At 35.5% G+C, this 144,179-nt stretch overlaps 6 protein-coding genes and 1 pseudogene across 9 annotated transcripts; 4 read left to right on the forward strand and 3 right to left on the reverse strand.

Moving 5' to 3' along the window:
- Positions 1 to 59,328: 59,328 nt before the first annotated feature.
- LOC132281057 (ABC transporter A family member 2-like) lies at positions 59,329 to 68,986 on the forward strand. The gene is made up of 16 exons (XM_059782792.1): positions 59,329 to 59,778; positions 63,429 to 63,660; positions 63,777 to 63,946; positions 64,044 to 64,229; positions 64,367 to 64,462; positions 64,565 to 64,765; positions 64,893 to 65,052; positions 65,143 to 65,369; positions 65,921 to 66,038; positions 66,139 to 66,215; positions 66,314 to 66,403; positions 66,554 to 66,697; positions 66,781 to 67,083; positions 67,166 to 67,246; positions 68,086 to 68,262; positions 68,376 to 68,986. Exons 1-16 carry the CDS (start codon positions 59,410 to 59,412, stop codon positions 68,637 to 68,639), a joined length of 2,895 nt encoding a protein of 964 aa, XP_059638775.1. The 5' UTR covers positions 59,329 to 59,409; the 3' UTR covers positions 68,640 to 68,986.
- A 565-nt stretch (positions 68,987 to 69,551) lies between these two features.
- On the reverse strand, positions 69,552 to 82,967 carry LOC132281058 (protein IQ-DOMAIN 31-like). 3 transcript variants are annotated; one of them, XM_059782794.1, is made up of 8 exons: positions 82,950 to 82,967; positions 82,686 to 82,726; positions 79,029 to 79,158; positions 77,800 to 78,084; positions 73,879 to 74,082; positions 72,640 to 72,720; positions 70,783 to 71,773; positions 69,552 to 69,950 (listed from the first exon to the last, which is right to left on the reverse strand). In XM_059782794.1, exons 3-8 carry the CDS (start codon positions 79,110 to 79,112, stop codon positions 69,919 to 69,921), a joined length of 1,677 nt encoding a protein of 558 aa, XP_059638777.1. In that variant the 5' UTR covers positions 79,113 to 79,158; positions 82,686 to 82,726; positions 82,950 to 82,967; the 3' UTR covers positions 69,552 to 69,918. The 3 variants fall into 3 exon arrangements, with proteins under 3 accessions (XP_059638777.1, XP_059638776.1, XP_059638778.1); XM_059782793.1 differs by lacking the exon at positions 82,950 to 82,967 and adding an exon at positions 82,858 to 82,938; XM_059782795.1 differs by lacking the exons at positions 79,029 to 79,158; positions 82,686 to 82,726; positions 82,950 to 82,967 and adding an exon at positions 78,614 to 78,654.
- A 5,210-nt stretch (positions 82,968 to 88,177) lies between these two features.
- Positions 88,178 to 89,377, forward strand: LOC132281048 (uncharacterized; annotated as a pseudogene).
- A 3,076-nt stretch (positions 89,378 to 92,453) lies between these two features.
- Positions 92,454 to 98,210, forward strand: LOC132286610 (uncharacterized). Its single transcript, XM_059788971.1, has 6 exons — positions 92,454 to 92,844; positions 92,947 to 93,061; positions 95,900 to 96,257; positions 96,922 to 97,396; positions 97,485 to 97,540; positions 97,925 to 98,210. The coding sequence occupies exons 1-6, from the start codon at positions 92,808 to 92,810 to the stop codon at positions 97,964 to 97,966; spliced, it is 1,083 nt and encodes a 360-aa protein (XP_059644954.1). The 5' UTR covers positions 92,454 to 92,807; the 3' UTR covers positions 97,967 to 98,210.
- A 1,050-nt stretch (positions 98,211 to 99,260) lies between these two features.
- LOC132286611 (ubiquitin-conjugating enzyme E2 2-like) lies at positions 99,261 to 117,443 on the reverse strand. Of its 2 annotated transcripts, none has more exons than XM_059788972.1 (6): positions 117,238 to 117,443; positions 116,413 to 116,546; positions 116,247 to 116,272; positions 105,622 to 105,711; positions 105,429 to 105,517; positions 99,261 to 99,724 (listed from the first exon to the last, which is right to left on the reverse strand). In XM_059788972.1, the coding sequence occupies exons 2-6, from the start codon at positions 116,535 to 116,537 to the stop codon at positions 99,596 to 99,598; spliced, it is 459 nt and encodes a 152-aa protein (XP_059644955.1). In that variant the 5' UTR covers positions 116,538 to 116,546; positions 117,238 to 117,443; the 3' UTR covers positions 99,261 to 99,595. The 2 variants fall into 2 exon arrangements, with proteins under 2 accessions (XP_059644955.1, XP_059644956.1); XM_059788973.1 differs by lacking the exon at positions 117,238 to 117,443 and adding an exon at positions 117,042 to 117,165.
- A 5,952-nt stretch (positions 117,444 to 123,395) lies between these two features.
- Positions 123,396 to 127,901, reverse strand: LOC132286220 (WRKY transcription factor 72A-like). The gene is made up of 5 exons (XM_059788494.1): positions 127,570 to 127,901; positions 126,280 to 126,360; positions 125,131 to 125,676; positions 124,695 to 124,808; positions 123,396 to 124,415 (listed from the first exon to the last, which is right to left on the reverse strand). The coding sequence occupies exons 1-5, from the start codon at positions 127,687 to 127,689 to the stop codon at positions 123,516 to 123,518; spliced, it is 1,761 nt and encodes a 586-aa protein (XP_059644477.1). The 5' UTR covers positions 127,690 to 127,901; the 3' UTR covers positions 123,396 to 123,515.
- A 7,144-nt stretch (positions 127,902 to 135,045) lies between these two features.
- LOC132284171 (uncharacterized) lies at positions 135,046 to 140,781 on the forward strand. Its single transcript, XM_059786247.1, has 2 exons — positions 135,046 to 136,495; positions 140,453 to 140,781. Exon 1 carries the CDS (start codon positions 135,318 to 135,320, stop codon positions 136,491 to 136,493), a length of 1,176 nt encoding a protein of 391 aa, XP_059642230.1. The 5' UTR covers positions 135,046 to 135,317; the 3' UTR covers positions 136,494 to 136,495; positions 140,453 to 140,781.
- Positions 140,782 to 144,179: the final 3,398 nt, after the last annotated feature.

Here is a 144,179-nt window from a genome sequence, read left to right on the forward strand (position 1 = left end):
ACACCCTACGAATGCTTTTGCTAGTCTTTAACGTCTCTAGCAAGACATTGGGCTCTTTTAGCCTGGATCAAAGATCTTATAATGCATCCCCTCCTTGTTGGGGTGATAGATGCTTTGAACTCCACCCAACAAATGGTTCTTTGAAGAACTTGTTGGATTAAGCTCAAAGGAAGTCTTTAGTCCCTTGTCTATGCAATTACAACCTTTGGGCTTTCATGCCCTTTCAAAGCAAGAGTTTGAAACAAGACTTTTAGAATGCAAGGTTGAAGATGATCCTTTGGAAGTTTTGGTTTTACACAAAAGCTCATTACCTTGGCATTGAAGATCATGACATTCATCTACAATATTGACTTCTCCTTCATATTTGTCAAATGAATTGAGTGTGAGATTAAAGATATTCAACTTCACCTTCATGTGGCCAAATGAAATCTTGATTATCCCCATCCTACAATAGATGTTGGCATTAGCAGTTGCCAAGAAAGGATGGCCAAGGATAACGGGAATTTGGTTTTTAGGATTGGGACTGGTTCCGTGTCTATGACAACGAAATCAACCGGGAAGAAGAATTTGTCAATCCTTATCAAAACATCGTCAATTATACCCTTAGGCTTCGTAATGGATTGGTCGGCAAGTTGCAAAACTACCGACGTCGGTTTCAATTCACTTAAGCCCAATTTGACATAAACCGAGTATGGAAGAAGATTAACACTAGCTCCTAAGTCAAGAAGCGCCTGATTAATGATATGATCACCAATAATGCATAATGTAGTATGTTGCAAAATTGAGCTTACTTGCTCGGTCAAAACCACTTTTCTTGGTGCTTAGCTTTTGGTCTTCCACTTTTGGGTGCACAAGTTTTTCAAGAATTTAGCATAAGCCGGAATTTGCTTGATTGCATCCAATAGTGGAAGATCAACTTTCACTTGCCTAAACATTTCCATGATTTCATTGGTTTTTGCCTTTTGCTTGTCTTTTGAAATGGATCCTTTTAAGGCATCCGGAAATGGAACATTTGGTTCAAACACTTTTTCAAAATTTTCTTTTGAACTCTCTTCAACACAAGAAGTTTTCGAATCATTTTGTTTCAAATCATTTTTCAACAAAACTTCTTTCTCAACATCATTTTTCAAGACTTCTTTTTCAAACACATTTTTCAAAACTTTCTCATTTGCAAGATCATGTGTATGCAATGAAGGAGGAATGGGATGTGAAACGGGACGGGTGACAACTTGAGGTTGCACCAGTTCACTCTCTTCATTAGACATTCAAACTTGATTGTTCACAATCCTATCACTCTGCAAGGTAGTCACCGCATTAACATGTTCAATGGCGTGGCCTTCCGATGAGGAATCGGTTTCCACAACTCATTGTTGCTTACGTGAGGCATTTATAGGCATCTTTCCTTTCTCTCTTGCATTGAGAGTGCTTGTTATTTGCCCTACTTGGGTTTCTAGCTTTGCAATAGATTGAGAGTGAGAATGAAGCAATTGAGTGTTAGCCTCTAAAGTGCCCAAAGCATTCAAAACTTTCTCTTCAAAGGTGGGACTTCTAGTATTACCTTGGGAATAGGATTGGTTAGGAAAATGAGAATTAGCAAATTGATTCCCTTATGATTGATAGGGTCTATAACCTTGGGATCCTTTGTTTTGAAGTGGAGGTGGAATGTACTTCCCTTGAAAACCGCCTTGGGAAGGGTTTGAGCCCTCTCCTTGGTTATTCCAAGAGAAATTTAGATGATTCCTCTAACTTGGATTATAATGAGTACTATAAGGATTGTTCCCATGGTTCACAAAAGCCGCATTGACTTGTTCATTAGGTTCACTTTGCACTTGTCCGTGAGGACAATGAGACATAGAATGAAGAACACTAGAACAAGTCATACATGTTTCATTTGATGCACTATGAGAATGGTTAGGGAAGGAAGATACTTGGTTCGCTGAGTTTTGGTTAATCAAAAATTGATCAAACATTTGAGACAAAGACTTCATTTCAGTGGCTATTTCATTTGAATGGTTGACTTGATGTAAGCCAACACTCTTCCTACCTTATGAATTTCTACCATTATTGGATGATAGTGTTCTATGCAAAGAATTTTCACTCATGCTTTCATAGAGACGCCACACGTTATTCTCATGCCTATCAATGTACGAGCCACCCATGGAAGCATCAACCATACCCTTATAGTTGTCCGATAAGCTCTCAAAGAAGTATTGAACTAATTGCCATTTGGGCATGTCATGATGTGGACACTTCCTAAGCAATTCATTGAAGCGTTCCCATGCCTTATGAAACGTTTCTCCATCCCCATATGAAAATTCTCGAATTGAGGTCCTCGTGACATTGGTCTTAGAAACCGGATAGTACTTCTTCAAGAACTCTTGTTGCATTTCTGCCCAAGAAGTGATTGAAAAAGGCCTAAGATTGTTAAACCAATACTTTATCTTGTCTTTTAAAGTGAATGGAAAAAGTTTGAGTCTTAAAACCTCTTCCGGCATGTCCGTATATTTTACGGTGGAACATACTTCAAGAAACTCATCCAAATGCTTGTAAGGTTCTTCACTTGGAAGTCCATGATAGTTAGGAAGCATTTAAATGGTTTGTGGCTTAATTTCATAATGATGTGCTCTAAATGGGGGCAATTGGATGCATGTAGGTGTATTATACTCATTAGGCACATAATGGTCTCTTAAAGCAAGATATGGATTAGCTACTTGAGGTGCAACATGAACACCTTGGTTTTGAATTCCTTGATTGTTAATTGGGGGTTGTGGAGCTTACATTAGCCTTGGCATTCCATATGGAACTTGGCCTTGTTGTTGTGGTGGTTGGATGAATGGCCTTGGCATGCCTAATGGTACTTGCATGTTTTCATTGTGCACATTGGGATGAAGGATACCTTGTTGGTCTATGTGACCAAGGTCCTCAATATGGTCATCATTATGGTCATCCATTGATAGATTGGCTCTATTTGAACTTCCTCTTCCCCTAGGATTTCTAACGATAAATTCAAGATACAAATCAAGAGGGGCAAGAGTTGGTCTCAATGAACGACGCCCATGCATGCACATTGCAAAACAACAAACACAAAGAATGACAAACACTATGCCTTCACAACAATGGAATTAGATTTCTTCCACAAACATTTAATTCATACTCCAGTACTTTAACAACAATGATGCAAGACAATAAAAAATAAGCCTCCACACGGGCCGACGATTTAACTAAGGGATTGAGTAAAGAAAATCTCATAAAAGTCCTTTAGCACTTCAACTCCAAGTTTTAAAGCTTGGCTTAGCAATTTTAGAATTTTTAGCTTTTTACTTTCTTTGCTTGCTTGAATTGAATGCTCAATGGCTCATTTGCTTACTTCCTCTCCAACAATGCACCTAGTTAAGTAAGAACAACACAATAAGTAACCAAAAAGAAAAATAAAAATAAAGTAAAAACACAATCAAAAGAGTACTAATCCTAATCAATTCCACAAAATCTGACATTACCTAATCTAATCAACAAATCCCCGGCAATGGCACCAAAAACTGACGATGCTATAGCCGTTCCTACATGCCAAAATTGATGTAGTGAATGTGCGGTTCAAGAAAAGCCTTTTGGGTCAAATTTAAATTTATAAAACCACTACCAACACTACTACTAAAGTAGCAAGAGTGAGTAGGGATCGTCCCAAGGGATTATGGGGATTGAGCGATGTCGTGGAATCACAATTAAGGCTAGTAGGTCGAGTGATCAAACAATTGGTTGGTTGGTTGATTAAAGACCAACTAAATTAAACTAAGTAATAGCAAAAGAGTGCAATTAAGAGTAAGTAAGAGAGAGAAAGAGAGATCTTGGGGTTTAGAGATCACCACCAAACAAGGCATTTCTATATCATTGACAAATGATTAATAAGGGCAAATAGTGGGTTGCAATATTGGTGTGTGTGTATTTGGTTGATTCTACAAGTAAGGATAACTAGTTAAGCATGTATTGTCTAAGCATCATGTCAAAGGCACAATATATCTAAGCAATGAAGCATATATTGTCTAAACAACATGTGAAAGGCACAATAAATCAAAACAAGTCATTAATCCTTTCATTAAGCTCACAATCCAAATACATCACAAGGATAGAGACACATGCTAATTGCATTCAAAAGCTTGGATCATCAAACAACAAGCATAGATTGTCCTCCCATTTAACACTACACTACAACTACACTACATCTACACTACTAGCATGAAAATAAAATAGGGGAGAGGTACAATCCATCAAGAAATAAGCATGAACCATCAAGAGAATCATAAAAGCATTCTTTTAAGTACAATGTTTTGACAATCTCCAAATCTATAGCATCAATACACATAGACATGCATCAATAACACAAAATCTAGAGATAAGCACATGAACATGTATTCTAGCATACATAGACATATGGATAGAATGAAATGACCAATTGGAAGCATTAAACCACATAAATCATTGAATAAACAAGATCTATATATATATCAAAGTGTCAAAACATCAATTACAACACTAATCCCTCAATAATACATAAGATTAAGATATAGAAAGCATACGTGGGGCTAACTCTAGCCCCAAGAGGATGTCTAGCCACTCATGGTGATGATGTTCCAACCCTCAAGGGCTAATTCCATGGTTGAAATCTGTTCCTTGTTGAAGAGTCTCCAATAGTGTCTCTAGCCTCCTCCTCCTCTAAGCTTCCTCTCCAAAAGATGATATAAAAAATTAAATTCGCTCCTTTTGTAAAAGCAATCCTTATCCTTATATAGGTAGGTCAAAATGACACCCACAATGAGCTGGGGTCGTGCACACAATATTCCCTAATGATTGGATAAAGGACAACTTTCAATGAGATGGGATTTTAACTTTTTCGCACTGGAGGAAGTTCGATCGATTGAACCTTGAACTTGGATCGATCCAGAGTAAGTGAGATCGATCAAACTTAGGCTGGATCGATCCAACTGGTTGAGCTTTTTGGAAAAAGACAAATCCGAGATATTTATGGGACATATTTATGGGAAAAGGACAAAAGTGGTTAGTGGGTGGTACAGCTGTGGATATGATCAATCATTTGAATAAGGACAAAAGTGTTCGATCGATCGAAGAATGGTGTTGGATCGATCGAACTTTTGGAACTTTATGCTTTTGGGTCAAGGCTTGGATCTATCTTGAAGTGCTGAGATCGATCATTGTTCGATCGATCAAACCTTGAACTTGGATCGATCGAACTTTGCTGTTTTCCACCTATAGCTTCATTTGATTCCTTCTTTCTCCACTTTGCTCCTTTCTTTGATTAATCCCAGAATTGCTTTAATTAAGCTCTTATTTGGCTAAGTTAGCTTATTTTCGGGATAAGTGCCTGAAAAAGGAAATAATACAAAATTAATCTAAAATGGTAAAGTAAGATAGATAAAGGTATTAGAATGCCTAAGCTTAAGGGGTTTAAATACGCACTTTTCAGTGCTCATCACTGAACATCGGCCTTAGGTAGAATTGTTGGCCTTGGTGTTCTTTGGAAGAACTCTTTGACGTCCTCTTCTGTGAGAGTTCGCATCATTGTGGCCTTCCTTGGACATTACTATCCTTTCCAATAAATCTGATTGAAACGAATTCTTCGTTGTATAGCTCGGTATCTGCATGGTAGACTCTTGCCACAAATGGCCGATTATCAACCTCCACTATTTTTACCTTATCTCCATCCCAAAAAATAAGCATTTGATGAAGTGAAAATGGAATGCAAAAGTTTGGGTGAATCCATTCGCGGCCTAGAAGCAAGTTACAGGTTGTTGTGGACTCAATGACGAAGAAGGCTATAATTGAAGTTGTATCTCCCACTGTTAATTCCAACGGTAGAATGCCTTGCGTCTTCACCATTCCTCCTATGAATCCATTGATGGATACATCACTTGGAATGACGTCTTCAGGAGACTTTCCAAGCATGGGCATGTCATTAATTGGAACAACATTCAATACTGAACCGTTATCCACCCGAACTCTTACCAAAGGTCTCCCTTCCACTAGTACTTTAATGTATAGAGTTTTGAGCTGCTGAGTCATGCCATATAGTGTCTTCTCCAAAATAATCTTTTTTAGCGCTATGTGTAACGACCCAGTCATTTGCCTTCCTTCCCTTTTTTTCTTGAAATTTTACGAATGAATTTTTTTTGTTTAATCTTCTTTTCTGAGCTCTGTTTCGTGTCGCTTAGTATCATCTCGAGTGCTCGGAATTGGTTCCTGAGACTCTTTTCCGTGGATTGACAACTTCCTTTGAGGACCGAGTCATTTTCACATTTTTCGTTTTTCGGACACTATGTGTTATTTCGTCTTTTCCCTATTCTGTCATTTTCCCTATTTCGTCTTATCTCCGTTTGTCAGTTTTTGGCACAGCCTCACTTTTCGTGCTCAGAGTTAGTTTTTGACTTCACGTGTCTTCATCTTGAGTGGTTTCCTTGAAATACGTTTTTTCACTTTTGCAAGAAAGTACTCTGATTGCTCTCGGTGTCCATAGGGGCATGGATGTACAATTCTTTAGAATCTTTTTCATTTCTTGGGGAGTTTTTCATAAATATCTTTTGAGGATATTTTATTTCAGGGGTATCTAAGAAAATACCTTTTGGAAGATATTTTCATTCTGGGACAATTTCGCAGTTAACCCTTTTTGTAGGGGTCATTGTGCAATTAACGAAAGTTATTAGCAAAAAATGTCTCGTCTGGAGCCTGGATCCTCGTACGAGATTCATTTTCACTTTTTGTTAGCTCGTAAATTCATAGAATTCCGTTCTGGTCATTTTTCTCCAGTTTCAAAGTTTCTGGACCCGGTTGCTGCCGAACTTGTTCGGGGCATAACTTTCTGCTCGGGACTCGGTTTTTGACGTCGTTTCTTCCGTTGTTCATATTTTCTTATGTTAAATCTTTTTTGTTCATGAAGTTTTGCAATTTGAGTGCGTTTGCTCAAAATCCACTTTTCCGGACCTGGCGGGGCCCTTTCGGGGCACTTTTTGAGATTTCTATAAATAGGTTGCCCTAATTTTTAAAATCAGATTTTCAGACCTTCTTCCTCCTCTTGGCTGGCAGCCATGGGAGCCCAAGGGGCTACCTTCACTCTTTCTTCTCCTCCACTAGATTTCCTTGGTAGAAATCCTTCGGCCTTAGCATTTGTTGTTCGCCTCGTCGTGCTCTACCATTACCCCTTATTAGAAACCATTTTTGGCCAAATTCTGAGTTTGGGTTTGAGGCCAAGTTTGGATTTTCATGGGGCTTCTTGGGGATTCATATAAATCGTGTTGTCCCCAACAAAACCCTTCGGTTTCGGCGGATTCGGAACACTTTTTTTTCGGTGGGCCTTTGAGATTTTCATCTAAAATTGAGGTAGGAGGTGTTATAGGTTTAATTCTTGTTATATAACATGCTATTGATGCTTATACAACTTGATTGCATGCTTAAATATGAAATCTAGAGATTTTATTATTTAATTTTCTTGTATTGGATTTGATTTTCCCGGTTGCTTATGACTTATTTTAAACATGTAGCATGGTAATATAATACTCTATAATATGGTCATTGACATATATTAAATTGAGGGAATTTGAACAAGTAATAAATATTTTATTTAATATTTATCTTGAATAAAATATTAAATCATGTGGCCTTAACTAGCTCAAAATTAATATGTGTTAGCATATTAAATTAGGCCTTAGCATGCTCTCCAACATAGTTGAATTTGAAAGTAATTGGAGGTGTTTTGAAAATTTGTAATTTTTAATTAATTTGCCCCGAGTGCACTATTCACTCCATTTGAATTCCGACTTGATATTCTTGATCTACATGCCATATAGCTTCACATATATTTGATTTAGAATATTCGGTGAGGTTTTGAAACCTTTCATTTAATTAATTTCCTTGTTTAAGATTTAATCCTCATGGTGATATACAACTTGGAATTGAATTGTGGCATGCTTGAAAATTAAGCTTTGGTGTGGTTGTTCACATATATTAAATTGGGATTAATTGCATGAGAATTGCAACCTTTATTTTATATTTAACTTTAGTGAAAGTTTAATTTACATAGGTGTAACTTGCATGAAATAAGCTTGTAATGTGATATTACATTAGTCCTTGGCATGTTCTCTAAGATATGTTAAATTGAGAGCATTTGGTTAAGTTTGAAAATCTAGAGATTTTAATTAAAAAAATTAATTGGAATCTATTTTGTGGTCCCATTAGCTCAATTAAGATTTTAACTTGATATTTGTATTGGCCATGACTTGTTTACTAGTATATATTAATTGTGGATCAGTTAAAGTTGTTTTAGAACCTTGGTAATTAAATTAGCATGATTTAATTAGAGTTCTACTTTATTGTTCCAATAACCTAATTGAGTTTTAGAATGGATATAGGTGATGACCATGCCATGTTCTTTAATATGTATTAATTTGAGGTTATTTGGAATTGAATTAGAATCTAGGGAATTTAATTATTTTTATTTAATTAAATTCTATCGAATTGAGCCATGGATTTAATTGTGTTTGAAAGTCGTTTCTATATCAAAATCCTGGACATGGACTTGTTGTATATTCATTTGGTTATGTTTTGAGCATTGGATAACATAGTTGCTATGTTTATACTCATGAGAATATGTTTTCCTTATTGAATATATTGTTGCCTTGTGTAATGATTTGCATATTTCGTATTTAACATCATTCATGCATAATGTGTAACGAATCGCACACTGAAGATTCGACATTCATCATATCATATTAGTTGTGGATTTAGAGCATGTATTGTATAGGTTTCCAAATTTGGTTGTGCTTAGTAGATTGTTGATTATCTTGCATATTCCTATTGATATATGCATTGTTGCACAACTTGTTGATTTTGGAAACTTGAGGATGTCGTTGTTTGACTATGGTTAGGACGTGATTCTAGTACGGGGGATAGTCCTCTATATGGTCTAGTGCGCACATAAGGAGGTTACCCATGGGCTAGTAACCCTAAAGTAACTATGTTGTCGGTCTGATCCGGCGTGACGTCCGAGTATCCACTTTGTTTGATTTTGCATTTCATTTTCAAGTTGATAACTAGATGATGTTGTAACTTGTTGTTTCTTAATTGTCGTTCCATTTTAAGTTACAGGATGTTAACTTTGTGAAATTGTGCTTTATGCGTTGTATTGGAAGTTCCAATGTTGGTTAAATTGCACCGATATTGAAAATCGTGTTTTAACGTTCCATTAAAGCTTAGGATTGATCCTATTGATTCATTTATAACATAGACGTTAGGTGGCATGACCCACTTCTGTTGTTTTCGTGCTTTAGATTCCAAGCTGATAGCTTTAAGAAATTGTATTTTGTTGCCTTGTATAATATGCTTTTATATAGTTAGACAGCATTGAAGTTGTAATTTGCGTTTTGATTGTTCAGCATGGCCTAAGATGATTCCTTAGACTTATTTAGAACATAGACGTTAGGTGACATGATCACTTTAGTTGTTTCTGTATTCAAGATTGCAAGTTAATACCTTTAAGAACCTATATCGTATTGTTTTGTATAACGTGCTTCCATATTGTTTAAATGGCATAGATGATGTGATTTATGCTAGAAACACTCTAAGGTATCTTAGGATGCTCCCTGAGTCTCATTTCGATATAGACGTTAGGTGGCATGAACCCCTTTAACATGTTTCACCTTAAGGTGATAAATTTGTAAAATGCTAGGTCGATGCATGCTCATCTCCTACGAGTAGCTTTATGTTACTCACCCCTACGATACTGGGGCATATTTCAGGTACGAAGACTTAGTTCATGACGCCTAGCATTCCTTGGATGTCGTGTAGCTTTTAAGTTTCCATTTCATGCAAATGTTAGCATGAAATGTCATTTTGTAGACTTATATGTCAAAATATGTATATTTGATTCCATGTATGTAATGTATACTTAAGTACACTCCTTTCAATGTATTTAATATGTATGAGATGAGGCCGGAGGCCAATGACCATTATATTGTATCCTATGTATCTTTTGATTTCTTGAAAAGCTATGAAAACCTTGAAAAATCGCAAGTCATTGGTTCACCATAGTTGCATCGGGTGTGGGAATTCTGTTTTTGTTCTTTCATTGGGTCTTATAAATCATGTTTGAAGTGTGGCCAAGGGCCAAACGGTCAGTTGACCCCGTTTTGTATTTTTGGATTCCGAGTTTTCATTCCAAGTTCCATTTTTGCCTTTTTGCCCGTTGGGGGGTTGGATTTTGCATCGGTGGTATTTTTAAGTCGTGGACCATTGTAGCACGTCCTAATAGGTAAGTTACGTTTGTGTGCATGGTCGTTTCCGGGCAAAACCTTATCGTTTGTGTTTTGAGCCTCTTGTGAATTCATTTCGCACTTTTTTTGCATATTCTGATCTAGGGGCATTATAGACTTTTCACGGTGGTTTTATTTCCTTCTTTCAACATGGTTGAATAGAAAATGTGATTTTGGGGGTGGGTTTCTTTTTCATATTTTTCCAGAAAATGCCTTCTTGGTGCCGAAAATCGATCGCAAAGTTCAGCTTTCAGTTTTCTATTTAGCAGCTTTTTCGACCCTCTGGACCAGATTTCTTGGGAGGGCATTTTGGGCATTTTACATTGCGTTTTTTTTTTTTAATTTTTTCGCGAGTCACGTAGAAAACTCAATTTTTAAGGGGGTTTCTTCTTTGTGTTTTTGAAAAAAAATTCACCTAGGCCTCCAAATCCAGCCTCTGTTCCAGATTTTTCTGAAAAACAAACCCATAGCAGCTTTATGGGCTGCTGCTGCTAGCCATGTGTGCACCAGCGCACGCGCGGCGTGCATGGGCACGCGCATGAGCGTGCGCATGGGGCTATCGTGGCCCCTCGTCGGGCCGCCGCGATGTCAATTCTTCATTTGGGCTTTTCTCCTTCTTCCGGACTCCGATTCAAGTGATTTTTTTTTTTAACTTGACTAATTTTTCGCTGTCTTTCCAACAGTTTGCTCAGTTGTACCTGGTTCTTCCTGGATAATTACCAGTTTACCTTTTTTGCCTTAAGTGCTCGTTTTTCTTCCTCATGCCGTTTCTCCTTCGTCCGGACTCCGAATCATGCAATTCTTGAGTCCATCTTGATTAGTTTTTCATTGTCCTTCCAGCGGTGTGCTCAGTGGCACCCGAATCTATAGTTTTCAGAAATGACTATTTTGCCCCTGGGGGCTTAATTGTCATATTTTTGATCTTTTGCTTCCGCATCAGTTCTTGTTGAATTCCACGACCTCATGGAAGGTCACTTTGACTTCTTAGAGTCTTGTCTTTTGTTTTCGCTCCCGCATATCGAATCCATTATCGGGTCAATCTTCGGTTCATCACAGGACACGCTGGCCTAAAAATAAGGGTCGTCACACTATGGGGTTGTTTCTTCAATCACAACCCCTTTTTAATTTCTGAAGACGCTCAACTTCATCCTCAAAAACTTCTTCTACTTGGATATCATTATCAGGTTCAATTATGAATGGCCCGGGACTAGACTGTCCAGAGCTTTCTATGGGAGGACTTGTATCAACCACATCTTCTTCCATTGAAGTTGGCTGATTTGGCTGTAGCTCGAAAAATAAAGGCAGTACCACTATCATATTGCAAGTAAACTCACATGAAAGGCTACCAAAACAAATCTTCTTGTTGCTGATAGAACTATTGGAGATTTCCATGCCTGTTTCATCTTTTAGAGGAGGGTCATCTGCTATTAAGGAGTTTTCAACCTCTGAAATAAGGTCTAGCAAATCATCAGGATCTCTATCTTCTCCTTTTGCCTGTAGTTCAGGTAAGTCTAATGGGTTTGCTATCTCCTTTGGTCATTTGGCCCATCCATGGTCTTTTTTCCCACAACTTTCTTCTATCAACCCTCTTCCTCTGCTGCCTACGCTTTTGTGTACGGGTTAGTGAAGAATCATTGCAAACAGGAAATATGGGATGATCTACCCTCTTCCATCTTTCAAGCTGCGAGATAGAAGGCATAACCATTCTTGGACGGAGATGCTCATTCCCCCTTTTGACCCATACTTCCGAGGCTTTTGGCCTGGAATATCTATCACCTTTAGAGTTTCTGCCATGTCTACTATTGCTTTCATACTTTCTGCTAGTATAGAAACTTGCCTCATAAGGAACCTTGCTTCTTTCCACGTTCCTTGGAAGGAATTCTGGTTTCCTTGCTGCTGACCTTCTTTCTATATGAATCTAGCTTTCCTTTTCTGGAATGGTTACAGCAAATGTATTTTTCACCTTTTTGTAAGTTAGCCGGTCATGAACCTTCCGTTTCTGTCCTCGGTCACTATTGGAGAGCCTCTCCTTCTGCTTCTCTTTTGGAAAGTCTCTATGGCAACCTTCACTCTGCATTTACACTTTGGGCAACAACTTTGCTAAATTAAGGTAATTTGAGCTTCTCGAAGTTGCCTTTCCAACTCGGCCACTGTTTTTTCCATGGGTGTTGCTGATTTAGGAATTTCTAATTTTCCACTGGCACCTGGCCCTATCAAGTCCACATTTTTTTGAGGGTGTTTTGGGGCAAAAAAAGTGACATTTGTTGCAACGACCTTTGGGAAAGGATCTCCATCAACACCTATTACTTCTGAGTTTTCTGGAAACTTCAACCTGCCATCTTTAATTGTTTTCTGCATAATATTGCAAAAAACTACACAATTATTAGTGGAATGTCTCCACGAATTGTGAAATTTGCAATATTCTTTCTTGACCATCTCAGAGGTCTTTTGCATCTTGTGGCCTGTTGTGAAGATTAGTTGTTTGTCAGCCATGAGCAAATAAAAAATTTTCTCGGCTTTGGAAATGTCTAAAGAATAACTCATGCAAGAGTCTATCCCTTTCCATTTAGAACCGGAAGCGGCTTGCAAGTTGGTTATGGCCGATTTTGGTTTTGACAAAGCCTCACAAGTATATGCTTTCTTTATGTTGAGCTCAGCCACATGCACTTCAAATTCTCCTTCGACTTCTATGGCATACACCTCATAGTTAGGATCACGATAGTAGGTGCCCTTGGATGAGCTTTTTCGGTCTTTTTCCTTATGAAGGAGCTCTTCGTACTTAGCCATTTTGCCGGTCAAGTCAAATAAGTCATGGAATTGTACTCCTTCAAAATTCTTACAAAGTTCAAATTATAGACCATTAACAACCATTTCCAAGTAACTAATGAAGTCTGGAAAGGTCAGCCGTGGACACTTCAGGCTCGGCTCTATAGAACTAAGTATGGAACAAATCCTTAAATTACTGCCAACTTTGGATGGAGTTGACTGGCAAAGTTGGAATACCATCTGAAAGCATATCCAATCAATGTATATGGAAATAAGTGCACCTTCAGCCATAGATTGGCTGCAGCTTCTCTAAATTGGAAGTTGAAATGGCTGATATGTTCCAATGTGGACTGTTCGCCCTCTCCATTTAACGTGGCAAATTCTGGAATTATGAAATTCCTTGGAAACTTAACTTCATCAATGAACTCTGGATAGAGCTTTCTATAGGTTGGTCTTTCACCCTTTCAAGTTAGGCGAAACTCCTGTTGGAGGAATTATACAAATTGGCCTCTATCAAGTGTCATAGGTTACGGAGGGTTATTTTCTAGCCAACCTTAAGGTTGGTTGACCCCTTGATGCCCCCCACCTACCAAGGCTGCCATTAGCAGTGGGTTAGCATCTGCATAGTTGTTCCTACCACGGTTTCTTCCTCCTTAGTCCAGAAGTGGCTCCGTTGAAAAAGGTTGCTCCCAACCGCCATAGGAATGGCCATGGCCTTGGGGGTGTAGCAGCTGGTGGCTAAGTGTTCACAGGTGGAATATTCTGTTGTGTTTGAGGAATGTGGTATGGTCATGGCTGGCCAAGTTGCTCGTGCCAAGTCTGTTGTGATAAGCGCCGAATATTGTATATTTAAGCGCCCTAAATTGCATTAGTTAAGTTCTTTATTTGTGTATTTTATATAGATTATCTCCAATTGTATGTTTTTGCACATTTTCAGGTTAAATTGCAAAAAGGAAGCAAAAATGATGCTTTGTGGAGTTTTGAACATAGGAAGGTGCAATGCTGAATTCTGGCAGCAGTGAAGCCCAAACTTTGTTCACCATTTTGACCTACAAACTCAAGAACTGGACTTCCCTCATAACATGAAAGATTTAGGGCTCTGAATCAGCTTTCCAAATCTTTAAGCGGTTCGTCATTCAGAGTTCGGAGCAGAGAGTTATGATCTTCTTATTAGAGGTGCTCAGAACTGCCTGGCAGCAATGAAAGTCTGCCTTGTTCTTCAATTTCGACCAACCAGACTTGAGAATTGGATCTCCACCAAAACATAAAATTTTTAAAGCTCTGAATTAGCTTTCCAAATCTTCAAACAGTTTGTCATTCGAAGTTCGGATCACAAAGTTATAGCCATTTTACCAAAGTAGGTCTGGGCAAAGCAAAGCAAGCATGAAGCAATCTGCTCCAATTTCGAGTGCTCGAGGCCTTGCTTCGAGTGCTCGAAATTCAGGCAGAATTGCCTTTGGGAATTCTCAGTTTGGCAGCCACTTGTGCATTGGTTTCCTCATTTCTAGTTACTTCTTTATGAGGTGATTGGGGATGTTTTTGGAAGGGAGAGAGAGGCCTTACCTATACAAAAGAAAAGAAGGGAGGCCACACATTATTAATCTCACTTTTGTATCAGATTTTTGGAGGGGGAAAAGAGGAGCAAGAAGAGAGTTCTTGGAGCAAATAAAGGGGAGCTCAAAAATGGAAGGAGGATCCATGGTTCTTCTTCATTCTAAGGCTCCCATGTGTAACTTACTCCTCCTCTAGGGAGGTAATGGAACCCCTCATTGTAAGCATGCTTTACTTTTGATTCTAGTTTGGGGAAAATAATGTATTTTTGTGGTGATTCCATAATCTAGAACTCTTACTTGATGTAATGAATTGATTTTGAATGATCATGTTGGACCTACTTTCTTGTCTTAGAATGTATGTTTTCATGGTTGTATGATTTACATTTTCATGGTGACAATGAAGATGAGATTTTTGGAATGGTTTTAATGGCATGTTGTTGAGAGATTTGATAGGCCATAGCTTAGGTTCTTCCTTTGATGGCTTATTCTTAATTCTTAACTTCATGTGCTCTTATCATGTGATTGATGGTTTGACAATTTCTAGCTTAGTGAACATGTCTTAAATTACACTTTAGTTTAGGTAATTGAGCATGTAAAATCTTTGATAAATTGTTCTTGCCTATTGATTCCATGAATCCTTTGAAGGTAATGTAGTAACCATGAGTAACTACTTATCATAGCCACATATTTATGTTGTTTTTCCCCGAATGAATCATATTCTAGCATGTTTATATTGTAGGTGGTGAAGTTACTTCCCTAGTCTCTTTTACCCACATTTTATCTCTTTTAAATTCTTGCAAGTTCTTAATTTATGCATCTTTACATTCCTATCTTTAGTGACAAACAAACACTCTATACCCCTTCATCATCCTAAGAATGACTCTAGACACTTAGGTTGCCTTAGACTAGCGCAGTCCCAATGGTTCGACTTACCCGACCAATAGCCCTATTTTACAATGATTCGTGCTATTGCGAAGAGGGTTGATTTATAATTGATTTCGACCGCCGATTACAGCTGGTGGCTAAGTGTTCACAGGTGGAATATTCTGTTGTGTTTGAGGAATGTGGTATGGTCATGGCTGGCCAAGTTTCTCGTGCCAAGTCTGTTGTGAAAATGTCATAGGTGGAGGGTTCTAAACTTGCTGAGTGACTGGCATGGGCGTTGATTGTGGAATTATCATCTGTGCCATTGGAGCTATCACAGGTGCAATTGGAATGTAAGTCTATGTCACTGGTACAGATTACATCTGCTACTAACTTAGAAGGAATGAACATGCATGTTGTTAAGAGGAGCTTCCTTCAACAAACGTAGCCGGCCTGTTGACTTGAAAAGCCAACTATTGAGTTCCTTCAGAGTTGTTTGGCCGAGGGGCCATGGCTTGAGTCAAACTTCCAAAGGACCGTTCTAACATAGACATGAACCTATTAAAGATTTGGTCTACTATTTCTTTTAACTTCCGCTCTTAAGAATAATTGGCTCTTGCTTGGTCTTAAACCACTTTTGCCTATTCTTGAGTGGCTTTTGCTTGCTCTTATGCAAACATGTCTTATTGCATAGCCATCATGTGGATGTTATCCATGATAGGTCCATTTGCCATTGTTTAAGCAAACTTTTCCACCATATCTCTTTCATCAGGTGCAAATCATGAACTTTCGACTGGAAGTTCATTGGCTTGTATTTCTTTTATTTCGGCAGGGTCTTGCATAGACTTGCCATGCCTTCTTCCACTGGCTATTAAACAATCTGTTAAGATGTCCCACCGAGCATGCCAATATGTTTGGCTCGTGAAAAAACTAGAGTTCCGCCTTCTACTTGCGTAGAAAGGATTACAGGCGTACCAGAAACTGCTGTCGTTCCAAAGTGGATATCCAAACAATATTCCAGTAGGAAATTATAGGGATCAGGCGATTGTATGAATGACTGGAATGACCACCTTCAGAGGTTCTTTTTGCCTTAAAAAAGGACTTCGAGACTACTCTATAGCTAGTGGAAAGAAGTGCGGTATTGAAAGTGCAGGACTTGCAATAAAAGCTATGGACTACTTGCTGGAAAGTAGAAAATATAAGTGTTAGACTTAAATTAGACATAATGAAAGTACATTACTACAATGTAAAGATACATGAAATAAAGTAAGAAAATGTGTTGTTTGTTGTGTGTGTTGAACAAGATTTGCATTGTTACCCTATATGCTTTATTTATAGACTTTGTTGCATGCAGCAATTTGATGTGGCAGCCTTAGTAGCTTCCACTTGGCTTAGCCTTTGACTGCCAAGTGCCCCATGATCTATTGGCGGTTGTAACCACCTTCTTCCATCTTCTTCTTCCTCTTTGTTTCTTCTAAGCATGATTTGAAACACGCCCTCTATGATTTCAAGTTTATGTGTATACTTCTGAAGTAACTTTCCACTTGTCCTCTTCACAAATTTTTTTTTTTTCCTAGTTGGGACTCACACACACTGCCTCCACTGAGGTTCGAACCCCTGACCTCCCTTTGAGAAGTAGGAGCCTTGTACCGCTAGGGCACAAGCCTGTTGGTGTCCTCTTCACAAATTGACATATGTCCCAAGTCTTCATGTTCTTCTTCTTCTGCTGTAGATTTCTTTCTCTTTCAGACACGATTTTATTAGCATTGTCATCCATAATCTTTGACAATGGTGTGCCTCAAGCCTTATGCTCAAAAAAATGTAAAAAGTGTGAGTGTGTGAAGTGGCCACCACATTTAAAATTTATAAAAATCACTTAACACTATACTATGTAGTATAAGTGAAAAGGGATCATCTCAAGGGATTTTCAAGGTATTATGGAATCAAAGTTGGATTAGTATGTCGAGTGATCAAAGAGAGATTTGGTTGGTTGAATTAAGCTAATGATTCAATTAAAAACGCGAAAAATTAAAGCAATCTAGAAATTAAGGTGTAGAGAATGAGAGAGAAGTCTTGGGGCATAGAGTTCACCACTAAGCCTCACTTCACTAAACATCTAGTATTGGCCAATTTAGAGGGATTCCATATTGTAAAACAAATGTGTGTGTTACCAATTAAATCAACAAGTGTGGATGGCAATAACAAGTGTAACTTGTCTACCTAGGCTGGTATGTAGCATAAATTATCAAGTCAAGCCATTAATCCATCAATTAAGCCAACAACTGGAGCACACTATAATCTAGAGAAATATACTGCTTGCACTCATAAGCATGAATCATCAAACAACAAGCATAGATTGTCTACCTATCAAGGAATTTAAAACAACTACACTACAATTATACTAATGATAAGGAAATTAAACTAATTAAGCTAATGAGGTAGCACAATCCGTCAAGAAATAAGCATAATCCATCAAAGAAATCACAAGAGTAGTCAATTAAGCACCATGCTTTGACCATCATTAGATCTACAATTCCAACAAACATAAACATGCATTAAACTCATAAAATCTAGTGTAAGCACATAACTATTCATTCCAACATACATAGACATATAAATAGAATTAAAAGATCAATTGGAAGCGTTAATCCATACAAATCATGTAAAAATACAAGATCTATATATAATCATAGGTCAAAATATTATTTACAACATAAATCCCCAAAAGCTACAAAATACTAGAGTTTAGGAGGCAAGTCTAGGGGCTATCTCTAGCCCTAAGAGAAAGATCTAGCCACTCATGGTTGTTGTCATCCAACACTCAAGGTCTTTCTTCAATGTAGGCATCATCTTTTTCCTCTTTGCTTTGCTCAAGAACCCTAATCTAGAGAGAAATTATCTAAGAACTATATTAATTGAATCACAAAAAATGTGGAGGAAAAAAAAAATGGAACCCTATACAATTGGTTCAATTTGATTTAAATACAAGCTCCCTTGAGTGGTCCACAAGTCATAAATTGGCCTTTGATTGGTTTAATCCCGTAGTTACAAAAGTTGGTGGAGTTTGGGCGCGCTCAAGAATTAAACAACTCACTGCCAACAGGATCTTCGATCGATCGAAAATGGATTCGATAGATCGAAACTCACTTCGATCCATCGAAGTTGACATGGCATAAAAATATCTTCTTGGCCTTATCCGGATTGCTGAGCTAGCACTGACGTGGCACTTTGATGGATCAAGAATCTTCGATCAATTATGAAGTACCTTCAATCAATCGAAAGTACTCCAGATGACTTTTTTAGACTTCTTCCGGATTTTCTTCTTGACTCCAAAAAGGAACTCATAGGCTCTTTTTAGCCTGTTTGAACCTTATTGACCTGAAGTACAAAAAAAAAAATACAAATTAGACCTAAAGCGGGAAAGTAAGATAGATGAATGAATTAAAATACCCTAACTTAGGTGCTAAAATGTGCAACATTTAAGCACTTATCAGATAACTTCCCTCAGTTAGTGGTAGTTACCATATGAAGTACCACCACTTTCAACTAACCTATTTGTGCTAAGCCAAGTATCCTACTATCTCTAGCAGTCTTTCCCTTCTGTAGAACTCTCTTTTTGTTAAACTTTCATGTTTGATCTCTCCTTTTATGGCGTCATGGCCCCAAGACTTCAGCGATTTCCTCTTCATGGGTAATATATATATATATATATATATATATCCAGAAATATACATCACCCCTACGTCCCTTTTCTTCTGCCAACCACATCTCCTTAAATTTAGCAACTTCCCTTCAGACATTCCTTATCTGGGCTTAGAATCCATGGCACCATGGACTCCTTGATTTCAGCGGCTTCTTCATAATGGGTTTAATATGATATACAAATATATGTGTGTGTGTGTGTGTGTGTGTGTGTTTATATATATATTTATAGAAACAAATTAAACCCCCACATCTTGATTAATTTTAGCAACGATATTTGACTAGGTTTAGACAATTGCTGAAGTCTCCTAAAAAGAAGGAGAAAATCCAGCCCCCACGTGTGGCTTGGTCAACTTTGGTCTTGCCCACTTTGGTAAGTCTTCATTTTGCTAAAACCACGATTTTCCATAAACCCTCAAAAATAACAACTCTTAAAGGAACTGATGTACCATGGTTAGTACTGTGGTAAGCTTAGTATAACTCACCACATATCAAAAAATAATTGGTTGGATGAATCTTGTCTTGGATGATTGCATGAAGTTGCATTCATGGTAGTATTTCCATGTCATATTTCCTTTTTCAAAAATAGAAAAATATGGGCCATGTTTTAAATATGGCAAATCCTAATAGGACTCACCTCTTTCCTTTTGAAAAATGGAAGACTCCAAGTGGTGGAATTTAATTGGCCCACCTATTCCTTACTTTCAAATGAGATCACGTAATTTTAATACTCTAAATGGAATTCTATCAGGGTTGCGATCTGGCGTGGCAAGTTGCATTGGAACTCGCCATATATCGCCTTTTAATTGGGCCAAAATAATGGGATAAATAATATCTTTTCACTCATGATTCTTTCTCATTTCCCACCAATCTCCATTGATGCCCACTATCTCCTTAGTTCTGAAACCCTAATATTAATCCTCTCTTCAACCAACCGACCTCCACCTCCTCCATTCCCAAACCCTAATCTTTTACGTCCAATCTTTAGAGATGATTCAAGTCGCCACATTCGTTGCCTGTCATCTCTGTTGCAATCCCATCTCCAGAATAACTCGAGGCTAACCAATTAATAAATACGCATAACTCTAATACCATCCAAAATTTTGAGATTTATCACCACCGAAAAAAACTTTCCTTTTGAATGATCCGCAAATAGATGCAATATTTCAAAAAGTTTTTGACACGTGTCATATTTTTATTGATCTATGTCAACATCATAAAGACATTTCTACTTTTATAGCCTGAGGCAAATTTTGTTTTTCTTGGAATTCCCAACTACTAGACTTCCAGCCTGTTTGGGATTGCGTTTGTAGCTTTAAAAGCGTGTTAAATTTAAAAAATAACGTTTGGTAGTATTTAGTGAAAAAAATAGAAATTTAATTAAAAAAAAAGCATGTTTTGTGAAATTGCTTTATGCGTAGTGATCAGTATGTAAATTTTTTTAACAATCTAGTTCCTCTAAAATTCTAATAATTACAAGTTTATATAGGTCAATAACTTTAGATAAATAATGTGTTTAGCTGGAAATCACCATTAGTCTCGTTTACATATAAGTATACAACATACGTATAATAATTCATATCATTATTTCGTTAAATTTCATTATTAAATATTACATGTGTAATATGTATTTTATTACTAAAAAAATCTTATATTAAAAAGAAATTAATGTTTATTAAATATGTTTAAATTATTTATCTATGAATAATGCACATGTTTATTACTACTATGCAAATAATATAGTAAAATTAGAAATATAAGTGTTCTAAGCAATATTGTTACCAAACAAAATTTAAAGTGATTTAAATATAGAAAGTGTTTTATATAATGTATCACCAAACGTCTAATGTGTGTATGTGTTTTATTTATTTATTTTTTTTTTTTTACTGACATTATTTTTATGCAGTTGTACTGATAGAAGCATATTTACCATTACAACAGCAACAGCAACATCAAACAAATTCTTCATATTTAGAGTTAAAGTTAAAGATAAATTATTAGATGATGTGGGACTACCAAAAATTGATTTTTGCGAACTAATTACAATTTGATACTTAAATTATTAGATGATGATGGTGTGTGCCGTACCGTTACACCAAAAGTTTGCAAAATGATATGACCTAAGAGTGTGAGTGTGCAATGTGGCCAAGTTTTAAATTTGTAAAAGCCACCATTACCTCTAACTAAAAATATAGCTAGGGTGAGTAGGAATCGTCCCAAGGGATTGTGGGTGCCTTTGTAATGGAAACAATATATAGGGTTAGTAGGTCGAGTGATCAAAGATTGGTTGGATTGATTGATTAAGCTATTATGCAAATGAAATTAAAGTAAACAGAATTCAATGATTAATAAATTAGAGAAAGAAATAGAGGGAAGGACTTGGGGTACTAGAGCTCACCACTAAGCTTGACTTCACTAGACACTAGTAATTGTATATTAATGGGGAAATTGACTTGTAACTTGTGTGTGTGTGTGTGTGTGTGTGTGTGTGTGTGTGTGTGTGTGTGTGTGTGTGACATTAATTGAAACTAGGCATGGATGGCAAATAAGCATAGGTTGTCAAGCCAAATCAAATGGAAAGCACAACCTATCAAATGAGACCAAAATCCATTCAATGAAATCACAATTTATGCACACACAACTATCTAGAAACATACACCAAATGCATTCATAAGTATGGAATACCAAGGAACAAGAGTAGATTGTCCACCTATCTATGAATTTAAAGCAACTACACTACATCTACACTAAAGACATGAAATTTAACTAAGTAAGCTAAAGTTGTGGTACAATCCATCAAGAAACAAGTGTGAACCATCAAATAAATTGCAAGAGTGTTCAATTAAGCTCTATGTTTTAACCATCTCTAAATTAACTTCATCCATACACATAGACATGCATAAATTCCACTAAATCTAGAGAAAAGCACATGAATCATCCATTCTAGCATACATAGACATATGGTTAGAAATAGATAATCAATTGAAAGTATTAATCCATACACATCAAGTAAAAACCACAAGATATATATATAAATCCAAGATCAAAACATTGTTACAAATAAATCCCCAAAAATATACAAAGAACTAAGTCGAGGAAGAAAACTTAGGGGCTACTCTAGCCCCAAGTAGATGTCTAGCTACTCATTGAAGTAGTCATCCAACCCTCAAGAGCTATCTCCATGGTAGGAATGACCTCCTTCTTGTTGGAAACTCTAAAAGAATGGAAGGACTCCCAAAATGTGTAAAAGCTCTCTAATCTCTAGCCTCCCCTCCAAGATATGAGATATAAAAATTATGAATAACAACTATGCTCTAAAAGTGGCTCTCAATCCTTATATAGGTAGGTCAAATGTCACACCAATGGTATGGGCTCGTATATCAAGGTCCCTCCAATGATTGTACCATTAGCCAACTTTTAATGAGCTGGAATCTATTTTTTTTCGGACTTGACGAAGTTCGATCGATCGAACTGTGTTGAGATCGATTGAACATGGCTGAGATCCATCGAATGTTGCAAAAATCGATCATCCTTTGCGGCGCCTTTTTGAATAAAGATAAATCTCTAAGATATTTTTGGGAAGAAAACAAAAGTGGTAGGTGGGTGGTAGGTATGGATAAGATCAAATCATTTCAATCGATCTGGAAAATGTTGGATCAATCGAATTTGCTGAATTCTTTTGGATAAGGACAAGGGCTTGGATCCATCTTGAACTGTTTAGATCGATGAACTTTCGATCGATCAAAGAAATGCTGAGATCGATTGAACATGCTGAATTTTCACACTTTGCTTCATTTAGCTTCCACTCTTATTTCTTCCATTCAGCTTGAGTTAACTTCTTTAATGCTCTTATTTGGCTGAATTGACTTATTTTTTGGGATAAGCACCTAAAAAGGGCAATAACACGAAATTAGTCTAAAACGGGAAAGTAAGATAGATAAAGGTCCTAGAATACCTTAGCTTAAGGGGTTTAAATGCGTACTTTTTAGCGCTCATCACACCCCCAAACTTAAATATTGCTAGTCCCTAGCAATGAACTATAAAGTAAAGGAATGAAATGAACAACTATACAACTAAGAACTAGAAAGCAATAAATGGATAATGCCACTTTCGTAGGGAACACGATTGCATTTAGCATATGCAACAAGCCTTTTAAACCCCTAGATTACCCCTAGTGGACGAGTGAAGTCTCGTGAGGGTTTCCAAAAATGATACCCATAAACATTAAGCTCATTCTTTCAAAAAAGGCACCAATATTGTAAATAAGCATTGGGAGAAAAATACCTCAAGTATGCAATGTTTCAACCATTTCTAAGCAATCTTCTAAAATCTCAACACCAAGCAAGAAAATAATCATGCAAATCAAAACAACACTAGAATCCTTTTTGAGTGGACCGGCATCAAATATGTTGCTATCTAAGCTAACTAAAGAAATGATTACATCCTTACCCTCAAACTAGCACACAAATCTAGTACTGATCATCAAGACAAATAGTGGACCTTTTATTAAAGCTTTATTCATCTAGGTGCACTTATTCTTTTCACTCGATTTTTGTTTTTTTTTTTCTATCCCTAAGGATCAAAGATGGAAATATGGTGCAATGTGTTGATCTATTAAGCTTTCTAGCGATACATGAGGTCAAGCGTTAGGTCAATGACTCCTAAACCAAAAGGCTTTAGGGCACTAGGTGTTGAAACACCACTAAGGACTTATGTGATACCCCTCAGATCCGAGACACGGGTTGATCAGGCCCAGGCCCAAACCCGAGGGAATATCTAACAATTAATATTTTATAATGAACACGGAATACAAAATGAATTAAGAAATGAAATTAAAGCTGAAAGGAACTAAAAATAGAATCCACAAAGTATTATAATTATTAAAATCCATCAAACCCAAACTCCAAAACTCCATCAGTTTACAACTCGGGAATCCATCTCTAGTGGACCCCTATTAAACATCCAGACTGAAATAAAACAACTGTAATAAACATTCATAAATAAACTATAGAGAGAATCCTACATCGTCGAAGGAGTGAATAAAGACCTCTGCTCAGCACCAACACGTCTAAGCCTGGAACTGTCGTGTACTTGAAAAATAGAAGTGGGTCAGGCTCACGCACAAGTTCTATACTACTACAATCCAAACAGAGGCCCGATACGCATGTACATCCTAAACAATTCAACAATAGCTAATAGTCCATAAATATATATATAGTCACACTAAAGGACTCTCACTGGACTACAGGCCGGTCTCACCCTGAATAGAGGTAACATGCTAAAATGCACACAAAGTGGGCATATGTACCTATACCTAAACAGGGTACACCTCTAATCATCGTATCCAGCTATGCATCCCAATGCATATACGCTCCCTAACTGTCGATCCTGAGACTCAAGCTCATATCTAGGTACCATAAAAATATATTTAAAGTCCATCCCGAATCCTAGTAGTGCCACTCAACTAGTCGTTGCCATGACACTACAATTAATAGGACTTAACTTTTAGTTAATCCAATTCTTAATCCAGAGTAGGTAGGTTTTGGTATTTTGAAACCAAACCATCCCTAGTATACCACTGTCCCATACCGGTGTATACTATCCAATCATCCAACAGTTGCTAATATCAACAATTAAAGCAAACATCAGCTAAATCCATATTTCCATTACTGATACTAACAGGCATAGTGTAAGCATCAATAAACAGAATCAGCTATATACATAAACAGATTCAGTTTTATATCCAACACTGATACTAACAGGCATAATGTAAGCATCAAGAACCATAGTCACTGTATATACACAAACCTACTCAGTTTAGGTTGTTTCATTCAATCAGATATAATGATAAGATTATTTTAAATTATCAGTCAATACTCAGCAGTTGATATTACAGACATTTAACATAACCATCAACAAAGTCCATTCTTCCAACCGTTGATACTAATAGTATTAATATAAACACCAAGACAGAACTACAGTATGTATATATACATGCTTAGTTTAGGTTGTTTTACAAAATTCCATTAGTGTTAAATTTAAGAATTATTATTCTTCAACACTAACATATTCTAAACAAGTGTAATTCAGATACATGCTCATGATATAGAGTTATACATGTTCCAATTATATCGTTCGCCTCAAAAGATTTCAGAATTAAACACAGTGTACTCACAGAATTAAACATCATGGAACTACCTGTTTAAATCCCTACTGTCCAAGCATTTCTAAGCAAGTAGACTTAGTTAACACCACATATGAAGCTTTAATTTATCCTTATACATTACTTAGACCTTCCATATTCAACTCTGCACTCAATTGAAAACTCCAAAATCAACCATTGCGTGCAACACTGTCTGGAAACGAAGAAAATCACAAAAACTGAGCAAGGAGACGTCTCTAAAAGTTGGAGCCGCCTCCTTTAAACCTTGGAGCTGGCTCCAATTTCTTGGAGCCGCCTCCACACTAAGGGGATCCGGCTCCCTCCAAGGGAGAGCCGGCTCCCTCCCTCTCTGCTTCGTCGTTCCCTCCTCCGATGAACTCTACAGCCTCTACACCTCACTGTTATGTCTTCCAAATCCTGTAACCTAACCCTAGTGTGTTCCCAATCCATGTTTAAGTCCTTATACCATTATTAATCATGAATTTAAATCAAGAATTATGCACACAACTATCAAGTTTTAACAGTTTAACAATCATGCAACACATACTGGTGTGTATCAAACTTTAGCACAAACAGAGAAACTTTTTAAGTTACAATTAATCCTGGAACAGTTTAGGAATGCAAAGAACATGAAGCCTAAGGGAGAGAGTAAGGATAGAACTTGCCTTTGAGATCTTTGTTCAAAATCTCTACGCCGTCCTCTAAGACCTCCGGCGAACACAATTGTTGTAAACCTCCTCTGTTTCTCTCTCTGCTACTTCCACAGACGTGTGTTGGTTTTCTTTTCTTTGTGTTTTTTTATTTGTATGTAAAACCCTAGGTAGCCTTATTACGTCTATTTATAAGGTTACACAAAACCTAAAGCTCACTGAAGCCCTAATTGTGAAACCTAATCGGCCCATAACACCATCTAAGTGAAAAAGCATGTCTGCTACTTACCACTAATCCTACAATAACGTGAATTTAGAAAAACAAGTAACTTTAATTTATTTTAATTACCAATTAACCAAAAACTAAATAAAACAATTAACAAAGAATTAAAGAACACAATTAAGCAAATAAAATTAAACTAAGTAAAATAATTAAATAATTAAAGTCAATAAACAGGTCAAGCAAACAACTAATTACAATTAAACCAATTAAAACATTAAATAAAACAATTAATGAAAAGAAAATAATTAATCAAAATACCGAGACTATCCTTTTGAAAATTAGGGGTATTACAACTTACAAGCTCAAATCAATTAGGTTACAAATCAAGACAACCTCCATCTAATCATTTCCCACTTCTCACCTTTTGGGAGAAGTCCTCACTTTTTTATTGCTTTTGCAACTTCTTTTATTTTCTTTTCTTTTTCTGTTTTTTTTTTTTTTTTTTTTTTCAGAAAGTAAGTTCAATTTATTAACCTAAAGTTTGGGCCCTCCACCTTTCGGCGCAAGAAGTTCAGTATTTGATGAGGCTAGAATCCCGACTACTCAATGAAAAGGATTTGTTATCCACTTTTATCAAGATAAAAGCTTTCAATGCACTACTAGCTCAATTGGGATATAATCAATTCAATAATCAACAAAGCATGTACCCCACAAATGAATACTAGTGTGCGCCTGTGCTAATGTAGAATCCTTGAGTGAATCTTAAAACAATCACAAAATCAGGATGATGTGGACCACAAGTGCAAACAAGATATCAATCTTTCGAAAAATTTACTCCCAAATGGCATCCACAAGGCATATAAGGAGTATTAGACTCTCAAGTCAAGTAATTTTTAAATTCTAAGCAATATGTCCTCAAAAGATCAAAATCATAGCTAGTCATGGACAAACCATAGAAATCCCTCAAATACACAAGTTATGCTCAAAATTTTGAATTGAAAGCAAATACTGTAACAACACCCATTACCCCCAAACTTAAATGGCACAGTGTCCTTAATGTGCAAAGAGAACAAAGGAAAGAGTATACCAGTGCAGCGATGGCAAGGAATGGCCGGGATAGAAGTATCTAAAATGGGTGGTATAACCCCCCTAAACTTGGGATTAACTATGGTCCTGAAAAGATGGCACTGGGAGAAAAGCTGATCAGATAACAAAGGGGACAATAATGGTGTACAGTGGACATGCAAGTGTAAATGGGATAATAAATGAACTAATGAGAGAGGAAAAAGGTGGTCCTGAAAAATTCGGGCAACACTCTCTCACTAAAGTTACTGGGATGCACCTGATAATGGAGCCAATCATAGATAGATATATCAATAGAAGATTATGACATCCAAAAGATCATGCATAAAATAGGAAAATAAAAATAGTATATGTTACATCACAAAAATAGGGCCGACAGACTGGCCGCAAAAATAATATAACTGTATCAAAAGAGCAGTAATGTATCACAGATATATAACATGATAAAAGAAAGGAATAAAGATCAGGCAGATAAGGTAGGAGTGAGGCATGATCCCCTAATATCTCTGGATATACCCTGCAGCGCAGCTAAGACATCGGAGCAGAGAGATGCCATATCTGATCGAAGAAGGATAACTGCGTCCTCCAAGGCCTGGATACGCTCTCCAAAGCTGGGTGTCGGTGTTGGAGCCTCAGGTACCACTGGATCAGGAAAATGATGTGCATCTTGAGCCTGCTCCGGGAAATATAATGGTGACCCCGCTAGAGAGTGATATGGTAACTCCTTTGCTGGAGGCTCCTGCTCCAGGTCGATCTCCATATGTACGGCAACTGCCGGTGTGACTGTTGGATCGTCTATTGCTGCTGGTGCTACTGCCATCTCCTCTTCATCAAGCTCCTCAGCTGCAAGAACTGCGTCCTCCACCAAACTATTGATAAGAGCATTGTAGCTCTTATTCCACTCCTTCTTGCCATAATGGCAAGCTCTTATCTCTAGATACTCATCTGGGTGGAATGGATAATGCTAATCTCAGAGGATTTAAGTGATAAGATGGCCAAATGGAAGAAAACTGGACCACTTAGGCTTGGCCTTGCTAATGTAGGTCGAGTATAATCTCATCATGACACTCTAGTAGAGTGCCGGCATGGTTACCCAGTGGCCTGTATAGAATGAATATAAAGCAACCAAAAAATCTGAACGCCTCTAGATCTTATAACCCGCCACAAATACGTTTTGGAATAAAACTGAATCGTAGAACCAAAGGTCATCGGGCAGATAAGTCTGGGTGGCGAAAGTCTCACCATCTGCATAGTGGCCAGTCAGTGCCATGGCTATGTCTGCGTAAGAAGGCCTCCACTCCAAAATAGGATAATGAACATCAGGAGGGCAGACATATGGGCATCGAGAAGATCTGGCAAGAATATCAACTGTGATCCAGATGGGGTGGCCATCAATAGTAGTGTGCAGCTCCGACAGGTTACTCGGGGCCGGCCGTAGGTTCTGGTAGAACAACCGAACAAGCCGCGGGTAAACTGGATATGTAACTAGGGACAAAATAGCTTAAATGCCCCTCTGGTCAATATCATCGTATGCTGACCGGGTCAGGAGATATCGGGAGAAGAAGACAATGTCAACTACTAACTCATGCGCCACCTCAAGGCGTGAGTATCTCCTGGTAGGTCTGTCGTAGACCTGGCCTAGTTGTGCCGGTGGTGGTGAAGGAGAAGGTATATGCGCAGTCTCAGCTGCAGAAGATGATGCAGAGACTGAAGACTGTAGTCTAGAGTCGACTGATAAGGACTAAGCTGGATCTGCCTCTAACTGCTCTAACTACTCAGCCTCATCAACCTGTTTTGGAGTTGGCTCTGGAATGGGGACCTGAACATGAGATGGTCCTGCCTGCTCCTCTACTCGCTGCCTCACTCGGCCTGGATAATGCCTACGGGCAACAATCTTTACCCTAGCCATGGCCTGCAAAACAGAAAGAGAAACACTTGCGGAATAAGTTAATATCGGCATAAAGAATTAAAGCACAGTATATAGAAACATGTATGTCAAATAAGATAGATAACTCAGAATAATAATCATGAATCTATGCAAGTGATGATGCAACCAAATAAACAGTGACCAAGTGAAACATGCTAAACAATATAAGTATAGAATGCATCCAATGTGGAAAACATAGGCATTGGGCATAAATAAGATAGCATGGAACACAAAAGATAGTGTGTGAAGTGAAAATGCAAATCTGTGATGTTCGATCGATCAGGAAAATATGAGATCGATTCAAGTTGGATCGATCTGGACTTAAGTGAGATCCATCTTTACTAGATCAATCTGAGAAAAACAGAGATCGATCGAACTCTACTAAGAATGCAAACAGTCACAGATCTGTGACATGGATGGCATGGGGGCACCCAAGCAAGCTTGTGGGGCCCTCTCACTTAACAACAACACACTATTGGTCACTTGTCTTGGCACGTGACTCCCAAAATCAATTTGGAAATGAAAATACATACAAAAAGTTATATACATATATATACACATATATACAAATGCTTCATCAACTCAAAAATGGTAAGAATCAAACATGGGAAGCTCAGATCTAACATGGCAACATAAAAAATATATGATTGAAACTTGAAAATAGAAACTAAAACTCAAACTTACACAAGCTAGCGAGAGAAGTGGATCGAAGGAGAGAGAGATGAGATCTGAGATAAGGGAGAGAGATTCGAGGCTCCGGAAGCTCGCCGGAGGTTGGGAAGAAAAGATGTTGCAGCGGCGAGAGATGAGGGTCTGAGATCGATTTACAAATCAATCAAAATGACTCTAAGGTTTTATTTTAAAAACTGGTCCCGACAAGTTCGATCGATCTAAAAAAATCTCAGATTGATCGAACATAAATCGATCTTGAAAGAACACAGATCGATCTATGCTTCAAATGACAAAGTATTTTTGAATTTTTTTTTTTTTTTTGAATTTTTGAAAACTGAAAATATTTTATGGATTTTTAGAATTTTTTTTTTTAAAAAAAAAATAAAAATGGAATTAAAAAGAAAATATTTTTTTGGATTTTTGGATAATAAAAACCTTTTGGAATTTTTGAAAATATTTTTAAGATAAAAAAAATAAAAACAAAAATAAAATAAATAAAAAATGAAAATAAGATAAAATGAAAATATTTTTAGATATTTGAAAATTTTCCTAAAATTAAAAATATTTTTGAAATTTTTGAGAACAAAATGAAATAAGCTAAAAATTCAAAATATTTTTTGGATTTTTATTAAATTAAAGTTCAAAAGTCAAATCAAAGTCAACAAAGGGGGTGCAGATCGATCTGAAAGATACTTCGATCAATCGAACAAGTGAAAACCTGCAGACAAGTTCGAACGATGCGCAGAGAGGCCTTTTTCATAAATCTCAAAAATTTTCTAAGTGTGTAATGAAGATCGATCCAAGAAAAAAGTTGGATCAATCTAGGAACTTGCAGATCGATCCAAAGAAATTTTCGATCGATACACAGAGAGCTAATTTATGCAGGAAAATTTCGATCGATGGAACAGAGGGATGATTGGATTCAGGAAAGGATGTTCGATCAATCGAACTTCTTTTGAAATCAATTGAACAGAAACAAATGCCTATTTTCAAAATGTAAGTGCATGTATTCTCAATCATGGCTCCTGTTAATGTGTATAAACCCCAAAACATATCTAGACGACGCAAGAAATGAAAGGTAAAATAGAAATGGGGGAGGAATAGGGTTGTAAACCCTACGAAGCATTTACTAGTCTTTAACGTCTCTAGCAAGACGTTGGGCTCTTTTAGCCCGGATCAAATATCTTGTTATACAACCCCTCCTTGATGGGGTGAATGGATTTTTGAATCCCACCCAACAAATTGTTCCCTACGGAACTTATTGGATTTGATTCAAATGACATTGACGGTCCTTGGTCAAAACAACTCTTGGGCTTCCACACCCTTGGAACACTTGACTTCAATGCAACTTTCTGTGCTTTTAAGTTGGTAGACAGACCATGGAAATGTTCAACCTTAAGTACAGACTTAACTTCATCAAATTCATGGTTTACACACTCCTCTACAACACACACTTCTTCACGTTGGTCCATTGAATTCAGGGTTGGATTAAAAATGTTCAACTTCACTTTCATATGTCCAAATGAGATTTTCATTATCCCCGTCCTACAATTGATGTTGGCATTTGAAGTTACCAAGAAGGATGGCCAAGGATAATGGGAATTTGGCTCTTGGGATTTGGAACCGGTTCCGTGTCAATGACAACGAAATCAACCGGGAAAAAGAATTTATCAATTTTAATCAAAACATCCTCAATGATACCCCTAGGCTTTTTGATTGATCGGTGGGCAAGTTGTAAAACTACCGACGTCGGTTTTAAGTCTCCTAAGCCTAATTTGACATAGACCAAGTATGGAAGAAGGTTAACACTTTCTCCTAAGTCTAAGAGAGCCCAATTGATGACATGGTCACCAATGATGCAAGAAGTTGTAGGTGAACCGGGGTCTTTGAACTTTGGGAGAGTGTTATGTTGCAAAATAGAGCTCACTTGCTCAATCAAGACCACTTTTCTTGGTGCTTAGCTTTTGTTCTCCCTCTTTTGGGTGCAAAGATCTTTTAAGAACTTGGCATGAGCCGGAATTTGCTTAATTGCATCCAAAAGTGGAAGATTAACCTTCACTTGCCTAAACATTTCAATGATTTCATTGGTCTTGGTCTTTTGTTTGTCAAGATAAATGGATCTTTTCAAGGCATCTGGAAATGGAGCTCTTAGCTCAAAAGCTTTCTCAAAATTTTTCTTTGAAACATCATCAACACAAGAATTTTTCAAGTCCTTTTTCAAATCATGCTTTGATTCATCTTTCAAATCATTTTTCAATGCTTTCTCAACATGATGATCATGCACATGCAATGAAAGAGGAATAAAATGTGAAACGGGATGGGTGTCAACTTTTGGTTGCACTGGTTCACTCTCTTCATTAGACATACCTACTTGGTTGTCCACAATCTTCCCACTTCTCAAGGTTGTCACCGCATTGACATGCCCAATTGTGGGACCTTCCGATGAGGAATGAGTCTCCATAACACATTGTTGCTTTAGTGGGGCATTCAAAGGCATTTTCCCTTTCTCTTTAGCATTTAAAGTACTATCTATTTGCCCTACTTGGGCTTCTAGCTTAGCAATGGATTGAGAGTGAGAATGAAGCAATTGGGTGTTCGCCTTTAGAATGCCTAAAGCAGTCAAAACTTTCTCTTCAAAAGTGGGACTCCTAGAGTTTCCTTGAGAATAAGATTGATTTGGGAAATGAGAATTAGAGAATTGGTTTCCATGTGATTGGAATGATAATGATCTAAAACCTTGGGAACCTTGGCTTTGCATTAGAGGTGGAACATACTTTCCTTGAAAACCACCTTGGGGAGGGTTTGAGCCTTCCCCTTGGCTTTTCCAAGAAAAGTTCGGATGGTTCCTCCAACCTGGATTATAATGATTGCCATAAGGATTATTCCATTGGTTAGCAAAAATGGCATTTGCTTACTCATGGTTGTCATTTTGCACATGTCCATGGGGACAATTGGAAGTAGAATGTAACACACTAGAACAAGTCATACATAATTCATTAGATGCACGATGATGAACATGATTAGGGGAGGAAGACATTTGATTCGCCGAAGTTTAATTGATCAAAAATTGATCAAACCTTTGAGATAAGGATTTCATCTCGGCGGCTATATCATTGGAGTTGTCAACTTGATACAAGCTAATATTCTTCCTTCCACCTAAATTTCTACCATTTTTAGAAGATAAAGATCTATGCATGGAATTTTCACTCATACTTTCATATAATTGCCACACATCATTTTCGTCCTTATCAAGATAAGAACCATCCATAGATGCATCAACCATACCCTTGTGATTATCCAGTAAACTTTCAAAGAAATATTGAACTAATTGCCACTTAGGTATGTCATGATGTGGGCACTTCCTAAGCAATTCATTGAATCTTTTCCCATGCCTCATGAAACGTTTCCCCATCCCCTTGAGAAAATTCACAAATGGAAGGTCTCATAGCATTGGTCTTTGATACCGGGTAGTACTTCTTCAAGAACTCTTGTTGCATTTCTGTCTAAGAAGTTATCGAAAAAGGCCTAAGATTGTTAAACCAATATTTTGCCTTGTCTTTTAGGGTAAAAACAAAAAGTTTGAGTCTTAACACTTCTTCTGGCATGTCCATGTATTTCACAATGGAACACACTTCAAGAAATTCATCCAAATGCTTATATGGTTCTTCACTTGGAAATCCATGATAGTTAGGAAGCATTTGAATGGTTTATGGTTTGATTTCATAGTGATGTGCTCTAAATGGAGGCAATTGAATGCAAGTGGGTGTATTATATTCATTAGGCACATAATGGTCTCTTCATGCAAGAAGGGGATTTACAACCGGTGGTGCTACTCAAACACCGTGGTTAGCTTGAACCATAGGAGGTTATGGAGCAAAGATTGGTTGAGGCATTCCCAATGGAATTTGGCCTTGTTGTTATGGTGGAATAAATGGTCTAGGCATGCCTAATGGTACTTGGATGTTTTCATGATGCACATTAGGGTGGAGGATGCCTTGTTGGTCTATGTAACCAAGGTCCTCCACATGGTTATTATTTTGCTCCTCCATTGATGAAATGGAGTGATGAGAACTACCTCTTCCCATAGGATTACGAACAATCGATTCAAGATAAAAATTAAGAGGGACAAGAGTAGAATTTAATGACCTACGACCATGCATGCACTAGCAAAGAAAAATAACAAGAAATAAGCAAGTAACAAACACTTCGCCCCTACACAAATCAATCAACAAATCTCTACATACAATGATCTCATACTCCCATGCTTGAAAAATATGCAAAGAAAAGTAAATTGCCTCCACGCGGGCTCACGATTTATCTATGAAATGAAAAACAAGCCTCCACGTGGGCTGACGATTTAACTAAAGCTTGAGTTAGAAGATCTCACAAAGGGTCCTTAAGCAACTTCAATATATTTTTCAACTTTCTAGCCTTGCTTTGCTTTGCAATTTTTTTTAGATTTTTAGTCCTTTTTGTACTTAGCTTAGCTCCTTACTTTGAATTCTCCTTTGCTCAACTTCCTCCACTCAATGCACCTAATCAAATAGGAACAAACACAATAAGTAACTAAGAAGAAAATAAAGAAAAGATACGATCAAAAGAGTACTAATTCCTATTTGTTTCCAAAACACGGCGTTGCCAATTAGTTCCCCAGCAACGGCGCCAAAAACTTGGTGTGTGCCGTACTGTTACACCAAAAGTTTGCAAAATGATATCAACTAAGAGTGTGAGTGTGCAATGTGGCCAAGTTTTAAATTTGTAAAAGCCACCACTACCTCTAACTAAAACTATAGCTAGGGTGAGTAGGGATCATCCCAAGGGATTGTGGGTGCCATTGTAATGGAAACAATATATAGGGTTAGTAGGTCGAGTGATCAAAGATTGGTTGGATTGATTGATTAAGCTATTATGCAAATGAAATTAAAGTAAACAAAATTCAATGATTAATACATTAGAGAAAGATATAGAGGGGAGGACTTGGGGTACTAGAGCTCACCACTAAGCTTGACTTCACTAGACACTAGCAATTGTATATTAATGGGGAAATTGACTTGTAACTTATGTGTGTGTATGTGTGTGACATTAATTGAAACTAGGCATGGATGGAAAATAAGCATAGGTTGTCAAGCCAAATCAAATGGAAAGCACAACCTATCAAATGAGACCAAATCCATTCAATGAAACCACAATTTATGCACACACAACTATCTAGAAACATACACCAAATGCATTCATAAGTATGGAACACTAAGGAACAAGAGTAGATTGTCCACCTATCTATGAATTTAAAGCAACTACACTACATCTACACTAAAGACATAAAATTTAACTAAGTAAGCTAAAGTTATGGTACAATCCGTCAAGAAACAAGTGTGAACCATCAAATAAATTGCAAGAGTGTTCAATTAAGCTCTATGTTTTGACCATCCCTAGATTAACTTCATCCATACACATAGACATGCATAAATTCCACTAAATCTTAAGAAAAGCACATGAATCATCCATTCTAGCATACATAGACATATGGTTAGAAGTAAATAATCAATTAAAAGCATTAATCCATACACATCAAGTAGAAACCACAAGATATATATATAAATCCAAGATCAAAACATTGTTACAAATAAATCCCCAAAAATATACAAAGAACTAAGTCTAAGAAGCAAACTTAGGGGCTACTCTAGCCCCAAGTAGATGTCTAGCCACTCATTGAAGTAGTCATCCAACCCTCAAGGGCTATCTCCATGGTAGGAGTGACCTCCTTCTTGATGGAAACCCTAGAAGAATGGAAGGACTCCTAAAATGTGTAAAAGCTCTCTAATCTCTAGCTTCTTCTCCAAGATATGAGATATACAAATTATGAATAACAACTATGCTCTAAAAGTGGCTCTCAATCCTTATATAGGTAGGTCAAATGTCACACCAATGGTCTGGGCTCGTACATCAAGGTCCCTCTAATGATTACACCATGAGCCAACTTTCAATGAGCCAGAATCTATTTTTTTTCGGACTTGAGGAAGTTCGATCGATCGAACTGTGTTGAGATCGATCGAATATGGCTGAGATCCATCGAATAATGCAGAGATCGATCATCCTTAGCGGCACCTTTTTGAGTAAAGACAAATCTCTAAGATATTTTTGGGAAGAAGACAAAAGTGGTAGGTGGGTGGTAGGTGTGGATAAGATCGAATCATTTCGATCGATCTAGAAAATGTTGGATTGATTGAACTTGCTGGATTCTTTTGGATAAGGAAAAGGGCTTGGATCCATCTTGAACTGTTTAGATATCGATGAACTTTCGATCGATCGAAGAAATGCTGAGATCGATCGAACATGCTAAATTTCCACACTTTGCTTCATTTAGCTTCCACTTTGCTTCTTTCTTCCATTCGGCTTGAGTTAACTTCTTTAATGCTCTTATTTGGCTGAATTGACTTATTTTTGGGATAAGCACCTAAAAAGGGCAATAACACGAAATTAGTCTAAAACAGGAAAGTAAGATAGATAAAGGTCCTAGAATACCTTAGCTTAAGGGGTTTAAATGCGTACTTTTCAGCGCTTATCATGTGGTTATTGTTTATATAGTTAAAAAGTATAAATTATTGCTACGTGTTTACATGCAAATTGATTATGAGAGTTATGAAATGATGATTAAATTTAAGCATGCTAAATAGTAAGGTGTTTATTGGTATTAAGTTATTGTTTAATGAATGTGAAAACATGCCTATTTGTTAAATGCTTATGTGCAATCATTTGTATAATTAATGAAATGGTTAAATTTGTTTAAAACATGCTTGTTTTGTTATGTGTTTACTTGTTAGTTATTTACTGTTGATGAAAGCATGCTCAGTTGACTACGTACTTAATTGTTAAGTGTTTATTATCTATTAAAGCATGTGTTATAGGATGTGATTGATGGTCACAATTTGTTACCACTTAAAATTACCACTTGCAATAGCACATATATCAATGTAGAAAAGAACTATCATAAGGGTTTGTCGAACTACAAGGAATGCTAGCTTATGGCAATCAAGATTGTAAGATTAATTCCTGGTTTGATTTGTGAAATATAGTTGTTGGATTGTTTTGTTTGTCACATACATAAACTGAAATTAACTAAAATTAATAAAAACGAATTTGAATAAATTAAACTTATAAAGATAAAGGCTAGGGAATTAACTTCACCAAAACCTCATAAACATGTTAACTTGCATTCAACTTGGGGATAAACAACTATATATGTAAAATGATGTGTAAAAGTATAAAACAACCACAACATCTTCTAGAAATTCATACATTTTAGAACTAAGCATGGGTTGGAATGGTTCATCCACTTAAATTAATTCGTGGAATGAACCATCTTCCCTAGGCATGGCCTATCAAGGTCCTTCAATTGTATGTTGAAGCACATGAAATTCGATTATCTATCATAAATTATCTTCAGTTGGTATGGACCATCTATCTAACATAAATTAACCTAAAGGTGTAGCATGGTCCATCTTCCTTAAGTATAATCTATACAAATTATCAATTAACATGCTAATATAACCATTTCATAAATTCATATTCCCATTGTCACTATAGGAATATAAAGTGTATAATTATGCCAATATGAATTCTAAGACAAGATATACATATTATCTATGCAAATGAAAATCACATACATTAATTTAATATAAAGAAACATAAATTCAATGTAAATAACTTCTAATTTATGAAATCATATATACACAAGATGAATCCCTAAATTGAAAAGACAATTACAACATGTTTACTTGATCCTAGTTACATCAACTCCCTAGGAAGGGAGTTAGCCTCTCATGTGCAAGGTGTAAACCTCCATTGATGATGAAGACTCCATCTCTATGAGCTCAAAACTCTGCCCCATTCTTCTTCCTCTCCCTTTTTCAATATTTCTCTCTCTATCTTCTACCAATTCAAAACTTAAAGATAAATAATGATGGCCAGTTGATATATAAACTAAAAATGCCCCATAAAAAGAGCATATTTCGTGGCCTTTGAATCACAAAACAGTTGGAGACATCCCTTAAATCAAGGAAACAAACTTTGACTAAATCAAAGTGTGACAGCTTAGCATTTTGGCAGAATTTAGCATGTTATTCTTCTATATTTTTGACCTATCAACTGTCCAAATTAGACTTTCCTCTCAACATATAAAATATAGTTCTGTGAGTCAGTTTTCCAAATCATCAAACCATTTAGTAATTATATTTATAACCAGAGAGATATGGTCAAAATACCACAGGGGTGCAAAGCTGAGTTCAGCCACCTGGTAGCATGTTAGTGTCCTCTTACTCTCTATTTTTGACATCTGAAACGTGGGAATTAGACTTCCATTTAGACATGCCAAACATAGAGCTCTGATTTATATTTCCAAAGAATCAAACGGTTCATCATTTGGAGTTCGGACCAAAGAGTTATGGTCTTTTTACCAAAGGTGCGCAAAGCTGATGACGTGCGCGCGCGAGACAAGGCCCACGTCCAAACGCGAGGATTGGCTTCCGGACGCGAGGATAAGTGCATGGCCCCAAATGCAACATGTTTTGCATTTCTTCAGCTTGTACCATTGAGTCCTTCTTCATCCTAATGTTTTGCTGAGAATTCCAATAGGTACATTGGAACCTCTTTTCTTGACTAGCCATAGATGTTGACACCCGGAGTGCATTTGATCTTCAAAAGCTCCTAAAGTCTTCTTTTTATTTCTTTTTGTAGAGTACACCTGAAAATGGACAAAAATACAAAAATGAAGATAAGCTATATACAAATACTAAATAATGGACTTAACTAATGCAATTAAAGATACTTGAATATGAAATATTCGGCGCTTATCACACCTACAAACTTACATTTTGCTAGTCACTTAGCAAAACAAAAATGAAACACACCATAAACTATCCACATTTCTCCTCTTTCGTGGGAGTGACGATTGTGTTTAGCATATGCAATAAGCTTTTTAAACCCCTAGGTATCCCTAGAGGATGAGTGAAGTCTCGTGAGGGTTTACCAAAAATGATACCCACAAACATTAAGCAACAAGGCTCCTTCTAGTATACATTGAAACATGCTTTGGGGGAAAAAACTCTATCATAAATACTAAAACAAGTATGCATACAATGACATCTCAAAGCAATATTCAATTTCCAGCATTCATACATCAACAGACTAATCCACATACATGACCCTCAACATCTCATTTCATCTCAAGTTCCTTATAATTGAACCGAAATTTCATTTTCTTTTAAAATGCACTTTTAACCCTTTTATGGCTCATTCAATGTCTTCCACATCCTTAATTTATCTTTTGAAATCATAATTCAAAGCATGAATTTATTTGAACACATTTTTTTTTTTTTTTAATGCATGACCATGTGCAATGTCTAAGTTTCTTAACCTCTTTAATCACCCTATGTAACAAGCGTTGAGCCAAGGACTCCCAAACCAGATGGTCTTAGGGCATTAAGTGTAAAGACACTCCTAAGGGTGTAATGACTCAGAATGGTTAGGCTACAAAGGCTACAAACTCAAATTAATCATACATCTTACATTCTTTCCTTATCTTCCTTTTCAATCAGTTGACATGTTGAAAGAATGCAGTTTTATTCATTTTTTTTTCAATGCCAAGGATTATTTCATTTATCTGACTTACTAATTCAGGGAGCCAATTAAGTAAAACCACAAGGAAGGGAATGCAATTTCCGGTGTGCTCAATGTGCATTGTGAAGTAAATTAAAGATGAAAGACTCCAAAATAAAACATTTAAAATCATGCAATAGACCTTTTTCATTTTAACAATCATGCTAGCAACTTTCAATCATTCCTTGATATCATATATAAACATACAAGTTGTATTAATCACATAAATTCCCTCCCCTCCCCCAAACTTAGTTCCAACAACACCAAAAATCATTTGCATAAACATACAATATTTTTTTTTTTTTTTTTTTTTTTAACATATCAATAATAGAAACACATCTAACAATGACAATATGCATATGAATAGTTAACTCTCAACACCCCCAAACTTAAATGATACATTGTCCCCAATGTATGAAAATAAGTATAAAAACTAAGCACGCATAGAAGTGTAAAAAGAGAGAAGCTACCGAGTGCAAAACAGTGACCCTATTACATCCAGTCGCATTCAAAATGCCAAAGTTCTTCCCCCAAACTTGTACCTAATAATCTGTCCACATAAACTAGGTACCAAGCATACAAGCATAGACATAGATAAGGATATAAATCTGAAATAACATGTCATACTTTATTAAAATCGGGAAAGAAATCAAAATTTGTGCACATTAAAAAATGCACCCACAATTGTCATGTCAAACATGGCCCAACACATAGAATCATTCAAGAGAGGGCAAAAAGGATGACGGAAAGCTACTTTGGAAATTTTTTTTTTATTTTATATTTTTTTTTTTTTCAATTTATGAATGCATAAATGTACAAAAGGAAAATAAACTAAAAGAAGAAAATAAACTTATAATAAGTTGCAAATTAAAATTATTTTTTTTTATCATTCACAACATTGCGTCCAGACTGCGCTTGGGGAGTAATGCTCGGCGTATGAAGATGGCATCCGGATGTGAAGATTGGCGTCCGGACGCGGGTCTGTTCAGTGTTGGCATCTGGATGCGGGTTAACTCAGGAATGTGCGTCTGGACGCGAATTTGCCTAGGTATTTTCTGGAAATGAGCCCAAAAATTCCCGAAGATGTTATCGAAACCATAATAGGACTATAGAAACCCACGATGACCACTGAAATAGAAATCTAGATGATTCCAAGTGGAGTCTCTACTTAGTCATTTACAAAAAAAAAAAAAATTAGTTTACGGTAGCAAAAATATAAGGAACCTTGAAATAGAAAGAATTGCTTCATTGGAGTGTTAAATTTAACGTCAATAGCTAGACGATATGGGAATCTCAAAGTAAGGTTTACCCTATACCATATCTCTCTAGAGAGTCATGCTTCCCAAAATAAGAAAGTTTATTTACAAGTGGAAAAAGTAGAGCTTGAAGATTAAAAATGAGACAAGGTAAAGGAAAGACCTCAACCCACTCTTCTTCCTCATTTAGGAACTTTGGATTATGGAGTTGATTTAGATTATGGGAAGGTGGATCAAGTGAAGGCACATCAAGCAAAGACTTGGGAAGGATCATATTTGGTGCGAGAATTTCTGAAAAAATATCCTTCAAACTTTCAACATCCTCCTCACACTTATTTGGTGGTTCGGGCTCAACATTTTGAGGTAACTCAAGTGTGGAGAGTGAAAGAGTGAAGGAGTATCAAGTAAAGAATTTACCTTCCAAATAGATTTTTCAACATCAAAATCCTTACAATTAAAATGAGCCAAGCAAACTTTTAGAGGATTTTGGGACAATTGATTTGGATTTTTAAGGATTCAATCTCTTCATCATTCTTTTCCTCATTTTTACCCACAAATTCTTTAATTTTATATGTGTCAACAACTTGATTATTTTGAACCACTATTTCTTCATTCTCACATGTGCTAACAACTTGATCATTCTCATAATGAGAGCTACTAGGAGTAATCTCATCATTCATAGAATTTTCTTTTGGATTGGTTACAAGCTCACATGGAAATTCCTCTTCCTCTAAATGATTTAGATCATTAGCTATTTGTTCCATTTGGATTTCTATCCTAGCTTGAGCTTGGGAATAAGAATGGATCAACTTAATAGTGGGTTACATGCTAGAAAAGGCAACCAATATTTGCTTTTGTGAAGCCAATATCTCTTCCAATAGAGAAGGTGTAAGAGATGAGATAACCACTTGATCATTCTCATGATGAAAGTTACTAAGAGTAATCACATCATTCATAGAATTTTCTTTTGGATTTGCCACAAGTTCAATTGGAAATTCTTCTTCCTCTTCATGATTTTGAACATTAACCCTTTGTTGAATTTGGGCTATTTGGTCATCTATCATTGCACTAGCTTGGGACTTGTGGTATAGTACCACTTAATTGATGGACTCCATGTGGATTGTATGCCATTAAGGGCAGCCAAGATTTGATTGTTGGAATCCTCTATTTGTGCTGCCAATGCAGAAAATGTTGGAGCTGAAGGTTGGAAAAAATGATCATTGGGCTGAAAATTTGATTGAAAATATTGCCCATGAGATTGTGGAGCTGAATATCTCATATCATGCAACAAAAAGTTTTGATGATCTCCCCAACCCGGGTCATAATGATTAAAATATGAATCATTCCCCGGTTCAAATAAATCTGCATTTGCTTATTCTTGATAAAAATCAAAAAATTGTCCCATTGTAGGACAATCCCTTGTATCATGTGTATGCCTAGAACAAAATGCACATAACTCATGTGGTATGTAAAAATGACTTGAAGGATAATTACCCTCCATTTAGAACTAATTCAACCACTAGTTTAAATACCAAAAAAAATTAAATTAAAATTAAATTAAATTAAAAAAAATAAAAATAAAAAATTCACACAAAATATACACAGATAAAGCATAGTGTACAAATAAATTCAACTTTAAAAACTCACAAAGGGTCCAAAATTTCTAGAATTTTCAGAATTTTCCTTGCAAGCAAAATAGCCCCTTGCACCTACACAAATGCACTCAAATACTCCAAAACAAGTTAAAAACATAATATATACAAAATCCTAAACTAAAAATCAAATCAAATCAAATTTAATCTTTAAATCTTAATCACAAAGCCGTTTGCATTCCCCGGCAACGGCGCCAAAAGTTGATGGTCACAATTTGTTACCACTTAAAATTACCACATGCAATAGCATATATATCAACATAGAAAAGGGCTATCATATGGGTTTGTCGAACCACAAGGAATGCTAGCTTATGGCAATCAAGATTGTAAGATTAATTCGTGGTTTGATTTGTGAAATATAGTTGTTGGATTGTTTTGTTTGTTACATACATAAACTGAAATTAACTAAAATTAATAAAACGAATTTGAATGAATTAAACTTATAAAGATAAAGGTTAGGGAAATGACTTCACCAAAACCTCATAGACATGCTAACTTGCATTCAACCTGGGGATAAACAACTATGTATATAAAATGATATGTAGAAGTATAAAACAACCACAACATCTTCCAGAAATTCATACATTTCAGAACTAAACATAACCCATCTGTGGCTGGATTGGTTCATCCACTTAAATTAATTCGTGGTATGAACCATTTTCCCTAGGCATGGCCTATCAAGGTCCTTCAATTGTATATTGAAGCACATGAAATTCGATTATCTATCATAAATTATCTTAAGTTGGTATGAACCATCTACCTAACATAAATTAACCTAAAGGTGTAGCATGGTCCATCTTCCTTAAGTATAATCTATACAAATTATCAATTAACATGTCAATATAACCATTTCATAAATTCACTTTCCCATTGTCACTATAGGAATATAAAGTGTATAATTATGCCAATATAAATTCTAAGACTAGATATACATATCAATATAATTATCTATGCAAATAAAAATCACAAACATTAATTCAATGTAAAGAAACATCAATTCAATGGAAATAACTTCTAATTTATGAAATCATATATACACAAGATAAATCCCAAAATTGAAAAGACAATTACAACATGTTTACTTGATCTAGATTACATCAACTCCCTAAGAAGGGAGTTAGCCTCTCGTGTGCAAGGTGTAAGCCTCCATTGATGATGAAGACTCTATTTCCATGAGCTCATAATTCTACCCCATTCTTCTTCCACTCCCTTTCTCAATATTTTTCTCTCTATCTTCTACGAATTCAAAACTTAGAGATAGATAATGATGGGTAGTTGATATATAAATTGAAAATTCCCTATAAAGAGAGCATATTTCGTGGCCTTTGAATCACAAAATAGTTGGAGACATCCCTTAAATCAAGGAAACAAACTTTGACTAAATCAAAGTGTGACAGCTCATCATTTTGGCAGAATTTAGCATGTTATTCTTCTGTATTTTTGACCTAGCAATTATCCAAATTAGACTTTCCTCTCAACATATAAAATATAGTGCTATGAGTCAGCTTTCCAAATCATCAAACAATTTAGCAATTGGATATATAACCAGAGATATATGGTCAAAATACCATAAGGGTGCAAAGCTCATGTTGGTGTCCTTTTGCTCTCTATTTTTGACATCTGAAACGTGGGAATTAGACTTCCATTAAAATATACCAAACATAAATCTCTGAGTTCTCTTTCCATAGAATTAAATAGTTCATCATTTAGAGTTCAGAGCAGAGAGTTATGGAATTTTTACCGAAGATGCGCAAAGCTAATGACATGTGCGCGCGCGAGACAAGGCCCCGCGTCCGGACGCGAGGATTAGCGTCTGAACGCGAGGTTAAGTGCATGGCCCCAAATGCAACTTGTTTTGTATTTCTTCAACTTGGACCATTGAGTCCTTCTTCATCCTAATGTGTTGCTGAGAATTCCCATAAGTACATTGGAACCTCTTTTCTTGACTAGCCCTAGATGTTGACACCCAGAGTGCATTTGATCTTCAAAAGCTCTTAAAGTCTTCTTTTTATTTTTTTTTTGGAGAGTACATATGAAAATGGACAAAAACACAAAAATAAAGATAATCTATATACAAATACCAAATAATGGACTTAACTAATGGAACTAAGGGCACTTAAATATGAAATATTCGACGCTTATCAGTGATGACGTTTACTTGAGCATGATAGATATGATCCTGTTTTGAGACATAGTTGCATGTTTAGGTTTGCGTTGTTGTCGTTCATCCACTAGGGAGTGGATGTATGCATCACTTGTTTGTTTCGTTGTTAATGGGTTTGAGTGTTTGTGGCAGTGTTGTGTGTTGGGCTGGTTTTGACCCACGTATATGTGGAGTTTGTTTATTCCTACATTTATATATGTTGTAGTTCTTATCGAACGAATAATGTGATCACCATAGCTCGTGGATTGAGCTATTTCATTATATCCCTATTTTGATCGTATAGTTGTTTTTGTAGTACCACACTTGAGGACTATATGAAGAAATGGATCCGAATGGAGTTGGAGAGCAAGCAAGTGAAGGGTCATCCCAACCAGATATGGTTTCAATGGAACAGGACCACGATAGAGAGGTGGATGATAATCCACAAGTACAGGCGGACGATGTCCTATTAGTAGGGACTGTAGCCTCAGCTTTACAGAATTTAGTGAGTACCATAGCTCCTCAAATGGTACCACAACTGGCTATTCAGCCACAGGAGATAGAGATGGAGTAGAATCTTCGGTACCTTATTCAATTTGTCAAGCTCATAAAAGTAGCATTTGAGGGATGTCCAGATTCATTAGTTGCAAACGACTGGTTTGAGCAAGTTGAAGAGCACTTTAGGGCAATAACCATACCCGATTGTGAGGTTTCTCACTTTTCTAATTTTTTGAGCATTTTCATTGTCTCGAGTTACGTGTCATGCATGGGATTGCGTGTCACAAGAGGTTTTATAGTGATTTAGGATGTTTCGTTGAGTTCAGAACGCATCGATATGCATTTTAGGCCGTATTGGCAGTTTTTGTATTTTTATACGGGCGATCCGTGTGGGTCCCACGTCAGGATTTTTAGGTTCCATATTATTTTCTTAATGATATTTAATTAGTTTATATGTCATTTATTATGTTCATGTGGATCGAATGGTCATTTGGTATAATAAGGGCATTGTAGTAGTTTAATGAGGAGGTGGGGCGTTTTGGTCCTTCCACATTGATGAGCGCTGAAAAGTGCGTATTTAAACCCCTTAAGCTTAGGTGTTCTAGGACCTTTATCTATCTTATTTTCCCACTTTAAATTGATTTCGTATTATTTCCATATTCAGGTACTTATCCCCAAAATAAGCTAACTCAGCCAAATAAGAGCAGAAATGAAGCAATTCTGGGATGAATCAAAGAAATGAGCAAAGTAGAGCAAAAGAAAGCAAAGGAAAGAATTTTAGCAAATTCGATCGATCTCAAGAAAAGTTCGATCGATCCAACTTTCATCAATCTCAGCACTTCAAGATGGATCTGAGCTATATTTGTCCCTATTCAAAGATCTCAAAGTTCGATCGATCCAACTTGATTCTCTGATCGATCGAACCATCTTGTCCTTATCCAAATGATTGATCTTATCCAGCTGTACCACCCTACCAACTGTTTTTGTCCTTTTCCCAAAAATATCTTCAAAATATCTCAAATTTGTTTTTATCCAAAAAGGCACCGCTATAGAGGATCGATCCAGCTTCAATTCAATAGATCTCAGCCATGTTTGATCGATCTCACCACAAGTTCGATCGATCGAACTTCCCAAATCCCGGGAAAATCCAAATTCCAGCTCATTAAAAGTTGTCTCATATCCAATCATTGGAGGAATATTGGTGTACAAGCCCAGCTCATTTGGGGTGACATTTGACCTACCTATATAAGGAATATGAGCCACTTTTTGAGGGGGATACTTAGTGACTTTTTGATACATTTTGAGAGGCTCAATATTAATATTCTTAGTGAGGAAGAAAAGAAAGGAGGAGGCTAGAGACACAAGCTTGGAGTTCTTCCATCAACCAAGAAGAGGAACAATCTCTACCATAGAGTTAGCCCTTGAGGGTTGGAGGACATCATCCATGAGTGGCTAGACATCCTCTTGGGGCTAGAGTTAGCCCTAAGCATGCTTTCTATATCTTGATTTATGTATTTTTTAGGGGATTTGTATTGTGATACATGTTTTGACACTTTTATATATATAGATCTTGTTTATTCAATGATTTGTGTGGTTTAATGCTTCCAATTGATCATTTCATTCTATCCATATGTCTATGTATGCTAGAATAGATGTTCATGTGTTTGTCTTTATTTCTTGTGTTATTGATGCATGTCTATGTGTATTAATCCTATAGATCTAGAGATTGTCAAGACATAGTGCTTAATGGAATGCTCTTATGGTTTATTTGATGGATTGTGCCTCTCCCTTAGTTTAATTAGTTTAATTTCATGTCATTAGCTTAATTGTAGTGTAGTTGTAGTTTAGATGTTAAATGGGAGGACAATCCATGCTTGTTGTTTGATGTTCCATACTTATGAAAGCAAATAGCACATATCTCTAACCTTGTGATGTGTTTGGATTGTGAGCTTAAAGAAATGATTAATGGCTTAGTTTGATATATTGTGCTATCCACCATGTTGCTTAGACAATATATGTTTAATTTGTCATCCATGCTTGTTGAAACAACCACACACACACACTATGTTGCAATATATGTTTTTCCCCCTCATTAATCATTCATTAAGGGTGTAGAAAAGCTATGCTTAGTGGTGATCTCTAAACCCCAAGATCTCTCTCTTATTTTCTCTCCATTACATTTAATAGTTTATTTTAGTTTAAATTGCATCTTAGTGTAATTCAACCACCGACCAATCTTTTGATCACTCGACCTACTAACCCTAATCTCGATTCCACAACCTAATACGACCCACCAATCCCTTGGAACGATCCCTACTTGCCCTAACTATATTTTTAGTGAAAGATAGTAGTGGTAATTTCTAAATGTAAAACTTAGCCACATTCATCATAACTCTACACCATTATCTTTTGGTGCACAAACTTTGGGTTTGGGGTGCGACACCACCACACATAGTCACACTTTTGACCATTTCCTAGCATGACACTTAGACATTACTTGGAAGCCATTTATCAAATCTAGTATGACTCATCACGCAGAGGAATTCAGTAGTGGTTTTCCTTACACCACTTTCTATTTCTTCTTCTTTGCTTCTTTTTAGTTCCTTCATGGTGGACTCATCTTCATGCCAAAAATTGATAGACTTGTGGTGAGAATTTGATGTTGCCATGTGAATGAAAAATGATCTAGGAAGAGTGAGCTTTCTGTTGATATAAAAATTGACACCATTTCTTCAACCTTCATTATCAGAAAAAGGCTTTTAAAGAAGGGATTTGAGTGGTGTTGCAAGAGGAAGCTTTGTTCTTCATCTTCCTCCTACTTGCTTGGTGATTTTATCCATCTTTTGGGTAACTTTCAGGTGTTGTGCCAAGAGTTTGAACTCCCTTGAGGTAGGATTGTCATAAACCTCACAACCTTTACATTTTGTGAATTATATCTCTTTAATTGAGTTGTTACTTGCTTGAAAAACTGAACTAAACTTTTTGTGCATTCTAAAATTTTTTGGACTGAAATTACATACTGATTTTCTGGCTAAATTCATGTAAATTCAAATTTTATCTTTTAGAGATGAGTTGATATTATGATAATATAGTTAATTATCTTTCATTGAGAATTGGTTTCACACAATTTGGTTGAAAAATGAATTTACTATGAAATTCTAAAGTTGGAGTCATCTTGTTGGAAATTCTGTTTTGGAGACAAAATTTCTCCGATTTTTCTCATCAAAACTACTTTAAATGGTGAGGTATTTTGGTGAAGTAAATTTATATTTTCAAACTATGGTCTTTAAAATTTCAATTGACTTTGGATTCATTCAATTTGGATGAGAATTGAATTTTTCATGAATTTTCAAAGTTGGAAGTTACAGGCTAAGAATCTGTTTTTTTGGACAGAATTGGATTCGAAGTACTGTGTCAAAACTGTTTCAATGGGGAAAGGATTTTGTTAAACTGAATTGATATTTTCAAATTATAGTGTTTAAGCTTTCATTGGGCTTTGGAATCATTCAATTTGATAAAGAATGAAAAATTTTATGAATTTTTAAAGTTGAAGGTAACAAGCTGAAAATTTTGTTTTGGCGGACAGAAAATTTGGGGCGACTTCATTTCGGATGGGGACGTAGTGTGGGGTTCCAAACTGATTTTATTTAATATTATCTATGTTTCATGTATGTTCTAAAGTAGAAAGAAATAGATTGTGATTATTATTAAAATGAATTATGTGAAGCATGTTAAGCATAGTTTAATTGTATTACCTATATTGTATGGATTTGGTTGTATAATTTGAAGGGCACTTGCTGCTAGGTTAATTTCCTTAAAATGAGATTTTGAAATGATAAAATAACATCTAAATAATTGCAATGAAAATGATAGTGTTGTATAGAGCTGAAGTTGACAGTACATTAAAATGTTATACATTATATCATTATAAATGTACATTCATCTCGCATGGTTTTGGGGATGAGTTTGGAAAGGAAAGTGGAGACATCTCACTAGATGGTTGTTGAGAAAAGAATGATGTTAAATTTGGATGATGAGGATTACCCTATGTCCAGGTCGTTAATGGATCTAGAGAAGACGTAGGAACATACCTGTGTGTGGTTGAGTCACTAGGCCCCAAATGACATTGGAGATTACTCTGGGTCAGGGATAGATGACCAGTTCTCTTCTCGTGGTGTTGGGGATTACTCTGGGCTGGATACATTAACTGTTAAGATGAGTAGTTGGTTGAGGTTTCGGGAAAAGGGAAGTGTCATTGGCATTGTCATTACATCTCATGACACTTCATTCATCATGTATGTGTTTATTATTCAAATTATTATGTTTCCTATTCTCTTTCATACATTTGTTATATGTGCACTCCCTATATGTAGTATCTTAAGGAGGTGGAATAAAATCCTATTATTAGAAAGAGATGGAAATGGTACAAAGGACGAGGACCAGCTCAGTAACTGTTTGGAAAGGATGTTGTAGTTAAAAGTGGTCATCTTTTTGTCTGAAAATGCATGTTATTTGGAAAAGACGATAAAAATGTTTGGAAAGGATGATAGAAATGGTAATTCTGGGTTTGTGTTAGTAAATAGATAAGAGTGGTCATCCTTTTGTCCTGGTTCAGTGAAACAATAACGCTAAGGGGTTTCTTAGGTTAAGAATAGATGGATAATCTTTTCGTGGCATAGGGGCATAACTCTGGCCTGACGGTTTTAATAACTGGAAAGGTGATACCTTGTGTGGAATGAGGTGGAAAGGGGAAATGGTTTTTGACTCAGTTCATATGACACTTCATATCTTTATGTGTTGACTGTTTTATGAAACAGTATGAGTATGTGTTGGTTAGCTTCCCGAAGTAATATGATCCCCTTTCTGATTTCTATTCTTTGTGTGAATTCACGATGGTATTAAGGAATGCGGTTTAGGCATTTCTTACTAAGTTGTTGTGTTCACTCCTATTATATATACATTTTTTTTCAGGTTATGGACAGGAGGTCGTAGAGGATGTTCCTCCACAGCCATAGACGGATGTTGGATTTTATTTTGTAGCGCATCTTTTGTATAAATGAAAATTGTATATTTTGAGAAAAACATGTGTATTATGAAATATTTTGCAACCAGGTTATGTTTAAATAATATAATTAAAAGATTATGGGATTTTAAATATGAAACTCGTTTTACTTCTTTTACATTTTCTTATAATGTATGGCCAGGAGAGATGGACTTTGAGTATGCATGTTGGGATGGGGCAATGTTGTTAAAAGTGATTTAGGACTAAAGGGCTCCCTTAATAACAAGCCACGGTTATTAATGTTTATTTAAATTTTTGGGCAGTATCCCAAAGATTGAACAGACATTTATAAGCTCGAGCCTCTCCTTGTCAATTGTATGTTCACAACCCAGACTCGGGTCTTGGGGCGTGACACCGATGATAGGTTAAAAGTCACTTTAGCCACGTATAAGCTTGTTGGCAACGCGGAAGTATGGTGGAAGACCATGACTAGTGCGTATAATATCAACAGTATGAGTTGGGATACTTTCAAGAGTCCTTTCTTTGATAAGTATTTTCTGCAAACTAAGAGACGGGAATTGAGGATGCAGTTTGATGGGCTTGAACAAGGTGACATGTCAGTAACTGAGTATAAGAATAAGTTCACTTCTCTTTCATGTTCCGTTATAAATGTGTTAGGAAATGAGTGGAGAAGACATGGCGGTTTGTGTACGGCCTAAATCATTCCATTAGGCAAGGGATAACGTTTTTAGGGCTAAAAAGTTATTCGGAGGCGGTTACGAGAGCATTGATGGCAGAAGCAGAAGCCAAAGATTGTCAAGAAAAGGTTGGTATTGTGGGTTCTCAGAAATGAGGTATGAGTGTCGGTACTTCTTCCGGGAGCTAGGGCAGGAAGAGAAACAAAGGTGTTTCATTACTTTATCAGGAGCAGCGGACGGCATATGCTACTCCTACGGTTGGTACGTCTCCAAAGTCCTCTAGAACGAGTAGTATGTTATCGTTGTAGGCAGCCAGGATACCGCAAGACAGAGTGTCTTCTTGATAGCCTAGTTCCGGAGTTTGTTTTCAGTGTGGTTAGTCGGGCCACGTGAAGAGGGACTATCCATAAAAGATATGAGACATTAGTGTGATTGATTCTTGTTGTAACGAAGGATACCTATGAGATTGGGCGGATGCCTGTGCACTATTGTGCTGGTTGTAACGGGGGCTACCTGTGAGATTGAGCTAATGCCTAGTTTTGTAACGAGGGGTTACTTGTGACTGTATTGTAACAGGGGATACCTGTGAGTCATGTCGTGTTGTAACGGGGGTTACCTGTGAGTCATGTCCTATTGTAACGGGGGACACCTGTGAGTCGTTTTGTGTTATAACAGGAGACACATATGAGTCGTGTCATATTGTAATGGGGGATACCTATGAGTTATGTCGTATTTTTATTTATAAGTCGTGTCGTATTGTTATCTGTGAGTCTTGTCATGTTGTTACCAGTGAGTTGTGTATATGTGTGTGTTGTGTCGTAACGGGGGATACATGTGAGTTTTGTAACGGGGGATACTTGTGAGATTGGGCGGATACCTATGCACTATTGTGCTAGTTGTAACAGGGGTTACCTGTGAGATTGGGTGGATGCCTGTGCACTATTGTTCTGGTTGTAACGGGGACTACCTATGAGTTTTGTGCAATATTTGGTTCATCTATGCCAGGATAGTGGATATGTCCCGTAGCATGGTTCCGGATTGGGGTAATGCTAGTGATGGTTGGTGTGTGAGCCCTTGGGGCAAGATATAATTTGAGATGTTTTGTATTGGTTTCATGTTGTAATGTTGTACCGGTTGTGACCATTATGTATTAAAACAATGACGTATTTGTATGACTATGTGTGTATTCTCAAACAGTTTTATTGGATAATGGTGTATATTTCATGAGCAGTTGAGCTCTTATGTGTTGATTTTATTAGTAGATTGATGACAAAAGGGTTTTTAGTCATGTTACTTTAATGGTTATTGATGTGGTAGTCAGCGTTACTTAGTTGTTTGTATAAATGGAAGGTTTAAATTACCGCTTGTAAGATTTTTCTTTAGGTAAGATGGGACGCGATATCTTAGGGTTCGTTGTCTAGCCCCTAGTGTTTTGGGAAGGGGCACTGTTTTATATTACGTATGGATGCTAGGTGTATGAGTTACAAATCGAGTTGTTTCGCCTCCATATAGTTACTCTTTCTTGGCATTTCATATGCAAGGTATCGGTAGGTGCGTGTTCAGTTCTGTTGCGGGGGAGGGACTTGTTTTTCCTTCTTCTTGTTTTGGTCCTAGAAAGGACATTGTTACCTGTGAGTTTCGTATCTTCACATAGGAGTTGTGCATGTCAACGGACGAAAGGACTTTATAGAGTCCTCTCTTTTGTTAGGGACCTCGAGTGAGGGTTTGATCTGGATCGTTCTACTTGCCTCCACGGTAGGAGATGAAGTTCTTGGTTTTGTGGGATTCGTTTCGAGAGGTTACGATCAATACGGCGTGAAACGTGACTTGTTAACTGTTATGTATGTTTTTTTAAAGTCTTGGTGTTAGCAGTGGTATCTAGTAGCTATGATGCGACTCGTATGTTAGGGATGGTTGGGCCGTTTGTTATGAACCGTGTGTCTAGAGTTAGATATAAAGATTGATGTGTATATGCTTGAGGATTGGACCTGTGGACAAAAATGATGTTGGTGTTGAGGTCAGATTGACGATGGGAATGGCTTGGCCAACCATTTCTCTGAGTCAGTCTTTTCTTAGCATAATGTCGGGTCAAAAGTCAACGATCATTGTTTTTAGTGTGATTAGTGACAATCAGAGTACGGTGTTGTGCGTTACGTACGGGTGGTTGTACGATCCCATTTTAGAGTGAGTCTCACTTGGGGTGTACTTGGTACTGGACTACGTGTCCAATGAGCTTCAGTCATTGGATCAATTGATCTTCAAATTATGCTAATGGGTTATTTTCCTGGGTACCTAATGGTACATTTGGTAGGTTGGATGACCTTCTCGGTTACCATTGTGGGTGTTCACCTATAATATAGCTATTGAGGACAGTAGTTGTCGGAAATGGTTTTAAGAGTATCCTTGGGATCGCGAGTTGAACTCGCATATTGGTTTGTTGAGCGGTTTTGTAACCATTATTTTTATGAGCCTTGAGGTGTTTAACACGGATTGTGTAAAGCACTGCTGGTTGGACCTACCTTGTATGGGATCCAACAATTTCTGGTGGGATGTTTCGTGAAGGTTACATTGATACGATTTTATGTTTTAGATCGGTTTTGACATGGGTTGAGTGTTTTTCCTTTGATCTCACGTGCGGGAGTAGATGGTTGAATATTGTGGTGACTGGGATTGAGTGATTATTTTTGTGATGCAGGTATTCTGGTAGAGTTAATTGGAGTCGTCGTTTACAAACTTAGTGTAGACTAGTCGTATGTTCTGGTTAGAATGATGATGATCCTAATGGTTCTCAGTGGTTGGGACTCAGTGGAGTCATAGAGTTTGGTTAGGGGCTTGTACCTCGTGTACTTAGTATGTGGCAGTAGATTGTGGTAAGTAGCGATAAAGAGTTCTATTCGGCACGGGGTGTGTTTTATGTTCAGTTAGTTGTTGTGGGGGATGAGATTGCATGTAACTATGATCACTATTCGGTCGATGTTACGTTAGATCACAAGCACAGGGTTGCGAGTGCCATGGGACGTGGGATTCTTCGTGTTGAGATTTTTGGTATAGCGCATTGCGTGGGTACTCGAAGACGTACTTCGTTTTTGTATCCTTTCATCCTTCACTTGTGAGGTGGGTTGATTTCGGGGATGAAATCTTTTAAAGTTGGGGAGAATTTCAAAAATTGGGGGTTTTTTTGCTTTGTTCTTTATTTTTGAGGTAGGGGTGTTCTAATCCATGACTTCTTTGGTTTTAGTTAATTTCTCTCTTTAATTTGAGTCTAATTATGCTTAAATTGATAATTTTGCTTATGATTTTGAGTGTTCTATATGATTATGTGGCTGAAAATGCATGTTATTTGGAATGATGAAATGAAGCGTGCTAAACTGAATTTTTTGTTTGCATTGTATGTATATAAATGCAGTAAATTATATTTTGTCAAGACATGAAATATGACCGTTATGTTGAATGTATTGGATTTGTTATATGAAAGCATGATGTAATTTATTTCTAGAAATTCTATAAAGGCATGTTATACTGTTGTGATTGATCTCAAATTATGAAAATTGTATAATATCATGATTGGATATGGCATGAGGCATTCATGCATTTCATTGGGAAGGAAAAAGGGGAAAAGTTGTTTTAAAAGCAATGGAAATTATTTTGGGGAAAATGTTTTGAAAAGGTCTGCGAAAATTCAAGCGCCTAGGAGTTGCCTAGTGGTCCGTGGCATTAATGTGGTCTAGAGGGAACTAGTGAAACCCTAGCGTGGTTAAGCTACCTAGGCCCGAAACGACACCTTGGAGTTGCCATGTGGTCGGGAATAGCTAATCAATCCTCCTCTCGTAATGCCATAGAGTTACTAATTGTCGAATTGCATTGACGGTTTGGAAACGGTGAAACGGCTTTGTTTTTGAAAATGGATAGCGACATTGGCATGACATTGCACGTCATTGTCATACATTGTGTAAATATAGTTGGATGACATTTCTTTATACTTGTGTTGTTATTGCTTCATTTCCCCCCCCCCCCTATGGAATGATCTCATATTTCTTTTAACATGTGCTTTGTATGGATTCACAGGGTTATTAAGAGGTGTGTCTTGGACATCTTCTACTGAGCTGTTGTGCTCACCCCATTACTTTAATATTTTTCCGGACACAGAAAGGAAGTGGCGGATGACGATCCACCACAAGTTTAGATTGGGTTGGAAGTTTGTTGTTGCTATCTTTTGTAAATGTAATCTTGACTTTTTGTAAAACTTTGATGTAAGTTGTGTAATGTTGTAAGTGTTGCCCAAGAATTGACTCTAGAGGGGGGGTGAATAGAGTCAATGCCAAACAATGGATAATTTTCGCAATATATAGAAATACAATTTCTATTCAACAATTTAAGTTATTATGCAATAATCAATATGAGATCAAGATATGGAATAAACATTTAAAGCATAATTATAAGAGAGATAAGGGAAGAGAAATTGCAAACTACAACACGGCGATTTTTGCGAGGTTCGGAAACTCCTACTCCTCGGCTCAAGATCCCTCTTGAGACTTCCCAATCCAATATAGCTTCTCCTTGCGGGTGGAGAGCAAACCTTTACATGAAGCAAGACCTTGCTTCTTTTCCTTGCTAGGAGAACACCCTTCTCCTAAGCTTCTTTTGGGTCACACCAACCCTTACAAGTTTGTAGAAAGGATTGTAATTGAAATACAAGATTGAATCTCTCTCAAGATAGATATACAAGTGCAAGCTCACAAGAAATATCTCTCAAAGATTGATGTACAAACTTTAGCTCTCAACTAGAGTATATATGAATATAAGTGAAGCTCAAACTCTATAAATGATATGAATGAGAGAAGATGATATAAGTGAACAATGTAAGCTTTTATAATCTCTCAAGTGAATAATAGAGCAAAAACTCTATGAAGATTAAAGCAAGAGCAAAAGCCCTTTTAATCTTTACTAGAATCTCTCAAGATAGAATAAGAGTGAATGAGAGAGATGAGAAGATGAGAGAACAAAAGCTTTCTTGAAATGTAATATTATGTCTCTCAAAATGGTGGTCTATGTGCTTCAGCAAAATGAGCCTTCCTTATATAGACAGCCGTAGCTTAATATGTCTGTTAGAAGTAGTTGGAAGACTTAAATGCAGAAAAGTGCCGTTGTAGATTCAAATATCTTAGAAGAGCCGGCTCTACAAAAAATTGGAGGAGGCTCCAATAAATGGGAGGCGGCTCCAATAACTGGGAGGCGGCTCCAATCCATGAAATGCATTCTACGACATAAGTTTTGGCTACTGGAGTGCAAAGAGGCGGCTCCTATAAAAATGAGAGGCGGCTCCAATAAATGGGAGGCGGCTCCAATAATTGGGAGGCGGCTCCAATAAAAATGGGAGGCGGCTCCAATTGATAAAATGTGCTTGCTTTAGTTTTCATGGAGGCAACACCTTGTTTTGGATTTTGACAGAAAATGGCATGACTTCAAATGGACATAACTCAGTCCATGAAACTCCAAATGAGGTGAAATTTAAGTCTAAATTTATTGCCTTGAAGTCAGCTTTCTAAATCCACTGGCCTTGCTCAAAAATTCCAAGCACAGAAGAATTTATGGCTATTTAAGTGCAACCTGGTCAGAATTTTCGCAGAGCAGAATCATGTATTTTGTGAAGCTCATATCTCAGTCATTTTTAATCCAATTTAGGTGAAATTTGAGTCTAAACTCAAGGGCTCGAAGTCAGCTTTCCAATGCCACTGGCCTTGTGTAAAAATTCCAACTACACAAATAGTTATAGCAGTTTTAGTGCAAGCTGGTCTGAAATTTTCTAGGCTGAAAATAGCTTCTTTTGAGATATCCATCTTTCTAGCACCTAGGACTTTGATGAATGACTCAATTTTGTTCAAGACCTATTTCTAAGAGTCTAGGGACATATGGAGATGATAAATTTCAAGTGCATTGTGTCCTAGAGTCATTTACCAAATTATGACAACAAAGGCTTTAAAGATGAAATATTAAGTTCAATGCCTTTTCCTTTTCTTTCTAGACACCAAAGTAAATCTTATGATTAATGTGCATGGTCCTAGCATTTCTAGCTTAAGTTGTGAGTTCTTTCAAAGCTTATACAAGCTTGAACTAACCCTTTCTTAGCAAAGACTTCATATGACAATATCTATCAATGAAGTGCAAAGTCTAGTACTAAGGATATAGGAATATGTGAATGATGATAATATGCATGATCCTATAGAGATGAGCTTCAAATGGATTCATAAATACTTTGACATTGAATCCAAAACACTCACCATCCTATCTACCCCTTTTCTTCATGCATTGTCCATGATCGTTTAGGCTTGAGGTAGTATTGCTTTCTTTCTTCCTTTGAGTTGCTTTCTTGCTCATTGAAGTCCAAGCTACCTTTGGACATTGCATTTTGTTCCTTGCAACTTCATGTCTTCATTGTATCCATTTCTTTCCTTTATGTGATCTTGAGTAATGGAATACTTTGAATGATCTTTGGTGCTTCATTGAGGTCATTCTTTGAATGTGAATAATCTATATAACACTCAATGTAAACATTAGTCCTTAAACACCATTAATGGTTTGTTATCATCAAAACACCTAGATTGTCATTGGATGAAATCCTTAAGGTCAACAGTAAGCTATGGCCTTTTGATTATAACTATATTCATGGACTGTACTTTGATGCATCCAATTCACAATTTCTATATATGGTCATGGGATTATAAAAAGGGTTTGTAATTCTAAGTTTTGAATGATGGTGATGTAATGAAATGAACTCTAATGTTTTCAGCTGGTGTATATGATTTAGATGTAGTGTGTATCATGTTTATGTGTGTGTTGGAGCATGATTAGTTCAGTTTTGAAGGCTCAAGAGAGCCCATTGCATTTTATATGCATTTCATCAAGTTTAGTAGCAGGACTCTTTTCTCCAGAGGTCATGTCAGTCGACCCAATGTTAGTACCGGTCGATCGGTATCTTTTTACGTCATTACAGATTCATGTTACCTGTATTAAACTTTTTAATTGTATAATATCCTGTAATTGATAAGAATTATACAGTACCCACATTGTATTGGCTTAAAATCATTTTTCAATATAAACTCAAACCGAATCTTATTCCTTTGAGTAGGATAGGATGATTTTATGTAAGTGGACATCATGATAATATTAGCTTTAGTTTACAAATGGGTCGCAGTTGTCCCATTTTATCCAAATCTTTATCTGTTTTTTTTTTCACCTGTATTAAACTTTTTAATAGCATGATATCCTCTAATTGATCAGAACTATATTTTTCCCACAATGTAATAATTTATTACTTTTGACATTTTTAGTTCAGAGTTTGTTTTGAGTTGCTGTTGTAATAGTAAAAATTATAAAAGTGATGTGAGTAGCAAGCAGGCTTTTGGTGATACAAAACACTTTTAGGTTTGTTTGGTAACATTATTGCTTAAAATACTTTTATTAGTAATTTCACAATATTTGCCAAACTATAATAAATGTGTGTTACCTAAACATAATTTTAAGATTGGGTAAAGAAATTCTAATAAATCAATAATTCGAGAAAAACTTTTTATTAAACGGTTAAAGGTGCACTTTTATAGAGAATTTCTAACAAAAAAAAAAATTGAAGTTAGAATTTTTTAAATAAATGTAACGCATAAAACATTTAGAATCTAGATATTAAGAGTTGTGAGTAGAAAATGTGAAATGGTACTATAAATATTAAAGGAAATTGAACATCAAACTTGCCTAGCAATAATAGTACGTTTCTACTCTTAAGATTTAATAACCCAATATGTTCAAAACATATATATAAATAATTAGAGCACTGTGCTAATATATACAAAACTGATGGTGATAAAGTCTGAACTAAACACTTTTATTTAAATAAATTTGTTCTTATCTAAATAAATTTGTAATTATAAAAGTAAAGGACGTATTATATTCTCAAAACAAAGTGAGATACACCCAGCACCCACTACTCGAAACATGATTAAAAAAGCCTCTCATTTTCAATTTTAGTAGAACGCGCTTAAACACATTTTACAAACTCAAACCATCTTATTCTTTTGAGTAATGATAGAATGTTTGTCATTGGAATAAATTTCATTAATTCTATGTAAGTCCGCGTGATGACATTATATCTCACTTACAAAACTCAGTCTTGGTTGTTGATTTTATTCAAATCATTGTCTTATTTTTTTTTCATTTTTTCATTTTTCTATTTTAGTTTTTAAGCCACTTGGCATGTTGTTATTTATATAAAAATAATAACAACAGTAATAATAAAATATAAAAAATGGACAAGTACAATTCTATTACCCACTTGAGCCGTCATTTTCCATGAAAGCAGCTCCGATTCTGTATATCAGCCAGCAATGAAACACTTCAATCTTCAGCGACAAAACAACTCAAAGTTAGAGAGAGATTTAGTGCGAGAAACAAGTTATCTATATATCTATCTAAATAGATAACTTGTTTCTCGCACTAAATCTCTCTCTAACGTGTATATATTTGTAAATTGATATATATAGACATGTGTATATCTAATTGATATGTAGATGTAATGTTTATATAGAGAGAGAAATATTGAGCAATGGAGTTGCAGAGCGGTTGGACAGTGCTTCTCCAACAATTCAAAGCTCTGTTCACGAAGAACCTCCTCCTCGCATGGCGAAACAAGCGCTCCACATTCGTCCAACTCTTCTCGTCGTTCTTCTTCATCTTCCTCATCGTCCTCATCCAGAAAGCCACCCACTCTCGATTGGCGTCCTCCACCGCCTTCCAGAACGTCGTCGACCCCAAACCTCTCGTCTCTCCAACGATTCCGCCATGCGAGGACAAGCACTACGTCAAGCTTCCCTGTTTCGACTTCGTTTGGAGCGGCAATGCGAGTTCCAGGATTGAAAAGATCATCACTCGAATTTTGGCCAATAATCCTGGAAGACCTATCCCTTCTCACAAGGTAATAATCATACTTTCTAATTTTGCAATTTCAAATTTTGATTCTTTTTGAATTTTGTTATAGAATTAAAATCTTGAATTTGATTTAGTGTAGTTTGATGATGGAGGTTTCTATTGATTACAGCTTCTGTTTTTAGTTCTTCTAAATTTTAGTTACTTTTAGAAATGGTGGAATTGGATTAGCAAAATTCATGTTATTCCAAGTCTGAAATTGGAGGTGATTGGTTAGAGTTTGATGCAAAAGTTAGTAAAATTTGTCTTGTTTTCTCTCTGTGTTGCAAATCAAGGTTTAAGAGAATACTTGTTTTAGCCGAAATTGTAAAATCCTAATTTAACCAAGTCTCTTTTGTACAAATTGTTCCTCCAAGATCAATTAGGACATTGTTATGTTGCATGTACACTTGCCTAAAAATCTGAGCAGCCCAGAGGACAACCATCTAATCTGAAAAAACTTCAATGATTATTCAATGAAGTGTACCAGCCTACTTATCTTTCTTTTTCCTTTTTCGAGTCAATTGTGGATTTAGCCAATGATATGGCTTTGCCAAGGAGAGAACATGGAACCACATTGCTAACATTAAGTAGTTGGTGATAATGCTTTTTCCAGTGCCTTGTCCCATATTTTTACCAGGATATGTATTGCTACTTGTATTTTGCTTTGCTTCGCTATTGTCTTTTGTGGAATACCGTGATTTGAAATCTTCAAATCTACTGTCAAGAAGTGTTCCCTCAGTAAAACTGTCATCTAATGAAGCTATTATGTCTGTTAACCCATCAATTGGTTCCAATAACTTATCCTTGTGACCTTGTAACTTCGCAGCGTATATACAGACACCGTAGATTCTTAGGCTATATCATCTTCATCATAGTTAGAAGCTGAACTCTTTCAACTCGCCATAAGCAAGATAATTACAATGTTTTGTTCCTGAAATAACACCTCATATGAGCAATAACTTGGTTCTTCATCCTTAATCGTGGAATTAGGATTAGTGGTTAACATTATCATTTCTATGTAGGACTTTAGTGGGTGAAACATCTTGCACAGTTGTGACTTTCTGCTATCTCCACGTGGATAATTGGTCCTCACCAGCACCTCAGAGAGCTTACTCATTTAATAGATGTATGATAGGCTCCATAACTATAAGCTTTGTGAGGAGTGTCATGTGCTAGCATATTGTGAGAAAAATTAAATTGATAGCATTGAGTCTTGCATCACTTCATCTGGTTGATGCTTCAAACTTCTTTTATCACACAATTTTATTTAGCGAATGACAAGTGACTAAAAGACAACAGAAATATATTTTAGTTAATCATTTATAGTTTGGCCCGCACTTTAGCTGTTTAGATAACAAAAATTCGGAAACTAAGGGATTTTGATATGAAAAATAATTGTGGACTGAGCCCTGAGGCAAAGCGATCTTTTTTGAAGGTAGGAGGGCTACAGAAACCTACTTTCACGTCACCCAATAAATTTTTTGGGAGCTCAGAAGTAGTGTTCGCAAGGCTGAAATTCTCTAGTTTTTAATAATTATGTTTGGAGACCTAATGAAGAACACTTTGAAAAAAAATAATTGTATTTTCAGATTTGGGACAGGCTGGATCGATCAAACTAAGATTGTAGCTTGATCTGGGCTATACATGGAAGTCTCAACCAATCATGCGATAGTCTTAATCAGTCATAAGTTTTCTAGATAAGACTAGACGACCTAAATGACAGCTGAATTGGTTGCAGTTCCTCTTTAGAGTTTTAACTCGATAGGAAATGCTTAGATTGATCAAGAATCTCACAATTATTGAAAATTGCCACTGTTCTAATTTTAAATACGATTCTAGTTTGCAAAGCCCATCATTCTCTCTCAAAAAACTTTAAATGGCTATACCATCATTCTTAGGCATGAAAACATTGAAAGAACTAGGTGATAATACTTTGGGAGAGTTTTCGAGAAAAAGATTAAGTTATTTTGATTCTCTTGAAATAATCCATCATGATGGCTTTCCATCACAATTCGTTTGAAAATTTGTTTATTGTTTGCGAAGAGTTCATAGAAGTACAAGCACGGCCTTGGTCACAATGATTTATTAAATAATTAGTTTATCAGAATTGATTAAAATTAATCAAGAATCAAAATTAGGATAAATTCGATCATGGTTTGATGTGGACCTATTCACCCTCTCTACATCCCCTGTAAATCAATAATGCCTATATATGATGCAAGATTTTGCCATTGTTTACAACAAAGAGGTAATTTTTTATAGTTTTTTCCTTTTGGCACATTGTCTTGTTGAACTCTTTGGAATTTTTCTGTTACGGTCCCAAGGCCTTTCTCTCATCATCATCATCCTTGCCTTATTCAATATGAATATAAAGAAGAAAAGGGAGTAGGAAAAGGTCCCTTTTAAATCCTACCAACAAAAGCTTTGATACTCCAAAACTCTTCCAACCAGATATGGTTCTAAATCTATTTGTAGTATTTCCAAATAGAATTTAACCAATACATCAAGCTAAGAATATTTTAAGCGCGGCACATTTGACTCAAAGGTTTATATGGGGGTTTCAGACTCGAATCTATCTTGCGGGGGACCACGACCCTTGACATCAGAAGTTGTGGAAGTTTTTTTATTTCTACAACTAAAATCTAACCATTTGAGAAGTTCCCAATGAATATATATATATATATATATATATATATATATATATATTGATGAGGCTGCAGAGGCAATTTCTCCATCCTGAAAATAGGCAACTGGTTCACCACTATAATCAGCTGTTTTCCTGTTGAAATAGAAGCTTTCAATACCGTATCATTTCAACCAACTAAACCGTGTAAATGGTTTTCCTCAGTCTGAATATGAAACCAATGTGAATCAGAGAGTTGAGGCCCTGACCAGAATCTCCACCTTCAGAACCATCATGCCTTAAAATTTACAGTACTGCTATCTGCCTTTGTTTGCATTCAGGGGAGGGAAAATAAAAGATGTAGCTATCCTTCACTGTCATTTCATTCTTTAGGATATTGTTCAAGTTGCTGTGTGTTCAATTATTTGGTGACCCAGATCTTCATAAATTGGTGTGTTATTTACTAATCAAAGAATAAATTGGTGTGTTATTTGAAGGATAATGATTGACTTGGTTGACCAACACATTGGATTTTCTTCACAGGTTTTCTTAAATATCAGTCCAGAATACCTAAGATAAAAGCTATTAAACAATTTACTTTTCATCCTTGATTTCATTGAATACTTTGTGGGAGTAAAAGACAATTGGTTTTAAGTGCATTTCTGCAACATCAAATGACTTTTTGCGCACACATACACGAACAAGTACTTGTATTGGTGCTTCTAGTAGAGTGGTTGCTAAAAGAAGAAAGCCTTTAAGAGGGTGCCTTTGTCTTGAAATCATCCTCAGAACAGTTAACTCAGTATATTCCTTGGGATCTAAGATGGAAAACATGAAAAGAAACGGAAATTCTATATTATCTATATAGTCAATAAGACATCAAATATAAATTTTGATGGAATATTTCTGCTAGACATTCATGGGGTTGAGCTAACAGCTATTTGTGTGAAGGCTCCCCCTTTCAATCTATGAGGCTGCATAAAAGACTTATCTACTAAGATCGTTGAACAATTTTATATTCACTATTTATGCAGACTAAATCATTTAGACTGAGCAGTGAAGTAGATGAGTGGCTTTACAACAATCCTATGCGCTGCCCTGGAGCACTTCATATTATTGAAAGAAATGCTACTGTAATAAGCTACGGTATTCAGACTAATTCTACTCCACTTGCCAAGCGAGGGCTTTATGAGGATCCCACATTCAAATTCCAAATTCCCCTTCAAATTGCTGCGGAGCGTGAAATTGCTAGATCTTTGATTGGAGGTAGTAAATACCAGTTTCTTTTCTTCTTTTTTATATCCTTTAATATTACATTTCTTTGACCTACATTACTCAGCTTGACTAAATGCACCACTTTCCGTCACTCCATTCATGTTCAGATCCAAACTTTAGCTGGGTTGTCAGTCTAAAGGAATTCGCACACCCTGCATTTGAAATTTTCTCTGCAGTGGGTTCAGTAGGACCTACCTTTTTCCTTGCAATTGCCATGTTTGGTTTTGTCTTCCAAATTAGCTCTTTGATCGCAGAGAAAGAACTCAAACTTCGCCAGGTACTGAATAGTTACCTTGTTTGATATTTAAAGAATAATTAACATTCCTGGACCTACACAGAACAATTCTCATACTCTTCATTCACATGCTTAACAGGCAATGACTGTGATGGGCCTTTATGATACTGCCTATTGGTTGTCATGGCTCACGTGGGAAGGAATTATCACTTTTCTTTCGTCACTTATCACTGTTCTCTTTGGAATGATGTTTCAATTTGATTTTTTCTTGAAGAACAGCTTTGCAGTTGTTTTCCTCTTGTTCTTCCTTTTTCAATTCAATATGGTAAGTTTCTTGTTACCATTCTATATTTTTCACGGAACTCATTTATGTCTAGATAGTCCAATTACCTATTCTTAATGAAGCAAAGTTCATTTGGTGATTTTGACTGGTGATCTATATTTCCTGCCTTTTGATGGTAGGTTGGTTTTGCCTTCATGCTATCAGCCTTCATTAGCAAGTCATCTTCATCGACAACTGTGGGTTACTCTATATTTATTGTTGGTTTTCTGACTCAAGTAAGTTGCTTCCTTCAAGATTCTGGAACAGAAATTACTGACTTTTTGCTTCTTTACCATTCTCTCATTTGAACCAAAAAAGATCTCTTTTTGTTTTTGCAGCTTGTTACATCATTTGGATTTCCCTACAATGGTAAATTTTCTAGTAACTATTTCATCATATGGTCAATTTTCCCACCTAATCCTTTTGCACAAGCCCTTCAATTGCTTTCTAGTGCAACATCCAGTCCCAAAGATAATGGAATCAGCTGGAGTAAAAGAGCAGAGTGTGGAACAAAGAATATAGGGTGTGAGATGACAATTGTATGTTCACACTTAGCAGCTTGAAAACGAATATTTGACAATTTGGTTCTTATACTATCTCTCTAATTTTATTTTTTTTATTGATTTTATCTCTAATAGATTTAAATGGTTGCATTGATTTTGACAGAACGATGTATATATATGGCTCGTATCAACTTTTTTTCTCTGGTTCTTTTTGGCTATCTACTTTGACAATATCATGCCAAACCCATATGGTGTGAGAAAATCATTATTCTACTTATTGAACCCCGGGTACTGGACAGGAAAAGATGGAAACAAGGTGGAAGGTAATTGAATTTAAAGTTGCACTTTGTTCTACCTAGACCTCTTGATTAGCTAGTATTGGTGGCTAACCTTTATTTTCTGTCATGTTTCAGAGGGAGGCATTTGTAGTTGCACTGGGTCAGTTCCCCCAGTGGAAGATTTAACTCCAGAAGACGAGGATGTTCTTGAAGAGGAAAACATTGTGAAACAGCAAGCAAAGGATGGTGTAGTTGATCCAAACATTGCAGTTCAAATACACGGACTTGTAAAAACATTTCCTGGAACATTGAAGATTGGTTGCTGCAAGTGCAACAAGACTTCACCTTACCAAGCTATTAAGGTAAAGTACCCAGTATGATTTAGATGAGGTTATGGAGGCAAAAGGAATCCCTGGTCCAAATAAGTGCTACGTTGTAATCTTTCAACCTAGATAGTGGTTCCAGGCCTGCTGTTTGTGTTATAGATTACCTTTTCCCTAATTACCCAATATTTGTTGTGCTTGGGATTTCATCCAAAAAAACATAACAGGAAAAGTAATACTCGTTTTTTGTCAGGTCTAAGGGGCCAGATGATGCTCTGATCATAAAAACCATACCGTAGCATTTAGACCTAAATAGAGATGTAGGCCCTTCTGTGGCCCCGTGTTAGTCCCCATAAAGGATCTCCGATCCCCATCCCTAAGTTTGACATGTTCCTCCATTTTTTGCTTGATGGCATACTACAGGTTGAGGGAGGGAAGTTTTTTTCCCTTTAGATTTATTTGTTTTTCATTTTTACAATTTTTTCTTTTCTTTTTTTTTTCTCCGGTTTACAATCACTTTCAGGAACCTCATGCTAAAACACAAGAAAAAGAAGACATACATAACCATATAAGCTGGATGTTACTTTCAGGGATTATGGGTGAACTTCGCGAAGGATCAACTTTTTTGTCTTCTTGGATCAAATGGAGCTGGAAAAACTACTTCTATTAATTGCTTGACTGGAATTACACCAGTGACGGGTGGAGATGGTAATAGCTTTTTTTCCATGTATTCCTATTCATCATATTGTAATTTGTTAGGATACAGGTAGGTGGAATCTAACTGTACCATGAATTGTCTCTTTTACAGCATTAATATATGGACATTCCATTCGAAGCTCTGTTGGGGTGTCGAGCATTCGTAAAATGATAGGAGTTTGTCCTCAGGTAACTTCTTTGGTTTTCCAAGAACATAAATATATTTAATTGTCCAGTTTAGCAACTTAACATTCGCAAAAGAAGACGCTAAGTTTTATATTTCATAGTTTGATACCCTTTGGAATGCATTGTCTGGTCTAGAGCACCTCCACCTCTTTGCCAGTATTAAAGGACTGCCCCCTGCTTCAATTAAATCGGTGAGTGCTACACAAATCTAAAACTGGTTTTCAAGCTTCTTGGTTTTTTAGGTCTTCTTCCGTAATTCTCTCTGTAGATTTTAAAGCAATAAAGATATTACTATCATGCTGGATGAGCTCACTCAATCGGAGTTGAACTTGACGACTCAGGTTGCAGAGAAATCATTAACAGAAGTGAGACTCATCAAGGCAGCCAAAATGAGAGCTGGTAGCTATAGTGGAGGAATGAAACGCCGCCTCAGTGTTGCAATAGCCCTCATTGGTGATCCAAAGTTAGTCATTTTGGATGAACCGGTATGCATATTAGAAAACTTGGTTCACTAATTTGCATTCATTTACTTCATCTGGTGACACACAAAGTTTCCTATATCCTGCAGACTACGGGGATGGATCCAATTACTCGGAGGCACGTTTGGGACATAATCGAGGAGTCAAAGAAAGGGCGTGCCATTGTCTTAACTACACACTCGATGGAAGAAGCTGACATTTTAAGTGACCGTATAGGAATCATGGCAAAGGGAAGACTTCGCTGCATTGGAACCTCAATTAGGTTGAAGTCACGGTTTGGACCTGGTTTTATCACCAACCTAAGCTTCTCCAGGAGCACTAACGGAACTCCCGCAGGAGGAGATACCTTTACTACAACACGGCATGAGGCTGTGAAACAGTTCTTTAAGACCGTATGTTGCTTGACAGAATTTGTTTAAATTATGTTCTTTAAGCTTCAAATGCTTGCGTTTGACATGGGGATTATTTTGACAGCGTTTGGATGTGGTGCCAAAAGAGGAGAACAAGTCTTTCCTGACCTTTGTTATACCCCATGATAAGGAGGGGCTGTTGACGGTAAAACACCTCGACTTCTTTAAACTGTTAAAATTCTTCTTGGTTTGTCTTGACCGAAGCTTTAAATTAATTAAACTACAGATCGTGGAAGTGACATTAGTTTAGGAAGGTAAAACGTACTAGCATCTTCACCAAAAATGTGGTGAACTTATTTAGTTTTACATCTCATACAATGGTGGACCACCATAGAACGCATTTCAGAACTCTACTACATTAAGTTCATCCAATGATTATATTATAACCGTGCACTAAATAAAATTTTCATTCTGTAAGTCAACACTTGTGGGAAAATCAGTTCGACTTAACCATGTGATATGGAGAAAAGTAGATCAATTACTCTTTTCCCACAAACTCAATACCGTTGTTTGCTGCTTTTGATTCTGCATCATTAGATTTCCTCTGCAAAATGGAGGTTATTTCTTTTTTCTGTTTTATTGAGTTTATTTTATGTTATTTCTTGTGGGAAAGGGAAGGTGGAGGATGGGGGTGGAGGTGTCAATAGAGATGCTGGTTTCTGCATGTATTCCACCACTCCTTTTTATAGTGTTTGACACCGACTTCTGAATATATATATATGTGTGTGTGTGTGTGTGTGCATATGTATTTATTTTGATTGGTTGACTCTGATTCCTAATTAATATGGTATTAATTCTAAAAAAATTATTTATATTTATCTTGCTTATTTTCTTCATGTCACAGTATTTACTTGCAACAAAAATCCATTCAGTTGTGGAATATGTTTTGACATCACAAGTAATACAGTATTATTCATAAAGATCAGTGTTTTATTTTTCTTTTTTCTTACTTGTCCTCTTTTGGTTGTGGATTCTTCGTGTCAGAACTTCTTTGCAGAGCTCCAAGGTAGAGAGAGAGAATTCAATATATCAGATATCCAACTCGGTCTGACAACTCTCGAAGAAGTTTTCTTGAATATTGTGAAGCAGGCGGAGCTAGAAAGTGCTTTGGCTGAGGGAAGATTGGCAACTCTGACGTTAACATCGGGAGCTTCAGTACAAGTAAGAATGTCACCGATTTGCACAACTTCTGTTGCATAGTAAGCTACTTTACAAACAAATGAATTGACAATCATTCCCTAATGATGTTCTCTTTTCCTTAAACGATAATGCAGATACCGGTGGGCACAAGGTTTGTCAGTATCCCGGGAACAGAATCTGAAGAGAATCCGAGTGGGATTATGGTAGAAGTATACTGGGACCAGGATGATTCTGGTGCACTCTGCATTTCCGGCCACTCACCTGAAACTCCAATACCACCTCACGTTCAACCAACGGGTTCTTCAACCGACACTTCCCAAAAGAATGGCCGAGATCAAACAGGACCAGCTCGTGGAATCGTGATTGATCCTAATCAAATCGGTGCAGCAAATTCTTAATTGATCCTAATCAAATCGGTGCAGCAAATTCTTAAAGATATATGAGCGCCTGCAAAAGCTACAGGAGTTGCACATTCGTCCATTCATCAAATTAAAGATAAAAATCTGTCCTTAATAGCTATTTGATTGTACACCAAATCATCTTGACTGTACACAGAAGTCGATTCATATTGAACACATCTTCCAAATTGTCTGAGCTAATCGAGCATTTGCATAACATATGATCCACCATCTCTGCTGAGAAACTACACATTTTACAAGTTTCTTGATTCACAATTCCTTTCTGTTTTAAGATTGTAGTACACCGGTAATTGTTCATATTGTAATATACCAGTAATTGTTCATCAGTGACTCGTCTTCCACTCGTAACTGTCGTGCCAACTTTGCTAAAAGGGCTAAGTTGAAAGTCTCAAGATCTTCAAAGTATTACAACTTATATTTTTGGTACTCATGCCACCAAATTTATTTTTTTTTTTGTTTTGTTTTTTGTATTTTTGCTTAATTTTTACAGGTGTGTACAATTAGTGATTCACTAAAACATCATATTCACCTTAAGACAACACAATATTTACCTTGGGAAAACTCAATCTCAAATCTATACATTCTCTTTTATTTACATGAAATTTCTTCTAGTATTGTAATTCTGTAATTCTATGGAGTCACAGGCTCAGGAACAATACAATCACAGCCTTGGATTATTATTATTATTATTTTTTTTTTTTTTTTTTTTTTGACTTGAACACAGACACACCTGTTCGGGGAGCTGGGCGCTTTACCAAGCCATGTGTAATGCCCCACATCCTGGGAATTCAGAACATTTGGGAAGTTCCAACTTCAGTTTTATGTAGCTGTTATCAGTAATAAACTGCTGCGTTATTTGTCCAAATAAAGGAGAAATCCAATCACACAATATAATCTCAATAATCAATCAACTTGCATAATAATTCATGTCAACAAGTTCAACAACTTAATAAGAAGGGCAAATGTATTTTATATACATATAGATTGCACAAAAAGCCTCAAGTCATGTTAGCAACAACCAACTGTGGAACTAATTCAATTTGCAGTTTAGGGCAATGCCGAAGCCTATGATATACACACTCACTTTAGAAACACCTCAAATACAATTGGAAAACCAGGAATGGCTCTTGGAGCACCACACACGTATCATCACAAGTACAAGTTTCAGTTTAAACAATATTATCACACACCACAAAGGCAAACTGGATAGCAATGATGGATTTATTCTCCTTTTCAACAACGAATCTCGGTCTCAAAATCATCGTCGCCATTCTGCTTGGATCAACTTCACTGGAATCAAAAGAATATTCGAAGAAAAGATAATCATTAGAAGTAAACAATTAAGCAATTGTCAAACATTACATAAGAGGCTGGAACTTTTTACAGGTTTTCAACAAGTTGCTATTTTAAAAAATGGGAGGAAGGCCTTGGCGCATCGGTAAGATTGATACATTATGACCTGGAAGTCACGGGTTTGAAACAAAAAACAGCGTATCCATATGTAGACGGTTATGTTGTGTAGATTTAACCCTCTTTAATCCCCGCAATGGGGGAAGTCCTATGCATTGGGTTAGCCTTTTTTACTATTTAAAAAAAAAAAAATGAGAGATGTTGCATTTAAACATAGAAAATGGTTTAATGCATAGAATAGACCATTTCATGTACCGAGTGTTGACCAGATTTCTAGATTCTGAAGAAACTTACCCTACCAGAAATCCACCAGACTAACTGTTCAAATTGGACTGAGCTTCCTATCAAGGTTGAAACGTTGGCACTCTAATTTGGGAACAACAGAACAGAAAGTTATGGAGAGAGAGAGAGAGAGAGAGAGACTATTACTTGTGTGTTACAGAGCAAGCCATTTCCAATGTAAACTATTGCCTAAAAAGTGCTTCAAGTGTGAGAACTCATGGTGGTGTCGGAGCACATACTTTAGCAAACAATGCCAAAGGTTACTAGTTTATATCTGGTCTATTTCTCCCAGCATTCAGCATAGGTGGGACCAATAATGCTGGTCATTGCCTAAAGTCGACCTAAAAGTAACACTCGGACTTGAAAAACATTATTGCAGTCCACATGAATTAAAGAATTAAAATTTCTGATGAAATATGTCATTTCTTACCATTTACATTTCCCCCTTTTCCACTTGCTTGAACTGGTCTTTGTACCCTTGGTGATGGTGAATTCTTTTTGCCGTTAATTGAAGAGGAGAGAGAATGACGCCTGATATTATGCTTCTCAGCCTCATCTTGACTGAGCATTGGGGAGCCTTGCCCTCTCAGTTTTGCCTTTGCGGATTTGGTTGCTGCCATATAACTTGGCACCATTGACCTGCTCCGTACCCCATTGTCTGAACGTTCTTGCTTTGCTGAAACAGAAGTTTTTCTGCTGTATTTCTGGTTCTCATTGTCAGTAAAATCTTCCCTGGAGTTTAAACCGCCATCTGTCTCAGGAACAGTCTCGTATTCTACTCTGTTTTCTAGCGGCTCTGATCGAACTGCAGTTTGATCATCACACAGCAAACCACTCGCCTCATTCATTATTGGCAATTCCGTTTTTGTTTCTAAATCGGGTGATTTGGGCACGACCACAGTTGTCTCTATTTCCATCTTCTCAGCAGAACCACTCAAGCACTGGTCTGAAACAACTTGACCTGAAGAGCTCAAAGCCTTATCCTTGTTGTCCTTTGACTTCTTACTGTCTTCTTCAGCCTGAACATTGCCCTCCATTACAGGGGTGTGAACCCTCCTTAGATTACGTTTAGCCTTCTCAAGCTCATTGTGTGGATGTTCCTGCACTGAATCTGGATGGCTTGAGACTTTCCTCAGGGTGCGCCTTGATTTCACAAATTCAGTGGTTGATTGTGTTGATACATTGTCATTGTTCGTAGCAGGGATCCTCGGGATGCTATGCTTCATCCTTCCTTTTTCAGTGCTTACAGTTTGAGAGTTATGCTGCTTCTGGGATTTTGAGCCAGTAACTTTCTTTGGTTGGGGAACTGGTTTCCAGAAGAGGGATGCTGACCAGCACTCTAGCCAGTTCAAGAGTGAATTTGGTTCTGCTGAATCATATTGGATTTGCAGGGGCATCACAGTAGGTGATGAAGCAATAAGCTAAAGAGAAAAACCAGGTAGTCACATGCCCGATATTAAAGCAAGGGGTTGAAAAGGAAGAGCAGCGATCAAATGGAATAAAACATAATTGTAATTTGCACACGTTGCTGTCAATAAAATGCTATTGGGACGGTTAAACTTCCCTGATCCAAATTTTTAGGTGCTGCAACAAAATTAAAGGCTAACTTATTAATTTTATAAGTTGACAATTGCTTGGTGCAGTTGAAAAAGCCCATGTCACAAAGCACAAGAACACATGTTCGAGTGTAAGGGCGTGCACTTCACGCAAATAATGCCAAAAGGTAGGTCTATCTCCAGTCCATTTCTAATAACACCCAATTAATAACAGGAACCAACACTAAGGCCTTTATGAAGCTGTGCATCATACGGAGATATCATCTCTGGAAATCAGACAAGAAATAAGTTCATTAAATCCTAATTAGGATGCCACAATTACTAACCCATGAGATGTCAAGCCATGATGGTTTTGGACTACCACAAATGTCCAAAAATCCTCATAAGAGAATAATAGGAAGCCCAGAATACTTTCTAAGACGATCGATACAAAATTAACCATTTACGTTTTGAACTTAAAAGGTAAAAAAAGAAGGTATCACCAGAGCGCATAATCAATCAATGATTCTTACGTGGCAGAACAAACTCCATCAAGCACTTTTCCTCGTATGTTAAATAATTCATTGAAAGGACTAATTGCATGTGGTAGCCATTACATAACATCATTAGAGCATAATACAAACATCTTTTAATTATATGATCTACTCATATAGTAGCCCAATCCGTGACTGGTTCAAAATAAAAGAACTTCCATGACTATATCTTCGGACATGATATGATGCAGAACTTACCTTACAAATAAGAGCATTTTCTGACAGCTTTGCTATCTGTGCAGATGTACTGACTGCAACAGGATCCACAAGCTTGCTTTCCTGATGCAAAGATGTGTATAAATATTACAAGCTAGAACTGAAACATGCAACAAATTTTGTAATTATAACTCTGTACTCAAAAGAAAGCAATGCAAGGTATAAACTCAACAAAACTCCTAATATCTGAGGATCAGTAAAGCTTGACCAATTTTTTTGTCTGCTACCTGCCCAATGCAACCCTACCCCAAATTTTCTAGATTTAGGACCAACAAGGTGAAGCATTACCACTTTTCAGTATGTTTATCTAATTCCTCCTCCAACCCAAAAAGAAAGAGATAAACATAGAGTGAACATCTGTGGCCTTTTTGGCTTATTGGAAAAAAAATATAGAGTGGAGACATGCTTCAAAATAGTAAATAAATAAGAAGCAGGTGTGTGCTTCCATTTGTTTAGTAGATAAGACGTCCATCAAAGAGCAACGAGGCCTCTCTTTGCAATGCAAGGCTAGGAAGCATTTTTCACTTTTGCACCCCATAGACTACAATCCAGATAAATAATTAAAATACAGAGTAGGTGCTACAAGACCGGATTTGAGCGAGGTCAGGAGTTTAAGAACTCCTTGGATTGTTAATGGCACTATACAAGTGGCACCCAGCTAGCATGTAAGGTTTAAAAATGGAGATTGAGTAATTGATAAATTGAAAGTCAAAATAAAAGAACACGTTGAACTTATTTATTTTTTTCTCATGGGATGCTGAAAAAAGAATTGGAGCTCATAATCTCAAGCCTTTGCTTACAATGTAAAAGGATACTACACCAAATTTGTTCAAAATAATGTACACTGAAAACTTATTGATCATCTTGCATAATTGTCACGAGCAGAGTTGTAACTCTAAATACATAATCGGAACTAGATACATATAACACATCCAATCTAAGAAATTAAGATGATGAAAAAACAAAAGGAAAAAGTTCCATAAATTTAACAAGTTTGATGGTTTGAATCATCCAATTATTTTAATTCTTATATATAAACAATTTCATCCATACAGATCATGAACATGCATATATTCACCCGTTTAGATGAGCCAGATGTCCAACCAAAGAGCGTAACTATAGAGGATTTTCCAATGATCATGAATGCACTTTCTTTGCTGACAGATTTTATGATAAAAATGGCTAGTAATGGACTACTAAAAATGTACTTCAAGAGGTTACCATAGGCTCCATTAGAATGCACTTTCTTTGCACTTCAAGGCCGATATCAGAATGCCTTATTTTTCTACCACGAGCAAGGGCCTGTAACTTCACAATTCCCAACATACAGTGTAGAGTAGAAACAGCTTGCCTCCTCACCAAGTGCCCGCGAACAAGCGCCTGCAACCTTATTATGCCTTTGAGGGCCCGAAACGCTCGACGAGCCTTCATATAGATTACTTGCATCAGCACTAATATACTTTCAAGTAAAAGCCACCAAATTGTTCATAAAAGGAGAAGAAAGAAACTGGAGCATACATAAGAAACATTTTTAATAGTCAGACGTCGATCAATGTAATGGAGACAAACAATCAAAGCCAGACAATTGATGCAACAACAAAACACCAGCACTGCTGCTTAAAAATCTATAAATTGTATAAAGCTATAAATATAGATACTTTTGTCAGTACAGTAAGCCAAAGGAGGCTACTATCCAGCCTATAGACTGCATTTGGAAAACATTTAAGCACTAACGAGAAGTTGCCTAAATGCAGGAGGCTTCCACTTGGCACTTGGGACACATGCATCCGCCAGACCACCCTTAATGCACCTGTGTCAAGGCCCTCAGTAATCAACTATGTCACATGTACTCTTCAAAAATTCGTGAAATACCCGTTTCGAGCACACAATACCCAAACATGGGTGGGTCCAAGAAATTTGTCTGACAGTTTTAGTTGGATATACATATGACAATTATTCAAGTTTAATATACAATCTTGAATTTTCTATAAAACTCTTATAATGTTCCTTTTACTACATTATCATTTCAAAACAAATGAAAACACTATTTTACTCCGAAAAAATAAAAGAAAACAGTAAATAATATGCATATTTAGCCATCTTATGCATTTATCAATATGATGTGACCTTTGCATGAATTTACATAATTGTGTAACAGATTCTTTCATGAAGAGAGTTTTATGCAATTAATTGGAAGGTGATCCAAATATGAAATTCAGAGTACCAATTGCATAGAAGATCAAAAAGTGTAATGTTAGTAAGCTAAAGGTTGCTATACTTATTATGAAATTTGGAGTTACATCCTACGACTACTCTACATGCATTATGCCATATTGGCAAAGGATTGGGTCTTTATAATAGGTCTAATCTCATATCAAATGAGGCTAAAGCAACAAAGAACCTCACAAAGTTTTAAATGCACTAACACACACACAAACACACACTTTTATGCTCCGTTTGGTTGGAGGGATGGAAAAATGGATGGAAGGGAGAGGGGGAGGGATGGATGAACTACTACTATAGAACGGAAAGTGTCTCCCTCACTTTTTTGTTTGGTTGAATGGAAAGGATAAGAGAAATGATTGATGAGTGACAAATTTTTTTGCTTGGTTGGAAGGAAGGAAATTGGAGTTTTTATATATTTCTACTAATATACCCTCATTAACCAAATAACGAAAATTACAGACTTTAACATTATGCATATGACAATTACAACACAATAAAACAATGTAATCAAATTTAGAACCAAATTTAATTCATCCTTAAAAAAAAGAGACCAATTTATTTATTCATGTGAATGAAGAAACCAAGTTTAGTACCAAAACAAACAAAATAAAGTTGAATGAGTAATTCAAATCCTGCTTCAAGAAAGGAAATTAAAAAGACTTCAGTTTGATCTATGTCTTGGATTTGCTTCGGCAACTTCGGCAAAACTCACAACGTCGATATTGTTTATGTGAGGGAATTGTATTAGGGTTAAAATTGATGAAGGATAAAATATGTCATTTTGTAAATAAATAAAGGTTATAATAGGTAATACAAATTTATAAGTTGATCATGGCTTCTTCCCTTCCTCTCTTCCACCCAATTTTAGGTGGATTAAAAATGAGCAGTTAGGAGCGGTTAGGTGGGATGTTTCATCCCTCTTTGCTTCCTCCCTCCCTTCCCTTCCCTCCAACCAAACAAGCCAAGACTCTCCCATCCCTCCTCTCATCCATCCCTCTTCAATCCTCCCCATCAAACAGACACAGCTTTAGAGACTCACATGATATCTTGGAACCATGCATAAGTATGGATACATGGGGTGGTGCCTAACACCTTCCCCATGTAAAATCTGACATCTAAATCCATTAATCTAGTTTGTTGGACCATGTCATCATATAGGGCCATTTCATTCTACTCAAATCACAAACTTTAGGTCACCTAGCATACCAAAATTCGATGTTAGGTGGAGACTCCATGTTCCTTAGACCCTGTCCACATTTTGTCACATTTAAAGTCTTTTTTTCCCAGTAACACCCTCATTCATATCATCTACATCAACATTCTCCATGCAAGGATGTTGTGGGAAAAATTTGGGCGCGACAGCCACCATGATAACAAAATGAAACCATCATTTTTAAAGCTCCCTCTTTACCGTTATAAAGTCTTCTATTTCAATCTTTCAAGAAGCCCAAAAAATCAAAGCAACATGACTCAGCCTTCAAACCTGGACCTTTGACATCCTACTTGTCAACTATCTCCCAAAGACAATCTTGTATCACCTTATAAGTCATAAGCCTGCCTAAGAATTTTAATAAAATATAAAAAGGATGAAAAAAAAAGTACCATTCTGGTTTTAAAAAAATCTTAGAAAGAGAGGATTATAGCACACAAGAATCAGTATTTATCCAATCCCATTAGGATCAAGTTATCTGCCCATTTTAGTGACAACCTATCACGCAGAAAAGAAAATCAGTTTTTGCATAAGTAGTGACACTCGAACAGAATCAAATTACCATGCAATTCTTGAACTGCCGGCAATAAATCCAAACACGAGAATGCCTTCCTTGGATAAGAAACACATTGGAGTGCCAGATCTGAAGACTTTGAATTAGAGATTGCCTATCATTAACAAGTTTAGCTTCGTGATCATTAATACTTAAATCGGCTCAGTTCTTTGCATTTCGTGACGATCTCCGAAGCCACTTCGTCAGTGGTTTCGGAGACTTGGCGGAATTGGCATTTGTCAGTTGGGATAATTGTTTGAAGCAAGGGATGGATTGAGAACTGGAATGGTGGAGAGAGAGTGAGTGAAAAGGAGAGGTGAAATGATGGGGCAAGGCTGTGAATTAGGGTTTTGAGTGAGGATTTTGCAGATTTGAACCCTAATTTTGGTGCAGATGACAGAAACTCTTTGACGGAGATCTGGAGGGATGAGTGAAGTCTCTTCCCCATTAAAGCAGTCACTGATTTTCTTATATTTCTTGTATATCTATACATCAATATATCTATATGGAGATTTTTATGCAGAAGACGGCTGTAGGAGAGAGAGAAAATAGAGATGGGGAAGAAGAGAGAGGTGGTGTGGTGGTGGAGACGGTGGTGAAAGACGTGGTTGAGAGGAGAGAGAATGGAGAAGGGAAGAAAGAGAGAAGAGAGAGGAGAGAGGAGAGGGGAGTAATTAAAATGGTGGGCATAATCGTCAAAGGGGGTTAGTGAAACTTTAAAGTTTCACCCATGTGTAATTAATCCAAACCTCAAGGGAGGTCAGTGTACTTTACCCTTAAATAAATAAATGATATTGTTGTGTTATAAACTATAATTGCGATCATTTAAAAATCAATTATTGTTAGTTAAATTGGACAACTATTTGCCCCCCTCCATCTATTTTTGGCTTAGCACACCCTGATGTATAAGAGCCTTGGATAATGATCCCTTATTTCTCAGCACAAAATATGTTTTATGCATAGAGATGCTGAACAACAGAGATGCCCTTGCATAAAAATTGTTGATAGTACAGAGACTCAAGAAATGGTGATTCATTTTTTTACTATCACAGCAGCATTAAATTGCCACTTCACAAAGAAACAAGCCAAGCAATTGAAATCCAAAACCCGTAGTCCAACAACAAAAATACTGCTTTGAGTAAGAGAAAGTTACCAAAAATTCCCTAAAAGCAGCCTGAACAGTTGTAGCAGCTCTCTCTTTTCTGATTCTTTCAGGATCTTCCAGAGCATCTAGTTGTTCTTGTGTATCTGCATCTTGATTCCACAATAATATCTCCCCTTCAAAAGGTAAATTTGCAGTTGTTCTGTTTTCTTCCAACTTCTCTTCATTTCCGTCAATGGTGTTCATAGCTAAATCCGAAGCCATGGGAGGATTCAAACCCTGATCAGCTTCTGGTGCCTCAGCAGCAACCAACACCACTGTCTCATTTCCTAGTTTCTTCACAGAAGAATCAAGTACCAATGAAAACTTGCATATGCTAATACTTCTGATATGTATGCAAATCTGATTTAGTTGAAGCAATAGCTTTATAGGAAATAATATTTTCCTTTAAAAAAATATATGTTGAAACTAATGAACCATAGAGTATCAATTGGCAAAAAGCCCATTAGAAATACGCAATCTAACTAAATTCAGCACATTTTGAAGCCACAACCCAACCAAAATTTAGCTGTTCAATGAACAATTTTCTAGTAGCTGAAGACATAGTCGAATGTACTATATAGAAAAACCATAAGGTTCTCCATCATAAGCAAGTATGACGATGAGACGTAGAAAAATATTAATAATGAACATAAGCCCCTCTATTAGCTAACCAGGTAAGAAATTTGTAAAACAAATTAGAAAATCTAATATCTGAGGTTGTATCTTCTCCAAAAGAAATTTCAGTTTTAAACAGATGTGATATATATTGTCTCCAGGAGTATGGAAAATCATGTAGCATATGCAGTACGTAGTTCACTAATACCTCTCTTCCTTTAGAAAAACTAGATTTGGAAATTTAGCCGCTCAATGAACAATTTTCTAGTAGCTGAAGATATAGACAAATGTAAAATATAGCAAAACCATAAGGTTCTCCATCATAAGCAAGTATGACGATGAGATGCTTGCCAATCTGTACCAACATAGGAGGCTATGAAAATGTAGAAAGCTAAATTCTACAAAGGCAGCTGATTATTTGTTATTGGTAGAAAAATATTAATAATGAATATAAGCCCTCTAGTAGCTAACCAGGTAAAAAATTTGTAAAACAAATTAGAAAATCTAATATCTGAGGTTGTATCTTCTCCAAAAGAAATTTCAGTTTTAAACAGATGTGATATATATTGTCGCCAGGAGTATGGAAAATCATGTAGCACATGCAGTACAAAGTTCACTAATACCTCTCTTCCTTTAGAAAAACTAGGTTTGGATGGTTTCTTCCCATGGAGAAGGGTTTTGATCCATTTGCCTGGTGATTTGCCCATTGCAAAGAGGCAAGAATTGAAAAACAAAGCAACCTGATCCCACTCCCTGCATTAATTCATATGATTGCAGTTCAAATATATGTGATCTGAAGTGGAGATATGAAAAATATTGAAAAATATAGACATAATCTAAAACACAAAAGGAGATTGAAAAACTTGAAGATACCATGTAAAGTAGAAAATATGATACAAAACCAGCTAGATACCAAAGGAACGACATGTTAAAAGACTGAAAAGATTAAACCAATCTAACCCGCATTCATATCAACAGCCCAAGGCTATTTTTAGTGTTTCTATGAATGAGATTATCTTTTTCCTTCTTTTTTTCTCTTTCCATTTACTTTTCTTGTTTTAGCTGGTTATGGTAACAACGCATTATGTAATACCATTCATGAGGAATTCTTATTAAATTGATTTTTCCCCGCTTCAACGCAAATCTTGATACGTGAGGCGTATGATTGAGTGCAACAATAAGAATCACTATGAATCCCATTGGCAATCTGCGCTGAATTTACTAGAAGTGATATTGATTCTAGTAATAAGCTATTATACTTGTGTCATACTTAGTGTCCTACCCTAACACAGCTGATCCAAGAACTAGAGAAAGGAAGAGGGTCGCATTAGGTAAGTAACAACCCATGTCAAACCTTTGTCATGCCTTTATTAGCATGAATCATAGCATTGCATTTTGAAGTATGGAATCAACATCTTTGAATTGGACGGAGAAAAAATAGTATAAAGTTTGAACTAAATTTTCTTCAATTCAACTTCCTAAACACCAAACCATTGCTCCCAAACTCAGCTTAATAGATTTCGAGTAAATAATAGTGTTTCATCAACTCTGCATGCTTTAGAATAATGGGCAATGGAAGTCGCTTTGGTGCCCGGATGTGGTGAAAAGTAGGCAAAGGTTCCCACGCTATTCAAGATAAGCATGGTGAAATGTCAAAGACCCAAAAGAATATAGGAAAACCGTGAGCAGGGGTCAACCAAATATGTAGAATGTAGATCCTTTTATACTGCTCATGGCGCGCCCCCCTTTTGAGCACTTTTAATGAAATCTTACCCATTAACAAAATAAATAAATGGAATGTCAATGACCTAAAGGAATATGTCTCCTTTTTGAAAAATGTGTTATATTTTGTTACTAATTATCTAATTTTAATCGTAATTAATCATTCAATCATCAACCAATCATGCAATTGACCAAACAAAAATAAAAATGAAGACAAATTTTAATGTAAGAACCTAACTACGAAAAACCACGAGATCTAGTCCATATGCTAACTGTTGAAGATTTACTGGATGAATCGGTGGTGGAAAATCCTCCATTATTGATGCTCTTTCCTATTATTGAAGATTTTACTGTTACTAGAGGAATCAGTGGAGAATAATCCTCTAGTATTGATATTGTTTCCAATTTTCTATCTCTTTCCATTATCATCATTTCTTCTCCTATATAGAGGAGCCTCCACCATTGTATTGAGTATGAAAAAGAGAGCTTATAACAAAAGTGATGTAGCCCTTGGGGCTTTGTGTGTCGTGGTTCAGCCCGAACCACATATATTCTTGCCTTGTGTTCTTCATACTTTGTTTCTCTGTGCATTTTTAACATGGTATCAAAGCAAACAACGTTCTGTATTATTTTCTCTCTTTTCATCAGACCCATTTTTGGTTCTCTTCTTTGATCTACGGAACCATTTTTATTGAGGCCGTCTTCTTACACCTCTTCATCAATTGAGGCTGCAGCTACTCATCCCGGATCTCTGGATCCATTTTTATTGAGGTCATCTTGTTACACCTCTTCAACATTTGCAATTGCCGCTACTTGTCATCTCAATGGCAAGTTGGACATTCATGCCATTCGTGCTCCAACTTAAGCGGGAGTGTTGAAGATTTACTGAATGAATCAGTGGAGGAAAATCCTCCAGTATTGATGCTCTTTCCTATTATTGAAGATTCTACCGTTACTAGAGGAATTAGTGGAGATATTGATATTGTTTCCTATTTTCTATCTCTTTCCATCATCATCATTTTTTCTCCTATACAGAGGAGCCTCCACCATTGTATTGAGCATGACAAAGAGAGTTTATAACAACAGTGATGTAGCCCTGGCTTTGTGTGCTGTGGTTCAGCCCTAGTAGCTGAACCACGTATATTCTTTCCTTGTCTTCTTCGTACTTTGTTTCTCTATTCATTTTTAACATGGTATCACAGCAGACAAGGTTCTATATTATTTTCTCTCTTTTCATCAGAGCCATTTTTAGTTCTCTTCTTGGATCTTCGGATCCATTTTTATTGAGGTCGTCTTCTTACACCTCTTCATCAATGAGGCTACTACTACTCGTCCCAGATCTCTGGATCCATTTTTATTGCAGTCATCTTGTTACACCTCTTCATCATTTGCACTTGCTACTACTCGTCATCTCAATGGCAAGTTGGGCATTCAAGCTATTCATGCTCCAACTTGAGAGGGAGTGTTGAAGATTTACTGGATGAATCAGTGGAATAAAATCTTCTAGTATTGATGCTCTTTCCTATTATTGAAGATTTTATCATTGCTAGAGGAATCAATGGAGGATAATCCTCTAGTATTGATATTGTTTCATAATTTCTATCTCTTTCCATTATCATCATTTATTCTCCTACATAGAGGAGCCTCCACCATTGTATTGAGTATGAAAAAAAGATTTTATAACAAAAGTGATGCAGCCCTTAGGGCTATTCATTTTTAACACTAACCAATCCACTATGCAAGACAGAAGCACAACAACAGCATTAATTACTTTAATTTACTTTCTCCAATGTGATTATGTGTTGCACAACTCGCACCTCTCATTTTTTCTGTAACTCCCTCATAGGCAACAACCACACTCATACTACCACAAACCCTTATGAGTAATGAGCACAAGCCTTTAGTCTTTTGAATATATGATGGTAGAAACTGCCATTACTCGTTCTTCATGCAAATTGACAACAAGATCAACTTGAGGAACACAGGCTAGATTTTTGAAGGTTCTCGCAAATCTATCATGTAAAGACATTATGCGTTGGCAAAGTCCTTAAGAATTTTGTAATTGTGGAGTTTGAATAGAATGTCAAAATGAATCCATGATTGTCAACCTGCCAAGGATTTTCAGCATACAAGGGAAGATTGGTGATTGAAGACAGAGATATAAAAAGAGTCCATGTCTCCAAATATTTTTAGCACAGACATTATGTGTTGACAGTAACAATTAAGCATGAGACAAGAACAGATCCCCATTAAAACATGTGTTGAATCCACTGAACACCTCCAATAAAACACCAATTCAACCACTAACCCCAATATACGTCCACTTAATGAATTTGTGGTCACGCATAGTGCGACAAATACTGCAAATTCAACTAATTGATCTCAACACACACACACACATAAAATTCAAGCAAAATGCAGAAGCAAATAGATATAAGATCATTATAGAATCCCTATAACCGACCAGGATCTGTTAAATGCTACAACAAATATAAAAGAAAAATGTAGGAATAGATCAACAGAAAATAACAGAAGAGGGGGGATCGGATCAATCTTACCTGAGAAAATGCAATCCCTCCAAACCCTAAATCCACCGTTCCTGAAAGTACAAAGCACTACACATGTTCAGACCAACCGAAGAAAATACACAAAATACACATTGAATATATTATAGAAAGTGTGTAGAGGAGAGGGATATAGAGAGAGAAAACAAATGCACAATGACTGAACTTGCAAATTAAGGGAATGCAATGGGGCTCTCCATCCCCACACACGCACCCTCTGTGCTCTCTACTGAACACTGATAGGAAAAAGATACCTACAGAGAGAGGGGAATGTATTAGAAGAGAGCAACCTCGTGGTATGAGGTGAGAGGTCTTTAATCTGACCGACTGATTGAGATCAATCTTGATTTATGAGTAAAACAGACGCTTGATATTTAGAGATGAGAGGGCTGACGGTGAGCTGGCGGCGTAGGGGAATTCGATGTGAAATGATGTGTGCGCTGGCAGTGTGTAAAGAGCAGTTACTTCGGTGGAAAGTGTCCCCCTGCTTCTTTCTGAATTATGATGAAGTTACTTTTTTGCCCTCGCCTGCTCTACCCACGCGTGTTAGCAGGCGTTGGACGGAAAGACGTGAATTACACACGCGGGGGTGACGTTAACCGACGACCAATGCCCGTCGTTTTTGGATTTGAATCTTTCTGACGGTGCTTTTTAAAAGCCTGGTCATTACATCATTTGTTTGAATAACTAAAATATCTTATCCCCTCGAGTTGAACAACTAATATTATGAAATTTACTCTAATATTATGAAATTTAGACTTATACTCCGTAATGTATTTGCTAGAGATGATGATTTTTTTTTTTTTTTTTTTTTTTTGATAACAAGCCAGAGATGATATTGACCCCGGAACAATAGACTTAAAAGGACTCTTGAACAATTGCCCGAAACTAAACCCAATTTCATAACAAACCTGCAAGTGGACTCAACCAAAAATTTACCGAAAGCTGACCAAGTCTAAACCAAACCATCTTCACCTCCCAACCTGTTTTCAAAATTAATCCTAGTAAAAATGCTTCTTAACGAACTTTTTCCTTAAGATTTTGAATTTGACCTCTATTTGTTTCATTGTAAAATATTTTTCAAAAAGTCTAAACCAAACCATCTTCACCTCCCAACCTTGAGTTTTCAAAATTAATCCTAGTAAAAATGCTTCTTAACGAACTTTTTCCTTAAGATTTTGAATTTGACCTCTGTTTATTTCATTGTAAAATATTTTTCAAAAATTATTTTTTTTAGGGCGGATTGACTTCTGCCTTGGATTTACATACTTTGAATCGACTCTCATTTCCTTATAGAGTCTACGGGGTCGGGATTGGGGGTCGAGCCGAGGATGGCGATCCGGCTTGGCGAAAGCCTAAAAGAAAAAAGGGAAGTGCCGAGAATAAATGATCGAATACCTATCGAGAGGTATCCAAAACTCAAGATTCGCGGCCAAGAGAATGGATTGGTGGATAGCTCCTGTAGGCAATGGAGTCTTTCTTCCAATAGGTCGAAAACAACAAGGCAATGATTGGAGAGGTAGAGCCTAAACTTTTTAGTCCACATCGGATCAAGACCCACGTGAATTTCGAACAACCAAAATAGCACAATGAGGCTTATTGAAGAGGGGTTGTTGGGATAAAATCTGCTAATTGGTCAAGGATCTCCTGGAGTATCTGGTCGTTGAAGGCTCACGGCGCGAAACTCTACTCCTATTCTCCTTTCTTTTCTTGTATCATCTATACCGAACAAAGAAAATTCGTTCGTTCTTTTCCATTTTCTCTCCACACCTCTTCCTTCCTTCTTACTGAACAAACATTAAAAAAAAGAGTTGATTGTGTGTTATATTCCTTTTTGATGAGAAACACTGAAAAAATAGAGAGTTATTTGTGTGTACAACTAATTTAGAAAATATTTTACGCACATTTGCCAAACACCGAAAAATAAAAATTAGAAAGAAAATTTTATATGAAAATATTTTGTTTAGAAAAATATTTTACATCAAAATAAATGGGAAATCAATCCGTGAATGAACAACCTCAATTCTACTCCAAGCATTGTTGTAGACACTTTTTGATTATTAGGATCTGATAACCAATTTTTTTTTTTTTTTTGCATTGGTTAAGTATAGGTTTGGCCATAGTGTGAAGAGAAAAACTATTATCTATGTTTGGAAGTATGAATGGACTTGTTAAAATTTTGATTTAAATTTCTTCCAATTTGTAAATTGAGAATTTTTTTCATTTTTATTTAAGTGTTAAGTTTTTAGTCATAATTGAAATATTTCTAGCTTCCCTAAAATTTTAGTTCATTTTAATTGAAACTTATTCTTTTAGTGATTTTATTGTTTTCCCCTAAATTAGGTGATTGTATTATTGAAGGCACTTAATTAAATAATCACTTAATTTATTCAAACTTGAGTGTGTAATTATTTTATAACACATTACTTGTGTAATGGCGTGAATAGAAAAGCAGATAGAAGGGAAGATGAAAATTAGACCCACCCCAATTTGGTGGGAAAGAAATGGAAGGAAAGAGAGGGATATGAGTTTTTGTGTTTGGTATAAAATTTTGAAAGAAAAAAAAAATGGAATAGTAGGATTTGAAGGAATACATTAAATAGGGGTGACTATGAATCGGATTAGTTATTAAACTTAATTAAATCCAATCTAATTTGTTACTTTATAAATTTGATCAGATGGGATTAAGTCTTTTCACGTATTGGATTAGACTAGTTCTACCTATTATGCTTTTTTCAAACCGCCCAACTTTATTATTTTTTAACCAAGTGTTTGCAATTAATGTGCCTAGAAGAGCATTTCTGTTTATTCATTAATTGCATCAATGTGCTTCGAACCCAACCTTCCTCATTTTTATCTCACTAGCTTGAAAGAGTAATCTATATGCAATTTGCTCTACTAGTGTGCAGGGCTATAAATGAATCCATCTGGTCATTGCTAGAATGAGTTGAACTCCAACTTGTTTTTGATATTCTTTAAAAGTTTAGCTGAGCTTCAAAATCTTATGGCCCCACTTGATAGGTTCGTGAACATTTTTCATCATAAATGAGTGTTTGTGAACATAAAGAAAACACAACATGGTAGGAATAACAATTTGCACTGTCTCGTCCCGCTCTATTAATCACGAGTAAGAAAACCCTTTTTATACTATAAATATAGGTACAAAATTGAAATCCGTCGCGGGTCACGAGGGGAGGATGAATTTTTGTAAACACCCACCTCGCCTTATATATTTTTTATTTTTATAAAAATTATATATATATATATATATATATATATATATATATGTATATACGTGTCTTATAACTCAAGTTAACCTAAACACTAATTCCCTATTGGCACGGACTAACTTTCTTGCACTGGGCCATTTGGCCTTCATTTTTATTATTATTATTATTTTTTTTTTTGTGCCATTTGCCTGCTGTGTCAAACTATTACACATTTATAAATTGCTTAACATTTCGAAAAAAAAATAATCCAAAATAATAAAAATAAATAAATAAAATCCTAAACGGGTATAATCATTTCCCAACAAGGCGGGGATGGATTATGAAAATTCAACTTGTTGCAGGGACAGAGCAGGTCTAGAGTTATCAATAAATAAACGGGACGGGCACGGGTTTAGACAAACCCATCCCATTGTCATCCCTACAACACATGAACAGAAGGACTACTTTCATGTGCAACTTATTTTGTATTACTCCTTCTCGCAATACAAATTTTACAGGGAAATGGTGGTTCTCTTCTTATTAGTTTGTCACACACTATAATTTTCACTTAATTATATGAATTATAGAAAGTTGTGTGAGATAATTATTATAACACCTAGATAATTTACACATCTCTGCTAACAATGTAATAATAAAATCTAGATCAATAATTAAATAAATAGACACCACATTCGCCCCCATCTCATGTGTTTCGATTATTGTTTTACCACTCAAACTTCGTATAATCCATAATAGCCATAATCAAGGACTCTCAGAGACTCCAAATCCACAAGGTGGAATTCCATGACTTCGAGTCATTTATTGTAATACCCCTAATCGGGTGTGGGTCTAACCAACATACACGTAAAAGTTCGGGAGTATCACATTTATAGTCAATTTCACCATTCGATTGTGAAATTGCCCTTAAAATCGGGCTTTACTTAAGGTTCCTCGTACCTTAATTTCAATTTTAATCACTATCAACAAGTTCCAAGGACCCCAAATTCTCCCCAAAAGTGATATTGTATCGTTGCTTAAAATTTCAAATCATTTTCATAATCCAATAATGAAATCAACAATACACTCTAATTTTAAAATTTCTCATAAATCGCCTAATTGGGCAAGCTTGTTTGAAATCAAATAGTATCATTTGATGGATTATGATCTAAAATGACATTATAAACTCTTTGATAAAATTTGTTGGAGGATTATGACCCTTTAATTTAGATTATAAGGATATTAAGGAAAATGTATGATATTTTCTATAAAAGAAATGTGTTATTGAATTGAAACCTAAGGGGTTGGCTCAAGTGACTAAGTGTAACAGGTGGGTACTTATCCATTTACCCAAAAGCTATTGGATAATAATGCATACCCACCCATTTATACACATTCTAATTCCCATCCAGATCTGATGTGGGACAAGTCTCACTTATAACATTCTCCTCCACCCGAACTTATATAAAGCCCTCGTTACAGTTGGGCCACCCTACCTATCCGGGATGAAGATCCGGAAGCCCTCCGAACTGAGCGCTTAGCTTACAATTGGCTCTGATACCAACTGTAACAGGTGGACGCTTGTCCATTTATCCAAAAATTATTGGGTAGTGTTGCATATCCACCCATTTAGATACATTCTAATTCCCATCTAGATCTGATGTGGGATAAGTCCCACTTGTAACACTAAGAGCAAGTGGTGTGGGCAACACAAGTTATCTATCTACTTTTTAAAAAGTAGAGTGTCACGTAAGCTAAAAAGTGATGATGTGGTACTCTACTTTCTTTTATGCATATGTTCCATGGTGTGAAACCCAATTATCACATTCTCTATTTATTATATATTTTATTATTATTTTATTAATTTAATTTAAAAATAAAATAAAAAATTTGAATTTGAATTTAATAATTTTTTGTTTTCTTCTCAACGGCTATATTCCCAATGGTTATATTTCAATTTTTATATAAACCACTCATTCTATCTTCTTTCAATTATGAAATCAACTTCTTTGCATTCTCAAGTCCATTATTTGTTCGTTCAATATCTATATAAACCACTCATTCTATCTTTTTTCAATTCTATCTTCTTTTAATTATCAAGTCCACTTCTTTGCATTCTCAAGCCCATTCTCTATTCTTTGAGTCTTCATATTTCTTATACAAAAAAACAATGGCTTCATCGTCATGAGATATACCCGTTTCTGAGTCATTTCTCCATTGAATTCGTCAGATTCAGATGGGGAAGATATTTTTGAAATCCATCGAAAAAGGATGAACGATATGAGCAGATTATTATCGCTCGATAGGGTGCGGGCATTCTTTCAATCTCGTAAGAGAAAATATATTAAATGTGATCGAGAGGAAGCAGCACAACGGCTATTCCGAGATTACTTTGCTGAAAATCCGATTTATCCACCAAACATATTTCGTAAAAGGTTTCGGATGCGACGAGAGTTGTTCCTTCGCATTTTGAACGGTGTTACAACATATGACGAATGGTTCATCTAGAAACCCGACGCCCTCGGTCGTATAGGGTTTACTCCTATACAAAAGATGACTGCTGCAATCCGTATACTAGCATATGGAATTTCAGTTGATCATTGTGACGAGTATATAAAGATTTTTGAGCACATTGCGATTGAAAGCTTGAAGAGGTTTTGTGATGCTATAATTGCTGTGTATGCGGAGCAGTACCAACGCTCACCAAATGCAGATGACATTGCACGTCTGCTTCGAGAAGGGGAAGAGAGAGGTTTTCCAAGTATGATTGGCTCTATAGATTGTATGCATTGGGAATGGAAGAACTGCCCCACAGCATGACATGGCACGCACACGGGAAGAAGCCATAAACCTACTTTCATATTGGAGGCCGTTGCATCGAAAAATCTGTGGATCTGGCATGTTTTATTTGGTATGGCTGGTTCACACAATGACTTGAATGTTCTTGATCATTCCCCAGTATTCAAAAGCATGATCAATGGTTCAATGCCTCCAGTTAATTACGTGGTAAATGGGCATCGGCGTACAATGGGGTATTACCTATCTGATAGTATATATCCTAAGTGGACAACTTTGATTCAGACCATCCCGCACCCAACAACAATCAAAGAGAAATTATTTGCTAACAAACAAGAAGCTGTTAGAAAGGATGTAGAACGGGCGTTCGGCGTGTTGCAGATGAGGTGGGCTATAATGCATCAACCGGTACTTTATTGGAATATAGAAAATCTAAATAAGATAATGAGAACGTGTATCATATTACACAATATGATCATTGAAGACGAGGGCGAACACATTTTGCAATGGACACCTCCGACAGATGACCCAATCTCCCTTCCACATTACATTCGAAACCCATCAATGTTGGCGGCACACATTTCCTCTCTCCTAAGTAGGATTCGCAATAGATCAGACAATGCTGATCTTAGGAGAGATCTTATGGGACATTTGTGTAATCAATTTGGTAATGAAGATGTTTAAATTTGTTGTAGTCGAATAAAATGTAATTTTCATATTGCTGATGAATAAAAAATATTTTAAAAATTATTTGTTTCGATTAGATTTGTTAAGAAATTTAAATAAACTACTCCGTATTATTTAAAGAAATATCCATTACATATATAAATAAAAATTACATTACTCAGAGATAGAAAAAGAAAATTACATTACATTAACTTCCCAGAGATAGAAAAAGAAAATTACATTGCATTAGTTTCCCATAGGTAGAAAAAAGAAATTACATTACATAGCTTCACAAACTACCCCTTTTACTGAAACGTGCATAAATTTCATTTTGTTGATCAATGATCCATGCTTTTGTTGCTGCTGTTGGAGTATCATTTGGATTTTTAGGCATCATTTCTCTTTCGAAATCAAGTTGCTTCTGCTCGAATTCTAATTTTTTCATTTCTTTTTGCGCCTCAAATTCCAACATTTTCAATTCTTTTTGCGCCTCAATGTCCATTCTTTTTGTACGTTCTTGCTCCAAGCCTAAATCGAATGTAGCTTTCAATTTCATTTTTTGAGATTCGACTGCCAAGACATTCATCAACTCACTTTGATGGGTAAAATCTTTAAATTGTTCTAGAAATAAGTTATGTTGTACCTCTTCTTTGCTTTTTTTGCGACCTTTCTTAGATGCTTTTCATCCAAGGGGTCGTACAATGCCATGCAAACTTTCAACACTAATTGCAGGTGAATCGTCGTCGCCAAGGTTTACTGAACCTGGTGTTGATACTCCAGGTGTTGACGGAGTGGATGGATTGGTTTGGGCTGTTGACGAAGTAGGTTGAACAGTTTATCGCCAATTCCCAGACTCATTCATATCGATCTCCACTACTCTTTTGTTCCTTTTATCATTGCTGTTGGAGCTTGAATTCCATTTTGACGAATTCTTTAAAATACACCAACAGTGATCCAACTTAAATGGCTCATTTTCTGACGTATTAAATACATTTCTTGGTTCATTGAGCTATAAAAAAGTAAAAAATAAATGAAATTAGTTAGATTGCCAATTAAAATAAATAAAAATTTTAAAAAATTATAAAGAAAAAAACTTACTGCATCTTCAACGTTGAAGCCACTAGGAATATGATGTTGGATTTGTTTGTAATATCTAGAAAATTTGTTAACAACTTTTTTAATGTGTGAGAAACGATTTTGCAAACCTGGTACATTTCGGGACGTCGTGCCCCCTAGTTGCTGAATAAAATTTTCACGGACTCGTTTCCAATACATGATTTGCTTATGATCCGAACCCGTTATTGGATCTTCCCCAATGTCAACCCATGCTTTGCATAATGCTTCATCTTCTTCAATGGACCAATTTGTTTTCGAAAGTCTAGATTTACGTTGGGTTTTAGATGGTTGGGATTGAGAAGGCTGAAACTGAGAAGGTTGGGATTGGGATGGTTGGAACTGAGATGATTGGGATTGAGATGGTTGGTATTGAGAAGGTTGTAATTGGTAATGGGGTTGGAATTGGGGATGTGGTACGGGTTGGTATTAAGAAGGATAGAATGGAAAATAAGAGTATTGGGGTTGAGATGGATTTCGGATTGAAAAAAAATTGAAGAATCCAAATTATAATTGGTAATTCGGAGTTATAAAATTGGTTGAAATGGGGGCGATAGAATGGAGGTTGAGGATCCATAGAGATGAATGTTAAAAAAAATATTGAGAAAGAGAATTATTGAAGATGATAATTATTGAAGATGAAATTGGTTTTTATAGACTAATAATATAGCCGTTTTATTACCGTTTGAAAGTAATTTACTGTTTGGAATGTAATTGACTGTTGGAGCATTCTTTTGTTTTTTTCCGTTGAAGCTGCCTTTTGTTTTATTTCCGTTGAAGCTGCCTTTTGCTTTAAACAAAGAAAAAAAATTTGTGGAGTATTGTCTAAATGGTTCTCTGTCTGTGGAGCATGATATAGAGTGTGGTTGTAGGGCCCAAAATAAAGTTGGTCAAATTCTTTCAGCATACCGTTCCATTATTTCTCTATACTGACACCTCTCTCTCTATTTTGGATAGCGCCCCAGATGCTCTAAGTTATTTGGTCATGATGCCTTATGAAATATCATGTTTAAGGTTTGACACCTCCAAGGTGCAAATAATTCCTAAGGTGGGATGTGTGAGCATCAACTAGAAAAAAAAAAGTAAAAAAGAATGTTTTGTGTATACAACATGCAATACATCAAATACAATAAGGGGAATATAAACATATTGTTATATTTATTTGAATTCTACATGGATCCAAATACAAATCCAAGGATTTTTTTTATAGCCAATGACAAAGGGCACGTATGGTAGGCCTTTTGTTTTAACTCAAAATAAAAGAAGTGTTTTACTGTATGATGTTTTGAATGGTAATTGAAAACATATTTTACGATGTCTATTTGTTACAAAAAGTTTTAAAATAAAAATATAAAATCTTATTTGATAAAAAAATGTTGAAAGTTTTAAACCAAATAGGACTTTGTGAATGATCCCTCCAAGCTACAATAAGGCCATCTGTATGGCTGGCTTTTAGCCAACCATACAACTAGTTTAGCTAGGATTAGTGCTGGTGTGAGGTTGGCAATTAGGTGCCCTACACAAAAAATATTTGCAGGCTGCTAGCTGTGCGGCTAGGGGATTGTGATGGGCACACCAAAAGTGTGGGCTTCACTTCTCTTTTTACAATATTGCGAAAGCTTTTATTACCATACCATGCTAATAAACTAGTCAAATATTACAACTAGCCATGTCAGCAATTGACAAAATAAATAAATAAATAAATGTGCATATAGGCATGTACCCAGCAGAGCATCCCATCTCACTTTAATAGACCAAACACACAAGTCTGGATAAGGACGATACAGATACCCAAGCACTATTCTTAATTTGCATTTTTGTTCAACTGTGCAATCAGTTCTAACGGTAAGGATTTAAAATTTGAAATTCGAATTAAGAGCGTTTCTAAAGCTTTCGCTGGAGTGGGCCCATAAACGACGAGCCGTTCAAATATTCCCCCACATTAACTTTGATTATCACATCATCACACTCCCTTTCTTTGTTCCCAACAAACCTCACTTTTGAAAGGACCGTCGTTGAGTAGATCTCCGTTGAACCTCACTCTAGGTTCTACTGTAGACGATCGGCACCCAAATCACTTAGATCTTGACGCGTGTTACCCATGGACTCGTGTCAGTTGTATATAGCGCGAGTACTAACAAAGATATGTCGTGCGAGTACAATTATATTTGATTTTTGAGCATCGCTTAAAAATTCCCGCCCAAATGCCAAATGGCATTTACATGTGTATTATATCACTCTCTCTCTATATATCATCTCTCTCTAGAGTCTTGATTCTCCGTCTTCAATACATTTCTTCAATTTCATCGTAATCGAACTTTCTCTCTCTGTGTGAATGGAGGACTCTGTGAAAGATCAATCTTCTCTCTCTGGTACAACATTTAATCCTTAACCTCTCTCTCTATATGCTCTCACATATATATATATATATATATATATATATATATATTAATTGTATGCGGTTCATTTTGCAGCGAACAAGGGCAGATCATCGTCGAAGCTTCGGTATCCGCTCCGATCGGCAAATAAATCCAAGGAGGAGAAGCCGCCAGTGGCCCAATTGTCAAACTCTTCTTTGGCTTCTCAGAGGTCTGTATCAATCTCTTCCCTAAATTTTGTGGTTAAGGTTTTTTTATTTCGAAATTTTATTTTACAAGATTTTGTTATACGATTTACTTATTTTTAGTTTTAGAGTGGTGAAATTGCGCATTTTTATTTTTTTTATTATTATTATTTTTTTTGTCTTTGGATTTTGTTCTTAGACCTCTTATTCTATTATGTTAGTATGTGAATCAGATGATTTTCTATAGTTGGGGTTTTTTGTTTGTTGATGGTTGTGGAAGATAAAAAAATTGTTCGATTAATGCCTGACAATCTCACCCATACTTGTTCATAAAAAGTAAACCCTGTTTCACAAATTATAGTCTCTGAAAGCTGAAGTGTAGCTCTTTGGATTCGATTACGGCGAGTAGGACTAAAGGCTGAATATGGTAAGGCATTATAAATGCAAGATATTATGTGTACATTGTATGCAAAATTCCTGGAGGTGACAGATAGGTATTATTGGGTTTTGATCATGGCAGTTCATTTTGAAAGTACATGCTTTTCTTTAAATATTAATAAATACATAAAATCCTGTCCCGTAATTGATTAGGTTAATGATTATTTTTATTTTTTTAGTGAAAAGGGATTTATTTTTCACCACTGAAAGCAAACAGTTCCTATTTTTTCCCACATACCCATTAATTCTACAACTGACAGCTCCACCTTCTATTAAGGGCATGACCTTACTTTTTTTTTTTTTTTCTTTGAAACAAAAATCATAAGATTAAAAGAAATAAAAAATAGATTGGTATTTAGTCCTCACCTAGTATGTTCAACAATTAATTTAGATGGCATTTTTTGTTTGCTGATGCAATAGTTTATTTGGGTTCTAGTTGATCATGTCATTAAGTTTGCAATTCTTCGAACTTTGATTGGTCTGAAAATTATATGTTGCAAAGATTATCAGTTTGTATAGTTGATTTTGCAAAATGGTAATTTAGTACCTATATCTAGCATATTCTGATTGTATAAGAATCCTTAAAATTGATAGAGAACATGTTCCAAAGACACAAAATTAGGGATATTATGACCAACATATAGAACTTGGATTGACACTCATTTTTGCGTAAATTTGACTGTATAGCTTAGACTTTTTAGTCTTTTTTTTTTTTGGTTTAAGTAGCAGTTGGTAGTCATTAATTTTGAGTTTATGTTTATTTATAAAATTTTAAATTTATTATGATTTATTATTGTACAACTAGTTACTACATTAGTGATTCTTGGGAAAAAGAGCACTAACAATATCTATTTTAGTTAGAAAGTAAAAATACTTGGGAAAATGCATGTCTTGCACTATATTAATACTTGGGGAAATCGATCTTCAACCACCTACCAGTTAAACATACTTGGACTAGTTCTCTCATATTATTACCAAAATGCATGCCTTGCACTATTTAACAAAATAGATCTCTCTTTACATCTCACAAAATATACTTCAGAACCTCCTTGCATCGGTTCAAGGAAATCTTTCACAGGTGCAAGGGTTAAATTTTTTAAAAAGATTTCCTTGCATCCGTGAAACGTTAAGGAGGTTCAGTCCAAAACCTCCTTGCACCGGCACAAGGATTAAAAACCAAAAATTTAAAGATTTCACTGCACTGGTGCAAGGAAATCATTCCTTGGTTAAACCATGTTTGACTGGTAGGTGGTTGAGGGTATTTTTTGTTTCTTACACAAATTATTAAGTGTAAGGATGAGTTTTTGTCCTTTCGTTAGTTGGGAGTGTAATACCCCAGGGAGTAACTTGGTAATTGGGTAATTGCAGCAGAAGGTGATGAGGGGCAGGACCAATACCTCATGTGAACAGTTAAAGTTGTTTTTGAAATTAGTTTTGAAAACTTGTCAAAAGTTGTAAATACTTTTTAGAGTTGCTATATTGGTAATTTTGACTCCTTAGCTAGTCATTTTTTTTAAAAAAAATTCAAAATACTTTTAGAAAGAAGAAACAGAAATATTGCAAGAACAAACAGAAGTAAATATGGAAACAAGATAGAAACAAGATGGATCTGCTACAACAGGAAACATGATATAACTTAGAGAATAATCAGACATAAGCCCAAATAAGCTCTAAATTAATTAGATAAGAGTTAAATCAAACAAGCAACAGATAGAGAAACACACCAAATAAATCCATGTGTAATAAGCATGAAACAATCCTATTAAACCCTAAATAAATCCAAAATGATCTACTATTAAAAAATTTCACAGGCAGTGAAAGATCTTACAAGATAAATTAGCTAAATTATTTGCCTAATATCATTGATTTATTACGTAGATTGACTGATTTAAAGGCAGCTGAAATTATGTTTTTCATTCGTAAGCCACAATCTTCAGATTTTGAGTGTTTGATTGAGTGTAAATAGCTGGTTATATGTGATAGAGGATCTCAATGATAAAATGCATGGTACTAAATAACATACAATACTCAGATTCTTAATTTTACACAAGCAAATTATAATTTATGTGAACATAATATTAGATTTGTCAAAGAAAATGGTGACTTTAAGTTGATAGTTTTGTCTGCTGGTGTTAAATATTAGAGAATACGATAAATAAGGATGCTTTGTTATTCCTGGACCTGTTTTTAACTGGCTAGAACTGAATCTTAGAACCAGTAAAATGTAGAATGAGTGCTTTTAATGTGCTTGGATGCAAAGTCAAAGGATAAACATATTGCGTTCTTTTCATAATGTGCCTTCAGAACAAAATGTTTTTGGTGAAGCATATCACGGTGCAAATGTATTATTTCTTTTTTAATGTTTCAAAGGTGCTCCCTAATTGTTTACTGATATAGTGATATCTTTCTGGGATGTACTTTTTCAGGGGAAGACCTGCATCAAGTGTGAGTCAGAGTGTGGGTGTTCTTGACCTCTCTGCCAAGCACAAATCTGCCAAGTCTCCCAGAAGGTTTTCTATTCCTGCCAAGTCATCTGTTGGCCCTGTCACCAAACCAGTTGGCTGTATTACTCCAATTTCTGAGGCTAGAGCAAAAAGATCAGTTAATAGTCAAGTGAAAAATGACACACCAGTTTCTGATGTTTCCAAATCATCAAATAGAAGAAAGTTCAGTGCTCTTTCTTCAGCATCATACTGGCTATCACAGATTAAGCTCTCTGAATCTGCTGCTAAACACTCGATCTCCTTTGGCTTCTTCAAACTTGCTTTAGAGGCTGGATGTGAGGTATGTCAGATCTTTTCTTCCCTGCAATAAATGCACGTTAAACATGAGTTGAGGAAAGACTTTTTAGTAACAAGATCGTAACACTTCATGCACCTGTTGAAACTTGCAAATGCATATAATTTAATAACCAATTCAATTCCACACCTTTTCAGGTACAGGAATGCTTAGGCGTAATTTTTTATTTTTTTTTGATTTCTTGGTAAACAGTAATGTGTTCCCATGTGACTTCTTGTATAGACTGAGTGTTGACAAATTCTTCTGTTAGAAGTGCTGCTTGCTTCTTGCTTAGCAAGGTTGCATTAGTTAGTGTATAATTCTGATACTATTTTTCTGTGAATTTCTGCCGATCATTGGTATGGACCTACATATTGCCACATTAGGCAGAGTATCAGAGCACTGTATATAAGTTCACTTGCCAATTTTTATACTCTTCTTTTCCTTATAATTTGTGATAAAAATCAATCGGCAATCATGTTAATGTATAAAGTTCATTCCATTTTCTAGTGTGTGTGTGTATTGCATTGAACAAATTTTGCTGTTTAGTTACAGAAAAAGTGAAAATTTGTGCATGCTCTAGATTTGTTGTCTGTAATTTTCAATCTCTTCTCTAATACTAACCATGTTATCGTTTTTGTTTTGTTTCATTTAATATTATTAAACTCAGCCTATTCAGCGAATGAGGGATGAACTAAAATCTTATGCGCGCCGACATAACTTTGTAGAAATTGGAGAACCTGCAAAAGAATTGTTCGAAAGCTACAATATTTTAGAACACTTTGAGCAGTTGCAGGTTTCTGAAATCTGTTCCCAAGTGCCGGAAGAAGGAACTAGATCATCTGATGATGATGTACACAGTTCTTCTTCTATTACGGGAACTAGGAAATTGGAGCCCAAGTCGTTGAACACTGATGCTGCTCAAGTTTCCCCTATCATAGAATCAACCAAGGAGACTAATTCAAAAAATAATCCTGGAATGAGGACTAGGGGATCCTTGAGCAAGAATTCTGCAACCACAAGGTCTGTTTCAGGCATTGCAGGGCGTAATGTGCAAAAGAAATCACCGAAGGCTAGCAAACAAGAATCTAATAATGAGAAGTCTAAGATCAAGAAGCAGGGAAAGAAATCTGCTCGTGACGAAGGTAACTGACCAACTGTGCAGATAGTTCCTTCTATGCTTTCTGTACAAAGAATACAGCAGTGTATAAATTGTCTTATTTACTTTTACAGGTCCAACCATCCCTTCATCTACAGAGGAAACACTCCAAGAAAACAAAGAAAACATGGTAAGTACAATTCTAATTACATTTGATAATATAAAATGAATTCCCATCAAGTCATTTGAATTTTGAAGCAACAATAACTTCTCTAAATTGATAATATAACTTCTTGCTGCTGCTTAAACATGGTAAGGTGCATTAACTATTTATATATTTTTCCAGTGACATTTTTATGGTCGTGAAAGATCGTCCTTACTCCAGTTAGATATATGATTCATGTTTGTTTGGTCTTTTACTGTCGAGAATACATTTATGCAGATGCCTACTTTTTTTTTCCATGGCCGGATGAACTTTAGCCATTAAAATTTTCTTTTCTTTTCTTCTTCTACTTTTTTTTTTTTTTGGTGGCAATGATATATATATATATATTTTTCATTCAAACTGTTGCAGGAAACTCCCCAGATGGGAGAGATGAGTTTGATTGAAGTTTAAAGACAATCTGCATCAAGCATGCTGAATTAATATTTGGGTTCTGTCTTCTGTGTTTTTGGTGGGGACTTTTCCTTTGTATAGAAAGGAGTTAAATGTTGAACTGTTTTCAGTGTGGTGTGGAAGTCATTTTATTATTATTACTATTATTTTTCATATTTTCAATTTGTACTTCATTGTTGGTGGGTAAATCTGGGATTATACTTTGTGTCTCATTATTATTATACAATACTTTGGTGATTTCAAAGTGCATTGAATTACTGCACTCTGCTGTTGTTGCTTGTCTCCTTACTAAAAACATCTAGAAATGTATGATATTTAAAATCCTTTGATTGAATTTCTTTCAAAATGTTTCGGAGACCCGTGGTGAAAAGTTACTCAGCATTGGTTGTAAATATTTTCAACTTTTTGTTAGTCTCGAGTCTCTGTTTTTACTTGCGAGTTGGTCTGACTTGCGAGTTAGTTTGAAAAAGGTCTCATTTATTAATCATAGTTTGCAGTTGCGTTATTGATCGCAATAATAGTGTAACGGATTTGGATGAATATTGATGTAAACCGACTGAATTGACTAGTTCATAAAGGTGTGTATGGTATTGGATCTTTAAAAAAAGTTATGTATCGGTCGATACGTTGAATCATGTTATCAACACTAAGTCCTTAGTTTTTTCCTTATTTTTTTAAAGTAGAAGATTGATGATTCAAGTGGTGTGCTAGTGTATTTGTCAATGTTAAAAAAAAAAAAAAAAAAAAAATTAGTCTCATTTATTAGATATAAATTGTGTCCGAGTCTGGTGATTGGTAAATGAAGGAAAAATTATTTTCAAGTAACTAAATTAATATTGTCACACAAGTTATACACCTACACATTCAATTCCAATTTCATTGAGTTGTGGATTCAAGTAGTAATTTGAGTTTGCGGAGTTTCTCCTACTAAATGTAATTTGTAACTCATTTTTACAACTTTTCAAAGCTGTGATTAGTTCTTCCAAAAACTAGATAATATTTCTTTGTTAGCATTACTATCATTTTTTTTATAAAAAAAAAGGAACTGAACATTTTCTGAAAAGATTGTACGCAACTCCGCAAAAGGAAGTTGCTATAGGAAATTAATCAAGGTAAATTGTTATGAATGAAAGCTTCGTTTGTTTAGATGTAAAATATTTTTCAAAAAATAAATTTTTTATTTTCTGAGTTGTCATAAAATATTTTACGTCAAAACAAACGGAGTTGATACTACGCTTATGCACGCCACATAAAATGTTGTTAATAAAAGCATAACATCATTGCCAATGTAATCTTTCGGGACAAAGAGAGCCTTGATCACTGTCATCAAATTGCATTTTGAAGGAATTTATAGTAATTGGAATCAAAACAGCAGAATTTATAGCAGCAGGCAAGTTCATTACATTTCAAGGCAAATCAATACGTGGAATTTAAATTTACACAAGCTTATCAAGTGCAGCATATCATAATTATATCAAGATAAACAGCCCTACCAGAAGCAATAGGAAGGGGAGCAATCGTTTCTCATACTATAGGTAAAAAGTTTGCATAATAGTTCTTGGAGAGACCGCGACAAGCCCACAAGCTCCGGGAGACTGGGGACGGCCATACAAGAGCACCGGCCGAGAATCAGTCTGCTGTCCAACTCTGCTCCACAACCTCCCTTACTCTACGGTTGTACTCTCTTTTGCTCTCGCTAAACATCCGAGCAGCTTCCGAATTTGCAGGAGAGTTAGGGTTTGGATCACAGAGCAGTGACTGCAACAGATTATAGAAGGTTAGTGCATCACGTGAACTAAGCTATTCAAATACTGGTGGTCTACAAAATAATACTCTAATTCACAAAATGATCAATGATGTAGCAGAAAGTAAACATCCCTACGATCGTAAGTTATATATCAAATTTCTCCCCCCAAAGTCGTGTGAAAGTAAAAATGTGGCAAATGTTTCTCTTTCCACCTAATACTGTGTAATCTTTTGCCATTTCTCCCAAAAGCAGGTAGTACCTACTTCTTTAAAGTACCAATTGAAGGATAAACCACTACTGTCCCCCGCAACCCCAACCATAAAAAAATCTGTATTTTAGGTGCCGGAAAGTAAATATAAGGATTTATGTTGGGAAAACCTCAATATTGTAATGCTTGCAGCACAAATAAACAAGTACTCTGTCGATACCACATCTGTTCACATTATAAACTCAAAAAATCAATTGAAAGACGAAAATTTTGCAAAAATCTTGTGGAAGTTGTCATAAAATAAAGTGGCCTCTCCCAGTCTACAAGTAATTTAATGAAATTTCTTTGCAACATTCCAAAGACTACAAAAAAATGAACTGATCGTCAAGCCAGAGAAGCAACAGTCTTATCAAGTGGGACCAGTGGTTCAACAAGTCAGACCATAGAGTAAAATTCAATATTGAGTCCCTATCAATTGATAAATTGAGTTTAGCCAATACATCATTAATAATGAACACTGCTCAAATTTTGCTATATTTTTTATATGGGTTTTCCATCCTTTTATTTGATTGACATTTTAAGATACATCCCATAATATGGCACGTCACCCAAAAGGAATGAGGTAGAAGGATAATAATACTTGCGCAAAACAAAAAAATTATTTTCTGTTTTACTTTGTAACTCTTACTTTATTTTATTTTTCCTAAAATTGACTGACGATATGGAATTAAAAAATCACTAGTAAAATTATAGGGGTGCAACTTGGGCTGGTCCAACCCGAGCCCAACCTCAACCCGGCTTCGGGTTGGGTTGTGGCCTTAACTCAAATTCGGGCTTCAACCCATGAAGCCCAACCCAAACAATGGGTTAGGCCCCTCTCTCTCTCTATCTCTCCACACTAATACTAACTGTCAATATATATTTATATATAAGGGGACAAAAAATCTAAAGTTCAAAAATAATTAAACAAGGAGAAGATTTGGGTACCAACAACTAGTATCACAGGATAAAAATTAATAAGCACAATAAATTGGCAAGAAATAGACCTGAAAATTATTTTTCATAAAAATATGGGTTATATTTTTACTTTTATATATAGAAATTTGGTAGGCCTCTATATAAATATATATATACACACATATAACATATGTCAATATATATATATAAGATGACAATTTAAAATTCAAAAATAGTAAAACAAGAAGAAGATTTGGATACCATCAAAATATCAAAGGATAAAAACTAATCGGCTGGAAAAATCGGTAAAAAAATAGACCTACCATAAAAATATGGGTTATATTTATTTTTACATATATATAAATTTGGATTTCCAAAAATAATTTTTAATTTTAAAATTTTTTTTTTTGGTAGGCCTAATTTTTTTAAAAAAAAGAGAGTTCAAAATAGAATATGACCCCCAAAAAAAAAAAAAAAAATTCATTACCAAACAACCCTCTCTCTCTACATCAATTTTTTTTTCCCCAAATGTTCATCTCACAAACTGTGATTGCCATTATACTGGGAATCAAGGTCAAAGACCACACACAAAGACTTTGTTTGCAATCATAGTTGTGGTTTTGGCGGCAGTGACAACGGGGAATGAAGATGGCGGCAGCGGAGGCAGAGGTGAAGGAAGAAGGCTGCAGCAGCGGCAGAGGTGAAGGAAGAAGGCGGCAGCAGAGGCAGAGGTGGAGGAAGATAGAGTCGGCAGAGGAGGAGGAAAACGGCGTCGGCTTCATATATATAGATACGTATATATATGATTTGGAAGATAAAAAATAAAAAATATTGGAATTTTTTTTAAAATCTTGGGTTGGGTTGTGTTCGGGTCGAGTCCGAGCCCAACCCAAACACGCCTGGGTTTTGATAAAACCCACCAACCCAATTTGAGCCCAATTTGTGAATTTAAAAGCCCAAGTTTCAAAATTTTCGGGCTAGGTTTGGGTTGGGCTGGGTTAGCCCGCCCAAGTTGCACCCCTACTGAATAAAGGTAGGCACAGGTTGGACTCTGGTCATTCAAACCGTTGGGTTGGTCTAGTTTTTATAATAGTGAACCCAACTAGCAAGGGACTGTTTTTTTTTATTTTAAAAAAACAAAATCAGCTATCTGGTTAAATGGAAGCAAGGAACCAGAACATCCCAAGGCTGAACTGAAAGCCTCGACTGAATTCAAATTTTCTGAAACTTTCTTAGTAAGTAATAGTTATGCCAAAGTAAATTTACGCCTAGAGTCAAAATGTTAAGGTCACTTTTTGTCCAGAGATCGGATGCCCACAAATTTACTCTCAAAAGGAGGATTTAAAATTAGTCAGTCCTATGCCCTGTTTTTTCTGATTCAAAAACTCTGAAATTTTCACTTATCAAAAATAAAAACTCTGAAAAAAGTTTGTTTCCTGTTGATATGGGATCATTATAAGGCCACTCCGCCCAGCAACTCTAGTGGTTTTAGTAATGGATTGGATTAATGATAATAGGAAGCAAAGCATACATTACATGATAAAATATATTACTTTTACAAGAAAAATAATTTTTTCATTGACATGAAATAAAACGGAGCCTAGACAAAAGTGTCTTTAGAAAGGGAATATCAAATCCTTTTCAAGTTGGGAAAAACACCACAAAATATAGAAAAATTAAATGGAATTCTTCCCATAACTAGGTTAATAAGCATAACATAAGAATTCATAGATGAACTCAAGGGTTCATGTAACATATATTACTGTAAATGGCTTTGTTGATTTAATATAATTCAATTCTTCATCAACATCATCATCATCATTCTTGCCTTAAATCCATATGAACGGAGTCAGCCATACGAATTCTTTATTTCTAATACAAAACCATCTTCTATAATATTTAACCTTTTAAATCATTTCTAATGATTTAATCCCATGTTAACTTCATTTGTCCTCGCTATCTCCTACCATCTATGCAAATTTGTCTCCCTCTTCTTACTAGAGTATCTATCGATCTCCTTTGGGTATGTTTATACCATCTTAGGCCTTATCTTACCATAAATAGTTGCACTCCTTATTTAGGAAAAAAATAGTCGCACTCGTTATTTCTCCTTATTTTTCTCTGACATTTTGATTAGTAACCCTATCTTTTAAAGTGACCCCTATCATCCACCTTAACATTCTCATTTCCGCTTCATGAATTCTTTGTTCCTGTTTCTTTTCTAAGCACAACACTCTGAACCACAAAAGATAGTTGGCCTAATAACTGTTCGATAATAGTTTCCTTTTTATTTATTTGTTACTCTTTTATCTCATTAAATCTTAGTAGTATATCTCCATTTTGTCCCGCCTGCTCTAATTCTACTAATTATATCATTATTTATCTCAACATCTTTTTGTATTACTGACCCTAAGCATCGAAAATGATCACTTTGGATAACCTTTTGGTTTTGAAACATGATCATTATATTATCAATATCGGACTCTTTACATAATTTGCATTTTCTATATTCCATTTTGGTCTTAATTTTTTGATCTTTTGATTCTAATGTGTTCCTCCTCCACCAGAAGTAAAGCAAAGAGAAGTTTGTTTTGAAATTCTTGTTGTAAATATATTCCTGTGGCTGATATGTATAGTTTGAGGGGTCGGGTCGACCATTTCTAATTTTGTTGCTAAATTTTCCTTAGAAGTGTCCAATAGCACTATGTCATCGACAAACAACATGCACCATGAAATTTCTGCTTGAAAATTTTTGTGATTTCATCTAATAATATTGTGAATAAATATGGACTTGGTGCAAACCCCTGGAATCTGTATTATATAACCCTTTCCCATAATTTCATTGAATGACTCATTAATTTAATTTGTCAATAATTGTTTTTGTAAGTAGGTACTATTGTGCTTTTTCTCCACTCATTTGACACCGTTCCCTCTTTTAGAATATTGTTTTTTCTAAGAAATAAATTTCACAATCATTCAATTCCTACTTTGCTTAATGTTCTCCATGCCTCTAGAGGTATGTTATTCAGCCCAACTGCTTTATCCTTTCCCATCTTCTTAATGTGTCTTCTACTTCTTAATTGTTGATTTTCTTTACTTTAAATTCATTATTTTTTTATAAGTATATTAAATTCATTATTTTCACTTCTTATCTAGGATTCTAGGGTATTCCTCATTAAGTGTCAAAAATAATTTTTACATCATACAAATGTCTCTATCCTTCACTAATATTTTATGGTCCACATCCTTAAAATATCTAATTTGATACATGTCCCTAATTAATTTATCCTACCTTTGCTAATATAAAAATAACTTTTTCACCCTCTTTCGAGTCTAGTTTTGCATAAAATCATTTATCGCATTTTGTTTTGCTTTTTATTACTATTTTCTTAGCTTCATTTTTCAATCCCTTATTGTTTTGCCTCCATGGGATGCTGAAAAGGTTGTACAAGATATGGGTCTAAAGTTTAGTATTATTTTGTACATAATGGTCGCTCCTATTCTTGAACCAGCATTCATGCTTAGCGATTGGGCTTTTACCATCTATGATTTGACATGGACATGAGACATTGACATGACAGCTTCTAATTTTAAGAATTGGATATAGAGATATAGATCAAATTTCATTTTAATAATTTTTTTATATGTTCTATCATTTATTTGATCTTCAAAATCTATGGTCAAATATTAGCCAGGTTTACCATTATATGCATGTAATTTTAAGGACAAGAGTACATTTGCAAAGGCTGCCACAGCTGGGGTTACAATAAAATATTATATTCCAAGAAGTGGACTAAAGAATATAATAGAATTAGCGATTATAAGTTGAATATATTTTAAGTCGCCGTTTCTTATTAAACAAATCTAGGACTTAAGATTCCTCATAGGGCTCATTTATAGAAAAGGCCCTTTGGGCTCAAAAACCTTAAATGGGCACCACTTTGACATTGCAGATAACTCAAAGGAGACTAGGAGAGGTAGAAGCAGCAGAATCACAATGGAGAAGGTAGGGTTATATCTTTTTACCAGTTACAACAGCTCTCTCTCTCTCTCTCTCTCTCTCTGGCGGTTTTTACTTCTCTCTGACTATTTTTTTCTTCTTTCCCTCTTCTAACACAGGAGAAATGGCTGGAAGTCTCAAAACACGTTTTGGCATGTGTGTCCATGATAAAACATGTCAAAACGTGGCACACCTGTAGTAGGACACTGCCCCAGAAATCATAGGTTGCAATTGTAACAATCAGTTTCCACTAATTCTATTTCTATAGATTCTTCTAATGTACCCATACGTCTTGGCAGCCACAGCTATACTTGTCCTCAGCCAGATATATTTCCAAAAGATGCTGTATACATACCCATAAGAACGATGCGGTGTACGTGACTACGTGTGTCTAAGAAGGATGTGTTGGGAATAGATAACTGACAATTCAGCTATTATTGTACAACTACCCAAATTTTCAAAAGTTTTAAGACTGAAAACAGAAGAAATAACTTACGCAACAAATTTAATTCATTTTTCTAAAAGACAATATTCAGATAGTCCAAGTTACCTGGACAGATGTAAGTATAGCTGCTACATCATATATTGGACTCCACTGATTTTGTAGAATATCCAGACATATACTTCCATCCGCATAGACTGATCAAATTCAGACATAAATTTGTAGCAACAAACCAGCAAAGGTCATATTCAACACAATTTGGAACTTAATATGAAACACCCAAGAATCTACACCAACTTACTGTTTGGGTGGAACATTCTGGAGACAAATCGCACTATTGGTGGCTTGTTTGGATAATCCTCCGTAAACTGAAGTGTCAACTTGAACGTACCTGAAGTACTCAAAGGTCATTTTTTGGAGATTTAAATTGCAATATCAGAATATAAGGAAAAACAAGCATACTGTTTCATAAATATATAAAAACTGAAAATGTTGGAGGAGTAAAGAAAAGAGCCCAAATAGGGAAATTGCTTCTTATTGTGATGTTATGCTCATAATACCATAGAGGTCAAGATCGCAGAGCCTTAGCAAAATCATCAAAGCGAACTCCAGTAGACTAACGACATTGTTTTAGCAACACAAAGCCCATTAAAAGTTGAATATAACTTCCAACATAGGCGTGAAAATCCTAATCATTATGGCACAAGGCTTGCAAACCAATGATCCCTAATTATCTTATCTACTAAAGGATGCATGGATGCCTATTCAAAGATATGACAGAGATGCAGACGCTACAATTTTTTAAAAGAGGACAAACACAGTCATAACTACAAAAAAATATCCTAAGAGGTGTCTTACGGATGCCCCATGGGATGCGTTCCCCCGGAAGTTCTAAGGCCCCCCTCAAGGTGGCCATCGTTGCATGGGCCTCTGTTTTTGGAAAGATCTTGACCCAGGATAATCTTAAGCGGAGGAGATACGTTTTGGACTCTTGTATCATGTGCAAGAGAGACCAAGGAAACGGCTGACCACCTTCCTTTACATTGCCCAGTGGCACGGGATTGTTAGGTTTTGATGTTAGATTTGTTTGGGGTTCAGTGGGTTATGCCCAGGTCTTCTAGAGGCTTGGTTGAGGCTTTGGAGAAGTTGTATAGTGGGGGCCCAAGCTCGTGATTTCTAAAGGGTCACGCCTTTGTGCATTTGGTGGTGTTTATGGCTTGAAAGTAACATGAGATCCTTTGAAGGACAGGAGAATCATATTGGCGCTTTGAAGTTCTCCATTATTAGTACTCTTTTTTGCTGGGTTCTAGGGAGAAATTGTAAATCCATGGATGAGATAGTTGACTCTTTGGACCCTTTGAGAGTTTAGAGGCCCTATTTCATCTTGTGTAGCTTTTGAGGGATGTGTTCCCCTTTTGAAGGCTTCTTAATACAATTTTACTTATAAAAAAATAATAATAATGATAAAATAAAATGTTTATCCTGCTGCTTTCACTTCTTTTTCTTCCCCTCCTTGATCAAGACTCCCATTTGATCTCAATTCATTATTTTATTTGAAATGACAAAATTTTCATATAACTTTATAAACATCCTTACCGTGTATTTTTTAATTCTATTTATTCCCTACATTAAAATGAGAAACAGATATTTCTTTAAGAGTCTGGCAAGTTCAGCTACATTGGCCAATTGTTGGCCAAGTTTCTGAAACAAAAAACTTAAGTTCAAAATTTTGGACACGAGGGCTTGAAGCGTTTGTGCCATTTAAACCACTGCAAGCCACGGAAACACAAAGTCAAACACAACAATCTAGACCGAATGGTTACTCTAGCTGAGCGATCTAAAAAGAATGTTTTGTGGCAAGCCAGTAACAATTACAATATGTTATTTTTTTAAATATACATGGTAAATGCAATTACAACCTACCAAAGGGGAGGAAATATGAATACCAATTGCAATATGGCCTTATTTTATGTATACAACTCTACCAATGATATGTTCCAAGTCTTATCCTTCACACAGCTGCTCCCCAAAATGAAGAGAGGAGGAGGGTCACAGAAGGCAGACAATCAGCCTAAAACCCATGGTCCATCCTATAAGACCTCAGTCTGATGACAAAAGGATTCTTGTAGCCACCCCAAGAGTTAGGTTAAGGCATTGTTGAGTTGAACAAAAAAAAAATTATGTTTATGCAATTTATTGAAAAGTCAACATAACAATAAAGAACCTGGGGTTGCAAGCAAATTAATCTTAAAAATAATTATTTACCAGGGAAAAAATAATCACCAGGCAACAACATTCACATATAGATCTCAAACTGTGGTGCAATTAAGAAATCATTCATCATTCTGGATACATTACATATTCAAAAGATTTACAAAAAGGCAAAATGACATATATTGTAACATTTTGGGCAGCTTCAGACATCCCATGTAGATTGTAAAATTTTCAAGGGTAAAATAAAATGACTTCCCCTGAGATTTGGCCTAACTACAAGTGGAGAAAACTTTTGCCATTTTTTTTTTGCAATGACCCCCTTCTGATGGATTTGGTTACTTTTTTTGGGTGATTTTACCTTTCTACCCATATTATTTTATTATTACAAATAATAAAATATCTAGCTATATCAAATTACCATTTTGCCCGCTTACAATTTTTTTTTTCCCTTCCTCCGTTCCTTCCTTCACTCTCTCCTCTCCAGCTTCCACCACACCTCCCACCATGGCCACCGCAATGTCCAGAATGTCGCTGGAAAATCTTTTGGTCTCTGGACCGTTTTGGTAAGTTCTTGGTGTTTGTCGTGTGTGAAATTGGTTCTACCACACCGACAACGTACAGATTTCATAGTTTATCTTTATCTGGTTCATATTTTGCCGCATATTGAAATTTGGTCTGACTGGACCATACTTGTCTAACTAATTCTGATTTTTATTTTTTACTTTTTATTACAGTGACTAGTTGGGATTTAAGTCTTCCTCTAGACTAAAGTTGAACACCACAAAACAAACATGGTGTCAACGGACAGACACATATCTCCAACACCTGGTCGTTTCAATTCAAACCTCCTCTTCTCTTTCTCTCTCTCTCTGCTGAATACAAACAGCAATCTATATGTATGCATATAAATATATATTTTTATAGATCTGAAAATTAAATATATAAATATACATATATATGTGTGTGTGTGTGCATATGTACAGATCAGAAAATTAATATATACCTATTTACACACATATATATACATACATATTCATTATTCACAGACACGACCACAACCACCCGGAATTACGCCGCCGAACTTCTCTCTATCAACTCTCTCTCTATAAAGCAACAGACCCATTTGCTGCAACTTTGCTATTCATTCCCAAATACAGTAAACAGACCTAATTGCTCTTCATTTCTCTCTATATATATATGTATTCACATATACACATATATATGCATAAACATTACTCTATATATATATATGTATATAGAACTGATATGTGTATGTAAGTGAGATTTCTCAACTCTCATTTGATTTTGAATTTTGAGATTTCTATTGAAGAGGATGTATATATATATATATATATTCTTTTTTTTTCTTTTTTTTTTTTCTCTTATATTTTTGTGTTATACATGGGAATGGTGGTTCTGGAAGTGTGTGTGTGTGTGTGTGTGTGTGGGGGGGGGGGGGGGGGGGGGGGGGGGTTTGTTGTGGGAGGGAGTGAGAAGGGTATTTTTGTCGATTAAAACAAGGATTTTTTGTCATTTGGATGACACTATAAGGGTAAGATGGTTTTTCCCTTTTAGTTGATGAGCATTTTAGTCACCTCGACCAAATTTTCTGACAAAAAGGACCGAATTATGTACGAAGGGGAGGTTTTTTTCAAAAAAAGGGGCCAAATCTCGGGGGCATGCTGCCAAAAAATGCATAAGTTTCATCCTAGTGTAAATAGACCAAACCTCAGGGGAGGTCATTGTATTTTATCCAATTTTCAATGTACCATATACAGGTCATGTAAGACGCAAACATCAACAAAGTGATAAGAGAATAAATCAATACAAGTCCCCAAGGTTTAGGAAAGATGTTTCTAAGTGTAACCTACACCCCGCCCCATTCATAACCCTTTCAAATAACATGCACGATCCTTGACTATCAACCAACTTGGAGTTGATTTTTTACTACAAATAGCTTGAGGAACAAATTGAAATTTGTTAGGTTAATAGGAGTTAAGTTGGCTAATTCCGATACAAAAGCTTGAGTCTATATCTTTATGCTTTGAACACTTTTTAGACAATCTTTACTTATCACACAAAAAAAAAAAAGTCTACCTTTATGTAACTTTTAAATAGTATTTCCAAAAGTCAGGAAGAATAGTACTTGTCCAAGGGCATATTCATAAGTCAAAGTTCTAACCAAGGGCTAAAAAGTAATTGCAACTTTCATATATGCTCTCACTAATTAATGTCCGTGTATTCATGCATTCATTCAATTAGGATTTCTTAAAATTTCGTACTTTGATAAATAAAAATCCTCTTTGAAGTGCATAAACATATTTTCAGAGTTTTTACCAAATAAAATCCTAATTCTAAAATTGATGACAGATCCATCGAAGGCCACTGGCCATGTGTTGATTGATCGACACTTGACTAGATCGAGCCAAATCTGCACAAATTCAATTTCCAAATAAAAATGAATCTCTTTTTAACCTAGTCTTTATAGGCTTCTAAGTACTATATAAAGACCAGATATGTTCAGAAAAAACTATGCAAGCAATATTCAACTAATTCAGAGCATGCATAGAGCATGTGCATTCTTCAGTACAATCTAGCAATTTTCTGCTGCATTTCTTTCTTTCATATGTTTTGAGGTGTTTATCATTAATTTGTTGTGCTTCTGGAATTACCAGCACTAAAGATCAACAATACTTCGAACATAATCTTGGACGACTAGCTATGGAGAGCAATTTGATAAATGAAAAGTTGATTGTGTGGATGAGTGGATCTGTTGATGAAGTAGCTACCTAAACAATCGAGTGGAGAGTTTAATGAAAGTCTGTATGAAGAGATAACAAGGGGATTTCTAAGGTCCAAAAATCAGGTTAACCTAGTTGTAATATCTCTCTCACACAGTGAATTGATCTGCCTGGACTTATGTCTGGTGGTTTTCCCACAAGGGGATTCATATTGTGAATGCTTCCTTTACTTTTATGATTTTACATATCTTGATCAAGATGAACAGTTTAATTTACATGCTTTCTAATTAATTGATTTTTGAATTTTTTGTTATATCTGTTTAAATTAAAAGAATAGTGAAAAAAAGTTAAGTGAGCAATTAAAGAATTCACCCTCCCTCTAGGTCTAGATCACAGCCTTACACTTACCCTAATCAGAGCCTAGAGCTAGGTCTAATCCCTCAAAATTAATACTCAATAGGTGTTGCATGTATAAAAAGGTTGAAGAGATAACCAACCAATTGGTTTTGTATGCCCTAGCATAGCAAATTTAATGGATTGTAGAAGACATTTTCTGTCCAATTTATAAATCTGTGTTATGAGATGCTTTCTATATAATTGGTGAATGATGTGTATTTGGTTGATTCGGTATTTGAATCAAGCTGTCCCCTTGACTACGCAAGTAATTTATATGTATATGAGGGCGTTCATATCCGGGATATATAAATTGTGGAAATTGCATTACCATAAATGGTTCATGGTCGGTAATAAAGGATGGACACTAAGAGATGAACCGGATCTAGGATAAGGTAAGTAAATTGTGAGACCGTTATAACAATTTGCTCCTTATCACCGTCATGGTGAATGACTCTCATGACTCTCAAGCATGAGAGAGGTATAAACTCTTTTATTTATTGATAGTTGGTTTGATCTATTCGGCGGGGTCCATAGGGTCTAAAGACCGGTACTTTGGGTAACTATTACTTGGTAGCTTGGAAATATATTCTCAAGATTTGCATCGGTGCTATTAAATTTATTTTGACTTGATTAATATGATCAAGAGAAATTTGGAGGCCTCCGTGATTTTGATAAAAATGATTTTTATATATTTATTTATTAAATATATTATTTTATTACGTTGTCAAACGGAAAATAATCAAGGGTGGCTATTATTATCCGATAGCCAAATTAAGCATAGAGGGGTCATTACGCAAATTGACATCGTGGAAATCACCATTCTAAATGGAGAGCAATTAATTCACTATAGTGGTATTCGAATTACTTAATGGGCTAGTTGAATTAGGTTAAGAGAGGTTAACCGGGTCAATTATTAGTTCATTGAAGCCATGGAGAAAGTGAGCCCAAAAGATCCTTACCTATACCCCCATTCAAGCTCATCAGAAAAGTAAAAGACAAATGAATTGTAATGGATGATAGAAGCATCCCATGTGCTTAGTTGGATTGATACAACCACTCTTGGTTGGTTGTAGGAGTTGATTTTTCCACTCCAAGAAACCAATATAAAAAAGAGTTGTACAGAAATTTATATGCAATGTGATGACCAATACGTAAGGCATTTTGTAGAGAGAGAAAGTGTAAGACAAAACCTATAGATATACTCTCTCTATATCCATCTCCACTACCACTTCATCTCTAGGGTTTCTTTTACATCTCTTGATCCCACCACCAATGGCTTGAGGGGAATTCATTGAAGAGGTCATATGGGTGATTCTTAAAGGCAATTTCCACCATTAAAGGCTTGGATTAAATGTTTTAAGGAGACAAAGAGAATTCTCTTGGAATCTACAATTGTGCACATGGATGATGTCATCGCTTACCTCACATGAGCTCTAGAATTTTTTTAGGAAATGCTAGATGATATGTGAAAGCTCTTATCCATGGCTATTGTTTTATTGTCTTCTACATTAATATTTTATATTCATCATGCATAGATCCGTGAATATATTTAATGGTTTAATTTAATTCATTAAATTATGAGAAAGACTTGGGCATTGACTTCTAAATTAGCACGATTCTACGATCCTAGACCTCCAAAACGAGTAAAATCGCATGTAAATACTCCTTTGGGTAGAATCGTAAGATTCTACTGATTCTATACGATTTTACCGTGTGCCTTGTTTGGCCCTGTTTTTTGGGGCTAATACACTGTTTTGATGGGTTGAACTCTTTTAATAAGAAAGCCCAACGATCTTGAGGCCCAAAACATTAAAGATAAAAATGGAAAAAATAATAATAATAAAGCACAAAACACTTGAGCCCTATTTCAGAATTTCAGACAGCTGCTCTTTGATATAAAGCCTTCTCAGTTCCCACGAATTGCTTTGACACTCGACACACTCCAAATTCAGCTGCTCTTCAACATCAAGCCTTTATTTGGTTTCTTGTTCAGTTGTTCCTAATTGATTTATGCATGGGTATTTCTTGTTCAGTTGTACCTTATTTTGTTAATCTGTTCTGTTTCTGTTTTTGGATATATATTTGTTAATTTTGTTCAGTGTATAATGTTTATGTTCATAATAATTCAGTAATGCATGTAGTCAGTAGCATTATACATAAAGTAGGAATTCTTTATAAGTAGCAATTCTTTTTTTGATAAGTAACATCTAATAAGTTATAATTCATATATAATTGAATTGATATTAAAAGTTTGAAACTTAATTAGTTGAATTATTTGGATATATTAGTAGCACTACATTCTCTTATATATTATATTTGGAGTGGCTCTTTTATACAATTTTTTGGGTTTTGGACTTATTCTTGCTATATTTTAGTCATACAGGTTAGTTTGAAACTTTTTTCTACTAGTTTGGTAGAATCTTACGATTCCGATTCTACGGAGCCCGCAACGATCCTACGTAGAATCCGGATTTTAACAACCTTGGTATTTTCATCAAACCCAATTGATCTACACATGAACACATCTACGGTGTTTAAACATGCTTCCACTTAATTTTAAAAAGGCCATTTCCCAACAAACGAAGGCCATGGAGTTTTGTGTTGTAAGCCCCGCTCCCACTCGATATTTACAAATTCCGGTTCTAGAGTTTTTTTATTTAAACTACATTCATAATACATGCAACAATGATTTAATCTAATCCCCATTAAATTTAGACATCATTGGGGCTTGCCACGACTTTTAATAATAAATTAGAGCCGATTTTCAAAAATAATTTTGAAAAGAGTGCATTTGTCATTTCCCAAAACCTCCAATTTAATTTAAAGGTCAATGCCCAAGTCTTCTTCATAATTTAATGAATTAAATTAAACCATTAAATATATTCATCGATATAAAATATTAATTCCTTACATTCACATGAATATAAGTAGAAGACAATACAACAATAGCCATGGCCCATGGATAAAGAGCTTTCACATATCATCTAGAATTTCCCAGAAAATTCTAAAGCCCATGTGAGGTAAGCGATGACATCATCCATATGCACAATTATAGATCCCAAGATAATACTTTTTGTCCCTTCAAAACATTTAATCCAAGCCTCCAATGGTGGAACTTCAAGATCGAAGCCTCCAATGGTAGAAATTGCCTTTAAGAATCACCCATACGACTTCTTCAATGAATTCCTCCCAAGCCATTGATGGTGGGATCAAGAGATGTAAAAGAACCCCTAGTGATGAAGTGATAGTGGAAATAGATATAAAGTATATGTACAGGTTTTGCACTACACTTTCTCACAATACGAAATGCCTTGCGTATTGGCCTTCACATTGTATATAGATTTTTCTACAACTACTCTTTTATATTGGTTTCTTGGAGTGAAAAAATCAGCTCCTAAAACCAACCAAGAGTGGTTGTATCAATCCAACGAAGCACATGGGGGTGCTCCTATCATCCACTACAATTCATTTGTCTTTTACCTTTCTCATGGGCTTGAATTCATTAGTGGGGCTATGGGTGAGGATCTTTTGGGCTCACTTTCTTCATGGCTCCAATGGACTAATAATTGACCCAGTCAACCTCTTTTGACCCTTTTTTTAATCCTAAGCTAGGCGTTCTACCAACTAGGTTACTCTGTAATGCCCAATTCAATTGACCTATTAATTAATTCGAACACCACTATATAGAATTAACCACCTCCCTCATTGTTAGATGGCGGTTATGGCGTGTAGTGTTTTCTTCGTTTAGAGTAATCTGGGCTATGCCCTGGACTGTGAGAGATCTTCTAGGTTGCTGGAGTGGTGGCTGTGTTAGTTAAAGATTTCAGCATGCTTGGCATGTTGCACCTTTATGTCTCAAGAGGAGGATGTGGTAGAAACAAAAAAGCATTCTTTTAAGGATGTGAAGAGGCCCATTTATAGGATCATTGAGATGATGTTAAGCACTTCATCTCTGTGTTCATTTGAAGATTAAAATGAAGTGTCAATTTGAACATACCTCAAGTACTCAAATGAAAAGTTTTGTAGATTTAAATTGTGAAATCAGTACATAAGGAAAAACAAAGTATACTTTTCATATATATAAAGTTTGAAAACATTAAAGAGTGAAGAAAAGAGTCCAAATAGGGTGATTGAGTCTTTTTTTTTTTTTTTTTTTGATAAGGAGTAAATAAAAAGACGTTCAAAAGGGGAACGTATCCCAATTACAGAAATGGAACCGGGGACTAAGGCCCCAAAGAATCCAAGAAAATAATTAAATCATTGGAAGAGGAGCAAGAACTCCTCTTGACATAAACGTCCTATTTTGATTCTTATGCTCGTAATACCACAGAGGTCAAGAAATAAATCGCAGAACCTTAGCAAAATCACCAAAGCAAACTCCGATAGACTAACAACATTGTTTTAGCAACATAAAGCCCACGAAAAGTTGGATATAACTTCCAACATATGTGTGAAAGCCTAATCCTTATGTATGATTCTTATCTACTATGGAACACATGGACTCCAATTTAACATATGACGGACATGCCATTAGTAGACATTCTTAAAAGAAGAAGACAAAAAATCAATACACAACAGTTACAGATATAAAAAAATTATCCTGCTAGTTCTTCCACTCCTCGATCAAGACCCCATTTTATCTCAATATTTATATCATCTACCAACTATTAATTCCCTACATTAGAATGAGAACCACAGTGTCGATGGCAAGTCCAACTACATCCGCCAATTGCTGGCCATGTTTCTGAAATTGAGAACCTTAGTTCAAATTTTGGACATATCAAAGTGTTTGTGCCATTTAAAAACCAATGCAAGCAATGGTAACATAGAGTCAAACACAACAATCTAGACAGAATGGTTGCTCTGGCTGAATGATCTTAAGAGAATGTTTTTGAGACAAACCAGCTATAATTGCCATACGGCCTTCAAAGTTATCCTTCACACAACTGGTCCCTAGCCTGAAGAGGGGAAAGTTACACAAGGCAGACTCAAACTGTGGCGCAATTAAGAAATTATTCTCAATAATGGACACATCACATATTTAAAAAATCTGTTAGAAGATAAAATGCCTAACATCATGGATGGAACCAGCATTGGCCCAGTGCCCCCTCCCCAGAGGGCCCATGCTGGTCCACTGATTTATGTAAATAGAAGAAATCAATACGAGGTCAATAAGGTTTCCGGATGGCCTCAAATTTAAACAAGCAGCTATGGCTTGGCTGGCTTTTGGACAAGTGATCATAATATTTTTCCAAGCGTACAAATCCATGATTGATGTTTCTAAATGTAACCCTCGCCCCATGCATACCTCACCCATAGAAAAATGTTTCAAACCATGTATAAAACTCAACCTTCACCGCTCCTGCATGATTGCACCCTTCCAGTGCTTATTTATAAAACAATACACCTTAGTTATAAACAAAATCATGTATCACAATTAAATTGTATACTCAAATACAAGAAAAATAATATGAATGCAAGATAATACAGACAAATTCATGTATCACAGTTAAACAACCTCACACGTGAAACAACGTTATTTCAAACGAAAGTTTGAGTGCAAGAATCATCTCACCTCCATCCCACGGTGTATCATCAGGACTGCAATCCACACCAGAAAAGAAACCAGAAAATGGCTTATCCAACTATACTTCCACATACTATGGAAACAAAAATAAATAAACAAATAAACACAATATACCACAGAAATTCCTTCTTATGTACTTTAATCCAATTCTTACCCAAATATAACAGCATTCCAGAGCATTATATTGTTGTCTTGGGGTGCCCCGCTTATTCCCGCAGGAGGGTCTTGCTGCAACCGCTTGAAATCCCTCATCAGCCTCTTCCTTGAAGGAGTCGACATTGTTATTACCTGAATACTCCAAAAATAACACAAATGCAAACTGAAACAGTCTTCCAACCACCACTAAATTAAGCTACGAAAAAATTAAAAGAGACAACTAAAAAAAAAAAAAAGCAATACTTGATCATTATACAATCAAAAGCGTGTGAATTGTCTAATAAAATTAGGATCTTGTCTCAATTAAGCACTTGAAATGGTTGTATATCAAGCCAAATTCTTAGTAATTGTACCAGAAAAAAGATAAAATAGGGGGAACAAAAAAGAAAAGAGGTAACTTGAAATAACAATGATTCAGTAACATGGAAAGTACAATCAGGGTTTTGTTCATATTTCAGCATTTGTGCAGTTAAGTCCGCATTCATGTTACTGGTCAAGAAACTAGGGCAAACAGAATAAATAAATAAGTGGTTTTCATCTAATTCAGCACATGTACAGCTCTATATCAGCCCAAAATCACGCTAATAGAAACAAAAACCTCTCTCTATTGATAGGAGCTGAGGGTACCTTGATTTCCTCAACAAGCGGAGGAAAATTCAAGTGTGAATACAAGCCAAACAGAGCATAAAATTAGGGTTTTGTTCCCACCATCACAAAGATTAGGTCATTTCTCTATTTATCAAGATCTATCTTCAGAGACAAAGCTAGATATACATACATACATATATAATTATATATATACACAAATGAAAATCCATTTTACCTGTAAGCAGTTGGGATGGGAAACTTGTTGAATTATGGATAGATTCAGATTGAAAGCCCTAGAGAGTTTTAGAGAGAGAGAAAAATGGAGTTTGTATTTTATTGGGAGCAAGTGGTTGGATTGTTGTGTCTCGAGACCTGTCCCCACTCTCTGTCTCTCCTCTCTCCTCTCTCCTCACCGGCGCTGCATTCTGTTGTAGCTTAACTGACACACGTAACTAACATCCCTGTTTAGAATTGTACTTTATTTTTATTTTTTAATAAGTATTTAGAATTGTACTTACTCCACCAAAAAAAATATATACATATAGGATTGTACTTTCTATCACAGTTAATACTAACATATGAGTCTTATAATTTCATATTATAATTAATAATTAGTCTTGCTTATTTTATTTTTATTTTTATTTTTGTTTTATTTTTTCATTTAAGTTTTAAATTACTATTTTTTTCATTCATATTCTTGCTAAATAGAAGTAAAATTTTGTAATTTTAAATTTATTTAAGTTTTAGTTAATTGACTAATATTGCATTAATAGTAATTAGTTTAATTAAATATTCAATTCAAAAAAAGAGTAGTATAGAGAAACCAAACAAAAATTCCGGAATGGGCACCAACCAAATTTGACTGTCTTTGACACGCTATTAATTTAAAAAGGACATATATATTCTCAATATTCAACCTTGTCTTCAATATAAGGTTCTTTACTTTATCTCTGGCTCCATTCTCTTCCCTAATTTTTTTTTTATTTTTTTTATTTTCTATATCTAAAATTGGGTCTGAAATTCACTTCTCTCTCTCTAAAAATTTACTTAAATTTTATTCATTTTCTTTCTCTCTCGAAATTTACTCGACCTCTCTTTCTCTCTCTCTTTTGAAAAGATTAGAGTCAAATTTCAACCTACTAATTCAAAATTAAGCTATGCATAATGTTCAAATCGAAGTAATAGATCTTGAACTTAAATGGAGTAAAAGTGGATCAAACTAAGGTTTCGAAATTGGCCCTAGTAAAGTCGTGGAGATGGAAACTGCCATATTTAAAAATATGTATATACATGTATAAACCTACAATGATGGTGATGGTGACGGTGACGGTGATGGCAATGTTAAGAACAGAAACCCAACATTCTCTTTTCACGATATTTAATCAATATTTTTTGGCCTTGAATATTGTTATGTAACATAAGAAAGAGAATATTTTATACACTAGGTTGTTTAATACAAGTAGAATGTTGAATGAGTTTTAAGTAGCAAAACCACGTTGGATTAGGATTACCATTCGGTGTTCTTATCATTTTCCTTTAAAAATTTTTGTGCAGAATTCATGATGACTTTGACACTATATATATTAGTGTCAAAGTCATCCTGAATTCTGCACATATATATATATATATTTAGTGTCAAAGTCATCCTGAATTCTGCACAAAATTTTTTAAAGGAAAATGATAAGAACACCAAATGATATATATATATATATATATATATATATATATATATATATATATATTCTACAAGATAATTTTCATTAAATATAAAATATTAAATTTTCAACTAACTGAGATAATAAAATAGTATTATAAGCTAAAATCATAAAATCACACTCTTATTTTTTAAAATTACCAACTAATCCCCTCAACTAAAGAAACTATCATAATACCCCTTGATATTTTAAAAAGTATATCGTATCACCCCCTCCCTGTTAGTTTTACGTCTGAAATTAACGGGATCGTATCATGTGTAACAGTTGCATCATTTTGCTAACCAAAATAACCTTATAATTCGTAATGACGGAATTACCCTTCTCACACTATAATTTCAATTTAATAAAATATTAATATACTATCAAGGACATTATCGTCATTTCGTAACAATTTAACAGTTCCGTCATGAAAGGGGGGTAACTTGATAGTTTTCGTTAGTTCAAGGGGTGGTTAAGAGCAATAAAAATCTTTCAAAAATATTTATTTAGTGAAGTATTTTTCAAAATTTACGATACATAAAATGTTTGGAACTTATTTTATACGGTTCAATTAAAAAAACACAATTATTATTACTCTAAGGGATTGGCTCAAGTGGATAAGAATTTGACCCTAGTACTTCAAAAAGTATCAAGTCTAAAGTTCAAATCATCTTAAGTGCTGCAACACAATTTCTTAAGTGGAGTGTATGAGTATGGACTGTGAAAAAAAAAAAAAAAAAAAAAAAAAAAAAAAAAAAAACATTATTTATTAGGTTTGAAATTTGAATGGTAAAGTATTTTTATTCATGTATATGTAATGGTATTTTTAATAAAAATATTTTATAATTAAAGTGGTAAACAATTTTAAAAGTGGTTGTTTCAATAATTTTACTTTTTCCTTTAATTATACTGTATATATTTTTTGGCAAATTAGTAGAAGGGAGATTTGAACATGAACACATTGTAACTAGAAGAGCTGGACGTTCTACCAACTAAACCCTTTCCTTAAAAAAGTGAGGTTCAATTACTAATTTGGGCTTACATTATTATGAAACATTTTTTATTTATTTTTAATCATCCTAGGAAGTTAGGGGAAAGGAAAACTTAAACACGAACGCATCCAATGATCAAAGGACCGCATCGACTGTGACTTGACTCACCCAATGGTCCTCTACAACTGCATATGGACACATTAGATAAAGAAAGGAATAAAACAGTACTGCAAATGACAAAATACTACATCTAACTTTATTCTTTCGAACAAGTATAGCAATACAACAAAGTGGTAAGTAGGGTTTCCAATTTGGGGTGGATTTCCAATGGGCAAGTTGGGCTAAAGTGTGAATCAGTTCATTGAAAACCACAATTAACTAATAAGTGGCGGATTAGGCTTTGATCTTACATTGTGTTTGGGATCGAGGATATTTCATAAGATTTGAATTTTAAATAGAATATCACTTGTTTGGAATGATAGGATTTTAAAAGGGAATGGGATTTGAAGGGATTCCAAAGGATATTTTGTAATCCCATATTTTCTTTTTCGTTTTCGGATCGCGTTATGTGGTATTTGCCTTGAGAGCTTAAGGTTTTGTTTAGTTAGGAAGAAACAAATGCGAGAAAGTGAAAGTATATAAGAAAAGTATAATATTTTCTTTTTATCCAAACTCTTAAAAGATTTTCAATTTCTCTTTTATTGTACATTTTCATATCATTTTCATCTAATCAAACAAAACTTAAATGAATTTAACTTTTTTGCTACCCTAACTCCAAGATTCTTAATTCTAAAGAGATAATTTAATGGTAAAAACTCTTATTACAAAATTTGAAAATAAAATATTCGAAGGGACCGTATATGTGAGACGGTGAATTTGCCTGGCACCACCATCATCTCTCGGGGGAATAAAACAAAAAAAAATTGAAGATTCTTTAATTGATTTTGAAGTATACAATAATTGAAATGAAGGCATGACCCAATAAAGTTAAACTTGGCCCACAGTGGATAAACCAAAAGCAATTCAAGAAATAATTAAAATAACATTGCCCAATTGTCCATGGCTTTGTCTATAGGTGGGCCCAACATAACATGTCGGTAGCTTTTCGTAAACTAGATACTCTGTCTCTCCTGTATACAGTAGTTCATTTTTCTCTTTTAAAATGTTCCAAATTAAATATTCACTTTGAAAAGTCAAACAAAATAAATATCATTTTTTCATAATTATCCTTTTAACTTATTAAAAATCTTACAACTTGAAGTTATATACATTTAAAGTTTGAAGGAAAACTTAATAATTTAAAATGGGGACAATTCATTAATTGCATATCCCCTTAAAAAGTTATAAAAACCAAAGATGAACAACTAATAAGGGACTGATGGAGTACTTTCCAAGAATACTAACGGGTTCACGACTATCACGACTTTTAAAACGCTTTGTGTAATAAAAAGATAATGAATTTACATATAACACTTCACTCTTTCACACCCAAACAGGAATTGTGAGCACACATAACTCACACCAGATCCTTACCTCTTACTGTTAGAGTGTTTTTCAAGTTCATCATAGTGCTTTATTTGAGGTGGAGAAATCTTCAGTTGAGGTAGAGTTATAAAGATATTCTTATTCGAGGTGGAGTTATGGAGAAACACACGAAGATTGAATTTTGAGCCAAGGTGGAAGTTGTTGGGTTTGTTGCTCAAAATTTGTTTGTCGAAAATTAGTTTTCTTTTTTCGTTTTGGAAGGTTGAGATTTATAGAAGAAAATATATCCCATTATGTTTCTAATTTGGAGTTTTGATCATTACGGTAACTTTTTGTAGGCAAGTTGAAAAATACATGTCCAACAAGAAATTGAGTTTGATGACTCTATAAATATAGATGGGTATGAGAGGTTTAAAGAGAGAAGAGAGAAGAGATGTAAAGATGTAAAGGGCTTAAGGATGAGTGTTGTGAGCAGATGGGAGAGTATATGTAATTTACGAGTGTATACATGTAGCCTCAAAAGAGACGATGAGTGAGTGAGTGAGTGGGGTTTTGATATGTGGTTGTATATTTTCTTCCTTAATTCATAATAGTGAAATCTCTCTCTTCCATAGACGTAACCCTAGAGTTAGGTAAACCATGTAAAATATTGTGATGTGTGTGGATATGTGTGATTGTTATCTCCATATATGTTTGTGTTGATGTGATGTGATGATACTTCCGCTGTGTGTGATGAATGAGGAATTTAACTCTCAACAACAGCCGACCGTTGAGTGGGTTGAAGGAAGTTAATTTTCCCCAACAATTACAATGGTATCAGAGCTTAACCAGCCGGAAGTGTGCCAACGTGGAATTATAAGACTCGGTGGGCGGGAGCAAGCCTGTGAAAGACAAGACTCTGGTGCGAGCTACATGTGCTCACAATTCCCATATCGTCTAGATGTGGAAGAGTAAAGTATTTTTGTAGACTCATCACCCTTCTATGACACAATATGTTTTAAAGTTGTGATAATCGTGAACTTATCAAAATTCTAAAATTAAGTGTACTTAACTTAGAATAGTACCAAAAGAAGAGAATATTATGTCTCTTACTTTAATAGCGTTACCATGCACAATTCAAGGTATAAAACTAAATTAAAAACACAAATCATCTCCTTCATTCTTGTATCAACACTTCCTCAAGAAAATCCAGAATGTCTCAAAATACTTCAGTAATGACAACTATAGAATATTGGATTTAGCTTTTGAGAACTATCATAAGTGTGAGTGCATATTTATTTAATTACTCTAACAACATATTTGGTGCAAGTCAACTCTTTGACGTAGGACTATATTCTAAATGACACTTTCTTATGTTTTAAAATAAAAGGCCAGGAATTAAAGTTTCGATAGAAATGGAGTTCATGAATTTCTTGCAAATATATTAAAAAAAAAAAAAAAATCCTTTCTAAGTACGTACAAAACTGAATGGTTATATACATATAACTTGGTTTATGTTTTATGTATTTCTCGCACACACTTGGATTAGATTTAATCCTTTACAAGCTTATGATTATTTTGACTTGGACAAAAAATTAAAATAAAATATCATATAGATGTTAAGCATGAGAGGATACTAGCTAGAAAGTGTAGCCAATAGTACTCATAGATGAAGAATTATGACTTTGTTGTTAACCCTAAACTAGAGTTAAAGTAAAATATATTTTTATTTAAAAAATAAACAAAGGGTTCATTAGCTTGTCCAATGACAAAGTACTCATCGTTGAATTACTTCAAAATTTAATCTTTTTTTATATTACAAGTATAGTGGTGATATACTATTATAATTAATCTTGTTATTTGCCCATTTTTGGCAAAAGAACCATCTTTATCATGTAGAGCTCATTACAAACAGATAAAGGGCCATATGCATATCTCTCTCTATATATATAATATGTATGTATATATTTTGGGCAAACTCATTGCATGATTCTTCTTCCGCCATTGCAGGAGAGAGTCAGATGTGTGTGTATATATATATTTATATATATGTATAAACAAAAAGGTTGTGTCACCTTGCAACTCATTTATATTATAATCCACATGTTGAATGTGTCAACTATAAAAAATATGTCATCCAAGAAAAGAAAAGAAAAAAAATTGGTTATTCTAATTTCCTTGCTTTCATCCACATCTACATGCACAATTTTTCTTCATCATACATCATAATTGGCAACTACATAGATGAAAAAGTTTACAAAATCCATTCACATTTTCTTCATTATACAACAATTATCCAAGAAAAAATTGATAAAAACTAATCCATAAAATCAAGCATGCAAACAAAAAAAAAAAAAAATCAATCATATGACAATATGGTCTCTATCGTCCCCGGGAGAAGCAGACTTGCTCTTAGAGGTAGAAAATGGCAATGAGGGTTGCAGAAAAGCCAAGCTTCCTGGTTGAGATTTCGTCGCGGAAGGCAATATGTTCAAGTAGCTTAAAGAGCATTTATTTGCAGCCTCCGTGGCTGGCGGCAAGTTGGCCACAGCCGGAAAGGCCTCACTCAGCTTCAAATTCTGACCAAATATATCTCCACTGCCTCTATCAACACCATTAATGATTGATTTCAGCGCGACTGCTAAAGCAGATTGGAAACTCGGGTCTGATGTGATTGCCTTAGTTGCAGCTGCAATAGTATCTGGTGGTAGAGACTGTTGAGAATTAGGGTTTGTACTCCTCTGTGTGTAGGGCTGATAAGAATTTGTTAGAGTTTGTCCTGCAAAGTTTAGGACACCAAATTGGTTCTTGTTGTAGGGTTGAGTAGTGTTTCCATAGTTTTGAACCGCATTGCTCCAAGATACCGGTGGAGGGTTGGATTCCAAAGAAGTGAAGTTGAGATTTGTGGAAGAATATTTTGGAGGGAAGCTTGGAGGTATTCTACTGAGATGAGATGAGGATGAAGTGGAAGAGGTTGAAGTGAGGTCAAGTGTGATTGTTGGGTATGAAGGTGTAGATGAGATTGAAGAGTTGGGTAGGTAGAATTGCTTTGAATTATCAGAGAGATAGAAGTTCATTCCATGAAGGTCAATGCCAGCTGATGGATTAGAGCCTGGCGCGGAGCTTGATGAGCCGGACATAAGCATGGATGCAGCTGCTGAAGTGGTGGAGGCCATGGCGGTGGCTGACATAGAAAGTGGATGGTTGTGTGTTCCTTCATAGGTAGTTATCAAGATGGTCATGTCCTCAGCAAATCTTTGCACCTATATATATAGTTTAGAGAGAAACATATCAGAGTAAATTCTTAAGGAGTAAAATTAGCTTAAATATTTGTTTTTAGAGCAAGTTTACTATGCGGGCGCTCTTGAAACGCATACACATTCACAATATTGTTCTTAATAGAACTCGAACACTCAACATTTCCTCTTTGAAAAGAGAGATCATACTATCTGATCGAGCTAATGCCCATTGGTGATTGATATGTTTATTGATTTTCCAAAATGGATCATAACTTAAATAGCATGTAATTAATCAATTAATACCTGCTTTCTCACAGGGCAGGATGGCGAAACAGTGCAACGATAGTATGCTCTAGGGCATGGATTTCCTTTTGAAGTCTTCTGTCCATATTTTCTCCATTGGCATCCGTCGTTCATCTGTATATAATTTTGAGAATTAGAACATTTTTATTGTTAATTCATGTTTTATCAGATAAAATAGATGCATAATATTTTAGAAGAAAATATTTTTTTCGGTAAGTTTTCAGAAGAACATATTAATTAAGCTTATTAACCCTTTACTTCATCAAGCATTTTAGCACAAACAGTAGGCCTCATTTTTTATTTTTTATTTTTACCCCAAAATCCAAAACTACCTGTCATGCATTCAATTTTTCCTTCACTTATCGAATTAATAATAATAAAAAAAAAAAATGCAATACTCCATTCAATAGTATGAATGAGTATGAAATGTACTAACCGTTGGAGTATCGCACCGAGCTCTCACAGAAACCCTAGCTCTCTTCACAGGGTTCTGTTGTGAAACATCATCATCTACAGCACTTCTCATTGTCTTAAGAATTTTCTGTGGTGGCCAAATGTCCTTGGCTTCTTCCTTCACTTCTTCTAAGCTATTCTCAGGACTTGGATTAATCAGTGAAGGCACTATTGATCCCATTTTAGACACTTCAAATTTGGAGTCCATGAGTCGGAGAGCTAATCCTTCTTTATATTTTTGATCAACTCCTTTACCTTTGCTAGGATTAATTCTGTATTTTTCATCCTTCTCATCTGCATCACTTGAAGTTCTTCCAAGAGTTAGGGAAACAAGTTTGCGCTCTTCGGTTTCTTGGTGAGTACTATTAGCTGTATTTGTGGAGCTTTTAGCTTCTTGCTGAACAATGCCATAGAATTGCATCTGAAGGTTCTTGTAGTCCTTCATAATTTGATCCAGGTGCATCCTCAGTCTTAGGTTTTCTTCTCTCACCTCGCCCATTTCGGCTTTCGTAGATTCAACCTGTCCATCCTGCATTTATACATTACAAGAAACTGCGCATTAGTACTAGCTAGGAGTCTTGTGAAGAAAATAACTTAATCAATAAAATGTGGTGTTCCATAATAATTAGTACTATATCTTAGGATAATCTTAATTATCTGTATTATTATTTTTGGAATCAGAAAGTGTAACAATATTTCCAAGAAATGGAGTATTCATCACCCTAGCTCCACTGAAATGGACGGGCAAGATTGCTTGGTACAATGGTAAATTAGTTCATGCTGACAAGCAAGAGAGTTGTGGTTCAAAATCTGACAAGTCACCACTTTATCATAAAGTTATAATTTGTATCACACTCTCAATTAATGATGATCACACTAATCAATGACTCTTTAAAATAATGACCTACTATCAAAAAATTGAAACCATGCACATTATTTCATGGACCAAAACTAAAAATATATTTAATTAATTTATCAAAGAGGAACACTAGCTACTAAATCATTTCAAGTTAATACACAAGAGGAAATTATTTTGAAAGGGTCAAACAAGATTTGAAATTATCAAGTAATTACATATGGTGCGCGATTAATTGTTTTCATGCTTAAGAAAAAAGATTGAAATGATTCTAACCTGATCCTCTTGGGCTGATGAGGAAGTTCTTGAGTTGGGTTCTGCTGATGATCTTTTTCTCTTTGTTATACTTGAAGGCACCTGTTTGAACATTGCAGTCAAAACCCCAACTAATAATTTAAAAAATAAAAACTGTATAAAAACTGTATAATTTAAAAAATAAAAACTGTATATATATAGTTGGTTTGTGCTATTTAAAACTGTTTTTTTTTTTTTTGAATGGTCTATTTAAAACTGTTTGTACATGTGATGGGATGAATATTTCTTACATGTAGAAGGTACTGTTTGTAGGATTATGGATTTTATTTCCTCAGCTCCTCTATATATGTAAAAGAAGGAATAATAATTTTCTTATGGTCTAACAATAATCAAGTCAAAAGCTGGCTGTAGATTTGAATTTCCTGAGATTGTTTGAATTTCCCAAAAAAAGAGAAGTCAAAATTTACACGTTTTTTTTTCGTTAAGTAAAATCTTCTAACACTTGTAGATCTAGAAATTAATTACATGCATGAGATATCACTATATTTAAACTGTGACTCCAAAAAAGAGAAAAGTAGGAAAATAGAACATGCAAGAAATTATTATTTTCTTTTATTTGCTTGCTTCAGATTAAATTCGTGTGTTCAGTTGATATTGGCTTCAAATTATCATTGTCATGCATGGTCTTTTCTTTCATTTCCTACCTGATCAAGCACATATTAAATATCTGGCTATGCAGTTTTTATTTTTATTTTTTATAATAATTATAAGATATCTATATACTATAACATGTGGTCCTCAATTTTAAAAAAAAGTTAATTGCATTCATTATGATTGTGATTTCTTGGAACACAAAAAAAAAAAATAGTCAAACAAGACAAGATTAAATAGAAGGCTACAATCTCTTGAAGAAGACTGTACATGTTATCGCCCATGTATTTTTAGCAATTATATATATATATATATATATATATATATATATATAAAACTCAATATGTCATATCCTTAACAACTTTGTTCTCAAGTCGCTCCACAATTCAATCAAAATTCAAAACTTCACAATTAAAAGATTGTAAATAGTGAATTACATCAGGGAAATTTTTTATTTTTATTTTTAAAATGTAGCATTTTCAATATTAAAATTAAAAATCCAATTATTTTTAATTTCATGTCATAAAAAAACCAGTTCATTAATTGAATAGCAAGCCAATGAAGAATATAATTCCTCCATATATGGAGATGTTTGATCTTGTTTTTCTAAGAAAAATCTTGAAAGATAAAGCAAAATATACATATATATATATAACTCACCTTAAGAACAATATTGTCATCTTTGCAGCTTTCTTCATCACCAATATTGGATTCCACTCTCTTCTCTTCCTCTGCAGCTGCTACATCTCCATGACCAGATTTTCTCAAAGCACCCTCCATCTCTCTCTCTAGATCTCTCTCTCTCTCTAACTTCTCTTTCTGATGTGAATTGTAGTAGCTACTTCTTGATCTCTTCTTATAAGGAGAGGCTGCTGAATTTGACTTGTTTAAACCAACACAAAATGTCAATGGTCTAATTGTAATCAAGCAAATTAACAATATGCAAATTATATTCTTATATATCCGTTATGTGCAATACACACACACACACACACATATATATATATGGGATATGAAGTTGAAGAATTCAACTTCAACGTTTAAGTCTTTTAGGTAACATGTTGAGCCGCAATAATCGGTCCCCACCGTAACTAAATAATTAAACTAATATATATATATATATATATATATATATATATATATCCATGAATTAAGTTTCTTACATTACAAAAGTCACATGCATGGGCAACCGGTCAAACTTGTGCCACCGTCCTAGTCCGATGACCGGAGTTTATATGATGGTCATTAATCATCCATGAAGGTCAACGTGGGTTTTAATACCCTAGATTTAGGTTGTCCATTATTATTTTTATACACACATATGGACTTCTATTCATATATTATTTTTAAAATAATATTGAACAAGTTAATGATACAGAATTCAAATTCGGACATATTTATTATGACATCATTTATTACTCACAAAAAAAAAAAATGTATCCTTACTTATTTACTACAATATCATTTTTCGTATTAGTATAAAAATAGTTTGTTAATCTAAGTGCACGAGTCTTTTGCCGTTATGAAAATTTGGGGAGGGTGAAATGTGAGCAATCTAACTAAGCTGTTTTTTAGTTTTTGTACGCACGTCTATTGATTGTTTGTCAAACTTGAACAAAGCTCAAGTTACTAAAACTGTTTAATTGATCATTGTAATTAATTAACTTCATGCATGAATTATTATTCCATGTTTTTCATTATTTGGGGTGCAAGAAAAAAGATTTGGACTTTGCTCTGATTAAATTTTCGGGACACCGCGCAAAACTTTCCCTCCACACTGGTCAAATAAATCTCGAACTTTCACCCATAGACGTGATCTTAAAAAATTATTTGCACTCAAAAAAATTTAAACCGTAGATATGATGCTTCATTCCTTCTTGGAGCTAATTATTTTTTAAAAAAAATTTAACCCTAATTATTTGGGCTCAAGAAAATTCTCGGGACACTGCGCAAAACTTCCCCCAAATCTCTTGCTCTATTGTTTCCCAACGGACCCTGCCATTGCCTGGCATCTTTTACTCGTTCCATTTAACTTCTAAGGATTCAGTCAATGCATGACATAAACGTTATATATTTGTTAGCAGTGTTCATAAGCATTACTAACTTGGACCAGATCGAATGTCAATTTAATTAATTTTGTGACCATTCAGTTAATCAAAGTATCAAACTTGTTAAGCCACCTCCTTTTATTTATTTATTTTTTTTTTGCAAACCATTTTTCTAATAAAACAAAGAATTCAACAAAAAGTTTCTATTCTTCGCTTATTGTATTTCTCAAAAATTAAACATTAAGAAATTACGTATTTTACTTGATGTTTGACACATCATTAATTCAATGGTCTAACACGAGAGACTTATTCTTAGGGCCAAAAAAATCCAGTTGGAGCATGTGTGTGTGTATATATATATATATATTGGAATTTTTTCAAAAATCTAGTAGCGGCTTATTTAGAATTTTAACAAAATTATAAATACGTAAAATAAATAAGAAACAAAATTCTAATGTATGTATGTATTGAGTAATTGTATACATGGACCATGCATGTGATGAAGGCCAAGTTCCAACTTTTCAACCGTTATTGTCAAATTCGGAATAGAGAGATTCACATGGCGGTGATAATTAAAACAGTTGGTGTCTTTGACCTTTTTTATTTATTTATAAAGGTGTCTTTGACCTTATTATGTTCTAAGACTTTTCATGTTCTACAACAGTTTGTGAAAAAGCTAGTGTTGAACTTTTATTGCTGTAGCCACATTTTAGGGCGCAACAATGTTTGCTGCCTACCCTATAAGGAGGTTCCTTCTATTCACGCTTGGTTTGGATATGGGGTAGAGTTTAAACGTTAAATTTTAGAACTTAACAAGTTTAAAGTGATTTTTTATGTCTATGCTAACATACTCAGGAGCTTATCCGATTCAAGGTGAAGAGACGCCATTTTTGAATTTTTGAAAATTAGTCGGGACGAAATCTCACGAATTATCAAAAAAAGAAAAGAAAAGAAGAGGTTCTCCTAATGGGTGATGGACCTAATAAAATGCTGACAAGTGTCTAAAAAATATATCTAAAATTAAAAAATTAAAAAAACATATTAGACCCATTTTTATCGGTTAACCAATTAAAACTCATCTGAAAAAATCATCTCTCAACCTCCATTCCAAAAAAAACCCTAATGCTCCTCCCCACCACCACTCTCGGCCACCAACAACACCACAGCCCCCTAGCTCTCTCCACCATGGCCCCCACCACTTCTTCCCACATCTCTATCGTTCCCTCTCCTCCAATCCGATTGCAGCATAGATCTATGTGTTATGTGAGGATGATGATGGGTACTGAGGTGACACCTGACTTGGATATTTCAACAGATTATTGGAAGTCTAAATCTTGATTTCGATCTTGATTTCAATCCTAAGAAGGACAATGCATGATTGTTATGTTTTGGTTTATAAGTATTATCTTAATCTAGATATAGTTATAATAAAATTATTAATTAATTTATTAGAAAATATGATCTAAGAAACACATTCTAAAAAGGTTGTGGTCAAAACTCAAGGTTTTCAACAGCCATATAATTAAGCTACACAAAATAATTAAAAAAATCATAGAAAAAACACGCAATTGGTTAGAGATGATTATTTATTATAAAATAAATATAAATAATTAGTAAGTTGTGGACTATTGAATTCATTATTTATAAATTGACTATTAGCTTTTATAAATGGGCGTTGTGACCATCACAAAATTGAGCATTCATGTGGGAAGTCAAATGCTAGGCTTTTAATCTCCAAGAGCCGCTAAATTAAATAATTTTATTGTTGTGTAACTATAATTCAGACTTTTTTATGCGATTGGCCACAAAATTAGCTTAATTAGGCTCATATCTATTCCCATTGAATTAAAAACTTGAATCAAGAGAAAGTAACTTGAAATTTGAAAGTTGGGCACAATATTTGGACTTTTCAAACATGAGAGTCCAATTTGGAGGCAAAGAACAACATGCCTAGACAAGATACGTCAACCACAAGAAAGTACAATACTTTACAGGTATATATTAGGCTGTCCTCTCGTCTACGGAACAATAATATATATAATACTTAGGAGTATAGAGATATTGGCAGAAATTCGGGAGATAAGTCCTTAACTTTCGAACCTTACTTTCGACTTAAATGGTACTTGGGGCCAATACATGTGCTCTAAGAATATATATATATATATATATATATATATATATATATATATATATTTAAAAAACTCTTCATTCCTCACAGACTTTTCATAATTATACTTTAGTCAGCGTATCGCGTATAAATATTTCGAAATATTGTATACTTTCTCATCGATCACAACCCACAAGTCCCATTTATGTTAGTAGCGGGGGTAAAAAATACATGTCATCGATGTCAAATAAGTAAAAGTGTAATTAGTTTAGTGGATCCTACCACTGCATGTCAGCAATATTTAATCCGTTAGTTATACATATCATCAACATACGAGTGGTATTAGAGTATTACTCGTTCCAAAAACCCTTCTTTTTTTTTTTCAGTAGCAAATATATAGTAGCTTCTTAATTTGCTCTATACCGGGCATTACTAAGTAATCTAGCTGATAACACCTAACTTCCCGAATGGGTGTGATCGTGTTCAAGTCTTCCCTTTCCTTGGTTTGTAATGATAAAAAAAAAAAAAAACAAATGAAAAATGTTCTACAGTATCTTTGAATTTGGGGTAGGAGCAAAAGGCACAAATTTTAAAATGCCCTGGTATACCAGGTTAATGAAAATAATTATAAGAGTTAGTTGAGAGCACTTTTAAAAATAAGTGGGACTAATTTAATAGAATGGTGTATTTTTATTGGCCAGACATACTAATATTGGTGTGGTATGCATGACGCACTGAATATAAGTAATGGAAAGGGAGAAACACTCGGAACAAATTTGCCATCCTTCAAAGTACGGTATCTGCAACATTTTAAATAGTCAAGAGGACAAATTGTAATACAGGGACAATTCACAAACATGTATAGTATAGGAAGATTTTTCACAAATAATCCCTTAGAAATATTAGAACCCTACTTGTTATTTCACAGCCCGGTTAACCGGTTGGATGTGAATATTAGAACAATTTGATCACTTTTTAAAGTATAGGGAATCTTTTGAAATAAGTTGGGGGTTTATAATCAAAATTTAAAAATAATGAAAGTTTTATGAAAGTGACCCCAAATAAAATTAAGTTTGTGTTCATGTCTCCTTGGAACAAATTATTTCCGTTAAACATTTTTTCATGAAAAAAATTTAATTACCGCTTCAAAATACTAGAACCCTACTTAAGTCGAATCTCCTCGGAACAAATTAATTGCTAAAAAATATTTTCTATGATTACAATTTTAATTTTAGGTTGCATGGGACCTCAAATAAATTTCATAAAATTCTCCGTATACTGGTCCAGGCTTCAAGGACACGAGAATTGCTTCACTGACTTGGACTTCAATGCATGATCTGACCAGTTAACACCAACTGGCTATTTAGTTGATTGTGTTAGCAAAGGCAAAAATTAGTTTGGAAAATTGAAATCATACCTGGATTTTTGAATCATGGTCAAAAGGTATTTTTCAAACTTTTAACCATGTGACCACGAGGTGTTCTCATTCAAGGGCAAAGTAAAAAATATACTTGCTTTTGACCACAGATCATTCCACAACGAGGCATGGGTAGTCAAAAGGTGAAATTGAAAAATCAACCATGGTGTTTTGCTGCTTAGTATATTAGTGAGTTACAAAGCATGGTTTATTTATTTTTGGTTTTAATATTAGGTATCCCCTTCTTTAGGGAGTATTTAATATTTATTATTATTATTATTTTTGGCGCCATTCTACTCCTTGGATGTGATAAGGCCCACTATCACATCCATGATCTAATGACTTCTGCTATCTTGAAGTACCATATTCCTAGATATTTAATACTTTCTCCCTCTTTAACTGACTGGACTACTATATATGTAGTGTTCATAATTCATTGAAAGAATCATAATCATAATACAAATTAGTTAATTTTTCTTTTTTTATGGGAAAGATTTTTCTACATCCATAATGTTACATCAACAATATCATCAATTAATTATATCTTGTCATATAAAAAAATATATATAATTATTTAATGGACCTATCATTACGTGTCAGAATTTAATTAGTTAGTGATAATATATCATCAATATTGCAATGACATAAAATTACTTCTCCAAAAGTTACTTGTACTTACCTTTGAGTGAGTAGGTGATTTCTAGTGAACGGTTGATGTAGTCCAATCACAAATGCACATATATAATCTGTTATTTTAAAATGAGGTAATTAATAAATAAGGAAAACATTTTTTCTCTTTTGGGAATAAATTCAGTCACCATGTGTTTTTCTTATTCATGGCTTTCTCGATTTTGTAATTTTAGACAATATGTGTACTTGTGATTGGATCACATTAACAATTGAAATTCCCAACACATCCGTGGATAGACCAGTATTGTTCTCTCCAAAATTATCTAAAAACTATCAAATTGAGAGTCAACCAAATGAACCCTCAAGTTGCTAATTAATCAATTGAACCTAACTATGGTTGACTTTACTCCACCAAGTCATAACTCAATTGATCCTATTTCAACTTCATCTTCTTCCCACTTGTTGAAGCCTAAGTCCTATTTTCATTCATTTATTCATTTCGGAGAGCCTTCACACCTCCTTGTGTCGTGTGTGGGTTGGAGAGTGGTTTAAACTTTAAACTCCTGAAGGAATTGAATACAAGAACTTTGAGTCGTGCTAAAAGACTTTATGCCAACTTAGTTATCTACATTATAACCATCACTTTTGATTGAATTTTTCTCTCTAATTTATGAATATGTCACGTTATTATTTTGTTTTAATTTATTTTTTGTGCAAAAATAACACGATAAATAGTTACACAAGTGATATTCGGTAAATAATTACACAAGTGATATTGTAACATGTTCATAATCGTTGACGATTTGAAGATGCTCAGAGAGGCCCCCATAGGCCAAACGGCGTTGGTAGGAATCCGGGAGATAAGTTTTTTGAGATCTCGCTTTTGAACCACACTCTTAATTTGAATGATGCGTGTGTTATGAGACCGATATATGTGTTATAAAGAAATAAAAAAATATCCTCGAAGAAAAAAATTAATAAAGAAAATCCATATCTGAAGCTTAATACCCTATTTCTTAGTGGTTGAGTCACAGATGGGCGTGGTCTAAAAGATTTACTATTTGTTTACATTTTTGGATTAGGAATATAAATATATATGTGTGTGTGTCTATATATATATATATATTTTTTTTTTTTTGGGGATAGGTCAAGAGGAATATCCTAGTATAAAAATACAGTGATGTATGCCAAAAGTTGTTCTCTTGAACAATTCAAACTGTACAATTGAATGTCAAATTTTTGTACTTCACTACTTTTAAATGGAACTTTTTTGAGACCAAACAAGCTATAATTAACTAACCCATTTGTGTATTCTAATTTTTTTTTTTTAGTTGTTTACGTATTATTGGGACCAAATTAGGAGTATTCTGGTCTTCCACGAACTGGGTGATTATAAGTCTTTTAGTCATTTTCAATTTCTTTATTAAAAGATTTTAATAAGAAAACGCAAGCCTATTCAATTAAGTAAATATTAGTCAATGTGTTGCATTTTCAAAGAGAATGGAAGGGATTTGAGTCCGGTGTGTGCAAAATGAGTTGTATTTCTTGTTAATATAAAAAATAAAAATAAAAATAAAAAATAAAAATGAAAAAGAAAAAACCACTTATGTCAAGTGAATATTATAATCAAACACACAAATTGTTTTGACTTTGGAAAACAAATTCGTAAACTTCTTTCTTTTTTTTTATTTTTTTTGCCTCTCTCGAAGTTGAAGCAATTGTATAGATATGAAAATATACAATATGGTTGCAGGTACAAGAGCATGGCCCAAACCAGAACAGCCCATTGGGCTAAAACAACTAAACAATAGAAAAGACCAAGAAGTCTGAAAATAAGGTCTAGGCCCAAACCAGGGGAATTAGGACACAAAAAAAAACAGAGAAAAAACACACACACACACACAGTAGTAAAACAAAAAATTGGACCATCATAGTTTTGGTCACTCAAGCCCATCCACCAGGTGTTAGGTTCTAAACTCTAACCCTTCAGTCCCAGATCACTCACTCTGGCACAGAACTTGTCATCTTAGGTCTTAAAAGTTCTCCGCCGTCGCCGCTCGCCGCTCGCCGCTCGCCGCCGTCACCGCTCGCCGCTCGCCGCCGTCACCATCACCGCGTCTCTGTAACAACTGAGGTCTGATCTTTCACTTCACCTGTTTGTTTTCCGAGAAAATTTTCTAATTTTAGGCCAAAGTTCGAGTTCTCTATGTCTCTGCTTGAAGTCATCACGAAGGCTTCGGCCAATCCCTCACCGCTCACTTCTCAATCAGACTACCCAATCATTCTCAACTCAAAACCCATTTTGCTCAACTTAAAGGCTCAAAATGAATACCCAAAAGACACATCGCTTGTAAAACGAGTTGAGGGTTGGGAAATTTCGCAAGTTGATACTGAAATCATGGAGTTAGGGAAGAATTTCCTTAAACTGTTAAAAAGAAAGCTCAAAAACCCTAATTTCAATAGGGATGAGTTTATTGGGATGTTGAATTCTTATATGGAGAAAAATAGAGAGAAATTAGGAATGTCACTTCGGCTCAATCCGTCAGATGAGAAGTATACTCGTGAACTGATTGAGAAGCTAGGGTTTTGTATGGGTCCAGAGGTAGTGGGTTTGGTTTTGGAGGCGTGTATTGCTTTTGAGGTTTGGGAGCTGGTAGAAACCCTAATAGTTCATGGGGTTGTTGAGCATTCGTGTTCGTCGAATTTGGTTTATAATTTAATTGAGAAGAAGAAGTCGGATTTGGTTTGTTTGTGTCTCAAGCATGTGTCGGATCTTCAAGCGTCTGATATACTTTGCATTTTGAAATACTTTCTTTCACCGCCTAAAGATGCCTATAAAAGTATGGTTAGTGTGAGGCAGGAATGGGAGGGCCAAGCATTAATGGCCATAGAGAAGGTGACAGACAAAAGTCTTTCTGGGAAGAAGTCGTGCTTGGCGAAGGAGGCCTCAATTTTACTTATGGTGGCACATGATGAGTTTTCTCTTCCAGAGTTGTGCTTGCATTTTTTGCTAGCCTCTTCAAATCTTGATGTACTGATACTGTCATCTTGTGTTAGCAAGTTGAATGGCTCGGAGATGATGGGTTTGATTCGATATTTGGGGAAGTGGTTGAAGAAGTATGAAAAGTTTCCTCAGGCTAGTCCTTGTCTGAAAGCCTCATCTGTGTTGGGGTTGAAAGCTTGTGAATTTATCCCTACGCTTGAAAGCATTGTAAAGTGTCTTGGGTTGGTGCTGGATGAGCATTTTTCTTCACTGGTCTTGCATCCAGAATTTCATGAAGAGCTGAGAGCTATAGCGGGACTTACTAATTCATTAACCTCAGAGGCAAGACTTTGTTGTTCTGTGGCAAATGTAATTGAGAATTTGAGAACCGAGCTTTAAAGGTGCGTAATATGAACTTGGACTCATTTCTATTGTGGCATCATGCTGCCTATTCATGTTTCTATTGTAAAATTAAGCACAATCTTAATAGTCAGTGTAATTTAAACATTTGAAATTAGTTTAACTATCTAAGGTTTAAATTGACCAAATACTTTACTATGTCCATGTATGAAAACTCGTGATCACTCTGTTCATTTTAGTGCCCATTTTTTAGATAGCAATTTTAATTATTTCCATCTTTGGTCATTATAGTGACTATTCTTCTCTAAATCAATTGCTTGTTGCTTTGGTGGAAGTGGTTGTGAATTTTGGACTCTAGTTATGGTTGAGAGAAATACATCTGAGGTGGAAATAGTTTAGTGAGTGGCTTGAGATGCTCAAGTAAAAGAAAATTTGGAGGGCACATGGACTGTTGATAAATTTAGTAGGGTAGGGGACTGTAAAAAAAGTCCTTTTTTTTTCCCCCCCTATACATTGTAATGCAAATAATGTCTTTTTCCAATATGAACTTTTGGGGTTGATGAAATTTGGTTTTTATAAATAGCTACGGCAAAGTTCAAATACACCATTACGTTATAAAATAATTTATTCTGTAGGGAAAGAGGTAGGGGTGAATTCTCCCTTCAATTCAAGAAAAGGGCTTTTTAGAAGTTCTCTTACTTCATACAATCACCAAAAATCAGTTTATTAGTTTTGCATTATATTTATATCTAAAGAGTCTGTTAATAACATAGGTTGTCCACTATAGCAGAATCAGAGAAATTTGTTAAACTGTAATCTCTGGGTAAAACAAGATTGTAATTCTTACGAAATATTGCATCCTTATTTGTTAAACTGTAATCTCTGGGTAAAACAAGGTTGTAATTCTTACGAAATATTGCATCCTTATGTAGTAGTAAATTCTAGAAGTTTGCTTTAGAAACTGACTCTGTTATTTTAAAAATGATTTCTATATAGATTTCTTAATGTTAATTGATTTCCATTATATTTTATATGACCAATAATTAGTTGCAACACAGTCCTTAAGAGTCCACTACACCTGGCTATGAGTTTGCTATCAGCTAGGATGGAGACATGATTCGTCTAAGAAATACATTTGGTGGGAAGCTACCTTTTTGCACCTCTTTGCTACCAATTGGGTTACCACAAATAAAGCCTTCAATTTTATCATTTTTAACGCAGCTACAGCAAATACTTTGTTTCATATGATGCTCCTGTGCTGTCATTTTCTTGTCTGTCGCAGGATTATTGGGTATATTATTAATCTAACACATCTTCAACTGGCTCTATGCCAATTTTCACTCATGGATTTAGTTAATGATGTGTGAAATTTTAGATATTCAAGTCTAGTTGTATTAGTTTCTGCTCTTCTTTCTTTCAATCTATATTTTCTATAATATCAGTCATAAAACCTCTTTTTTATGCATTAAAAAAAGCTGATATATTTGATAGCATTGGAGTAATTAACAAGTTGGTAATGCTTATATAAAGCAAGGAAAACAAGAATGTGTTTTAGATGTGTGTTCACATAAATATTCAGGCTATTTGAAGTTAAGTCTTGAGCTTAGCATACTTTTGTCATTACTTGGCTACTGAGTTCTCAAGTTGAGTATGAATCGTATGATCATGGGCATGCCAATGATCCAAGGAATTTAGTGTGTAGGATTCCGAAGAATCCGAACCAAAATATTCACATAGCTTGAGGCTCGGTATTACTTGATTAAGAGATGTGGGGACTGAGGAATGCCCCCTTAAGCTGATTCTGTATAAAATGTGATATTTTTATTATATTATTTTGGAAAATTGCAATTATATTGAGCTAAGAAGAATGAATAAACCTTACTATTGATGAATTGCTGATTACAATTATAGAGATTGATACTGCATTAAGGCTAAGATTACGAGTAAGACTAGGTTATTGCTGTTGTTACACATAACTGAAACATAGATAAAGAAAATGTCTGGAGTTGTATTGGAGCAATTTTAATGGTGCCTGCTGGCTTTGGCAGTTTCTTGTCTATGCATAACTACCTCATCATAGTATGCAAGTGTTTTCATGGTGTCATTTTACTTTTCCACTAATAGTAACCGCCCGTGTGGCCAATGGAGGAATGCTCACATTCTCTGATAATTTTCTTGTCGTTCTCTTCATTTCCTATGTGTCCTTCCTGAAAGCAAATATTGGTTTTGTCCTGACTACCCAAGATCAATTTACAAGTCTTTCTATACTAGACTTTACAAAATTGGTCTGTTGCAAAAATAATTTTTGGGTATAGTCTATAGACATTGTTCTATATTCCTTCAAACAATGTGTAATAAGGCCTGCGGACCAGCATTTTGGGTGCAAACAGTTTAACTAATTACTAAGTCATATTTTACATGATTCTGAACTTACAAAATATAGTTTTGAACTTGACTTCAACTTCTGCATTAATCACTTTAGTAGTGGAAATGAACTTGTAGGCTTTTCGAAGCTCAATTCTATAGTCATATATGAATGTTGCAGCAGCAACAGAAGATGGAGAAACAGATGCAAAGGCAAAATTGGGATGATACTAATTGTTTAAGAGAAGTATATTAGGACCACATGGATTCATGGAAGGGAGAACAACTAACTGTAAATATATGTTTTTTCCACAAATAATTAAATTAGATCTTGTTAATCACCACAACTTCTCCCAAGTGATCATGCTCTGCAGCATTGAAAAATTGGATCTGTCATGAAACTGAGTCGGCATAGAAAAATTGGATCTCTCGTGCCACTCCTGCATATATGGCTTAATTTATTGGGGCAAGTGAGCGGACTTGGCCTCTGTTCAGGTGCAATCAAGGTTCAGATTACGGAGTCGTCTTGATCTCACTGGCTCTGATCCAACAAAGATACGCTACATTATTTAAGTGATACAATGTTGTCTTGTTAAGTATCAAGCAATCAATTGCTAGTATTACCAGATTCATTGGCTGATCGTGCAACCTCATAAAACTTATCTCAATATCACAAGCCTTTAATTTTCAGAACATGTTATTTTCACTGGAAATGATTGCCACTCGATGCATTTGTTCAAATTAGTATCCCAATCTCTCACTTATCTGTATTGCCTCCCAAAACCCATTTAGTCTCTCTCATTCTCTCCTCTCTTTCACTCTCTTCTCCAGCCATCAAAGTCTTTCTTTTTCCAGTCGTCAAACACATCACGATGAGAATTTTCCATCCATTCAGGAACAAGGAGCTGTAATTTATTCTTTGGCAGCTAAAATAGGATTGGTATTTACTCCTGAGAATGGGATGGTGATGAGTTTAGCTTGTCTTAGGTCTCGGGTGGGGGTTAGGTAGCAAACGGAAAATTTTAACATCCTCGGATCCTGGAATTTTAGTATCCATTTTGAATCATCATTTTGTTGAACAATATCAGGGTTAAGACGTATTTCCTATTACTTGGATTGTTAGATATTCAGGTTGCAAGCTGGATTTATGAATGGAAAGGACCTAGGTAACATAGATTGGACAGAGTGGAAGACATACACTCACTTCCCTACCCTCCTCTAAGACGTTTAGAACTTAAATATTTGACATGCTTTGTTTTTCCTCAATGGGTTTTCTTTACTTTTTGGGACCATTCTTGCCTATATATTTGGTACTCGTGACCCTATAATTGTTTCGAAGGACTAACATAACATCACAGAGTAAATTCAAGCATGTTGTGGTGTTCTTTTTCATGGTCATGTTTGAGTACAGGAAATTATTTTCTTTTTCAAAGGACGCATGTAGATATTTTGTTGTGTTATTGAATTTGTCGGCAGAAATTCCTTTGATTCTGTTTTTGGTTTTACAGTTTTGGTTTCTTAGGTAAAGTATGCTTTGTAATCTTTTTTGCCACAACAATCCTTTTTTTTTCTTTTTTTTTTTTAAATTAAATTGTGAATTATATATTTATATCCAAATGAACAATATTTTGCAGGCTAACCATCTGTCAAGCTTTTAAGAAACATGACTTGGTAGTTGAAGAAAAGGCGAATAGTTCTTTGGAGATTTTCAACCGCTCTCATCGTGGACCTGGCAGTTTTGGCATGGTAGGAACATTTAGCAGAAAGGTTTTTGGTGAAGCAATCACCTAGTGTTTTACAATGTAACTTATTTGGATTCTCCTTTTCTATTCCATGTAAGATCGATTATGTTTTTGACGAATTTTGAAGTTTTCCTCTCCCTCATCCCCATGGTAAGAGTTACCTAGGATTCTATAATTTTTCTTGGTGAAAGTTTGACATTTTTTAAGTCTAAATTCCAGCATCCAAGAGCACTCTATCGGTACACGACAAAGTCTACATAACATCTTCATTCTTGTGTTTTTCTTCTTAGTACCTCAGTTGGTGCTATAATGGGCCAAGCCTTTGTCTTGTTTATGCCTCTAGAGTAGCAACATCCTTGGGGATTAAAATCTTTTGGTTAGTTTGATTGTAATTTTGTTTAATTTTGGTTTATAAAAATCTGTCTGAGAAGCTTATAAATTTTATATAAAATCTTCCAATTTTTTTTTTTTTCATATTACTCGGTACTAAAGTTATTTTGATCCTTGTACTCTTTGATGAGGGTATCCCTATTATTGGATTTTCAAGAGAATTTATTAATGCTATGTAGGGGTGAATGGAATTGAAATATTAGTCTTGAAATTAAATTTGAAATTGGAGAAATATTAGTTTAAATTTAAACTAAATTTTCTTTCATTCCAATTTTTAGAACACCAATTCATGAAACTGAACATTGTCCAAAGGAAATTCAAAAATTTTCCCTTAACTTTTTTTACTCAAGAATTTTTTTGAAGAGAACTTCCAAATAAGGCCTGACAACAAACAGGTTAGGTTTACGGCCATCACGGATTTAAAACGCGTTGAGCAGGTGGCACCGGTAGGCTACCACACTGGGCAAGCTACAAGTGCACAATTCCACATCGCCTGAGTGTGGATGGGGCAAGTGTTATAAGTAGATTCAACACCGTTCTATGACGCAACGCGTTTTAAAGCCGTGATGGCTATGAACCTACCAAAACTTTAGAGATAAACATGTTTAACCTGGACTAGTACCAGGTTGGGTGACCCCTGGGACGTTTCTGTAATGTGTCCAATTTTCGTCATTTTTCAATTTTTGGAATTTTTCGTTTTTGCAGTGGCATTCTTGTCTTTTCTCGTTTTGCATGCCGGACATCGTGGAGTGTGTCAGTTGTGTTCGAGAGTTGGTTGGGATATTTCATTGAGTCCAGGACTATTTGAAATGCCAGGGTTGCTATTTCGGCATTTTTTTATTTTTCGAGCCGAACGGTCCCGTGTGGGACCTACTACCGAAATTGTCGTATACGGGGTGTTGTTTAGGTCCATTTGCATCACATTTATTTTATTCAATGTGTTATATGTGGTTGTGGATTATTAAATGTGTATGTATATATAATTGTGGTTGAAATTTTTTTTTTTAGAAAAAAGGGGAAAAGATAATATAAATGGTGGGACCCACTTTAATTTTGAAAAAGGAAGACCATTTTTGGCCACATTTTCCTCATTTCACTCTCTCTCTCTCTCTCCCTCCCTCCCGTAAGTCTCTCTCTTTCTCCTATTTCTAGAGTTTTTCTTTTTCTTTTGGTTTCAATCTTTATACTTAGATTTCTCCCTCAATTTTTGGTATTTTTGGGAGCCGTTTGCGGCAAAACGGAGTGCGCATTGAGATCTTCGATTTGATCGGAGCAAAGGTGGTTTTGGTGCACCCTAAGAATTTCGAATTCTAGGGTTTGGATTGGGCAACTTGGGAGTTTTTGCATATTTTGAGGTAGGGGTCTCTAATTCATGTTTTCTTGTGCCTTTATGAGTTAATTCCTTATTTATTGTTGCTAGCATGTTTAATTGGTGTTGACTACCCCTAAAATGATTTAATTGTAGTGTACTAAGTTCATGATTTTGTGTATTAGTTGATTTGTATGAAAAACATGTCTAAGTGTTAATTTTCTATATCTATTATGTTGTTAACTTACTAGAAATGCTATATGAAAACATGTGTAATTTTCTTAGAATTTCTTGTAAAGCATGCTCATTGTCATAGCAGTAAAAGTATGAGACACACATGCATATCATTGAGCATGAATGAAGGGAAATGATTTAAAGTGAAAAAAAAAAAAAAAAAAAAAGAAAAAAAAAAGAGGATTTTCGGGAAGAATTTTTGATAAAATGGTTTTGAGAAAACCCGGTCGTCGCGGAGTTACCAAAGGACCATGATGTTAATATAACCTAGAGGGAACTAAGGAAACACCCTAGCGTGGTTGAGCTATCTGGGATGCAAATGACGCCGCGGGGGTACCAAAGGTCAGGGACAGTAGCCAATCCTTCTCTTGTGTCGCTGCGAAGTCACCAACGGACGGGTTATATTAACAGTTTGAAAAGTGATGGATTTAGATTTTGAAAATGGGGAGCGACATACATGGCACTGCATTTCATGGCATGAATTTGTTTCATTATGACTCGAGCTTGTATTGTATTTTTTTTCTCCGGCATAGTATGATCCCTTTGCCATTTTTTTATTCATTATTTGGATTCATATGGTCACAAAAGGTGTGTCTTAGGCACCACCTACTGAGCAATTTGCTCACCATATTATATTTACCATTTTTCAGGGCTCGGAAATGAGGTAGTGGACGCCGACCCTTCCCAACGTTAAGGAGGAGTAAAAATTCACTTTTGACATCTTTTGCGTAATTGCCACCCTTTTGTAAAGTCTCAAACCTGTGTAAAGTGTATTAGTTTTGAAAATCATGGCCATGTATTGTATCTATAACTCTTAATGGTATTTTGATGCAAATTGAGACTCTGAAAATTTTATCATGATGAACGGGGAATGAAGTGTATTTTAACCGATTATAGATGTCTTTGAACCGTATTACATTATAAACCTTCGCCGTGAATTCGAAACTTGATTGCGTAACAGGTCCAGTATAGGTTTGGTTCATGATGTGCACAGTTAGAGGCCATTCCAGAGAGCTCAGGGGTGTGAAGCCTTGTTTCGGCCGGCTGAACCTCACCATCGGCCAACTAAAGCCCTAGGTTCGGCCGACCGAACCCCCTCCACTAGTCGACCGACAGGCTATTTTGGAAAGTCCCGAGAGCATGCAACTTTCGTAATCGTTTCAGCCGGCCGACCATGTAGGTCAGTTGACCGATCCTGCCTTGTCAGCCAGCCGACCAAGGGCTATCAGCCAGCTATCCCTTCCTCTTTGACCTGTATCATTTAACCACTCTAAAAAACTGTATTCTTAGAATATTTTGGACCCTGGACTGACCCATGCGTCACATATTGACGTAGGAAGTGACAATGTTGTCTTTAGTTGACCTCGGGTTCGGTTAAGGACCTAGCTAACGGTTCGGACCCACGGGTTCTGGTTGTTACAGTCTCTGGTCCGGGGAGCCAAAATCGGACAATAATGGTATCAAAGCCTGACCCAGCCGGAAGTGTGGCCAACAGGGACGTTGGCCCCAAAGGAGGGGTGATTGTGGCGACCTTGTAGGCGGGTGCGAGGCACTAGCAGGCTACCACACTAGGCGAGCTACGGGTGCACAATCCCACATTGTTTGAGTAAGGGAAATATGAAGTGCTTATAATATGGTGGTGTTATCTCCAATTAGTATGAAGTCTTTTAGGGTAAAGCCCAAGAA

This window comes from Cornus florida, unplaced genomic scaffold (genome assembly GCF_030987335.1).
Source record: "Cornus florida cultivar Cherokee Brave unplaced genomic scaffold, ASM3098733v1 CherokeeBrave_3.0.0_Hap2_Chr11, whole genome shotgun sequence".
Lineage (NCBI taxonomy): Eukaryota > Viridiplantae > Streptophyta > Magnoliopsida > Cornales > Cornaceae > Cornus > Cornus florida.

Bases quoted from the DNA above. Each gene is read 5' to 3' on its own strand.
- LOC132281057 (XM_059782792.1), top strand. From the start codon at position 59,410: ATGGAGTTGCAGAGCGGTTGGACAGTGCTTCTCCAACAATTCAAAGCT. The intron at 64,463-64,564 runs GTAAGTTGCTTC...TTGTTTTTGCAG, and splicing joins TTGTTGGTTTTCTGACTCAA to CTTGTTACATCATTTGGATT. The intron at 68,263-68,375 runs GTAAGAATGTCA...ACGATAATGCAG, and splicing joins CATCGGGAGCTTCAGTACAA to ATACCGGTGGGCACAAGGTT.
- LOC132281058 (XM_059782794.1), bottom strand. From the start codon at position 79,112: ATGGGCAAATCACCAGGCAAATGGATCAAAACCCTTCTCCATGGGAAG. The intron at 74,083-77,799 runs GTAACTTTCTCT...ATCTATATGAAG, and splicing joins CTGCTTTTAGGGAATTTTTG to GCTCGTCGAGCGTTTCGGGC. The intron at 71,774-72,639 runs GTAAGTTCTGCA...TTTTCTCTTTAG, and splicing joins AAAATGCTCTTATTTGTAAG to CTTATTGCTTCATCACCTAC.
- LOC132286610 (XM_059788971.1), top strand. From the start codon at position 92,808: ATGGAGGACTCTGTGAAAGATCAATCTTCTCTCTCTG. The intron at 97,397-97,484 runs GTAACTGACCAA...TTACTTTTACAG, and splicing joins GAAATCTGCTCGTGACGAAG to GTCCAACCATCCCTTCATCT. The intron at 97,541-97,924 runs GTAAGTACAATT...AAACTGTTGCAG, and splicing joins AAGAAAACAAAGAAAACATG to GAAACTCCCCAGATGGGAGA.
- LOC132286611 (XM_059788972.1), bottom strand. From the start codon at position 116,537: ATGTCGACTCCTTCAAGGAAGAGGCTGATGAGGGATTTCAAGCGGTTG. The intron at 105,712-116,246 runs GTGAGATGATTC...TGAGTACTTCAG, and splicing joins TGATACACCGTGGGATGGAG to GTACGTTCAAGTTGACACTT. The intron at 99,725-105,428 runs GTAACTTGGACT...AATCTGTTGCAG, and splicing joins CTATACTTACATCTGTCCAG to TCACTGCTCTGTGATCCAAA.
- LOC132286220 (XM_059788494.1), bottom strand. From the start codon at position 127,689: ATGGAGGGTGCTTTGAGAAAATCTGGTCATGGAGATGTAGCAGCTGCA. The intron at 125,677-126,279 runs GTTAGAATCATT...GTATAAATGCAG, and splicing joins CATCAGCCCAAGAGGATCAG to GATGGACAGGTTGAATCTAC. The intron at 124,809-125,130 runs GTTAGTACATTT...AATTATATACAG, and splicing joins CTCGGTGCGATACTCCAACG to ATGAACGACGGATGCCAATG.
- LOC132284171 (XM_059786247.1), top strand. From the start codon at position 135,318: ATGTCTCTGCTTGAAGTCATCACGAAGGCTTCGGCCAATCCCTCACCG.